Below are 121,896 nucleotides of genomic sequence, written 5' to 3'. Positions count from 1 at the left end.
CAATTCGACAGAACGGCACATAAACCCTGAGAGTGGCGGGGTGTGTGCCTGCTGATAATTTCTCCTCCAGGAAGTCCAGAACTGAAGCAATCTGGCAGTTAACTGGATCTGCATTACGTGAAGTGCAACACCTTTCAAAGACACCCCATTTATTGGCATAACTTTTCCTAGTGGTAGGAGCCCTAGCACTGAGAATGGTCTCGATAACTTCAGGTGAAAAACCAGTGTCCCTCAGTTGGTAACCTTCAGGGGCCAAACATGAAGGTTCCACAAAAATATCGTCCCCTGCACCTAAAACAGAAGGTCCCTCCTGTCAGGAATCGCCCAAGGTGAGCTGTCGAAAAGAGATATTATCTCCGAAAACCATACCCTGTTCGGCCAACGTGGCGCTATCAGTAAGAGGCAAAACCCTTGCTGGCGAACTCTGGCCAGAATTCCCGGGAGCAGAGAAACCGGAGGAAACGCATACAGGTGCATTTTGGGCCATGTATGTGCCATCACGTCCAGACCCAGGGGAAACTGGGTGACTCAGGAAGAAGTAGAGGGGACATTGCGCTGTCAGAAGGGAGGCGAAGAGGTCCACTCTAACAAATCTAACTCCTATCAGAGGAAAGTAGAATGTTTGACAGGCTTGAGAAGCACAACACACACAGAATGGTCTGAAGACAAAATACCTGACGATGCACCTGTGTCGCATCTATTTATAGCTCCTGGTACCGGCGCATCCTGATGATGTCACCAGCAGAGACTATAAATTCCAGTCAATTTCATTGACGTGTTGCACACATATTTACAGCTGGTCACTCCTAAAAGACGTTCCCAAAGCGCTAAATCAGTGCAGCATCAAAGTGTAGCTTTTGATAGGGTACTTCATTTCTTGTAATTGGGAATTAATATTTCGCAGTTGTGACTTTATTTCTCACAATTGTGACATTATTTATCATAATTGTGACTTTAAGTATCTTGCAATTGTGACTTTTCTATAGTAATTGTGACTAATGTATTTGCAACTATATCTTGCAATTGCAACTTTAATTCTGACAATTACGAGTTTATTTCTTGCAACTGTGAATTTATTTCTCACAACTGTAACATTATTTATCGTAATTGCGACTTTATTTCTCGCAATTGTAATGATATAGGCTATATCTCTCACTGTACCTCTAACTTTATTTCTGGATCATTTTGACTTTACAACTCACAAATCCATTTATATTTCTTGCAATTAGATAGCTATCTGAACAGTACAGACGAGTGAAGTGACCAAAGGTGCACTCAGTAATTGTTTTTGCATGATTTGGGATTACACTGAAAGGGTCTGGATGCAGCATCATTCACTTTTCACAGTCAGCCTTGATTAATTTAATCCATGGGTGAACATTTCACACAACTGGGAGGTTATTGAGATTGGCAGCCCCTATGAGGGGATACTCTAAATGTAGATTTAAACAGTTTACATAACGTTACTAACATTGGATCGTTTGCAGCTGTTCAAAGCAGAGAATACATTCTGCATGTTCAGATGTTCAAAAGAGGTGTGAACACGTGGCCCCCATGCATCCACACTTCAATGCTAGGGTACTGTATGTATGTGTACAGATAGGTGAGAATGATTGTTAAGCTGCTAACATAATTCATTCAGTGTGAGTTTGGATTGGGCACACTGGGTGAGGTGTCACATCAGCAATGTGAAGGGCATGCTTACACCCCGAGATGCATTCACTTTACCATTTAACTTATCTTCTCTGAATGCCGGGATGAAGTTAAGCTTTGCAATTAGATTTTTGAACATCAATTTTGTTTTAGACGTTTTAGCGATTTGTGGCTTGTATGCTTGTGGCAGGGCGGAGGGCGGAGGGCGGGGCCGGGTCGTGATTCTACACACCCGGTCCCTTATCAGGCTAATCAAGCTTCCGAGAGGGATAAAGGACGAATGCGGAGGATTGTGCGAGAGAGAGAGATCATTTACGGACATGTCCGTCATGTGTGTGTTTGTGTCTTTTAAGTTTCTCATTAAAATATTATTTATATTGTCAAGCCGGTTCTCGCCTCCTCCTTTCCATTGACTGCTTTACACTGGTGCCGAAATCTGGGAAGGAGGAGGGATACACCGTAGTAGAGTTCTTGCCACTACCGTTCACCCCAACGGAGCAGCCGCGGCCATCTGCCGGGGGACAAGTAGATCGGCCGCCGACCGCGAGGGGAGAAGGGGCTCCTAACCGACCGCCTGGAGCAGTCAGGGCCGCTGCCTGGGGCGGAGGAGTCCCCTACCAGCCACTGAAACGCGGCGGGGACTGAGACCGTCGACCGCAAGCGGGGAGGGCCTCGCTGCTGACCGCCTGGAGAGGGAGAACCCCTGCCAGGGGCGGGGGAGACCCCTTCTGTTACCCAAGAATGCGGCGGGGCGTTCCGTCAGCCAGGGGCTGGAGGACTGCCTCCAATACGCCCAGAGAGGCGTGGCTGTCAGCTGTTAGAGGGTGGAGGAGTGGCCGAGGAACAAGCTACGACGTATCGGAGAACTGCCTCGTAAGTGGTTTTTTTTTAATCTCTCTCTCCTCTCTCTCTCTCTTACTGCCGCTCCACGTTGGACTTTTCCCTCTTGTTTAAATTTTACAGTGGTTTTTTTGGCAGGTACTATACTGTTACAAGAAGCACCCCCCATTTGTATTATTTCTGTTTCCCTCCCCTTGTCCCCTCCCTCATCCAGGTGGACGGGGATGACCTGCCGGCAGATGGGGCTTTGGGCACACCCTCCCCCACGGAAAGAGGGGAGGGATGTACGTCATGCCGGGGGCTCCCCTGCCTGAGAGAATGAGGGAGGAATGTGGCAGGGCGGAGGGCGGGGCCGGGTCGTGATTCTACACACCCGGTCCCTTATCAGGCTAATCAAGCCTCAGAGAGGGATAAAGGCCGACTGCTTAGGATTGTGCGGGAGAGAGAGATCGTTTACGGACATGTTCGTCGTGTGTGTTTGTGTCTTTTAAGTTTGTCATTAAAATATTATTTATATCATCCAGCCGGTTCTCGCCTCCTCCTTTCCATTGACTGCTTTACAATGCTAATTTAAGGTTTACTTTTGTTAACATTTCTTTTTTCAAGAATTTAAACTTTTAATTAAACTTTAATTTATTGATTTATTTCACTTTATTTTTACTGTCTTTGGACAGCTACAACACATACATTTAGACTTTATACCCAGAAAAGAAATATTCAAATTAATTTGAACTCAAAAATGTTAAACATGTTCATCATAGTAGAGATGTATTCAATTTATTGTTTTTGTGTCAATTGCATTTTTCATGTATTTAAAAAAAAAGTTGAATAATAGTAATTATTCATGACCTAATAATAGATCAAGACAAAAACATAATAATAAAAAATATAGCATCACATCACTGGCCCATATCCTGAATCATGGTAGTGAAAGATTATCATTTTCATCTGGTTTTACCATGGGTCAAGTCCAAAAAACAACGGATTACCATGGTACCATGGTGAATGATTACCATATTTATATGCAATATTATTTATGTGGAACTCCAAGGTACTTAAAATAATACCATGCCATTAGAATGGGAGACGTTAAGGAATTTGGTACTATGAACATGGAAAAAACATGGAAATACCATGGTACCTTTGCATACTTCTTTTGCTAGTGCATTGAACTGAAAAAGAAAATGTATTAGCTTAAAGCTATCCTTTCATAAATACACATGTGCACATAAACATGCACACAGGCACAATCCTATTATTCATGTGATGAGAAAACACATCCACTGGGGTGGAAGAATACGTCAGCCCAACCTTTACACAGAAGCATGCAGAGCAAGTAGAGCAGCTGTCCTCTCTGGAACATTCTGCACTTTCCTTGTTTTTTCCACATATAATATGTCAAACACAAATGGACGTGGAGTAACACACACACACACACACACAATGTCACCCTCATACAAACACATAGAAAATACACACTGTCACACACACCATAGGGTTAGCCAATAATTGGATCACTGAGTCAGTAGTATTCTGACATTGACCCCATAAGCTAACCCCCACCCAGCACAGGAGTCTTGTAGACTGCAGGTTAAACATCAGTCCAGAGACACACACACAAGCTCACTCACAAAAAGTACAGCGCAGGCAGAGGTCAAGCATTGGGGTCAATCTAAACACCTTGCAGCTAGCAAGTCACAGCTTTAGTGTCAAAGTAGCTATAACACAAAGCCACAATGGCAGCTAAACACATATATGCCAATTATGTTGTAAAGAAATACCCATTAACTGAAATGTTTCATTAAAGCCTGATCACAAAGATGAAGGTGTGTAATTTCTGCACCACAAGGTTCCCTGAACACTCCCCATGTCTGTTATTGGTCAGATAAACAGATAGTCCTGTGCCATACTCACACCATTGGTTAAGACAACGTTGTTACGTAATAAGGGAAATAGTGTAGCATCCAAAAAATTACACACTTAAAGTCAAAATGAAATCAAAATGAATAATTTTATTTCTTAATACTCCTTTCTGGTTTTCCTGTGCATGATTAATCAGTGAACGTTATTCCAAAGGAAAAAAATGTTTGTCTTCATAATCTTTCATCAAAATGTAATAACTTGCTCTGTCTCTGAAACAACTTTCCTCATTGGTTGACGTTAGCAGGTTCTCTAAATTTTTCAAACCCTCCCCTCCCCTCCTAACACCTGACACAACTTTTCACAATCTAATCAATTCCTGATAGGGAACACATTTTTTGCTCTTTTAATATTTCCTGTTGGAAATACATCCTGTTATGGAGAGTTGAAAATGGTAAATAGTCTGCACTTATATAGCCTTTTTTTTTAACCTTAGAGGTTACAAAAGCACTTTACACTGTGTCCCATTCACACACACACACATACTCACACACCAATGGTGGCAGAGCTGCCATGCAAGGTGCTAGCCTGCCATTGGGGGCAATGTGGGGTTCAGCATCTTGCCCAAGTACACTTCAGCATGTGGAATCGTGTGGGCCAGGAATCAAACCACCAACCCTGCGATTAGCAGCTGACCTGCTCTACCACCTGAGCCACAGCCGCAATGTTAATACACGTTGCCTTTAAAGACATCTAATCTCCCATACAAGCAGACATACTAAACACACACACTCATGCTTATGTTCCTACATCCCCCATGTTGTATTCTGTTTGTTTGATCCTGTTTTTGACAGGAAAAACATCCAAAATAACCACCCACAAGAAAATGAACCATGCTCATTTTGTGAAAAAAGAACATAATATTTTATTCCATAAATTTATCAGTATGGCACATGAACAGAGACTGAATGGTCTGAAAAAGATTTGGCAAAGAACCATTACAGCAGAACGAATCTGCCCTCCTCCACACACACACACACACACACACACACACACACACACACACACACACACACACACACACACACACACACACACACACACACACACACGTACGCACACACATAAACACACACGACACATTTCAGATATTAATAATACACACATTCCAGAGCGATTTATCTAACAGGTTCAAACAGTGTCAGGAGAAACAATCACAATAACAACTACAATATTTCAATATTTCAGAGGGACTCAAATGACCCAAAGCAGCAGATAGGGGAATGTTTAATTGAACAGAGGGAAGGAAATATCTGAGGCATCAGTTTGCTTCTCTGTTGTGTTTCAGTTTTTTCTTCCTCTCAAGAGAGGATTATGGCTGCAGTGAGTGTGTTTGTGTGTTAGACAGCAGACAGTTGAGAATTTCTGTTCTCCTTCAAGAAGAAATAATAAACGAGAGGCTGTTTCAGAGAAAGAGAGTGAGAGAGAAAGGGATAGAGAGGAATTAAGTAAGAGACACTTTCAATGAATAGAGTACAAAATAAGGCTGGAAACTCTTGAATTAATTTAAATTAAGTTTATCTTTTTCATTCTTTAACAAATGGTCAGTGAAAGGTGTTTATCCTTTTATCATAAACTGAAATATAACATGAGCTGATCAAACCCTGATTTGTGTTTATTTTCAACAAAATAAAACAACTAAAATCAACAAAAAATAAACAGACAAAATTTGTACAATAAAAAAAGAACTACGCCAGAATGGGTAAAAGGGTTTCAAATGTAATCTAAAATAAATTGTTCCTCATTAGAGACTAGCTATGGGACCAAATGTTGTTTTGTAGTTATACAAAATAAAAATATCAAAAATATTTATTTGACCACTTTTTGTACAATAACCTAACAGGGTTGAAACATTATCTTAATGAATGCAGTCAGCAGAAAATTGAATGAGACTATCTACTAGTCTGAATACAAATGAGAAGGTCAAGACCTCTGAGGTGGGACAGGCCAAAATGCCAATTTTATGGGGGGATACAGATATTTGATATGTTTAAAGCTAGCTACTTTTCTTGTAAGGTTAATTTTATTTAGATAAAAATGTATATATATTTATATAAATATGTACACTGGCAGCCAAAATTTGGAATAGTGTACAGATTTTGCTGTTTCGGAAGGAAATTGGTTCATGAATCTGTACATTATTCCAAACTTTTGTCCACCAGTGTATATTATATTTCTCACAACAACAACATGGTATTTGTGTCTCAAAAAAAACAACAACAAAAAAACAACGCGCTAAAGTATACCATATTCGTGGTAAACTCCAAAAGGGGAAAGTAATGAGTCAGTAAAGGGGAACTGAATTAAAGGGCAGAATATTGAGGAAGAGAAAGAGAAGGAAGAACGTCCAACTTCTCCCTCATTCACTTTCTCTCTTTCTCTGTAAGCTGGTGACTCAGAAAGAAAAGGTCTGATGTGTTATCCGCATGTCAGAAGATATAGACGTAGGGAAGGAGGAAAGGGTGAGAAAAGGAGAGAGAGGGGTGATGTCAGCTGTGTGCCTCTCATTCCTGTAGGTTACGAACAGTGAGGTCACCACAGCCTAAAGCACTGCTTGACATTCAAGCAGAGAAATGTCCCTGCACACACACACGGACACACACAAATGCTCAATTTGGCAGACATAAAGACATGTACAATCTTTCGTACACACTCATGCTTGATGTCAATAAGCAAACACACATGGCTCACATAGTGGAAGCATGTTAATGCAGACATGCGCTGCGTCACACAGACGTCACACAATCACACACAGCAGTAATTACCCTAACACTCAATGGGGAATTTACTAAGAATAATTTGCCCCTGCTAACAGCATTGTTTATTTGCCTGCACTATCTTCATTGTTTTAGAACCAGATCAACAAATCAAACTATTCAAATCAGGTAATGTCACAAAAGCACAACAAAATCTTGTGCTGAATGCAATTTGCGTGGCGCAGTTACCGATCTTGCAGGTGGATTCAGATGGCTCAGTTGTGGAGAATGCAACAGATACCACAATCGCTCTACCACTGTAATTCAGACACCTGAATCAACTCTTTAAAATGACTGTAAAATGGCTTTAACTTTACACAGAAAGGGTTAGTATGTGATTTTATCAAACTAAAATCATTTTAACATGCATATTTTTTATGTCTTGTGGCAATACTTTTGAAAAAGTGCGTATTTGAACGTTTATGTATTGGCCCCATACACTTACATTATGCCTCACTGTAACCTCAATTTTTGCTTTTTAATAATCAATGGACATGTCGAATAAACAACCCCAACTCCGAAAAAGTTGGGACGGTATGAAAAATGCTAATAAAAACAAAAAGGAGTGATTTGTATTTGATATCACTATGTAACACAATTTGTGTTCCTGGGTAGTAAGATTTATTTCCTAATTGCTTATGCCTCAAAAGTATAGAAAATGGCTATTATTCCCCACAAACTTTGATTTTGTGACCAGGACAGTGATATTTTGAAATGTACCTAATTCCAATGAGAAAATGGGTCTTTTCGTTCACATAAAGTCAGAAATCCAAATTAAAATGTAGTTATACTAAAGTAATACAAAAATGACTACAAAAGATTTAGAAGTGAGACGTTTTTCGAGATTTACGATTATATTGTATATCACTTTCACGAATCAGCCCCCAAATGTACTCATACTTCAAGGCATCCAACAAGGTCTTGATGCTTTTGTAATCCTCTTTGAGGTGCACCAGGTGAGCCAGGTGAGAAGACAGGTACTTGTTACCATTATGGAGCAGCGCAGCTATGAGGCTCCTGGATGAGCTGTCAAAGAAGAGGTGCCACTCATTCTGGTTACAGGCAATTCTGATTGCCTCAAAGAGACTGGTCACATTGTGGCAGAAGCAGAACCCATTTTGACTGGTGAAGAAGCTGGAAAAAGGTTGGTGATGCTTCCTCTGATCTGCGACTTACACACTTTCATCTAACAAGTTCCACTGCTTGAGCCTAGATGTCAAAAGCTCGACATTGGACTTGGTGAGACCAAGATCTCTAATCAAGTCGTTGAGGTCTTTTTGATTGGAGAAGTATATCTTCCTCGCTCTCTGACTTGCTGCTCTCTTCTAAAGACGGGTGCTCTCTCTCCGGATGAGTGGGTATGGGGAGCTCATGGCAGTGTGGCACCGGGGTGATGGATGAAGGAAGGTCCGGATATGTGATAGCAGGAGCATTCTTGCCAGTCTGACGTTTGGAAGGGTCCACCATGCAGAAGTAGCAGTTGCTTGAGAGGTCAGTGGGTTCCCGCAAAATTCATGTGATAGCGAACTTCATGGCTCTATTTTTCCCTCCTACCATTCTCCAAAAATACATTTATTTCACCCATGACAAATGTGAAAAATATTTTTCATATATATTTTTTCGATAACAATGGAAATTGTAAAACATTTTAAAATTAAAAACATTTACAATATTTTACTTTATTTTTAAAAAAGATCAAATGTTATAACATAAAATTCCGAGCAACAATTGTCCATCTTGCACTCCAGAGTATTTTTTGCAGTGCTCGCAAGTGAAATGAGGTGCCCAGGGTTTGTCTTCATCCCCGACAGGAATGCCGAAATATGCCTTGTAGGCCTCACACGTCTTAGCAGAGTACTTTTTCGCTCTTGTCTTGATAAATTGGTCATATGCAAATATATAATATACATATATAATATCCATATACATACATAATATAAATATACATATATAATATAAATATACATAGCAAAAGGCATCTGCCGGATGCTTGCAGCCTCTTGATGCCATCTCAGAAAAATGCAGATATGTATCCACTTAGGCATCTGGAACTAAACTGAACTGGTGGGCTTAAGGCCCCTGTATTTATACTACTATTTACTGGAGAGTTCTAGAATGTTCTAGAAGTTACTCCAAGTTTACTCAGCACTGAATCTATCTGGAATGTTCTAGAAAATAGGAAAATTTCAAAATATCCTGGTCACAAAAGCAAAGTTTGTGGGGAATAATTTTCTATACTTTTCAGACATAAGCAATTAGGAAATAACACACTACCCAAGAACCAAAAAAAAAAATTTATTGTTACACAGTGTATTCACCCTTTGCTATATTGGAAGCACTACAGCTTAACACTATAAGATGTTTCACCATGTGAATAGTTTTTTGAAAATGTACAGTAATTTAAAATCAGATGATTGCAACATGCTCCAAAAAAATTGGGACAGTCGATTGTTTACCATACATTATCTAATAACAATTATTTGTGCACAGAAGACACAAGTTTTTTAAGTTTAGAAAGTGGAATTTTCCCCATTCATCCATTATGTAGGTCTTCAGCAGCACAATTGTACGGGTCTTTGTTACCATATGGTGTGCTTCATTATGCACTACACATTCTCAATGGGTTAGGACTGCAGGCAGGCCAATCTAGCACCCGCACTCTCTGCCTACACAGCCATGCACTTGAGGTCCGTGCAGTGTGATCTGAAGTTGTCCTGTTGTAAAATGCAGAGATATCCCTGGAAAAGACAGGATGACTAGACAATGTTGACATGTACAGGATGACAGTATATGTTGCTCCAAAATTTGTATATATTGGTCTGCATTCATGGTGTTCTCACAGATGTGTGCGATACCCATGCCATGGGTACTGGCACACCCCTGGATCCATACAGACAATTATTTTGTACCTGACACTGGTAACAACTTGGATGGTGCGTTTCCTCTTTGGCCCGGATAACATGACGGCTTTGTTTTTCAAAAACCTTTTGAAATGTGGACTCTTCGGACCAAAACAACACAGTTCCACTGTTTTACTTTCCATCTAAGATGAGACTGAGCCCAGAGAAGTCGGCAGTGCTTCTGGACAGTGTTGATGTATGGTTTCTGGTTTGCATAATAATGTCTTATCTTGCATCTGTGGATGCAGCGGCGAATGGTGTTGACTAACAAAGGTTTTGTTCAAGGTTCATGATATCCATTACAGATTAATGATGTTTTTAAGACAGTGATGACAGTGATGTCTGATGAGGGATCAAAGATCACGCACATTAAGAAGTGTTTTTTGTCTTGCCCTTTGGGCACCGAGATTTGAACAGATTCCTTGAATCTTTTAACAATATTGTGCAGTTTAGAGGGTGAAATGCCCAAAATCCTTACAATTTGTCTTTGGTGAACATTGTTCTCAAAGTGCAGGATAATTTGCTGAAGCATCTTTTGGCAAATTGACAAGTCTTGAACGATTCTTGCTCTTGAAGTACTAGGCTGTTTTTAGAGGATCCTTATATACTATGACACGATTGCCTCACCTGTTTAACATCTCCTGTTTCACATCGTCTTGTTTTTTTCAACACGTCAAATTTTTATTAGTCTTAAATTGCCCTCTAAACTTTTTGTTTTTATTCGCATTTTTCATACTGTCCCAACATTTTCGGAACTGGGGTTGTAGTATTTTTGTAGCAATCAACATTATGCCACAAATGCTATAGATTAAGTTGAACATGGTATATTCCTTTAAATTGAAGTTGGCAGTTAGCGAATAAGATGCAGGATTTTTGCTAACATACTGCACACAAAAGTGGCACAACTATTTAGTGAATTTACCCCTTATTGTTTGGTAGATGTATGAACAACTTTCCTTAGGATACCAATTCACTGATGCAGGCAAGTGTACACGCACACACACAAACTGAAATAAGACAAGATTAGAAGTGACAAGACATGTCCGAATGTCCTATGACAGCCAGCCTCATCGCTCCTTCTTCCTTACTTGATCTTGTTTTAGATTTATCAGCAGAATTAAAATACAAGGGTATGCCTATAATAAAAAAGAGTTCATTTAAAAGGGGATAACAGGAATGTATTCTAATGTAACATCTTCAAACCACATTTGACAGGGAACAAGGGAAACAGTTTGAAAAAAAAAATGATGGCTCTGCAAAAACAAAATCCAACCTTGAAAGCTGACAAATGAGGGGAAAAGTTTAAAGAAAAATCAATAGCTCTAGTTAAACTTTATTCCATATTGATGAATGTTTAAGGTTATGCCACTCTATGCCTTTTAAAGTTATTGCACCAAAATGTGTGTGCGACTTTATGTTCTTAGATAATGGCATGCTTTTGTTTCACCTCTTCGACAAATCTTGTTCCCCGTTCCGCCACTCTACACTGTAACTAGGTCATTTTCAGATCGCTTAGTCTCAGATGGCAGCAGCGCTCTGACCCCGAGAACCCAGATGAGGTTCTCCTACAGCTCCAGCGTGGGTAGCTCTATGCCATCACAGCGTGAGCCGGATCTTGATAAGGTGATCAGGTCACAGCTCATTGCTCTCTCACCAGTACCTCCACAGGGAGGCTGGCTGGAGATTGTGCACTTCAAAGTTTTTCCAGTGCACTGCTTCTCTAGCATACACATCTCTTTCCAGCTTCTCTCAAACAAACATCACACTGGGCATTTAGCCATTACAATGGCCATAACCTGAGAACACTAACTGTGGAGCCATAGTCTGAATGGAAAGTTCATCCTTAGAGAGATGCTGCTTCAGCGATTTTAACAGGGCCAACTCACTCAGGACGCTGGCACACCCTTCCACAGCCCTATCAGAACAAGATAGAGTGTCATAAGTCTTTCTAAACCAGAGGAGCATAACAGATCATGATGTCTCTACACCAAAGAGCCTTGTGGGAGGACACACAGGACTGAAGAAGAATGAAAACAATTTTTCAAGAAGTTTCTCCTGACAGATCTATGAAATAATCTATGGGAACTGAAATTTAGCAATATCATTCATTACCAGAAGCAAACTCACTCAACTGCATCTATCCTCACAGCCTTTGCAGAATCCAATATAGCTGTTGACTTTAAAGGCATCTATTTCAAACATTGTAAGCTCTATGTTTCCAGTAAAACACAGAGCAGATCTATAATAAATGGAGGAAACTGTAAGCTAGCATTCCCATTCATCTCAATGGAAGTCACTTGGTTGGAGCAGGATCTCGTGGAAGTACAGTATGCTATTTAAAATAGTGTCTTTGCAAAAACCACAGAAGTTTTTGAGCCAATCATCTGAGCCGAATAAAAAACAAATCACTCTGGAACCGCTACTTTTAAATGGTGGTCAAGATAGGAGAAAGATACTTTATAGGTCCAGATGGAGCAGTTAAAGCACAGCCTGGTATCATGAAAATTATGCAACTGTGGCAACAATTACATTGTGGCAGTTCCTAGGTGAAATGTCCATTCTGTGGTGCTAAAAATTTGTTAAATATTGTCACAAACAGATGAGGTTGTTAAGGTTAATGCTCTATCCAGTTTTGAATCAACAAAACATACCTCCCTACCCTAAGTCTTAACCTTAAACATAAACCACACCGATAGTGTCATAAGAGCAAATGTGAGATAAACACAACTGTTTAAGCAACCACGTAATTTTGTGTTGCTTCTATGACACTTTAATGTGTTCATAAGGACTCGTACCTCAGTGATTTGTGTCACAAGCAGGGCCGCAGCAAGGTATTCTGGCCCCCCTGACTGTATTTTGGTCAGGGCCCCTTTCCTTTAGTTTCGAATTGGTTGTGGGGCCCCCCTGGATCTGTGGGCTCCTAGAATCATTACCACCTTTCACCCCACAAGCTACGGCCCTGGTCACAAGTGCAACACTATCAGTTGAACAACCATGCAGTTTGGTCGCACTTGAATAAGCTCGTAAATGTAGTAGGATATGTAATGCAAAGTTTAAAATGTATTGCCTTACAGATTATGCAATGCAGTTAAAGTCTTTTGATGTTATATGATTTCAAACCATGGGGAACAGGGCAAAAAGTAAGTGTTAATGAATGGATAATCTGCACTTTAAATCATGATGTCGGTGAAAGTGAATACAAATAATTGTTGTTATTGCGCCTCTAGTGTTTGTTTCACCAGGAAATTGCTGTAATACAAGTTGTGTAAAAAATTATTTAGCAAAAATGTAGCTATGGTAACGTGATTCTATGAGACCAGGTTGCTATGGCATCTATCAGCAGGGACTAACTGGCTCTTGCTAAACAGCCAAACCTTGACCCCTTGGAAAACATACATGAAAGATTGTTCCATTCAGTCAGCAACATCACAACAGTGACATCTAATTTCATCCTTCAAAATGTCAGAAACAGCCCATATAGGACAAAGCAGCTGAGCCAAGCCACAAAAAATAGTCTCTTAAGCCTTATGTAGGCACATGCTGTGGATGGATATTACTGCAGACATATATGCCTTTTGAGCCTAAGCTCAAGTATGCATACAAATATGTCAGGCCCATGTGCACACAAAAAAAGTGCACTTACCAGCCAGTCAAGAGCCGTCCGATCAACAATTGTAGTGACATTTAAGAAGCCTGCGCTATGGAGGATTACATTAGAAGACAAGGCACAAGCTATACAAATTGATATAGAAGACATTAGTGTGGTTTCTGAATCCATCCTGAGCCTGAGATGTCATGTGTAATTATCAATCCTCCTGTCCAGAGGCGTCTGTGCTATGTATGCGTGTATTTGAGGGAAGTGGCAAATATAAGCAAGTTTATTGACTTAGGTGAGGGTCTAGGATACAATCTTGCATTAGTGTGTGTACTCAGGGGTAATCAGTGTTTGACAAGCGCTGCGGGCCCTTGTACAGATCACAGTGATGACGCAAACAGACGCCGTGAACAGCTGATCTCATTCTCTTCATAAAACTCCTCAAACAAACAAACAAACACACACACACACACACACACACACACACACACACACACACACAAATGTCCTGATGGTATCAGGGAGCCCATACAAAAACTACAATGGCAAACTAGGCACACGTTCAAACAAACCATACACATACCCTCATGTCTAATACGATAAATCATTATGTGTGGCTTTTGCCACACACACTCAAGCTGGTTTAATGCTCAATTCCAAATCTGTCACACACACTCAATCTCCAGGGCTAAATAAATCTTCTGAGTTGAACAACACACTGGTCCTCTCTCTCTTTCACCCTCCAGAACTAAGGACAACAGGTCCACGAGCATTGAGCGGCAAAGAACAGAAACACATTGCAACAATCATACATTTTTCAAAATGAGTTTGACAATTTAGGCCAAGATGATACAATTATAGTTTTGGGGTTCCATACCTAGCATAGCCGAAATAAATAGAACGCATCGTAATTTTTGTCACACATATTTTTGTTTTAGCAGATTGTTCAAGAAATATTTGACATTTGTGTCACCACATGGAGGGCATTATAAATAAAACTCTGAAGGTAAATTTTCAGCTGAAGTGAAATTCTATTTACTTTTATTTTTATTTGCATTTTGTGCTTGGTGAGTGTTAAGTTTAGACCTGGGCCGACACCATACAATCAAAAATAAACAATAATGCATTGTGTCATACATAGCTATGATCGCAATTGGTAGTGTCAGAGTGCTGTGACAGGCTGTGGAACTGTGGTAAAAATTGTAATGTTAGGGACACCAGCTACATCCACACCCTGTCATCAAAAATGTGTCTGTTTTCTCTAGCCATGACATTTACAATGGACCAGTGTTATTCATGAAGAATGACACAATCCCTCGCAGCTGGTTTAGAAACCAACCGTCACTAATGCCTCTACCAGTACTAGGGAAGAAGTCTGATTTTTGGATTGGATGTAATTGATATTCTAAAGATGCAGTCTGTACTGAACTGTGTGAATGAGTGGGTGCTGGTTGTCTGAGTAAGATTCTCCACGTCTTCCTATACTCCGTTAAATGCATTTTCTTAATCATTTTTTTTTGTCTAGTTTTCCAGTAAAAAATACCTAAAGAATAATAATTTATAAAAATTTATTTGGGATGCAAAATATTCAGAGAATATGTCTTAAATGAAAAGAACATTCCTAGTTCAATATGAGCTAAGCTCAATTGACAGCATTTGAGGCATTATATTGATTACCAAATCAATATAAAAAAAAAGCAAACATTTGAGTTACAGTGAGTTACTTGCAATGGAAGTAAATGGGGCCAGTTTTTGGAAGGCATAAAGGCAGTAATGTGAAGTTTATCATTTTAGAAAAACACTTTCATTCTGTTAAAACTTGTATATTACTGGAGCAGTGTGCTTGTATATTACTGTGTTTTTAAAAGGAAAAGACGGACGAATGAAATCTATTTTTTGTGGTAATACACATTATGCCACACTTGATTTTGATTGAGCTTAACTTGTATTGAACCCAGAATATAAAAGTTCATTTATTTTTCCTCATTGGCAAACATTTTTTTTTTTTTTTACCTTTTTTAAAGGGATAGTTCACCTAAAAATAATTTTCTTTCATTTTTTACTCACCCTCATGTTTTCCCAAACACATAAGTTTTTTCCTCTCAGTCACCATTCACTTTACTGTAAACGATACAATGAAAGTGAATGGTGACTGAGTCTCAAGAATGTGAGTAAATGATGGCAGAATTTTAAGTCTTCCTTAAACAATTATGCATCTTGAGTATCTTGTTAACAATAGTTACATTTATTAACAAAACAAAAATACAGATTAATAAAATTATTGTTTGCCATGTGTGGCTAAGCTTTGGCCATATTATGCCAACACAGTAGAACTACTGTTGATGCATCAAGGTGAATCAAATCAAAAGTGCAAACAATTAAAATGTTTGAAGCAAATTTTGGAATACGATCTTTACCCCCAATGCCCAAAAGCAATAGCTGCCCTAAATTTGTCTGTCAAAGTCTGAGTATGACTACACCACAAAAAGGGGACCAACATTATGTCTATACATTTCTGAGAAATGTTATGGCCACAAACAGGGCAGTACCTCCTGCGGTTTTGAACAGTTGCAAATCGGCAAAGTTGGCCCCTGACTTCTTGATTGAAGTATAAGGAAAATCAGTGCTAAATGAAATCCCAAATTATGCTTTTTCTTCATTCTGGGTGAGAGCCTTTTTCAGAAGTTCATGCATAAGCCTGGAACAAAGGACAATATACTAAAGTGATTTAAACCGGGGATTTAAAATGGATGTCTGACTCTCACCTTCTCACCTGTTTCTTAAAGGGATAGTTCACCTAAAAATGAAAATTCTTTCATCATTTACTGTCTTCCATGGAACACAAAAGAGAATGACATCCTCAGTCCCCATACATTTTCACTGTATGGAAAAGATTAAATGAAAGCGAATGGTGACTAACATACTGCCTAACACCTTTGTGTTCCACAGAAGCAAGTCTAATAGGTTTAGATGACAGAATAAACATTTTCGGGTAAACTATCCCTTTAAAACTGTAAAACACATGTGTAAACTCACACACAAAAACACACATGCTTTCCACATACACACACAGCATACACACACTTAAAGTTACAAAGTAACAACAGAAACACACACTTATGTAAAACATGCATTCCACAAACTCTCCCTCACACACACAGAGGGCAACGAAAAAAGAGATCAATGAGATAACATTGATTGAAATACATGGCTGTCTTCAAATAAGCCTACTAAAGCTGAAATGGCCATTTTCATATGCAATTGCAGTTGTCGTACACTCACACACAGACACATGGTTAAGCCCAACCCGCAACACCACATTCTCAGGTGCTCTTTTCATAACAGCAGATGGGCAGGGCCTTTCTCTGCAAAGTGTGTTTAAGAGAGAGCTGAGACTCACCGGCTCGATGTGTTTGAGTGTGTGTTTCGGGTTCACATCCCTGTGACTCAGATACTGCAGTGCTATGAGGGAGAGAGGGCGCCTGTCTTTATACCTTTGTCACAGCTTTCAAAATCTATATAAAAATATTGGTATCTGAGATTGCAAGCTAGGTTCAGATCCCTAGTGATCAGGATGAGATATGTGATATGTTATAACAGTCTTTGCCCATTACCAATCTGCTTGGCAACACTTTCTTAAAAGTTGCTTTGGAAAGAAAGCAGATGCCTTGAGCATAAATGTAATACGATTTCTGTCTGGTGCACACATATGCGTGCACACACAAACAGATGTTTATGTTAATCACTAGAGAACCAAATGAGCATATGCAAATCACGGAGACGGAAAATATGATAATGGATGTGCCTATGGAAGATCAATGGTGTATTAGATATGGACATCTCACTAACTGCAACTTAATGTCCATGGATGTCATAGACAAGGGGATTTATTGATATGCAGAGCTGAGGTGCAATATAAGTACTGTGAATATGCTAATTTGTGATTTAAGAACATGGATGACAATGTGTAGGGTAAACGAGACAGTTATGTCCTCGTAAATGGTGTCCTATACTGCCACTGTCCTCGCATTTGCATCTAAGACCTGAACGCCATGATGAGGACTGTCGCAGCAGCAGCAACAGTTGCCAGGGAAACCTCACCATGGGAACCTGTTGGGATGCAGCGCCAGAGTATGGCTGCGCTAATATGTCGGATGACAACTGACACGGAGGTGGCATCGCGTTTGGGTGTGAGAACATGTGTGTGGTTATTTGTACGTGTTGTCGGGTAACACGGTTTGACGAACACAGGCATGGGGACCCATGAAGATGGCAACCTGGCTTTGACAGTGTTTTGCACATTAGTGCGAAGGCGTGTTGCTGTGGCAACAGGGTGTTGACATGGCACAGTCGCACTTCTCGGTACTGATAATTGGTGACATTCTGAGAACAAGTCTGTATCAGAAGTCTGGTCTCTCTCTCATATCTTTCTCAGCAGAGAACGACGCTACCAACCAGCCACATCACATTCTGTCTGTATCTGAAAAGAACTGTTTCCAATCTTTAAGCTCCAAGGGTTACATACAGTGATACCTCAAATACATGAGAAAAGAAAAGACAAAAACAAATCAATGACACAAAGTTACACAATTTCAGTTGCCATTTTGTGTGACATACATATACTGTGTGTGTGTATATATATATATAATATATATATATATATATATATATATATATATATATATATATATATACTATATTAGTAGTGACTTCTGCTAACAGAAATGTTTTTATAATTATAACGTGTGTAATATTAGCTAATTATTATAACAATAACAATATTACAATTAAGATAACACTTGATTTTGAAAAAACAAACAAACAAAATGAAACTAGATAAAAACGATGAAAAGACACTTATTATCATAATAGTTTGTTTTTAAAAGAGCTCTATAAGTTTCTATAGTTTTCATTTATTTGTCCATTTTCATTTTTAAAAAAGCTTTCCAAACTCCAATCTCACTCACTGAGTGGGGTTCTCTTACCTTTCAAATGCTGTCCTCCATTTGCTTTCAGAAACTCTGCTCAAACAGTAGTTCCGTCCACATGTTTGGACACAGTGTTCACTATAATCCACTTCAACCCTGCAGGAATCACCAGAGTTTGTGTTCTGCTCTGAATCATGGCAAAAAAGGCAGGGTCCCAGTTTTGTCTTGTACAAAAACAGGCCATTGAGGGAGCCATTTTAAGGCCCATCCATTTCCTTTTTTTGGGAGTTTTTGTCATTGTAGTTGCGGCTTCATGGTGCTTCAAGCAAAAAGTTGTCAGTGTCAGTACTTCCACTGTTATTCCAACTGAGGGGATTATCAACTGTAGCGACACTTTCTACACAACGAAATACAAACACCACCTCAAGGTAAAAATAAAGAAACTGACTAAATTTGCTATGCTTTTGGAACTTTTCAATAATGATGATAGTAATTGTAAAACAATATCAACACTAGCCTCTTTTTTTAATCAGATTTCACAACTTCCCATTTTACTAGAATAGCAGCATGTAGATCAACCGTTGCAGCTTATTTTCATTGCATTACATAGTAACATCATTATTGTCTTAATGATTCTGTTAATAATGGTGAAAACTGATATTGACCCAGTTTGGATCTCAAAGACCTGCACATTCATACTGTAGTGTATTTATAATGTGAATTAAAATTGCTTCTCCTCAATGACCCTGTTAATTAAAGAACAAGAAAGGGACCTTTTAAGACTTATATGAAAAACAAAGCCAAAGAATCTGAAATCAAATACAATTTCCAAAATTCTTATATGCAAACATTTCCCTCTGTCCAGTGAGGGTGTACCAGTTTGCGATGTGTTTTTAAGCAGAAAAAAAAGGATTTATCAGTGACAAAGCGCTACAACTGCAGTTGCTAAATTCTTCAAAAGCCGTGGCTTTCAGTCAGAAAAATGTAAAGATTCTTCATAATTTATTTCTCTGAATGAAAATATATTTATATATCATGTATACTTTCATAGTTTGTATATTCTCTTTAAATCTGTATATCTTTCATTGTCTTTTTGCTCATTCGGTTCATTTTCTCCTCAACTGTGAGAGCCATTGCGAAAGGGGGGAGAAACTGTGTCCATCATCATGAAACACAATCCTTATACACAGTGCTGGTCTATTAATCCAATTTCCTTGAGTAGGACTGTGAACCTCTACAAATTTGTAATGATCCTTTTTGTTATCTGTTGCACGCTAAACCGTTAGCACAGGTAATCTTTCGTTCTCAGCCAATTTTGTCAGTAATTATTTGGATTTACTTTAAGGTTCTGCTGAAATTTTCATGAATTCTTATATACACCTCCTACCTGATGGTGCCTAAGATGTGTTTTGATTTTTGTATCATCTCTGCTTTATTAATGGAGTTCTGTATATGAGGATGTATACCCACATATGTATTGACCTTTTCATCTTCGAAGATTGAGTTTGTACACATGCGTAGTGATGCTGATGTGCAAAGATTTTGCTTTGGCACAGATTGGTGCAAGATTAGAACATACTTATCAATCCTGCATTGAAAAGTAATGTATTGATTCATATTGTTTTGACAAGTGTGTTATTGTTTGCTGATGTTCAATGATATCCTTAATATGTGTGGATCAGATTGTGGCAAAGACTGTGATCTCTACTGCAGTGAGGTTGACACTCTCTGCCAGCGCATTTACTTTGTAGTGATTTCACAGCTGTGTCTTATTCTTTTGTAGGTAATATTTCATATAATACTGGGCATAACTTTGTAATTACTCCTGAGAACATACCCATAGGGGTTGAACAGCCAATACTCTTAATCTGTTTCTATCTCCCTGATACTCCTTCTCGATCGTTAATCTGTACATTTACCATTTTCTCTCTCCCTCTCTCTCTTCCTCAATTTCAGATCTGGGTTTCTTGGACATTCTCCTTGGAGCCGCTCTTGAAGAGCAATGGCTCAATCTGTGGGTTCTGCCCCTTGCCCATCAGGCCTTTCAGTGACCCGTGGATGCCAAGGGTTGGAAGGGGCATCGAAGAAGGCATGGAGCATGGTGTGCTACCTGCATAGTCTGGCATCTGTGTGCAAGAGATGGAGGTAGTCTGGGCCTGGGAGCAAGGAGAAGGGTTGTTGTTATTGTTTAGGCCTCCAGAAACTCCACCAAGGCCTAGAACTATCATGTTATTGTTAAAGTGATGGGCTTTGTAGTAATGGTTGAGATGCTCTGCTCGTGCAAGGTTGGGGAGGTTGACAATTTCTGGGTGGTGAAGTCGCATGCTCTGACTGCCTCCGCTGGACCCTACTTGTGGTACTGTGGAACCTCCTGAGATGCCACTGCCATGAAGGCCTGTTCCTGCTCCAATCTCATCTTCAACATTAATGATCTCAATGGCTCGTGCCGGCCCATGGTGTTTGTGCAACTGGTGCTGTTTCCTCAGCTTGTAAAACACCACCAGCATGACTGCAGCCATGAAGGTGATGGCCACAAAGCAACCAATGATAATCTTGGTGGTCTTCATCACATCGTCAAGCCCAGAGGGGTAGTTGGGTTCAGATATGGGGAAGGTGAAAGTGGGTTTGGTTGCACGGGGTGAGGATGATGAGCCAAGAATCGAGAGCGAAGAGGCTGTAGTGGGGACAACATGCCAGAGGTGCCCAGAAGGTGTAGGGCCAGTAATATGGATAAAGGTCTCATTGATGGCACGCAAGGCGGAATCTTCCTCTCCTGTGGTCTCCACTGTTTCCACAGTGACCGTGGTGAAGTAGGTGTAGTTGACGCTGACATCTGCTGCAGTCACATTCAGAACAGCAGTTGCTGTGGTGTTCCCTGCTGAGTTGGTCACCATGCAGGTGTACTGGCCCGTGTCACGTAGAGTTACGTTGGTGAAATTAAGTGTGCCGTCATGCAGCACGGAAATCCTGACCCGATAGGAGCCATGGGTCATTAGGGTTCCGTTTGGGGTGATCCAGTTGACAGAGGTCATGGAGGTACCAGTGCGACACTTGAGCTCAGCAGCCATGCCCTCGGTCACATTGAGGTCAGTGGGTGGCTCCACAATGACAGGGGCGTAGCATGTGAAATGGCTCTGGTCCAGCTCTCCAATGTATTTTCCCTTCAGGTAGGGTGGCGCATGACATCGTGCACAGCAGGTTGTGTTGCTCGGTACAGTTTCTTTAAGCCACCAGCTTAGCCACAGCACATCACAGTTGCACACCCATGGGTTATGATTGAGGTGCACCCTCTCCAGCTTCTGCAGAGGTGTGAAAAGATCATGGGGCAATGAATGCAGGGAATTATGAGATAGGTTGAGCTCCTCTAGGTTCTTGAGATCATCAAAGGCATTGCGCTCAATGACAGACATTTGAGAATGCATGAGCCACAGTTTGCGCAAAGATTCCAGGCCTTGGAAGGAACCCGGTCTGATGATTTCCAGACGGTTCCCAGACAACTCCAGCTCTTCTAGTCGCACCAGGGATGTCAAGTTAGGGATGTCCTTCAGGCCGCACATACCCAAGTTAAGGTAGCGCAGGTTGATGAGTCCAACAAAAGCTGCGTCAGAAATATAATCCAGCTTCTTGAGTTCACCAAGGTCAAGACGCCGCAGTGAGGGGACACGGTGAAAGGCATAGCCTGGTAAGGTTTCAATGGGATTGTTTCGTAACCACAGCTCCCGCAGCTTGCTGAGGTACTCGAAAGCCTGTGATGGCACCAGTGTGAGGCGGTTGTCAAACAGTTCCAAAGTGTTGAGGTTCGGGAGGCCATTGAATGCACCCACCTCTATCTGACGAATTTGGTTCTTGGAGAGCTGGAGGATCTCCAGGTGCCTTAAGTGTTTGAATGTATCTGATTTTATCACCTAAGAAAATAACAGGTACAGGTTTAGGATTGAGTTGTGTGCTCAGTTTACATGCCTGTGTTGACTGCTTCATAGCATATCAGACAAACAATAAAGTCAAAGATAAAGTTTAAAAAAGGTACATTCATTATTTAATATAGTGCTTTTCAGAAAATGTTTTTCAACAATTTTCTGTCTGTAACCTCTTATTGTTTGTTTCTTGTTTGTTATATATTTTTACAGAAAACATGCATATTCTTAAGAGTTGTTTTATTTGATTTGTCCTTTTTCATGGAAAAAGCATATTAAAGGTGTCATGAATTGGATTTTTATTTTATTGTATAATGTTCCTTGAAGTCCACTTATAATGTTAGTGTGATTTTTTCATTAAAAGTAGTCATAATTTAGGAATAATTGGTCATTTTGTATCAAGTTTGTGTGCCTCTGATTCAAATGCTCAATTTTTTGGGGCATGTGCTCTTGAAGACTTCAGTGTAAATGCCCACTGCTGAGATTGGGTAAGATCTTTGCATGTTTAAAAGTGTAAACCCTCCCACCATTATGTGTGTGGGGTTGTTTTGAAAACTTTGGATGGTTAAAAAAATGACAACCAGAGGATGACAACATCCATACATGTTTCAGCCAGAGTCTAATCCCAAATTAACCCCCTCCACAAACACAGCAGATAATGAAGTCTGTGACAGCGTGGTAATCACTGTAATTTACTTGTCTATTTGTGTAATAGGTATTACTTTTATTCTTGTTTAAACCAAGACGCGACACAATGGTGTGTATCTTGTTACATAGTTGGGACATTTTCCAACGGTGAAACATTTCCGTGTTTTACAAATGCTGAATAACGCATGACAGTACCAAATAAACTGTAAATACATGGTGCTATCACATTTACAACTGTGAAAGGATACACTTACTATGCAACATGTAAACGTGTACAGGATACATTCACCAGTGTTTGTCGCACTATAGTTCGTCATATAATCATCTTTCATCATATGTTCAGTGTAGTCAGCACATGTTGTTCATTACAATGAGTCATGTTTTCATTAAAAAGGAAAGAGATTGTCTAAATATATTGATATCAATACTCTTTAGGTGCATATGTGGCAATTGTGACACCATGCCAACAGAACAAGACAATATATGCTACTTAGAGATCCCTGTTCATTAAAACGAATAAACGAGCGTCTAAAATCACTAGGATCAAATCAAATGCTCAGTACAAATCTAACAGTCTGTAACATACCAAGCAAAACAATTAACATGGATACTCACACTTGTTTGTTGCGACGTCCCCGTTGAGTCCAATATAGTTGGCACTGCATTAACTATTAATTTAAGTCTCTCTGCAAAGCCTGCTTCACCTTGTTTGTGAAAGAATCATCGGTAAAATTAAGCGAGCAAACAAACAAGTTCTTACTGTCGCGATCCAGGACTTCATTAAAAATAAACGTCAGGAAACTCTTTCTTAATGTTGGGATCTTTGCAAAGCAAATGCAAGAGATCTAGTTTCACACAACCTGGCACTGCAAATTCTTGACATCTTCGTGGCCATCGTGACATAAATAATCTCACCACTCTACTCTAACCGCACGACCGATGGGCGGGCCTAAGCAGTGTCGATGACAAAGTAGGCGTTGATCTGTTTATGCAGAGGCTGGCCTGTGCTGACGTAATACATCAATATGGCGTTTTATTCAGGAGGAAGTAGAGAACAAGCCATTTAGTTTCAATAAAGACTTTTTTTTGGACTAACAAAGAAGTTTTCGGTTCTGAAATTTACAGTATGCTTTTATAGCGCTATGAACTTATATGTCAAGATATCATGGTAAGTTTGATTTTCCAATTCATGACTCCTTTAAAACCAATGTTACATGTGAAAGGTATGCAAGTATAATCTCAGTAAACATTGAATAGAAAAAAATCAACTTGACTTAACCAAAGAAGAAAACAGTTAGAAGAGGGATAGTTCACCCCAAAAATGAAAATAGTACACAAAAGGAGATGTTAGGCAGTGTTAGTGTCAGTTTCCATTCACATTAATTGCAGTTTTTTTTCCATTCAATGAAAGTGAATGCTGACAAAGGCTGATATTCTGTATAACATTTCCTCTTGTGCTCAACAGAGGGAAGAAAGTCATGCAGCTTTGAAACAACACGAGGGTGAGTAAATGATGACATATTTTATTTTATTTGTATTTTTTTGGGTGAACTTTCCCTTTAACAGTTATCTTATTAGAATTTGCTAATGCATACATAATGCTATGGGTTCTGTAACCATGAGTCTCAGTGCATTTGATACAGCCATACAGCCCTTTTCTTGGGCAGAGAGAAGCATTCTCCTGGCCTACTGCCACAATCCTCTCTCTATATAGAGCAGGGGAGGGGAGGAGGGTGTTAAACACACTGGGTTGGGGGTGTTGAAGAGGAGGGTGGAAACTGTCAGAGCTGCACTCTCATGGTATAATGCTAAGGGAGAGAAAGAAGCCAAAGAATCTAGGATGCCTTCAGGTATTAAAACATTTTTAGATTTTTAATCATTTCAAGTGGGGCTCGAGGACATAACAAATCAGAATTTGTATGCTTAAATGGAGGATTGATGAATAATTGAGCATTATTATTATTTTTATTAAAAAAAATGTAATAGGCTTATTTTTTATTAACTCTTTCAGTGCTTTGGTTATTTGAGTATTTGCTGTTGCAAATTCTTCATCTTAAGAAATCCATAACTTCCCACTCAAAGTAGGTTATCTTAAAGTGATAGTTCACCCAAAAATTTAAATTTGGAGATACCGTCATCTCTCTTAAACCTGTATGAATTTCCTTGTTCCATGGCGCACAACAGATAGTATAGTAGTAGTAGGGTAGTATGTTAGTGTCAGTCACTATTCATTTTAATTGCGACTTTTTCCCCATAAAATGAAAGTGAATTTTAATGAATTCTAAAGCTGTCATTCTTCATTTTGTGTTTCAAAGAAGAAGAAAAAAAATGGATATGTGTTTGGAACAAAATAAGTAAATGATGACAGTAAATTATTTTCCATCATAACTATCCCTTTAATACCAAACTCAACATTGAAACCTCATTATTTGAGAAAGGCTGAAAAAAATATTTGTGCTTACACAACGCAATGTTCAAGCCACATTAGTGGAACTGACACTCAATATTTTTAGTGTGTAAACAAACAAACAAACAAATAAACGCAAACACAGTAGCACATAATCATTCTCTCACATACCGTAGTCTGATGGGAAGTGATTGGTCTGGTCTGTATTTACCTGTATCGAGTTCTCCTGTAGGTTGAGGTATCGAGTGTTGTTTGATATACTCTCGGGCACCTCGTCCAAGTTTCGCCTTGTACAGATCACTCGACTCGCTTGATTAGAACAACTGCAAGGAGCGGGACAGGTAGAGACGGCTCCCACTGTCCCTTCGCCTGGGAGGATGAGCCACAACAGTAGCTGGGCCAATAAGAGGAGGAGGGGGGAGGGACTAGAAAGGCTGGTCACCGTGGTGATGCGCATGGCAACTGGGTCATGACCTTTCCTGTGTTCCAAAGAGGTTGATAAGCTGATTCAAAAGGTGCAAATGTCTTTTGAAGTCTGTTCACTTTTGTAGCTTTCCTCAAAGCTTCACTTCATGCCTGCATTTTTCAGTGGAAATATTCAGTCTCTGCTGTTTTGTCATGGTTTAATATTTTTTTTGCAGTACAGACACATAAGTTCTGCCTTCTTTGCTTTAATGGATCTTCTGATTTAACAAGCCTCTTTGTGATGAATACCCATTTTACTGCAAAAAGAGAAAAAAGGAGAATTAAGACAACAGAAGCCTTTTTGTTATTCTTACACTGTGTCCTGACCAGACTATAAAAGCAACAACGATAAAAGTTATATTTGAGTTTTTGTTCTAACCAGCCGTGTCACTTGGCTTCTATTTCTGAAACATTTCCACCCACCCTGAAAACTCATTTGCCACTCGATACTCCACATAACTACATTAAAAGATTTACTGACCCTTATGCTGTTTCAAACTCGTATGACTTTCTTCTGTGGAACACAAACTTTTTTGTCTGTTTTTGGATTTTTGTCTGTTTGTCCATAAGTCAAAGGGTTCCAAAACTTTTAAGCTCCAAAAACATAAAGACAGCATAAAGGTAATCCAAATGACCCAAGAGGTTTAATCCATGTCTTCTGAAGCAATAAGAACAGTTTTGGGTGAGAAACAGACAAAAACTCTTTTTTCACTATAAATCTTGACATCTGCAGTCTCATTGGCAAGATCAGGTTTTGAAGCTCAACTACAGTTCCTCAAATTTTAACGCATCCGCATGCATCAAGCGGAGGAAGTGTTGGGCCACACTGAATTTCATTGTACGGACAAACAGACATCAGATATCCTCCAAAATATATTTGCTTGTGTTTAGCAAAAGATGGAATGTCATAAGTTTAAGAGAGCATACGGGTAATTTATGAGAGAAGTTTGACGGACAAATTGCTTTTCGTTGGAATCATATCACATCACGCCTGGTTAGGAAACACCCGTTAGAGTGTCAAATATGGACATGATTTCAGGTTCACTGAATTGGTAAAATGTCACATAATGATTACTTGCAATAAAATGAATTTAAAAACAAAACAGGGACAAATTCGTTTTTTAAGTGATACAGAGGAAATGTGTTTCATAGAACTTGTTTTAGGGGGGTTACAGTATGAAGAATTTACATGTTTCCATTGAGCATGGTATAAATATTGGGCGGGTTGTACCTGCTTGTTTTGATTTTAATCTATGTCCCTGGAGTTAGTTGTTTTTCTGCAATACAGAGCATTTGGCTGAACTTACACACTTTCATCAGTTCTAGATTTATACTCTCAAATCCCCTGTGCTTTACTACAATAATACTGTGCCTGTGAACTATGGTACTAATCTTTATGTCCATACTTGTCTATGGATTTTAAGCTCATGGGGTCTTAGAACAGCATTAACTGGTACAATGTGTTCAGGCTGATGGACGGCTAATTCAGCACCGAACCCAAAGCAAGAGGGTTCAACACTCACTGCAGGTTATTTAGATTCCAGAAAACGTATATAAGGGTATCCAATGAGACACAGGCCATTACTAATGATGATGGGCCTAATTATCACACGCTGACATGCATGTTCATTTAACACAAGGCTTTACACTCTGCACAGTAAAAAAAAACGAGAGGAAGAGAGGTAGAAAGATGGAGAGATTATTAAACTGATAGATGACTGTACAGCTGTAGGGATAGAAGAGAATCATCAACACTAACAGATGAATACTGAGATAGATAAAGTGTAGATAGCAAGTGAGAAATGTTAAGAAAATGAGAAAGACAGAGAAAGAGGGAAATGAAAGGAAAGAAAGGAGATGGATAGCAGAAGAGGGAGGGGAACATTAATATTAATAATCTATCCCAGGGAGAAAGAAGGATGAGGAAGGCTTAACAGAAAGGAATGAATATGAAACAGACAGAGAGATAGAAAGGGAAAGACAACATACTGTAGGTGCATCAAAAACAGAGAGCAAGAGAAAGTGATGGAGAGATGCGGGAGGAAGACAACACAAGGGACTGAATATAAAACAGGTGGAGATAGAGAGAGAAGAGAGATAACTGTACTGCAGTGTGTGTGTGTGTGTGTGTGTGTGTGAGAGAGAGAGAGAGAGAGAGAGAGAGAGAGAGAGAGAGAGACCTACAGTTAGTAAAAGAGCCCACTCTCTATAATGAACACAAATACAAGATGCATTTGAAGACGAATACAGGCTCAAAAACACATAAGGGAACAAATGTCACGTCCACTGCTGCTGCTTGACTGTGACCATAACCAGTGTTTTACCGTAAGCATTAGCATGCTGTTATGGACAAAGTAATTTGTAGAGCTGTCATATAACGAGAACCTATGCTCGAGGCCTTATTCTATAAACACTGGAACTCACGCATCACTAATACAGTCACAACTACCTGCAGCAACACCTGCCTCACTCATTCCTTACCTGTTCACAACATTTAAAAAAAAAATGTTGCCAAAAGAATGGGGCAAGTGTGCTCACCATAATGCAATTATTAAAACATCATCATGGAAATTACAGTCACCTTATTTTATCTATCTGTGTTGTGTCATCTTCATGTATGATTGACAAGAGATACAAGTAGCTCAGAGTGCCAACTGCATATTAAGCGCTTGTAATGGGAGATGGCATCTGTTGTGATGTTGATGGCAAATGGAGTCCAAAATGACAGTGATGACAGGAAATTGAGTCAGCTGTGAGCCAATTGGGAAATGTGGTTTGAGTTGTTGGTTCCCTTTGCACAAAATGTGTTTTCGTTGTACACACAAGACATGGTGAACCTGTTATGGTTGCTGCCTAACTCACATTCAAACCCGAGGACTTAACAACAAGAATGGCTGGGGCCAGTATGAGAGAGTTAAAGTCTGGTTGACGAAACTGTCTTTTGCCCTTTCAGGCCAATGATTCTGTTACAAGGATCTTATTTCTCATGTGCATATGTTTTTATGCCTTGCAAATGTAAACACTTGGCTTTCTATGATGTTTTGAACATTGGTTTGCGAATTCTGCTCATGTAAATATGTCATCAAGGTAATGCAAGCGCAAAGACAAAGCTAGCTGTCACACTTGTTTAGTGTGTTAATTCCAAGTACAAAATCACTGCTAGAGATACAAATTTTACTCAAAACCAGTATATAATCCTTGCAAAAACTTTCTTGTGTGACAACTAACACTGATCTCCCCTACATTATAACTGTACAATGTCCAGTTTTAGGGTAATTTCAAATAATAATAAAAAAATAAAAACAATAATAAAAAGAAATTATATATATATATATATATATATATTGTAGAAAATGATGATTAATGAAAGAGATTTTTTTTTTTACAATTACATTATAAAAATATGTTGTTAAATTTTTTTTTCTTTTAATTCCCCCTCTTTATTTCAATCTCACACTCCCTTCATCTCTGTGTTCTGTGTCCTGTCTGCGTGTATCCAGTTGGTCTGTAAATATGGTGTTGGCCTCTTAGTTTGATGAAAGGTTAACCTACCGCACTGTAACATAGTAACCCTTTAGCCTGTGCTCTGCATCACTCTCCTTAGTGATCACAGCTGCGTCTCTCTCTCTCTTCAAATCTTAGCACAGAGAGTTACCATGGTTACCTTTTCACCAAACTTTCTTTCACTCTTTCTACACCAAGATCTATAGTACCTGGAGAAAGCTATCCATTAACATTCACATTCATCTCAATAGCAGTTGCTCGCCTTCCGCAAAACAACTCTTTGCTCATGGGCACTCAGTTCTGCGCAGACATTTTGAGCCAACCACCTGAACCGGAAATACCATGTGATTAATCACTCTCTATAATCAATCACTAAGTGCAAAAAGTGTTATGTGCATGTGGCAGCGGGGGCGTGGTCAAGTGTCTGCCTGGAAAGAGAAAGAGCGGTAAGGGCGCTTACACCTGAGCTAAATTAACACCTGTTTCTGATTACAGTGAACACTGAGAGAGCGGCATAAAAGAGCGACATAGCCAGCAGATCGAGTGAGAGTCTGGATCAGAGAGAGTTCTGTGAACACGAGACATTATTTTGTAAAGCTGAAACCGTATGTGTTATAGTGAAGCTGTCATCTAGTGTGAAAGCGCAAATAAAAGACCACTCACTTGAGTTAAAGGAACCTGTTGTCCGCTGTCATTCGTGGAGTCTTTACAGTGCAATTTTCACCCCAGTGCAAATAGTGGCAGATACTATTTACACCTCTAATTTAATACTAAAATACAGTATAGGGGCATCACTGCACTGTGTTTAATCCACACAGACATCCCACACCAACCTCTACCCTTAAACCTTATCCTTACCTTCCCTTACCCGATACTGCAGTGACCAAAATCTATATTGCAATTTCTTTAAAGATGAAGTGTGTAATTTCTATGTACATTTAAATTTAGTAATTTAGCAGACGTTTTTATGCAACTTTGTAATGTGAATTTCTAATTCACTAATGCAAACAGACGGAAACAGAAAGTCCCACACCAAACTTCCGCTATTGGCTCAGCCAATGTGACCCCCACTCCAACACCACCACCATCACATGTCTGCCAGCTGATGCGGAGAAGAGATGCCTATTCTATTTTTACTTCAGAGTTCAGTCCAGTAACTATGTTCATTCCCTTTAGAGGGAGATGTTTGAGATGGCATGTTGCAGACAAGGGGTTCTTCTCAAATGTAGAATACTGCCTTTTAAGCAAAATCACAGAAATAAACATTTTATCTGTTGTTATACAACTAAACATGTTGACCAATGATGACAAATGGTAATTATTGGCAGAACAACCATGTATATGTTAAGCTGTTACTGTTTTCTCTGTAATAAAACTGTGACAATGAATTTTAGCTGTAGTTACTGCTATCATGTCGGGTGGCTGCGTAACTTCAGCTGACACGTGAATATTACAGTTAAGGAATCAGCATTTCTTAGCAAACAAAACATCCATAAAAACACAAATGATATAGAATTGCCTCTGGCACTCATTGAGCAATATCTCAAAACATTTCTGACAATTATGTTTGCTGAGTTTTCAGCTTCACAGCATGACATCAGTGCTACAAATTTAACAAACACTTCTGCCGCATTACAGAGACTTAAATTCAAGTTAGGATTGTGAAATTGCCATTAATAAACAGACAAGACAGGATTCTAGAGTCAGGAAGCTTCTGACATATGGACTCTGATACTCTGTGTTGCAATAGAGTTAATTAAATGTAACTAAATCCAATAACTGGGCCATACGTTCCTCCACACAGTGCCGTAGAGTGTGTTAACTTGACTCAGCAGTCGGCTAAGCACCTTATCATCAACACAGACAGCGAGCGAGCTAACATGAACTCCACAGCAGCTCATGTAAATAAAATAAAACATATACACTTATGGATGGATTTATTTTATATAGCAGGCATTTTACTATGTCTTTGCAGGCTGATATTAAGAAGTAATTCTAAAATAGATCTTGGTTAAGGGCTATCAGACAGTCTTAGTATGTAATTGTAATTATGAAGACATGATGACCCTGACATGACTTATAAAACTAATTTAACGCTTTATTAATGAAGACACCGTTTAGGGATATCAGAGGGCTGTGAACGCATTCAGACAACTTACAAAATTAGAACTGACATTTCAAATTATTAATAATAATTAAAAAATGCTGTCTATGGTTTCTTGGTATCTCCTAGGAACATTTGAAACACCTACATAAATCTACATAAATATTGAATTACAGTATTTACATGGTGGCACGGCAGAACCAAGCTCACATGTGACTTTAAAGGGATGGAACACCCAAAAATGAAAATTCTCTCAACATTTACTCACCCTCTTTGCATCCTGAATATGTATGGATCTCTGAAGGCGGTTGTGCAATGTCTGCAAGACACTGGCCTGCGGCTTAACAAGTTTAAATGCCACTTCAAACAAACCAGCCTATAGTTCCTGAGCACACGGTCACAGCACTTTGTATCCAGGCTGACAAGCAACATCTGTCTACCATCTTACAGACACCTGTTCCAAGGGATGCTGTCAAGCTGTGCTCCTTCCTTGGCCTACTGTCTTGATACAGTAAATCTATACAGAATTTTGCCTCTGTGGTTGAGCCATTACGTGCCTGCTTGCATAAGGATGCAGAATACTCCTGGTCCAAAGAGGCGCAGAACCGTTTTGCTGAAGTAAAGCAGTTACTGGTAGATAGTCCTGCTTTGGCTCTCTATAACTCTGACCTGTCCACGTTCGTATCAACTGATGCCTGATGTCTGATTATGGTCTCGGGGCCATCTTTTCACAAATGCACCCAGATAACATTGAACATGCCATTGCATTCGCGTCACAAACTCTCACTCCGGACAAATGCAAATGGCTGTCACAATTCCACTGCCGATTGCCTGTCATCTTCCTCTGACTGCTGGAAATCTGGAAAATGATTCAGACATTGAGCCTGAACGAGTTTCCATGCTTACCTCTGCATTAACTGCAGTAACTCCTAAAGAGTTTGCCGATGCTTCTTCCTCCTGTCCTGAGTTGCATAAACTGCGAGCACAGATACAGAAACACCTCTTCACATGTTGAACCCTTACTGCTACCTTTCTACAAAGTAAGACAAGACCTGTCTGCAATGGATGAATTTGTCTTGAGGGGCTCACATCTTGTTGCACTCTTGTCATTATGTCATAGGTTGGTTGGCGCTTGTGCACAAGGGACACCAGGGTATCGTGCATACAAAACAATGTTTCTGCGACTTATGCTGGTGGTCAGCTACCTGGGACTGTCATTATGCACTGACTCTAGTGGACTATCATAGCCAATGGCCCGAAGTTGTATTTGCGTCTTCAGTGAGTATGCAACAAGTGATTAATTTCCTCATCTCAGTGTTTAGTCATCATGGCAACCCTGAATGCATTGTGATGGATAACAGACCTCAATTTACAGCCGCTGAATTTTCTGCATTCCTTAAAGCAAAGGACATTGCTCATGTGCGCACACCAGTTTACCACCTCGCTGCTAACGGAGAAAAAGAGCGCTTTCACAGAGTGCCCAAAGGTTGCGTACAGTCTGCAAACATTCAATCGAAACCATGTTTACAGAGCTACTCCTCATTCCACTATGGGAGTGACTCCTTTCGAATTGTTGTATGGAAGGAAAATGCACACTCGCCTTGATGTCTGGAGTGGTGGTGGCGTAGTGGGCTAAAGCATATAACTGATAATCAGAAGGTTGCTGGTTCGATCAGCACAGTCACCACCATTGTGCCCTTGAGCAAGGCACTTAACTCCAGGTTGTTCCGGGGGGATTGTCCCTGTAATAAGTGTGCTGTAAGTCGCTTTGGATAAAAGCATCTGCCAAATGCATAAATGTAAATGTAAATGTCTTGCCCGCTCTAACTTTTAGTGTGCCCACAGATGCCGTGTGCAAACGAGTACCTGCACAGCAAGCTAAAATGAAGCTGTGGTTTGACACAAAGCGCAGAGCATGCCACACTCTCTTAAAAAGAGGGGACAAAGTGTGTGTTAAGGTTCCATGGCATGTTTCAAAAGGACATCCAAGATTTTCGGAACAATGGAAATCAGAGAACAAGTGGGACAGAACACGTTCATTCTTTCAGATGGTAAGAAATGGCATACTTCACGGCTGATAACAGCCCGACAAAAGCCGCTTTGACTGACTGGCATACACAGCCACCTCAGTGAGTTAGTCTCACCTTGAACTTAGCGTGTGATGTGTCCTCCAAATTGGTTAAAGGACTTTTTTCAGTGAGAAAAAAAAAACTGAAAGTGTGTGCTTTGATATTGCAACTGTTGTCGTATTGTGATTTTCTTTGAGTTAATTTACTTCATACAGAGTAAAGTAAGAGTTCATTTGTGATATTGTAGTGAAATGTATTTTGCTTATGTGAAATCCTTATGGGAAAATGCTCCTAAGTAAAGGCGGAATATGTTATTCATTCAGAACGCTAGGTGTTGCACTGTGGTGAGAAAAGTAGAGAAGTACGTTGAGTGAAGAAGTACTGATGATGTGAGCATGTTAAGCTTATGCTGCTGCATGGAGAATTAAACAAAGAATCTGAGTTCATTGTAATCCTTGTTGTTCCATTTCATCTGTGCAGAACATAACACACACCTATCATATTACTTCAGAAGATATGCATTTAACCACTAGAGTCTTCTGGAGTACATTTATGTTTCCCTTATATGGATTTTGGAGCTTAAAAACTTTGGCAGCAATTCACTTGCATTGTATGGACATACAGAGCTGAAACATTCTTCAAAAAAATCTTAATTTGTGTTCTGCAAAAGAAAGAAAGTCATACACATCTGGGATGGCATGAGGGTAAGTAAATGAGAGAATTTAAATTTTTGGATGAACTAACCCTTTAACTCTATTTAAAGGGCACTGGCATTTCCTGCAGAAAATATGTATCTAGTTACTTATTAAATTGAGTTGTCCTAAAGATTTGGAAAGTTTGGAATGCATATTGAGTTTATATTAATGTCTTGCTTCAATTCCTTATGGTAATACAGTGGCCCCAATAAGTATTTAGTCCAGTTTTAACAATCTAAGCACACTTAAATGGCATGCCATTTCTAGACCTTTCTAAAGTGGTGCCAGAAGAAAATTTGCTTCTCTGAGCTATTTTTAACCAATATGACTATGTACATGATGTATAGGTAAGTGGATATTTAAAGTCATTTCTTACAGAGTTCTACAGTTGTGGTTCCCCACATTAACTATTTGTGTGTTCCAATAACACCTGACAACCAGAAAGTGTCCAAATAAGTTTCTTATTTTTGAACAACATATCTATTGTTATATAATTTGAAACCTAATAAACTTAATTTTGTTAAATGGCATGCTTAAAAAGGGGTTAGGGTTTAAGACTGTGCCTGGGGTGTCATCAATCAATCAGCATGCAGAGTGATTCATCACATGGCATTTCTGGTTAAGGTGGTTGGCTCAAAATGTCAAGAGTGCCCATGAGCAAAGAGTTGTTTTGTGTCAACCGAGCAACTGCTACTGAGATGAATGTGAATGCTAATGGATAGTTTTTCCAGGTATTATAGACCTTGGTATAGAAAGAGAGAAAGTTTGGTGAAAAGGTAACCATGGTAACACTCTATGCTAAGATTTGATAAGAGAGAGCGAGCAGAGAGAGAGAGATCTGCTGTGATCTTTCAGGAGAGTGATGCAGAGCACAGGATAAAGGGTTACTATGTTACAGTGCGGTAGGTTAACCTTTCATCAAACTAAGAGACCAACACCATATTTACAGACCAACTGGACACACGCAGACAGGACACATAGAACACACATATGAAGATGCTTTGATATTTTGAAAAGACATTAATATATTTTTAAGTGTGGCTGAATTATCCAAATACTTTTTGGGGCTACTGTATTTGTTAGGACACAATTTATTCTGTCTTTGTACATCTTTTTGTCAGAAATGGGGGGGGGTATCCATAATTGAAAACCAGTGCTGTGTTTCCCAAAAGCATCACAAGCTTAAGTTGATCATAGACACCATTGGCGCCAATGGTTTCTACAATCTACTTTGGGAAATGCAGCCCTGGTAACTTTGCTGTGAGTGGAGCTGCCAGTGGCACTTGCACTGAGTGGAACCTTTCATTAATCCAGCTCATCCTTGATAATAATTGACCGGTCAATTTTCGGACCAAAAAATTAGTGCACAAAATCCCAGCCCACCCCCACCCCAGATCTGCTACTAGAATTAATGTGCCTGATGCCCTTCACTGAGAGAAATCATCAGAGCTTCTGATTGAAATGAACTCCTCTGCCATGTACAGGCAGGTCATGATTAACATTGTAACAGGTGCATGTTTGAGAATTGGATTTTCAAGTGTTTATGTTGTTATTTAACAGCACAAAATACAACAAAAGTGCACTGCCAATACAGTTTATATCAGTTTACGGACAGGCAATCTATATTAAAACTTATGCATCCTCAAGTGTTAAGCTGAAAATAATGTCTTCCTCAAACAGCTAAGAGAGCAATCCAAGTATAGGATCAAATAAATACATGAATACATTTTTATTGACACCATGTTTCATATGCTCAGCATTTTTGTGGGTCCAATAAGTCCTCTGAATCTTTTATGTATTTCATGGATGTTTTTTTTTTTTAAATCAAATGTCTCAATCCAAGTTCGCAGGCTCGGAATTTATCAAAGATTCAGGTGAATATTGGGATCTGTCAGGGAAATACATAAAAAAAAAAAGTAAACATTTGTCTTTGCCTCTCTGTATGTTTTAATACCAAGTTCATATCAAGCACGGTATTGCTAAGTAATATTTTAGCTAATGTTTATAGCTTATCTATTTCAAGGAAGAATTAAGCTCTGTTGTGCAAAGTAATGTGACGAGTAGCAATGCAATATTTTATTTTTAGTCAGTCACATGGGAATGATGCGGTCATGGTTTTTATGCTGTTGTTTCACTATGGGCAGTATAAGTGCATCCTTCAGTATACCCAAATACAAAAAGGTCTGTGTTACAACTTATTTAAAGTTTTCTCTACATTATTTATTGATTCAGAAACCTTACAGAGTAGCTGTGTTGTGAGAGTCTTGCTGCATTCCTTAGGTAAGGAAAGTCGACTAATCTTTGCTCTAAAGAGAGTGTGCTAAGCCTTATTTTCTTCCATTTCTTGTCTCCCATTATTGTTCTGGTTCTGGGATTTAAAACTGCAAAACAACGCTTAGAGATGCACAGAACAAAATATTTACAAAATAAATGCTTTTCTTGTGCAGCATTAAGATATCACCCACTTTACAAAGACTGGATTTCACATTTGAAACTAAAAGACCGAGGGCCCTGTTTTAAGAGTGTTAGTGCTAAGCGCAGCACCACGCTTTGAGTCATAACAGCAAAGTCAAAGGGCATTGCCATGAAGTTTTGGTATTTTTATGGAAGCATAGTATAGGTGGGCTTGACGAAATTGCACACGTAATGTGCATTTTACATAGTTAATATGGCTATACAACTTGATGTCAGGGACATAATTTTATATTCCACTATATTTTCAGAGTTTGGTGGAATCACCAAACTGCAAATGCAGGAACTGAGTTTGGAATTTTCACTGAAAACAGACCTGCTTTTGAAACGTGCAATGACCTATTTCTCAGTAAAACAGCAAATCGCAATTTGCGGCACTTCATTTACATACAATACACACACAGTTTGCGCGCATACACTCACAGACAGTGCAAACACTCCCACCCATGGCGACTTGCATTTTGCACTGGCACAAAAATTGCACTTAGAATTAGAGCTCTCACAAAAATTGAATAAGATGTAGCGCTCGGCCGTCACACGTATCGCTGCATTTTGAGAGCAAACTAATCCCCATCGTCATGTTTCAACATCTAGTGAAAAGCCTTCTCAGAAGCAAAGGAGAACCAACTTCTTATCAACGCCGATGGTTTTGAAATTAAATGTTCAATAAGCACACATGGTTGTTGTTTGAATGGTGGCCCACAACATCTGATGGTGGAGTGCTAATGCTTCAAAAAGGCATTTTGAATAACTTAACCAGCAAGACTACCTAGGTTAACGAGCATTAACAGAAAAACTACCAGCTAGACCCGCACAAAACCTACAAAAACAGTTTAGACAAACAACTTAGACTAGCATGGGAATTGGTTAAGCTGGTCTTCACAGGAGTGTAGTGTATGAGGAATTGTAATGCATAGTTTATGCTGTAAGAGAACAGCAAATTTCTGAGTTGAGGCTGTTAAATGAAGTCCACTACGGGTTGCTATTGCTTTAAGAAGATCCTTAGCTGTCTTCAAAGTGCAGGCCTGTTTGCTGTATACCAAGCACAGGACATTCACCAATGAATGAGGTATTTATGTCAGGAGCCCCAACAAACCACACACTCCTCCACACACAAGATCGTTTACGTATAGACAGAGCTTGCACAATGCAGCCGGCTCCCGTGGTAAGAGACATGACTAATAGTATGATAACTTGCCTGCTTTGTGCAGCCTGTGTAGTGGCTGATTTATGTGTAGGCTCGGGGGACAGGAGCCTCCCTGGTTATTGAAATATTCTACATGGGGTTTGAGGCTTAATGTTTGTACAGGTAAATCAATGGTGGCAGTCAATACTCTACCCAAGGCTAATCGAGCCAAGAGGAGAGCATGGCCACAATGAAGCCAGCACCAACATGCACCTCCGTACAACTGACTAAGGCCTGTTTCACACTTCTTGGATTCTGTTACATGTGAGAGCAAGTGCAACAGCAGACTCACTTTCTGGTGTGTATACAGAAAATAAAATGATTTTGTTTTACTTATGTATTATAAGCAGCTGACAGACTAGCCTACCCCTGTAGTTGGTACAGCCCAAAGTGAATATATATGGGTGTGTGTGTTCCTTTAAGCAGGTGATGTTCTCGTAAGTCTGAGGTAAACAGTAAAGGTGTTGAGTTTGTGAAATCCTGTCCTGTGTGATCTTTATTAGAAAGGTGACATGGTGTCAGAAGCGGGATCATTATAAAGCACTCTTAACAAAAGAAAAAACTATGCTAACAGGACAGCGTTGAGTGATTACTGAATTTTTACCTGCAGTTGATTTTTACAGTCATTTAACTTGCCACCGCCATCGTCTCTGACGGGAAATCTTGCTGAAAACTGGTGAAAAAGGCTTCATTTGAATCTAATAGCCTCAGGATTAGCGGACAAATCAGAGTCGAGACAGACCGATGTGCCTGACGCAAGGAAAATAGCCAATAGCATATGCATCAAGGCCATTGTCAACTGCAGAACAAAATTATGCTCAGATAGAAAAAGAATTGAAGTTTCACCAGTATGTCTATGGTGTCCCTGTCACAGTCCAGTCAGACCACAAACCCTTTGAGGCCATCTACTCTAAGCCTTTATGTTCAGCTCCAGCATGTCTTCAAATAATGCTGCTTCAAGTGCAGAGGGATGACATTCACATTGTGGGAAATACATGTTTATAGCAGACACACTATCCAGGGCCTACCCTCAGTCAGAAGGTAGGACACCTTTAATTAATCTGGCTTCAGCCCTTCTGCTGTGATAATGACCTTTAATTCATCTGGCTTCAGCCCTTCTGCTGTGATAATGTTTCCAAGATATTTCCGAGATCTGATGAGAAAGTAATTTATGCTGTCATGAAAAACTAAATCCAAGGTGATGTAATGCAGATGATAAAATCTGCCAAAGATACAGACAGTGAACTGCAGTTGCTCAAACAGCTACATGAAAATGGATGGCCTAACAAAAAAAAGTGTTCCCTTGGCAGCCTAGCCATACTGGCCAATCAGACATACTGTACCCTCTGCACAGATGATGGACTCTTAATGTTTGATGATCACATAGTTGTCCCAAGAGGGTTAAGATCAGAGGTGTTGAACGGACTTCACACTACACACCAAGGTATTCAGCACTCACATATACTGGCCTGGTCACAGCACTGCTATGCACAAGATCCCTGTCAGGAAAGCTTATCTGATAATCAGAAGGAACCACTTCACCCACATCCTGTTCCACAGGGCCTGTGGCAAAGAATAGCTGCTGACATTTTTAAATTCCAAGGACGAGCATTTCTTCTAATTGTGGACTATTTTACAAATACCCATGAGTCATTCAGCTACCAGACAAAACATTAGGTTCTATCATCACCAAATTTAAAGCCGTGTTTTTCAGACATGGGATGCCTGAAGTTCTAATTGCAGATCATGTCCCATTTGCAAGCACAGAAATGGCTTGCTTTGCCCATGATTGAGGTTTCAGCATCATTCATTCAAGCCCCTGTTTTCCTCGGTGTAATGGCATGGCTGAGCGGGCTGTTAAAACTGTCAAAGCAACGATGAAAGCTGCCGTGAGCACTAGCACTGATCCCCACCTTGCCATTCTGAATCTCAGAAATACTCCTGTCACAGGTCTCAAGTACTCACCTGCACTGCTGCTCATGGGTCACGTCCTATGCTCCAACCTACCTGTGAGTAAAGCTGTCCTACAGCCCTCAACTCCACTGCATGTACAAGAAGCACTGCAGTGCCGTCAACTGGAACAAAAGAGATGTTATGACAAAACAGCTACCCCGCTTTCCTCTTTGCAGAAATGGGAGAGAGTGTACATGAGGATAAAAAAATACATGGAAACCTGCCACAGTGGTCATAGTCAGAGATGAGCCCAGATAATATGATGTTCTCACATCATCAGGTATTTCTTACCGGTGAAACAGAAGACATCTCCAGCCTGATAGATCAGTCAGGTACAATTGTCAGCAGGAACGTTTCCAAGATAGTGACAGCGACATAATGATTGGTACTGATGCAGAGTCTGGTCAAGTTGACCCAAGCGATCACATTCAAAGAATCGAGATGAAAGACACTCCAAGCTTCCAGTGCACAAGGGCTGGACGCCTTGTCAGACTTCCACATTTTCCAAATTTAAGGACTATGTTCTCAGTTAAAAAAAAGTCTATGTTTATTTTGAAAGTTAAAGGGTGATTTTCTATGTGAGCATTCATAATATTCAGTAGTATGTTAAGGGTTACTTTAGTTTACTCATTAGTTTAATCAGGCTCAAAAAGGAGGATGTAGTGTAAGCAGCTGACAGACTAACCTACCCCTGTAGTTGGTAAAGCACGAAGTGAATGGGTGTGTGTTCCTTTAAGGAGGTGATGTACTCGTAAGTCGGAGGTATTCTGTAAAGGTTGTGAAATCTTGGCCTGTGTGATCTTTATTAGAAACACGACAACTAAATTAAAAAATTTCTTTAATAATGGCCATTTATAAATTAATGGTTATCAGGAGTGGGGCATGGATAATTATCACAAAGTGAATCATCATGAAATATAATTACATCACATTTAAATCCAAATGGAAATGAATCAACATGGAGCAGAACCTAAACCCCAATGTGGGGCTATAAACTGCTCCAGGATTCAAACTTACTGAATAGAAAGTGCTGATTGTGTGCATGTCACTGCCTGCGTAACGTGCATCAAGCACAACCAGTGGGTGTCTGGTGCCTTTCAAATGGGGAAGCACAGATTGTTGCATCCAAAGCTGCTCCCAAAGCCCAAAATTCCTCAGTGACATTTCTTAATGAAAATAATAAACTAAGCACAAAACTAAAATATCCTAATAATATCCTAATATTATGAAACCTAAAATATGTTAGGTCAGACTGTAAATAAACGTGCATGTATCTCCAAGCTACCTACTGAGCCTTTAGCTTACAGTGCTGTGTCTGCTCATGCAGATGATCTGAACACTGTAACCTGTTAATAATTGTTGCTGATATAAATATGTGCTGCTCACACACCATCAATACAATTTATGTGAGGCAACCCTAAAGATGGTCATATCACAGCAAATTAATTGCGACTCAAAATCAGTCTCCATTTTACTCTCACACTTTATTTTTACACGCTGGAGTTACACAGCCATATGCCAAGGACATGATCTGTGTGTGGCCATATTTGAGTGGTCTGTGAGAGACTGCAGGGCTGAATGAGATGTGATTGGATGTGATTGGGAATGATGGGGCTGCTGATGGTAGAGAAGAGATCCTCCTATTGCACGTGTCATAAAGTTTTAGAGCCCAGCCTCGGTGGAGGTTTGTACAGTGATGTTACAGATAGGGATGAGAGATGACAATGTGGGATGGTACCTTAGTACTGGCACGCACATATACAGACGTGTATACAACTCACACCTGTGGGACACTTTGAAACCTCCAGTGTGCATGGGCAAACAAGTCTTGTCTACATATACACTAATCTCATATACCCATGTACTGTACACAACCAGGGTACAATTTTAACACTGGTCAAGTGCCAAAACCGGGTACATTTTGGTTTTGGTGGGTTTTCAGATCAGTTGTTCAGTTTTTAAATTGCAATGTACACAAAGAACGGAATTTAAAAGTTTTTATAATTTTTATTTTCATTTTTTTTTAACTTGAGAAAATCATATTTTACATAAAATATGTATTTTGTTTTTCATTGGGACAAACATATATTTTAAGTAAGCATACAGTATATATAAAGATTCAGATTTTTCTTTCTTCTCCCTTCCTGATTCAATCACATATTCATTTTCTCTGAAAGACTACAGATACTTCCTATCTCCCTGTATTGCTCCATTAGTATGCAACTGAAGACACAGCTTTATTCAGGCTTGGTGGTGGAGCGCTATGCTCTGGCCACTCTTAGAGCAGCAACACTCAAATCCAACACTATAGGGTACCATACACCAAAATAAAAACTGAAAATAAACAATATGTTACAATACATGGGAGTGTTATCTTCTGTACCAGCTTAGGTCCTACTAAGGATGCATATCACGAGGGACGTTTTAAAGCCTTGGGTGCAATTAAAGCTCCAGTATCTCAATTTTTCAGGTTTATCTACAATATTACTCCATTTAAACCAAGAAAAAATCGACAAAAATACTGCTGTGATGGGGTCCATCTACAACATAGATTGTATTGCTATAATTTCTATTAGGCCTATATACAAAGGGGTGAATCATTTTCCTTTAAATTTTCAGTCGCTAATGGTTTTTAATTATTATTATTGCTCATACTTAAGATTTGGGATAAAGGAGAACAACATTTCAAAATATAAATCCTTGAGCTTTCAAGTTACATCCACAAAACTTGGCACAGACCTTCAACCTGTTCTGACTGTTTATGTACTTGCTCAATAATGGTATTTTGTTCAAATCTAATGAAAAATGTATTGAGAAATCCTCTGAAGTATACTTTTACTTTTTTATTTTTATTTTAATACTACATAATGTCAATACAACCTGAAATGATTCATTGATTCATTTGAGGGTTTCTGAAACCTTTTTAAACTTTCAGGCAATGCTTTGTCAAGCCAACATCAAAGTTTGTCTTGATGAATTTTGTTTTTGGGGTAACACAAGCAAAACTCTCCAAGTTTTTTCTTACTTGACCATCTCTGCAATAGAGCATTAGTGAAACAAAATACCCTTAGGCTGTGATATATATACACGTGCTTCAGGCAAACAATTAATTGGTACTTTGGAGTGCTAAAAATGGTGATACACTTGATTCCTGTTTGTCTAGGAGGGGAGCAGAGCAGCAGCCATTAATCAGAATGTCTCTCAGCCATTTACAGAAGCATGTACTCTATCACACTGTTGCATTACCACTACCCTGCCAGCTCATCAAAGCCATCCAAGTATTCAGGGATTTCTGTGAAAACTTACTTCAGAATTTTTAATCTCTCTCTCTCTCTCTCTCTCTCTCTCTCTCTCTCTCGTTCCTGCTATTCCATGTGGCTTTGCATACTAGAACCATGCAGACTTGATATGTCTTGTACAGTGGGGTGTGAAATCAATACTTTTGCACTGAATTGCATATGTGTGTGATTTTTTCTAAAACAGTTTCTGTGCCACTAGCAGCAACAAATGGAATCCTTAACAGGTTAGGATGGGCAAGGAGGAGGCGAGGACCGACAGAACAGTCAACATAACATTAATGACATAAACAAACTGAAACATAACATAAAACACACAGACAGCGTGGCCTTGTGCGTCTCTCTCTCTCTATCGAACTGGCATCCCTGGCTCCTCTTTATCCCTCTACCACTGATTGGACTGATTCATCTATCGTTACAGGCCAGCCACACCCGTCCCCTGGCGGACAGCCGTGGCTCCTCCGCTTCCCAACGGACAGCGGCAGTGAGGACACCATGACTCCTTCCTGAGTTTCAGCACCAATGTAACGGGTAAAGGATGGGCCATGAGGTGGCGGGAACCAGCAGAACAGTCAACATAACTTTAATTACAAAACTTAAACAAACATAAACACACACAGCGGCCTCGTGTGTTTTTCTCTCTCGAACTGGTGTCCCTGGCTCCTCTTTATCTCTCTCCCACTGATTCAGCTCTGGGTATCCATCGTTATGACCCGGCCATGACCTCCTCCTCATCACAGAATTGCAAAATATTGTTTGTTTCCAAACAAGTGACACAAACATATAGCCTTTTTTTAAAAGTGATGATCAAAATGTGTGTGTATGTGTTTTGCTATGTAAAAATCACACTCACACACACTTTGGTCCTGGCCTAAGCAGGCCATAAGGCTTTACACCACATCCTGAGTGACACTGTGACTAAATACATACACACACAGTATAAACACTATTGCAGACAAACGTGATAAGAGTGTGGTGCAAAACTCCCCCAGATCCACATCCCCATGGAAACGTTGAAAAATACTGACAGATGGATGTCTCCATTGGTACCTGTCACCTTGGAGACAGACACCATGTCTCTCTCAACGCAGTGCCATCAGAATCAAAGTAAGCTAGTAAAGCAGCAGGAAGGGAGGTGTGGAGAGGTGGCCATGAACAGAGTAGAGCATTGAAAATCTGAGTTTGTCAGACAGCCAATTCTTCAGTGCTTTCTTTGGAGCTCTTTTTTTTTTTTTTTTTGTTTTTACAGTTGGACATCTCTGGACATCCCAGCTTAAGATAGACATTATTCAAAGTATCTTTAAGAACCCCTAGAACAACTAAGAACACCAAACAATAGACCTTATTAGCAGCAGTGCCATCTTTAATTTTTAATGGGAATGGAAACAAGGCTGTGAGGGATAGACTTACAGTGTCTTCAATTACATGCACTGTATAAAGCTGTATAAAGCTCCTACTGTTGATCACATCTGATTTTCTACAACTCATGTCATCAGGAGATTTTTGCCTACTGAATGTACTTGGCAAGATTTATTTTTTTTAATGTATTGTCTACAGTAGGGGATGATCCTAAAACACTTTAACCTGCATTACAGCCCATTAAAGAGACTGTAAGTAAATCCCACACAGCCTCGATGTCATTACCATCAAAAAATCAAAGATGGCACTGCTGCTAATAAGGTTTATTGTTTGGTGTTCTTAGTTGGTCTCCCAGCCTGGACAGGCTGGTCTGATTGCTGGCTTGAGTAGGGTTTTAGGCACTCTGATTAATGTTTAAACCATTAATGTGTAAACCTGAGAATGTACATGTGCATTAGCTTGACCAGCCTGAAAAATGGCAAAATCTTTAATTAATATAATGAATATTCTATTGTTTTTCTCTACTCTAAACATTTCATGACCTTGAAAATGCTCAAGTGTAGAGTAAATTGCAATCAATAATGATGTCTTATTTTTCTTTGAATTGTTCTTTTGAGTCCTTTATTTTACTTTAGCTGTAATAAACAAGCAATAAGCGTTAAATGAAATTATAATAAATTATAAAAAGCATTGAATAAAAAAATAATTCACAAATAATTTTAATTTCAGGTGTGCTTCTCCACCAAACTCTGGTCGAATCAAATCTGTATTACTGTAATGCTTTATATCTGGTTAACTAATCAATGACTTAAAAACACTGGATTAATTAACTTTTACCTGTATATCCTGTATACACGTGTATTCGTGACAACGCAAGTGCGAAATCCCGCCACCAGGAAATTTTCCACTGGCCGTGTGTTTTACATCACTGATGTAGAGCGTGGCTCAAACAGTAGATGAGGTTATGTGGTAGCTGCTATTAGTGGTGAGTCACAGTCAGGGTTGGGGAGTAATGGAATACATGTAACAGGATTACATTTTTAAAATACTGTATTCCACTACAGTTACAATTTAAATCATTGGTCATTAGAATACAGTTACATTAAAAAATTACTTTATTAAGATTACTGAAGAGATTACTTTGCATTTTATTGTAATTTATTTCATTTAATATTTAGTCCTTTCAGATGGAAAACATTTATACAAATAAATGATGCGATCCAAAGTGCATTTGAACAGCGGTGAAACACTTTCTTATGATTTCATTACATTCATACGAGCAGACAGAGAAGTACGTTAGAAGTAAGTTTAGAGCAGAAGAAATAGAAATAAATCTTGCGTAAATTGTTAGCTTTACACTAAGCTAAAATGCTATTTCTATCCATTTTACATGCACATGTTACCAGACATGATCATATTTTTTTAGCATGAAAATTTACGTTGGATCATAAATTCTTTTTTTTCTAGTAAGACCTTTGATAATAGAGCAAAAATCTTATTCTTGATAATAATTTTTGTATTGTTTTCTTGTAAAAATATCGAAAAATCCTTAAAACAAGTTTTAAACAACACTGCATGAGATATTTAGGTTTTTCAGAGAATGTATTTTTAACCTGTGTATTTTGTCTTACTGTACTGGCAGAGTTTTTATAGTCAAAACAAGAGAAATTACATTTTACAGCATGTATTCTGTAATCTGTAGTGGAATACATTTAAAATGTAACCCTCCCAACCCTGGTGATAGTATATTGTGCTCTGGGAGCATAAGCATCAGCAAGCCCAAAAATGCAACTGTTCTCTGGAAACAAGCCCAAAAAAACACAATTGGCGACTTCCCGTATTTCTAAGCAATTTATAATAAGCGGATATGGCAACACTGAGACAAATATGTAGTACCTCTACAAACTGATGCTGTTTGTTTGAGCAAGAAATTTACATGTTGGGTAACTCAATCAAACAGCACAGAACAGAGCAACAGTGTTAACACATGGGAGGTTAACCTATAATTGGCTTACTTAAAGTTGTTTCTGCATATTAAACTGGGATAGGAATTTTGACATAAAATGACACATTAAATCACTTGACGATTCCACTTTTCTTTCCTGTGTTGACATATTTCCAATTCAAAGAGGAAGTTTAGGTGGGACATATCGTATATGTACCCTTTTTTTTAATAGCCAATAGACTGTAGTTGAGTCAGAACCAAGAATTCAAATAAACAACCACCAACCCGACAAATGCAGGTATTTCATGCACAGTGGTGGGTAATTTTGGTCATTTACCTGGCGGGCGGGTGACCTGTAAGATGTCTAAGAGTAGGGCTGGGACAACGCGTCGACATCATCGATGACGTCGACGCAAAAAATAAGTTGACGCAAAATATGCGTGTCGATTCGTCAGACCCAAAACAAAGATGGCGGCACCGGAGAGTAGTAGCAACATGAGTGGCTCCTCAGACTATCAGAAGTGCATGGCGGCACGCACTCGTTCCTCTAAAGTATGGGAATTCTTTAATTTAAAAGGAAACAATTCCATGATATGTCGTCTTTGCAAAATGGAGATGGCCTTCCATTCTAGCACCACGGCAATGCACCAGCACCTGAAGAGGCGCCACCCAGGGGCAGCTGCAGATGACAGAGCACCGTAAGTTTTTTTTCAACTCCCCACTTTGCACTCGATGTTGGAGTAGGCTATAATACGCTTATAGCTATTAATAATGCGCTTATAGCTATGAATGTCGTGAAAAATACATAGAGGACTGACAACGTGCTGACAGACAGGACCAAGCAGGTAACATTTAATAAAGTCTCAACTTTCAAATTTGGTCAGTCAAAGAAAATTAAACCATAAATAGGCCTACTATTTTGTGGCTCTTTAATGTGTCGTGACAGATTGCCTCAGTTAATGCTGCTTGTGAACCGATCATCTTTTCCTTGGTTAATTTATAGCATCAAATAGGCTAAACATGAATGTAGCCTACATCAGAAGGACAGTTGTTTTAACCGCGGAAAGATGTCAGTACAGTAGCCTACAATCCATTATTCAAATTCAAATCCACCGACGTTAATCTTCTCTCTCCTGACTACTTTGTCGGACAAAAATGGCGTATTATGATTGATTGATCAGATCGCCAGTCAATCAAACTCCCAGCGAATTTGTATTTTTTTACATTTTATACACCCCCACAATCGATGAAACTGGAAACCGGATCCTACACACCCGGTCCCGTATTAGGCTAATTATGCCTCCGTGAGGCTTAAAGGCTGACTGCGGGGGGCCGTGCGGGAGAGAGAGAGATCGTTAGCGGACATGTCCGTCATGTGTGTTTGTGTTGTCTTTTAAGGTTTCCATTAAACTATGATTTATATCGTCAAGCCGGTTCTCGCCTCCTCCTTGCCCATCCTTTAACTGTTTTACGTTGGCGCGAAACCCGGGAAGGAGGAGGGATACGCCGTAGTAGAGTTCTCGCCACTACCGTCCACCCCAACGGCGCAGCCGCGGCCATCTTCCAGGGGACGAGGAGCCCAGCCACCTGAACGAGGACGATGGCCGCCGACCGCGAGGGGAGGAGGGGCTCCTAGCCGACCGCCTGGAGCGGTCAGGGCCGCTGCCAGGGGCGGAGGAGTCGCCTACCGGCCGCTGAAACGCAGCGGGGTTTAAGACCACCGACCGCGAGCGGGGAGGGGCTCACTGCCGACCACCTGGAGCGAGAGAACCGCTGCCAGGGGCGGGGGAGACCCCTTCTAGTCCCCGAGAACGCGGCGAGGTGTTCCGTCCACCAGGGGCTGGAGGACTGCCTCAGATCCGCCCGGAGAGGCGCAGCTGTCGTCCGATAAAGGGTGGAGGAGTGGCCGAGGAACAAGCTGCGGCGTATCGGAGAGCTGGCGAGTACGTTTTTTTTTTCATCTCTCTCTCCTCTCTCTCTCTCTCACTGTCGCTCTGCGTTGGCCTTTATCCTCTTTTAAATTGTACAGTTTTTTGGGGGGGTACTACACTGTTGCAGGAGTACCCTCCCATTTTAATCATTTCTGTTTCCCTCCCCTTGTCCCCTCCCTCGTCCAGGTAGATGGGGATGACCTGCCGGCAGTCAGCGGAAGGCGCCCTCCCCAGGGAAAGGGGGGGGATGTACGTCAGGCCGGGGGCTCCCCAGCCTGAGAGAACGAGGGAGGAATGTGGCAGGGTGGAGGGCGGGGCCGGGTCGTGATCCTACACACCCGGTATCGTATTAGGCTAATTATGCCTCCGTGAGGTTTAAAGGCTGACTGCGGAGGGCCGTGCGGGAGAGAGAGAGATCGTTAGCGGATATGTCCGTCATGTGTGTTTGTGTTGTCGGAATTGGAGGTGTACCTGTGAATGTATTTTAAGGCCTACCTTCGAACTCAGTGCCTCTTTACTTGAGATCATGGGAAAATCAAAAGAAATCAGCCAAGATTAAATTGTGTAACTCCACAAGTCTGGTTCATCCTTGGGAGCAATTTCCAAACACCTGAAGTACCACGTTCATCTGTACCAACAGTAGTATGCAAGTATAAACACCACGGGACCATGGAGAACTGAAAAAGCATGTGCGAGAACTGAAAAAGCCAACACATTCTCACACCCCAACTCGTCACATACGGACGCTCGGACAGGACCCCTTGGCGTCATTTATTGACGCGCTGGGTGTACCTTTGGCGTCATTTTACAACGCGTCCGGTTTTGAAACATAAAAAAACAGTTGGAGGGCCGTTGTAGCCTATTCCTTTTTATTTTTATTTATTGCAGTCTCGACTCTCGACCCATTTGCGCCGTGAGCTTACCCAAGACGTGCAATTTCAACGCTACACGCTCCGGTTCAGAGATACATAGAAGTCTATCGGACTACCCTGCGCGTTGAAAAATGACGCCAAAGGTATACCCGGCGCGTCAATAAGCGACGAAACTGCCCGAGCGTCCGTATGTGACGAGTTGGGGTGAGAATGTGTTGAAAAAGCATGTGTGAGCAAGGACGCCAACAAACCTGACACAAGTTCTTTTTGGAGGAATGGGCCAAAATTCCAGCAAATTATTGTGACAAGCTTGTGGAAAGCTACCCAAAACATTTGCCCCAAGTTAAACAATTTAAAGGCAATGTTACCAAATACTAACAAGATGTATGTAAACTTCTGACCCACTGGGAATGTGATGAAAGAAATCAAATCTGAAATAAATAATTCTCTCTACAATTATCCTGGCATATCACATTCTTAAAAAAAAGTTGTGATCCTAACTGACCTAAGACAGGCAATGTTGTCTACAATTAAATATCAGGAATTGTGAAAAACCGAGTTGAATTGTATTTGGCTAAGGTTTATGTAAACTTCTGATTCAACTGTCTCCCAAAGATGCACTTTTGAAGAAAAAAGAAAAGTCATAAATGCACGTGTCTGATTCGCTGTGTGTTAAGAGGTTCAGTGCAAAAAATCAAAAAAGTGTATTTCATACACGAGTCAGAATCAAAACCATGACGTGTGTCTTCCTGATCAGATTTAGGTGGTATTAGAGGGAGAACACTATCGACACCAAACAGGAAATGCTGTTGATTGTTTCCAAACAAGTTTCCTAAATACTCCTACTGCCACATCTGTTCATTCCTCTCATTTCTCCTCTCTTCTATCAACCTCCATCCTTATTTAATGCACTCTGTACCCCTCCCAGCCCTTCACTCGTCACTGTTTCTGCTCTTAAGACACTTCTGGAACTCCCTATATTTCCTGGCATCTCTCTCTCTCTCTCTCTCTCTCTCTCTCTCTCTCCTCTCTCTCTCTGTCAATGTTCTCCTTCCATCCATCTCTTTGACACTGGGTGAAATGGAAGAATGCTTTAAGAGCCTGGGGTTGCTATAGTAACTGGCTCACTCACCATCTTGTGTGTCACCATCACATGAGCATTGGCTCCTGATGTCAAAGTCCAACTCTGAGGCTATGTGGCAGGGATGGCCCCATCATTCGGCTCTGGGGACTCACAACCCCACCTGGGACTCCCTGTCTCCCTCTCTGTACTGCCACTGCTACATGGGGCTGTATCTACACAGGGAGAGACGACAAGGTCAACCAAATAATTCATGAACACACAAGTTAATTTAATAAATAAATGCACACGTCTGAGTCAACCCTCAGTAGACTTGCAGCACCCACAGGATCCCTGAGCATACTGTGAGAGAGGCAAACAACAAGAGAGAAATGTATGTGTGGGTGAGGGATAAAGGCCAGTACATTCGCATGATGACACTCTGCATAATCATTCTAATCATGGAGCCAAAGCTATGATTTAAGTTTTATGGTTTAAACTTTCTCTAGCTTTATTTATTACGTGGATGTATGGAATACTTGACTCTGATTGGTCTATCAGGCATTGTACAGTCAAATTAAGGATTAAGGTTTGGCTGGTTAGCATGGTCCAGTAGGTAATATCATATGGTTCCAAAGAGCATGTTTCTCCGTTGGCGGTTATTCAAAAGGAGCCATGTATATTGATTATTTTTTTAGCAAATAAACATACATATAAAACACAAATATTTCATTATAGTCAAGAAGATATTGTATGAGTTGCCAATTTTTGGTAGGATTCATAAATGTGAAGGAATGGATGGGACTGTGGAGATGGGGGTGTAGCCGAGCGTCGTCTGTGGAGAGCAAGGCCGGGAGAAGAAGAGCAGTAGGGATTGACACCTGTGGGAAATTATCTCTAACAGCTGTTTTGCATTTCAGAGAGAGCTGGAGAGAGATAAAAGGGCAGTCCAGACTGCCGGAGGGTAGAGCGAGACAAGCTTGAAGCTGTGTTTGTGTGTGTGTGTGTGTTTTGGCGGAAAAGAAAACTGCGTGTTTGTGTGTGTTAAAGAAAGTGTGCTCAATAAAATAATTACGTGGACTGTTCACCTGGCCCCCGCTTCCTCCTTCAGAAGAGAGCTAGTGATCTGTCACAGGGATTAATAGGAACAATGGGATGAACGGGAACCCTAGCTGATAGCTTTCTTCCCTCGCTGGGATAAATATATAAGGGATAATTCACAGTCAGCCTGTCATTATCACAAAATAAACCCTGACGGCATGGCCAGGACCTCAAAGTGGAGCGGAGGTATAACCCAAAGAGGTTTATGATGCGATAATGACCAGCTAACTGTATATTATGTATATTCAATGTACATAAAATAATTATCTGAGTTGAAATTACATTATTATGTGAGAAGAAAGAGACAGCGCAGGATCCAGAAATAGCTGAATTAAAATTCTGATTTGCCTCAGAGTTCTGTTGACGGCTTGACAGCTAATACTTGCCAAAACAAATAATAAAAAAAAATGACATCAAATATTGATTTAAGTTAAAATTATTTTGTTAGTTTACGTCGAGATCACAGAGCAATACGAGAAGTAGGACAGATAACTCACAATACCAGGATGACATGTCAATTTCTCCCTGGATGTTTAGTCATTATTCCAAAATATTAGTAACTGCTGGAAAGTTTATTTACTAATCAGAATGATTAGTAAATAAAGTATTCCTGAACTGTATATTTCTTACAGTTGTCTCAGACAACCGATTTCCTATTTTTGTATGACACCGCAGTCTCATTATCTTCTCACATAATTTCAAGTCAAATCAATATACTGACCATTATTTTCTTTTTTCTGGGGAGTGGGGGGGTAGCTTCACTTCAGGGTCCTAATTACCCTGTTGGGGTTCATTTCGCGATAGGACTGACTGACTACACATTATTCCTTACTCCCCACCCCCAAAAGAATAGATCTCTTCTTTTCATGGTACTCTCACCAGAGGACTCAAATTTACACCTCAATATCATCACTTTCATAAACGCCTCACTCCTTAATCAGAATAAATGTAAATGAGCAAAAGGTGTACATTTTCTCATTTGACTGTTTCTCTAATGGCACTGTGAATAACATAGGCCTATACATAATTTAAGACAATTCCTTTGCATGAGACCCTCCTTTTGTAACTACCCTCATTTGTGACTAATTCCTCTACTTCCTCCTTCGTGGAGTACATTTACATTTATGCATTTGGCAGACGCTTTTATCCAAAGCGACTTACAGTGCATTTATTACAGGGACAATCCCCCCGGAGCAACCTGGAGTTAAGTGCCTTGCTCAAGGACACAATGGTGGTGGCTGTGGGGATTGAACCAACGACCTTCTGATTAACAGTTATGGGCTTTAGACCACTACGCCACCACCACTCACAAGTAGTGGGCAAAATGACATAACTGGTAAGCAGAAGGTTGCCAGTTCGATCCCCACAGCCACCACCAACTCCAGTTTGCTCTGGGGGAATGTCTCTGTAATAAGTGCACTATAAGTGGCTTTGGATAAATATATGTAAAAATGTAAGACGCCATTAAGATGAGTCTCCAAACGCTCACAAACACACCTCGTGGTGACCACCACTTCACAGTAAATCAACTCTCCCCCAGGGACAGTGTCTGCTTAATGCCCCACAAAAAGCAGCACAGATGAGGCTCTGAATCCCTGCCCGAGCAAGGGAATTCTAATCAGACATCATCATCATCATTGTGATATGTTGTATTCTGGCTAGTCTTCTTTGTAAAACACAGTCAACACGCTTATTCTCACACACAGACATGTATAACTGCATACGCACATGCGCCATCTTTCTGTTTCTCAGATACTGTATATGTATAAACGCTCAAGTTTACTTAAAGTAAAAAGTAGTTAAATACTGTATTTCACACTTTTATTTTTTAACTGTCCTTTGAATATACAGTATAGGTACAATATGTATGTATAAACAGTAAGCATTGTGACCCCAAGCAATTTTGACTTTGCTATATGCAACGCATAATTTAAATTCGTTTAAATTGACTTATCTCAGTTCAGAAGACTGGGCTGTCAGTAAACTTTTGACGTACAAAGTTGTGTGACAAAACAACATGACGCCGATCACAGCATAGTTTGTCTTTGGGAGAAGTACGAACAAAACTACATCTGGTAAGAAACCTAACTACGCTTTTACATTGAAACCTGTTTGAGTAAAAAAGTTTAGTCTCTAGTTTCATCCGATATGCCATTTTTTAAATGTACCGTTTGATTGTGCTTTTCCCAATACACATTTTTCCAAAGCAGCTTTATAGAAAATTAGCTGTAGTGTCTGTAACGTCTCAAAAACATGAATAACCAACACTCATGGAAATTATAAATTATTTGATTTAAAAAAATCTGACTTTCTATAGCTTGGTAAGTACACACACAAAAACAAACACTCTCTGTCTATCTCTCTCCCACACAGATTTAAAAATGGAAAAGCCCCATTGGCTTAGTCTATACTGATGAGCTGAGCTCTCTTCTTGCCCTAGCTCACTTATTCCACCGGTGACCCGAATCAAACTCATTCCAGATAGCGTGGCTCAATGCGGTGGCACCGCCATAGTGCTTACATTGCGAGGTCAATGAAGCCTGAATGCTCTCATTACCAAACTGCCTCTCCAAACACATGAGATACCATAGCCTGACCACTTCCATTACCCCAAGTCAGCTTTACTCACACATGATCGAACCATTGTCTGACCACCCTTGCAAGCCCGGCTCTGGCTGCTCACATGAAGTAAGCATTTCTTGAATGTATCCATTATCATTGTGACAATCGATCATCTAAATAACATCATATTACAACAGAATTCAAAGTAATGTTTCACAGGAGTGCTTCCCTTGCAATAAATGACTTACGAACACACGGCTGAATCTTGGGTTGACTTACATTGGCCTAGTGCTTTTGCCATGATGAGTTAGGATCATGGCTCAAACGCTTCCAGATGCACAGTTCTTTGTGTTTTGAGTCAAACATGATGGGCTAAACATAGCGCCATCACTTGCAGTTAGCATTAGTCACACATGGACACATCTCGGCATGGCTGCAGTCACTACAAACACATTGTGCACAGTACATCTTTCAGAAAGCATATTCTAGCATACCATGCTTATGTCAAATACCCATACAAAACTCACAGGCCAGCATCTGTCATGACTCAACTTATTTTAAAGAACAATGACAGAAATACATTCTAAAAGTATGTGTGACCCTAAACTCGACATGTACTCAAAATTGACCTAGATTTTTGCCATGACCACGATTTTACCAGCAACACCTTTACCGGCATTCTTAACTGCTTATCCAATGGGTTATGCAAATGGCTGTTTATGTTTTGGCATCAAACGTAGAAAATAATCTGATGATTTCAAATCACACATAAACACGTTTTTCTTGTGTTGTCAGATTTTTGTAATAAACAGATTTTGGTACAGTAGTTATCAGCATACTGGTGCACATATAAACAAGTTCATTATGGAACTACCTCTAGAATTAAGTCAATACCAGCTAAATTTACTTCCATGAATGAAGTCATGCTAAAGCCGCTAATCGACACATAATCTGAACACATGGGCTGCCTTATTAACACATGGCTACATATTACCCTCAAATCCACATAGACTCATTAATAATCCCTTGCGAGAATTTACTACAATTTACTCAATTTGGCACTGGCTACCCATGCCTATTGTCCATCTTTACTTACACATGATCAAGATTTTTCCCAACTCCTCAATCTACTCCCCTCACACATGACAGACCCCTTGCCCGAGGCCCTCCATCCCCTGCGCCTTTTACCTCCACATGAGTGCCTTTCATTGCTCCAGTGGGTTTCCAGACATCGCCATGGGATACTCTAGCACCATAAACATTTTCTGCCATGGGAAACACTTCCACTGTTTCCAATTGTGTTACTTCAGGGCTGGATTACGGTATTCATTTTATATCACTAATCACTGCCATTTCTTACTGACAATTATTCAATAATTAAAGGTCTGACAGTCTTCATTGTTCCCTTGAAGGACCAGCACATAGGCCTGGATTGGGGAACTCAATCAAAGCAACTGCAGGGAGAGAGAGGGAGGCCAGCATCAGCACTATAGTTGGGTCAGTGCTTGCATGGCTCAATCCACCTCATTTATTGGTTTTGAAACCACTCCAGAGTATGCAGACCACTCGCTGTGACTCTTCTACCCTGTGCCTGTGCGCACAAGGTGACGTGATGATTTACACAAGGCAATTATGTCAGTGGTGATGCCTTGGATCAGATGTACAAGGTTTTAAACGATGAGAGTGTCCTCAGCTCTGCTAAGTTAGGTACTGGTCAATTCAGCAGCTGTGTCTAGCCATCTCTTCAGTTCTTTTATAAACCTAGACAGCATTATATTTTTGGGAATGAAAACGAGGCTGTGAGGGATACATGTACAGTTTATTGCAACACTTCCCATAAGAATGATTTGGAGATTGTGTTGACATTAAGATTTTAGGAAAATATGATCATAAACTGAATTAATATTATACTTCATGGGCTGGAATGAAGAGAGACATTGCAAAGCATTTTTATCTACCATGTTTGTTGAATGAAATTCTTAAATTAAAGTGAAAAAAGGGAAGAAGAAAAACCCTGCAGACTGCATATCAAACATGCCAGCACAAAGCCAGAAGATGTCATCAACGTGTCATGTTTACTGCAACACTTAAAGGTAGCAATGGAATTATTAATAAAGTAAAGTTGTTGTTTTTCTTTTTTGTTGGGCATCCTCACTTTTTAGACCGAAGCAGACAGAAATGTCTACTGTATGAAAAGTTATGTATGAGTTAGCATTAGTTAAAATGCTAACATTAAATTGTCTAGTCAGGATTTATAAATAAGTGAAAATGTTAACTACAGCTAATTTACCTTGGAGCAGACATAATTTTAACAGGTTCAGCTGGTAATTCGGCCTACAATACTGTTTTAAAAACAGTCTGTATCTTTCCTAATCACTTTTTGGTTTGAGAAAATGGGAATCATTTTATTTCATCCTTGAACATTTTGAGGTATTTTGTGTTATAATTGCAAGTTCCCAACACTCACCATTTGAGGATACAGACCTTATTCACAGTAGCGGTGTTTAGATTTTTAATGGGAATGAAAACCAGGGACTGAAAATATTCTAAGAAAATGAAAACCAAAAATGAAAGATTTGTTTGCAGAATGTAACCAAAACAGGAACATAGTCCCTTTCGATTGTTCTGGAGTGAAAACTTTATTTTTAAATGTTAGATAATTTGGTGCAAATATTTTTTTTTCATGAAACCAAAGTCTACATGGTTTATCACAGTAAATCTTCAGCAATTACATTCCTTCCTTTTGCCCTAAAATGTCATTTTAGTAGAACATTAATAAAAGCATGTGCTTTGATTCTGAAGGAAACTGCTGCATCACACATTTGTTTGCCTTAATGCACATTGTGGATGTAGCCTTCTGTGACATGCTAAAGACCTTTTAGACAAATAAATATAATCACTATGTATACATGCATGGTTAATCCAGATTAACGAAAAATATTGAGGTAAAAAGTTAATTTCTCAGTTGTTTCCAAGTCTTCACTAAGTTTTTATGTTAGATATGATGCATTAATACAGAGTGTTACCGGGTACTGAACGAGAAGAAGATCTGTAATAATTTTTTTTTTTAAAATAAGATCATAAAATAATTATTAAATAATAATAATAAAAAAATTAAGCATGCATTAAATGGCATTTAGTTCAAACACTTGCAAGCAGTGTGTGCATGCATGCAGGACAGAGAGATTTGAGCTTGTATGTATTTTATATTAAGAATACACTTATTGAAAAGATGTTATTTTATATAAACTATTGTATACTTTGCTTGTTATGATTTACAGTATATGCTTATAATTCACCCCACATGGGAAACAATTTAATTGCTTATTTTCACTCATTTTGTTTGAGGCAAGTCCCTAAGTTTTTCCAGACCAAGTCCCTTTTGTTTTCTTGTAAACACCCACCTTTAGCAACCCACAACACAACAATCCAACTTTAGCATAGAGCACTGCCATTAAAAAAAAAAAAACATAATTAACTGCTCTTTAATTTTGTTCCAAACAGTTACCAAATGAAAAGTAAGCAGCGGAACGCCAGAATTAATCAATTCTGCTCAGAACGAATCAAAATGAAAAACATTTCAGAAAAGAAGGCAGAGAGATAGACTTACAGTCTCTTCAATGGCATGCATTGTATAAATCTGTAAAAAGTTCTGGGATGTGGAGGAGGGCGTGGCATGCCGTGATGGAGCATGGCCGGTACTGAATCAGCTGATCAGCAGGAGAGCGAGATAAGGGGCAGCCGGAAATGGCGATTCGAGAGAGAAAGAGACGCAAGCTACATGTTTGTTTATGTTGGTTTTGAGTTGAGTTTGATTTTAAAACTTTATGTTGACTGTTCAGCCGGTTCCAGCCTCCTCCCTTCCCATCCATTACCTGTTACAGTGGTGCCGAAACCCGAAAAAGGTAGGGCGGAGGGATGCGCTGTCGTGGAGTCCTTGCCGCTGCCATCCTCCAGGGGAGGATGCCAGATGGCGGAGGAGCTGTTGAAGACTGGGCAACAGCATGTCCGTAAGCTGCTGAGCATGTTTTCTCTCTCTCTCTCTCTCTCTCTCTCTCTCTCTCTCTCTGTGTGTCTCTGATCACCCTCTCCCCAAGCCTCCCCTCGTCCTTCCCCCAGGTCGCAGGAGGCGGGGTGGACCACTGGCTGACAGAACGTCTGGAGGGGCAGCATTTCCCGCAGAGAATTATCTACTGAAATTTTTAGAAAGAAGTTTTTTCCAATATTTGGTCAGAGGAACTATCCAAAACAACAGTACAACCCACTAAAGTCTATCCCTCACAGCCTCCTTTTCAATCCGTCAAAAATGCCGCTACTCTGAATAGGGTCCATTGAGAAACCCTGAGAGCTTGTATAAGGTGCCCTAATTTATTAACCATTGCCAAACTGTGAGTGGTCAATCAATGTTTTGGGCGTCGTTTAGTGAAGGGTCAATTGTTGACTGTTTAATTCAGCTGACGAAGCATTAAGAAAGATGTCATGCCAAGATAATTCCAGGGGGGAAAAAAACCCATAAACCATGGGTTGTGATAACTGTTGTGAGAACATTTAGACAGTACAACCTACTGAATCGACTGTGTGTATATACATCACAGCCTCATTTTCAATTGCAAAAAATTTAATATGGCCTCTACCCTGACTAAGGTCTATGAAGGCTGCAGATGGCCTTCATGAGATCCAGCAAAGAAACAACATAAAAGCATAAACGTAAAAAAGGGTAATCTTTCTCCCTCAACTAAAATTAGGGCAGGGGTTTATATTTTATGTGCGGTGCATTAAAATGAGACAGTTTGCCAACTGGAAATCCATTGGTGTCTTGCACTTGCTATGATGGTATAACTGTTGTCCCTAGACATCCCTTCAGACTTCTTCATTACAGTTTTATAACTTTGCACAGTGTCATAACTCAGTCAGCCAGTAGATGTAACACGTTGCAAGATGCATTAAACTTGCTTTCACATGGTGTTATATGGCCTTGGATGGAGACTACAAGTAAGGTCAGCACACTGCAAGTGGTGTCTGTGCTTTTATCTCAAGGGGGATAATCGTGCAATGTACTGTCTTACAAATTACGTTAGATAAAACTATTCAACATGGGCTGATCTTTTTGGCTTTGTCAGTTCATCATTTTAAGTGTGCACAGCTCCTACAGTCAATAAAAGCATGTTACCCTCCAATACTCACTCTTATAATGCCTGCTTTATAAACCTGAGTATGTTTGACCAGAGTTTGACTGTTGCTACCAATCAGCAGTATTCCTCTGCAAAATTTCTCTGCATGTCATCAGCCAGAACTTTGCTCTAGATCCCATGACACAAAAGCAACAGAGACTGATGGATAACATCCTCCAACAAGTTACAAAACCCTCCCACGCCCCCTCAGTTACTGTTCTTCATCCGAGTTTTAAAAGCAGACTTTTTCTGTGCAGAGGTTTTGCCATAAAAAGTGACTGGGAGTGATGCATCACCTGGCACATGAGGCTGAGAAATGATGTACAAGATGAAGCCTATGAGGCAATTTAGTCCAGTGGGGAGAGTGAGTGTGTGTGTGTGTGTGTGTGTGTGTGTGTGTGTGTGTGTGTGTGTGTGTGTGTGTGTGTGTGTGTGTGTGTGTGTGTGTGTAATCATTTCTGTGAGTCATCTAAATTTCTTGCTAAGAGACAGTTGTGCAGGTGTGTTTAACCCTTGTCCCTTGTGTCTAATTGTGTGTGTATTTTTGCTTGTCATTGTCTATAAGTAAACAAAACTGATTTATAACACTAATAATTAAAGAGCTCTTCAGTTCAATTAAGGAAATACTGTACATATTCATCATTGATTTTTCTTTCTTTTCTCCCCAATTTAGAATGCCCAATTCCCAATGTGCTCAAAGTTCTTGTGGTGGCGTAGTGACTCGCCTCAATCAAAGGTGGTGGAGGACGAATATCAGTTGCCGCGTCTGAGACCGCCAATCTGCACATCTTATCATCTTATTGAATGCACAGATGCTATAGGATGAATCTGCTTTATAAATAGGTCTGCAAGATTTGGACAAAAAATTATTTAGCTTTTTTTGAGAAAAATTTTATGATTTCAATTTAAACTGCTATGATAAACAAAAACAAAAAACTAGTAGCCTTGTGATTCCCTTTGATCTACATTAGGTAAAGTTTTGCCCATGCTAAATTGGCAATAAAAAGACTTTGGCTACTCTTAAAGGGATCACACTTAAGTCCTCTTAAAAAGAGCCATAGCCATAGGGTTTGTATATTAACTTGTAGTGGCCAGATGTATTTAAAATGACCTAAAAGTGCATTTAAAGAGTATCTACAATCAGTGCATTTAAGCAAACAGAACTGAACTTACAGCACATCGTGGAATTGTGAAGTGAGAACTGAACCGCTCTGAAACCACTGAGAACACTGTATCATGAGGCCCACATGTGCTCTTAGAACACTTACGCTAATACCATACAGAAAAGAGCTGCGCACATAGACTTTATAGCTAGCGGTAAGTGCAGACTATTTATTTTTATTTATTTGTGCAATCTAAAATATCTAATGTGCTCTAAATAAGCACAATGTGATCTAAATGTTTTACACTAAGTTACTTTTTTTATATTCAAATGTACCTCAAACACTGGTGTTCAAGCAGTTTAGTCCTCTAATAGAGCATACTGGTGACAGTATGTCAAAATTTCTGCTGCTGAAACCGGTCTGTGCTTACCAAAATTCAAACCACTGCCCCCTACAGGCCAAAGCTGGAAGTGTTGTTAAACATATGTTTAACAGTTTCTGGGTGAAATGTCCACAGAGTGGCGCTAAAAGTGAGTTGTAAAGCAAGTTTTTTTAAATTATGTACAGAGTTAACAGGAAGGCATATTTTTTATTAATCATACACCCAAACCCCAACCCTAAACCTAACCATCAGTGGAGTCAATATGTAATCTTAGAAAGAAAATGCAACCTCCGAGTCACACTCATCGATGACCATGTGAATGAATTTACTTCCTGGTTTCCATGGGACCAGAACCCGTGACTCTTAGGTTGTTCACATTGCTGTCAGTAGCACCACAGGAAAAGGCAAACACATCTGAATTGATGCAAAGATGTCTAATGGGAGATGCCACTTGTCAGTAACTCGTTAGAATAAGGTTGATTTCAGGGTACTGAACATTTAGTAGCAACATATGATCATTTTGAATAGATGGTCAAGTAGCAAGACAAAAACTTCAAGACCCCAAAATTGGAGCTTTGTGGCTTTTAATAGTGTTGGTTCGAGTCAATCAACACTTCGAGTCAAGTCTGTGCCCATAACAAGCAGAGTCCTATTCGAGTGCGATTAAATCTGTTCATGAATCTGAATTAAAATTGAAACCGTAAACTCAACATCAATATTTGAAGATATCAGAAAATATCCCGAGTCCCAAAGGCTCAAGTCCAGTCCGAGTATAACTGCATACTAGACCGTGACAAGTTCAAGTCCATTAAAATTGGACTCGTGACTCGGACTCGAGTCCAAGTACAAACTCGAGTACCCCAACTCTAGCTTTTAGTGTAAACTCCTATAAGTAAAAAAGTTGACAAAACTTACATAAATTGGACCACAAAATATAATGCTCTATAGAATAAAATTGCCCCTCCCTCCACACACCTGCCTTTGACTAGTAATCGGGGCAGACTGGGAAGAGAAATCGGGCTGGGGATTTAACATAGAAACTGCCCCAAAAGCTGTCCTTTGCTGCATATATCACGGCGCCGTTTTGTGGCCCGTTCTGCATAACGTAGCGGCCCATTTCAACTTATCGCGGCCTACCCATCGGGACAAGTCCAGGTTCTCCCTATTAAATAATGATGACTCATGACTGTGATGCTTTGCCTAAAACCTACTGGCTATTTAAAACATAGGAGAAGCCCTTCAATATGTCCCGCTCAAAAACTGCATTGATCAAGCAATTTCAGTCTTTAACATGCAACATATGCAACTCATTGCTCTCTGCATGCACATATTCTAATCCCAGTAATATTTGTTACCTTTTGACCCAGTGAAGTTAAAAGCCCCTTCATACATCTAAAAAAAAAAAAAAAAAAAAAAGAAGAAGAAGAAAAAAAAGGATAGGCCTACATGAAACACAAATGTGAGGTGAAGCATCAAAGGTTAACCTGTGCATACACACTTCACATGAAATATAAAAAAGGGTATTTTAGCAAGATGTAAATAAAATAAACAACATTAGGTATCATGTATCAGTTATAATTTCACATGCAATATATTGCACAGGTTGTCAGAGTAAGAGAGAGGAATGAGACACAAATGAAGGCATGAACATTGTTATTATTCATAAAAATCTATGTCACCTTTAAATTTAACACAGCTATGTTTAAATAAATCCACTGGACAATCTGCAGAGACAAATGGCTCACACCAAGCCATTCAATGAGCATTAGAAATGTATTAACATGCTTTAATTCTAACATCGTGGATGGTTTTTATTGATACAACCCTGGGTAACTCCTGAGTTAAATACTGCAGGGCCAATAGCTCAGCTTTTTATCAGCAGTATACTGTAGGTGTTACTGCACTAAACCAAACCAGCTCAGAGCAGCTACAAGAACTGAAAATGCAATTTAAATGCTCTAGTTCTTGACCAGGTGTAAGACAATTGTTTACAAACAAACATCTGCAATCATTCTGATTACAGTCATTTTGGCCAAGCGACACCTGGCTTGCAATGTGTGACATGTCTCTCTCAAAGCTGTGTTCAACTCAATTTATTTATGTGATGTTTCATGGCTTATGTTGCCAAGGGAACATAAGTGATATTAAAAGCATCTTCTCACTTAATATGCACTGAGGTGAAGCCCGAAGTCCCTGTAAAAAGCCTCAGTCATTCTCCTTCATAAGGCATAGCTCAGTATCCACATTCACTGACAGACCATCAGAGCCACATACTATTTTGGCAATAAACTTCCAACTTAACAAACAAATCAACCAGTCTTAATTCTGACATGAATAAGAAACGATAGGCTGAAAATCGGACATAGCTACACAAAAAAAAAAAAAAAAAAGAAGCCAACATTGATAGTTCATTTATCAAACGTTGATAAAAGCCTATGGTAGAGCACATACATACAATTCTTAAATGGGATGTAGCATTAGCAAGCAGTGCCCCGTATGCACCCTCTTCATTCAGCAACAGATGCCCAAGTCATCACTCATGCCACACGCGCTCTATCAGAGTGTTCTCATTCTCTCTCAGCTGAAATATCAAGTCAAACATCAGTTTTGAAAACTTTCGTCTTATTGAGTCACATTTAGCAGCAGTAAATCTTCAATAATTGGACTTAACATATTTGTCCTTGTTCGCGAGCGCTGGGGTTCGCAGCAAAACCACCGCGTGCTTTAGTGATTCACAACAGGTCACGCTGTGTCTTTGAATTTATACCCATACATCTGGGTTAGAGCGCCTTTTAAAGTGAAAACACTAAATAATTTCCTGAAAATCCAAAGTCAGAGTTGCTGTCTGAAGGCAACAGATTTAAAACATGATGTTCGTTGCCACATATGTTAGCCTATTTGTAAACCAAGAAACCCCGTAACAAGTAAACTACGAAAATGCGCATTGGTGAGCATCCTTCCCTTTACACACAGGCAAATAGGTATTATGGGCCGATTTTTACGTGTTATAACAATTGTAGTCTAAAATGACTACCGACGTAATAACAATAACTAGCACATACTTAGAAATGGCTCTTATGGTATATTTTTTAATAATCTTATAAAAGCAAAGAATCACCTTAAAACGAACAACCTCCCCTTCATCATCTTGTAAAAACAAACAATCTTATATCCTAAATGCATCCATAATTTATGGCTCTAGGTCACTATATTGGTGAAAAGGTGTCTCGACAGCACAAATTAATTAGTTCACATCGATGTGCGCCACCACGCGTACGCCCGAACACACACACATAGATACACACACACACACAGCGCGCGCGCAACTGGACACATACACACTGGCACACACATTCTGCCGCATTAATTCTAATGTTGTCGTATACACATTAAAACCAGATTTTCGTTAATGTAGTCGTGGATATAACTGGCAAATCGTTAAAAGCATGAAATTAATCTAACTGAACCTTGTTGTTCGCGAGAGCTATTTATGCAGACATTTCCTGGACTACGGAACAACAGAATGACAAAACAAGTACAAAATAATATAGTCCCCAAGTAGCATTTTTATATACATTACGCCTTACCTTTTGCCTTGTTTCTTTGTTTTTTGTCTAAATATATTCCTCAGAAGCTCTGGTACGGAGTCGATGTCTCCTCTCCTGTCGCTCTCTCTCTCTCTCTCTCTCTCTCTCTCTCTCTCTCTCTCTCACTCTCAATTTGTTTCACCCTTTCGTAGAGCTCGAAGCACAACACTGTCTGCCTGTGAGTATTGGCGGTCGGATGGAAAAATACACGCAGGACGAGAAGATAACAGCTAACTTTACCAGAGTACGTCTTACGACGTATAACATTCTTAAGCCTAGAGAAAACCCGTTTGATGGCCCTTAATATTATTGGCCTGAACCACTGCCTCACAGAACAGAGACAGACTAAAATAACATTTAAATCGCAACAGACAAATGTGTAAAATCAAGTGCAAATTATTATCAGTATAGTCCAGGCCACAATCATTAAAGGAATAGTTCACCCAAAAATGAATATTTTCTCATCATTTATTCACCCATCCCAGATGTGCAAGACTCTTTCTTCAGCAGAACACAAACAAGTATTTTTAGAAGAATAATTCAGCTCTGTTGATCCATACAATGCAAGTGAATGGTGGCCAGAACTTTGAAGCTCCAAAAAGCACATAAAGGCAGCATAGAAGCAAGCCATAAGAATCTAATGGCTAAATCCATGTCTTAAGGAGCAATATGATAAGTGTGGATGAGAAACATATTTATAAATAAGTCATTTTTTACTATAAATCTCCACTGTCCATGCATATCACTTTCGGCGATATGCATGGACAATGCAAATTGCCAAAAACAAGAAAAGAATGTGCAAGACATTCTTTTCTTGTTTTTGGCAATTTGCATTGTCCATGCATATCGCTGCCTACTGGGCAGAGAGGAGAATTTATAGTAAAAAAAAAAAAAGGGACATAAATATTTATCTGTTTTTCACCCACATCTATCAAATCGCTTCAGAAGACTAGGATTTAACCAATGGAGTCTTCAGACTTAATTTTATGTTGCCCTATATGTGTTTTATGGACCTTCAAAAATCTGGCCACCACTCACTTGCATTGAATGGACCTACAGAGCTTAATATTCTTCTAAAAACCTTTGTTTGTGTTTAGCAGAAGAAAGAAAGTCACTCACGCACAGACAATTTTCTATTTTGGGTGAACTGTCCTTTTAACTACACAGTTGGATTAACTAAAAGTTACAAGACAGCACAATATAGTTTTTGAGCAAAGGTTTGGGTCAGACGACTGCAATAAGAGACAATAAAATGTGAGTAAGCATACTGCAAAGAGAGAAGCTGGTGATCAATGGCACAGGTGGATGCCAGTAAAGGGCAGTTCATACTGAACATGTTTTTCCACCGGCCTTTTCTATGTAAACATCAGCTAACTTTGGGTCTGGATGGCCCCTAGGATTGTATTTAATTCACGTCACATCAAAACACGCAGGACATCCCAATCAATGCACTCGATGGAAGAGAGAGAGAGAGAGAGACTTTTTTTTTTACTTTTTAGGTCTTCTTTAATTGATCAATATAAACATAAGTGACCTATATTTAAAAAAAAAAAAAAACCATTAAAACATCCATGTGTTTATATTTACCACAAAACAAAGGGAAAAGAAAAACAAAAACAAAAAAATATATAAATAAATACAAAAAACCTCATAAATTAAATACAAATCCTCCCTGATCATCAGTTTCACATATAAAACCATCAACTCCCCACACATGAAAAAAAGAATTAACATCATTAATGAGGCTAAAATATGCAAACTCCATCGTTAGTCTCTTCTTTATAAAACCTCTCATCATCAAAACAGTGTCCACAGTTTCCCTCCCTTCTACTTTATTTCTTCTTGTGCACCAAATAGCCAACTTTGCTGCACCAAACAAGAAGTTTAAAAAAACCACTTTGGATTTAGATTTTGTTGAATATTTGGGACCAAAAATAAACGATTCTTGATTGAACTTTCCCAAAAGCTGCATACTCCAGCTTTCCATTAAACCCAAAATTTGATCTAAACGTGGACACTCAATAAAAAGATGAAAAACCGTTTCAGACACCCCGCAGAAAGGACAACCCTCATCATCTGAGTCATTAAGGATTGCTTTGTGTCTGTTTGTAGCTAAAATCCCATTCACAATTCTCCACTGAAGATCACCCACCCTCTTTTCAATGGGTCTTTTGTACAGGGACCACCAGCTACCTTTCGGGGAAGAGCCTGATTCAAACACCATAGTCCATTTAGTGTCTCTTACATCCTTAAGATGTTGGAAATTTATGGTTTTTACACAAGCTCTGTAAAGTGTTTGTCTGCTCAAAATACTCAAGATATTTAGTTCTGGTATATCCATGGAAAGCAACTTGCTGCCATCCTCCTGCCAGTCTTCTTTTTTTATGGAAACATGCAGTTCAGGAAAATGGGCATTATCTCTGGCATCACAGTTCACCGCAGGAGAAACTTTCATAAAATCCCTTATAGGAACAGGGAGGGCCTCCTCAAGATCATCCAACATCCTCTTGATAAAACGTTCAGACCTGAAGCCCACTTTTTGTGCCAATTCCTCTACAGATATCCAGCACAGTCCCCTGCGTAGATGGCATATTTTGGAGACTCCTGCTTTCAACATTGCCGACTTTACAGTGGCAGAGCTCAGCAACTCAACAGAGATAAGTGGATTGAAGAACAAAGGCTCTTCATATACCCACTGATTGGATCCTTCCCCTTCTCTTGAAAAAGATAAAGCTTGCAATACACTCTGGTAAAAACCAGCCAATCCTTCCAATGCTAGTCCATTAAAGGACATGACAAACCAATGCTTATCCAACCCCATTCTTCTGTTTTTTTGCAGCAAAGCACATGCTACGTCCATTCCTTCAGAACCACACCATAACGCTTCTGTTTTTTGCCAATTAAGTTTGGCTGATGATGCTCCTTCATAAATATTAAGAGCTTCCTTTATAACTTGAACATCATGCGTATTCCTAACCATAACAGTTATATCATCTGCATAAGCGGAAAGTTTAATAGCTTCAGCTTCTGGCTTATTACTTACTAGAATACCCGTCAATTTACTTCTTAATAAACAAAGTAGAGGCTCTATTGCCAAGGTATATAACTGACCCGACATAGGGCACCCTTGCCTTATCCCTCTTTTCATTTGAATTGGTACACTCAAACCTCCTCCTATTTTAACCATGCTTACAGCATCAGTATATAATATTCTTATCCATGATAAAAAATGTTCTCCAAACCCATAACACTTAAGAACCTTAAAAAGATAGTGATGATCTACACGATCAAAAGCTTTCTCCTGATCCAGAGAAAGCAGACCAAAATCAACATTATATATTCCAGCATAATACATGATATCTCTCATTAAAAACAAATTATCATAAATAGACATTTTTGGTATACAATATGTTTGGTCTTTTTGTACTAATACATCAAGAACACCTTTAATCTGTTTGCCAAACACTTTGACAATATTTTATAACCGGAACATAAGACCGCTACTGGTCTCCAGTTTTTTAGCAGACAAAGATCTCCCTTCTTTGGGATCAAAGACAGCACTGCTCGTTGACAACTTTTTGGTAGAACCTCAGCTTTATAGCTTTCTTGTACAACTTTAAAAAAGTCTTTTCCGATTATTCCCCAAAAAGTTTTATAAAATTCTGCTGGTAATCCATCGATTCCTGGTGCACAACCAGATGAAAGTTGATTCACTGCTTTTGTAACTTCCTCAAATGTCAAATCAGAGTCTAAGTTCGTTACATTTTCTTCATCCAGCACAGGCAAGTTGTTAAAAAGTTCATCTGCGACAAAGTTTCCTGTGCACTCTTTAGCATATAAGTCCACATAGAAATCAACAGCAAGTCTCCTCATTTCCAAAGGATCTGAAGTAACATTCCCATCAGGTGTGCATAATGCATGCATATAGTTTGTATGAACACACTTCTTATTCAAATTAAAAAAGAATTTCGTGGGGGCATCCATTTCATGTAAAGAAACAAAATGTGATTTTACAAGAGCTCTTTTTACCTTTTCATTTAACATATGACTTAACTCTTGTCTCTTCTGTCTAAGATCATCTTGTAAATTTACATCGTTTTGATCAATTAAAATATTTTGAATTTTTAAAATATCTTTCTCCAATTCTGCCATTTTATATTTAATTTGACAGGAAGTATGTGCCATAAATTGTTGACAGAAAAGCTTGATCTGTGTTTTCCCTATTTCCCACCACTGAAGCAGATTTTCATAATCATTTTTTCCTTCAACCCAACAATTCCAAAACATTTTAAAATTCTCATAAAAATTTACATTTTGAATTAATTTAATATCAAACCGCCAATAAAAGAATTGTGGTTTTGTTTCTGATAAAACAACATTCACTAAAATGAGCTGATAATCAGAGATAACACAGGGTGTGATAAATGCACCCATCACTCTATTACACTGATTATTATGTAAATAAAATCTATCCAGACGTGCCGCACTGACTCTACCTACTGCCACTTTAATCCAACTATATTGTCTCACGTTTTTATTTTTTTCACTCCACACATCTACTAGCCCTAACTGAGTGATTATTGCTTTCAAAACTTTAGCCGAAGAAGGATGTGGTTCTTCTCCAATCCTATCAATAACAAAATCAAGGGTGCAATTAAAATCTCCACCTATAATTAAAAAAAATCTTCTTGTGAAAGAGAAACAAGAGTATTTTTTAGCATCTCAAAAAGCTTAATTCTGTCCCATATTTGGTGCATAGATATTAATGAAGGGTGAGGGTCAAAATCCCTTGTCTCTTCAGATATATCAATACATATATATCCTTTTATATCAATATCTATCTGTATTCTGTTGCTTAACTTCTTTAATAAAGTGATGAATTAACTATATGCATGATCACATAATCAATTCTATTTTCTTATGCATAACTGAAATATACTTTGAATCATATGTGTGTTGAATGCTAACTAGTCTCTTTTAGGAACATTCCAGAGTCTTTCTCTCTGTCCTGCACGTAGGCTGAAGGTCTTTTGGGGATAAGCTTATCTGTGATGCTCGCCAGCCCCTGAGAATGTGTTAAACATAGGTTCCAGATGTATTCTGTGTTTGATTGTTACCTTTCCATGACTAATTATATGGTTTAAAGTCCTATGTAATAATACCTGAATAGTAGAAGTGTGATTTTCTCTTATTATTTCTTTAGGGAAGAAATGTATGTTATTTCTACCCCTCTCCTCTGCCCGAGGAGTGAATATTTTATCTCTCTGTTTTGGTTTACATGGCCTGATAACGTGGTGCTCTGGCTCTCTTGTGCCCAGAGAAGAACTGTCGTTCGTCAGTGTTTTGTGTGTGCGTCTGACCTTCTACCCAGGTTTTGAACCCAGGGATGCACACCAGGCCGACCCGAAGACGCCCCGCGACCATCTGCGAGGTCACTTCAGATGTAAATCTCGGGCTCGGAACGACAAGTGCGCTGATTAATGTTGATAGGCCGCATAGCTGTCTATATGTTGTGACTTTATGGTCTTTTAGCCAATCAGGAGTAAAATAATGGAATGTACGTCCTTGCAAATGGTATAATTGATGTAAGATTTTGTGTAAGGTACGAGTTGGCTTTCGATCTCCTCGTGAGACTTTGCCGCTGGCTCTACCAATTTCACTGCAGACTATACTTCAGTAAATTTTTGATTCTTTAATTGAACTTCTCGACTCCTGGTCTTCTTTCTCCATATCTGGTCCGGGTCACAACTGTTATACCCCTAACATTAACAAAGACAAAACACAAATCTTTTATTTTAGCTTTAATTAGAAGAAGTCGCCCCTTTTCCAATTCATTAATAGATAAAATATTTACATTTAATTCGGGAGAAAACAATATTGCCACCCCTGCACTTAAATTTGTCCCATGACTAAGGCACACTGACCATCAGACCACAAACCCCAATCTACTTCATTGTTTATATCACTGTGTGTTTCTTGTAGAAACATCACATTAATTTCTTTTAGCTTTATGCATTCTTTTAACAATGACCATTTATTACTCGCCCTAAGACCATTTACATTTAGGGACCCCACTCTTAGGACATCCATAATAAAATAGTGTAGGAAAGCAGAAATAAACAGAAATGTGAGAAGAATACCAGGAAAAGGATAGATACCCATCGTGCACTTATTTTAGTTTACCTTTCACGGCTCGGCATTTCGCCCTGCCTGGTTTTACTCCTTGCCTAATTGTTGTTATGTATTTTTTTAATCGAAACCTTTTCTGCTGGGATAATTCATCTAGGCTGCTTCTTGTCTTACATTTATAACAGATAACACAAATTTATTTAAATCTGGAAAAAACTTACCAATTTCAACACTTTTACCCTTTGTCTCATCCAAAAATGCATTGATCTGCTCAACTGTATACAGATCACTTCCACTATTTGCCACATCAAGGTCAGCACATGACTCAACATCTCTACAACTCTCTACAGTTGCTTCTGACAAATCATCCATTTCTTCGCTTTGCCCCTCATGCGTCTCATTTTCCTGTACTAGACCACCACAAACATCACTCTTACCAACCCCACTACAACTTGGAACCTCAGCATCAATAACAACATCTTCCGAAACATTCGGTCTTACCTCGGTGTTCGTATCTGCCATTTCAGGTTGTTGCGGTGTACTTTCCATCACAACCTGCGGCCTGTCAGGTGTTTCAGTTGGGCCTCCCTCTTCAACATTACACACTTTGTGTGGGCAGGTGAAGCGTTTATGTCCAATATCCCCGCAGTCAAAGCAACGCAAAGTCGCCGTACTAGCGTACACCATATATGAACTCTCTCCGTGAGAGATCCGAAACGATACATCAAGCGTTTTAGTGGGAGAGCTCAAAAACATGTAAACGTGTCTCCTAAAAGATAACACGTGTTTCAGTGCAGCGTTTTTACACCCTAAGGGAATCTCTTTTATAGCGCCGGCAGTTTTGCCAAATCTAGTCAGCTCTTTAATAATACTCTCATTGCCGACGAATGGGGGCACATTTGAGATTACAATTTTCGATGCTGGTGCCGACAACGGTGTAATAGGCACATACGTTTCATTGATCCATATTCCGCTTTCAATTAGGTTTTTTACTTGAATTTCATTTTTCAAGAAAACAACGACTGCCTCATTCATTCTTGAAGCAGAACTAATGTTTTCATTGCCAACCTTGGCTCCTACAGCAAGGAGAACATCCTCAATAGAGGTATTCGCCTCCGGGGCACACCTGAAACCATTCCGGAGGGCTAGAGGCGACGCTCCCCCCGCGGGGGTAGACGTCATACTGCCTCACACACACACACCACGCGATATATAACCTATATAAAAAAATAAATAAAAAAAAAGAAGGATAAATAAATAAATAAATAAGAAAATTCGGAACAAAAAACAAAAAATCAGCTTGAAAAAAGCAGAACGCTCTCACACAGGTGTCTCTCACACAGCACTCGCTCCCAACACGCACACCGGAATTGAGAGAGAGAGAGAGAGAGTTCCATCTGAAAGACAACAACAACATGGAACAGCTTACAAATGACATCATGAATTTAAGACAAGAAAATACCTACAGAGAGACAGAAAGTAGACGTCAAAGGAACTTCAACAAACTAAAGACCTGAGAGAAGTCAAATAAACTTTTGGAAGACAATTAACCGAAGTTATGACAGAAATGCTGAAGGAACTCTTTGCCTTGAAGTCAGAGCTCCACACTTAAGATGAACTCATCAATAATATGAAAGAACAGCTCAACTCTGTTTCAGCACCCAAATAATCTCCTGCTAAACCCTTGATGTATCCAGAAATGCTCACTGAAAATCCCCAACCTGAAGAATCACCAGTGCAGGAAGAGCTTCACTCCTCAACTGATCCACCAGCCCATATCAGGTAGGAGCACAGCTCTGCTCCAGAGGATCCCAGAGAAACACAGGCTCTTATCCAGCCTGATTCAAATGGGAATGCCCAGAAAATGTGGTGCCCAAACACAAGAAGTGCTTTTTAGATCCTTTCTGATAAACATCTAAATTAAACTTGCAAGCACATTATAATCCACACAGGGACAAATTATTTGAGGGCCACAAAAAGGGCACGTGGCTCCTGTGCTCAGAGAGGTGGCCATCTAAACCACACAACGGTTTCCTCCACCACAGTCCAGACCAGCTAACGGACCTTCATCACAACACAAGAGCTATGCAGCAGCAGTTCAGAAAAAGTTCACAAAACCCTGCAGCTCCTGAACTCATCCAAATAAGACATCTACTGAACAGCATCTGCTCGAAACTGCATGAATTAATCTAAATAACTCATACACACATATATACAGTATATATATATGCATACACATTATAGACAAACTTATCCATGAAATTATTTAAAATCAGTTGCTGTAATATACAGGGCCTGCACTCACCTACTTTTGATAAAAATATTGTAGACTACGATGTACTAAGTAGTTTAACAGACATTGACATCTCTATCTTTCATGAGACTTTAATAAGTCTTTAAATCATCCAAAAGGATACAGAGAAATTGTTGTTCCCTCATTAATAAAAAATGTAATAAAATGTGTCCGTGATTCAGGTGGAATACGGCATAAAGACAATCTAAACCACTTGATTAAAATAGTCAAATCTGAAAATTCATGGGGGCCTGGTTAACTCAGTGAGTACTTACACTGACTACCACCCCTTGAGTCGCGAGTTCGAATCCAGAGCGTGCTGAGTGACTCCAGCCAGATCTCCTAAGCAACCAAATTTGCCCAGTTGTTAGGGAGGGTAGAGTCACACTGGGTAACCTCCTCATGGTTCTCACTCTCAGTGGGGGGCATGGTGAGTTGTGCGTGGATGCCGCAGAGAGTAGCATGGGCCTCCACATGCGCTACGTCTCCATGGTAACACGCTCAACAAGCCACATGATAAGATGCAAGGATTGATGGTCTTAGATGCGGCGGCAACTGAGATTTGTCCTCTGCCACCCGGATTGAGATGAGTCATTACACCATCACGAGGACTTTAGAGTACATTGGGAATTGGGCATTCCAAATTGAGGAGAAAAGGGGAGAAACTAAATAACACACACACACAAAAAAAAAAAAAATTAAATTGAGTTATTAGTTAGTTATTTGGCTTGAAATAAAATCAGTCCTTCCACAGAGTTAACTTTACCTCTGTGCTGTTTATATTCCACCTCATGACTCTCCCTATTACTTAAAGCATCCATCCATCCATCCATCTTCAACCGCTTATCCGAAGTCGCGTCGCGGGGGCAGCTGCTCCAGCAGGGGGCCCCAAACTTCCCTATCCCGAGCCACATTAACCAGCTCTGACTGGGCGACCCCGAGGCGTTCCCAGGCCAGTGTGGAGATGTAATCTCTCCACCTAGTCCTGGGTCTTCCCGAGGCCTCCTCCCAGCTGGACGTGCCTGAAACACCTCCCTAGGGAGGCGGCCAGGGGCATCCTTACCAGATGCCCAAACCACCTCAACTGACTCCTTTCAACGCAAAGGAGCAGCGGCTCTACTCCGAGCTCCTCACGGATTACTGAGCTCCTCACCCTATCTCTAAGGGAGAAGCCCGCCACCCTTCTGAGGAAGCCCATTTCGGCCGCTTGTACTCGCGACCTAGTTCTTTCGGTCATGACCCAACCTTCATGACCATAGGTGAGGGTAGGAACAAAAATTGACCGGTAGATCGAGAGCTTTGCCTTTCGGCTCAGCTCTCTTTTCGTGACAACAGTGCGATAGAGCGAGTGCAATACCGCCCCTGCTGCCCCGATTCTCCGGCCAACCTCCCGCTCCATTGTCCCCTCACTCGTGAACAAGACCCCGAGGTACTTGAACTCCTTCACTTGGGGCAAAACCTGCTTTCTAAATTTATAGACTTATATACACTTACACTTCCAGTCCAGAGGAAACATCCTCATATGTGGAGATTTAAATGCAAGGACCGGGAAGGAAATTATTTAAATATTGTCAATAACGGTCACATACTCTGTGACACCATGTTTCAATTCCCATCAATTATCACACCAAGAAATGGTTATGATAGTTTAGTGAACACATGGAAAGCAAATGTTGAAGCTCTGTAAAGGTTTGTGGCTGTACATCATTAATGGCAGAATATGGAGAGATACTCTTGGTAGATTCACATATAGCTCCAGATCAGGAGCGGTTGATTATTCAATAGTCAGACATCAACTCCCCATTTCTGATCACTGTCAAACAGTGCTTTACTTGAAACAACCATGTGAAAAGACCAACAATCCTCCCCTTGAATCTGAAAAACTGTTTCCTTTGAAACCCAAACTCAAATGGCACCAACCAACCTTTAACAATTCAAAGAAAACATGAGCAATTCAATTATATTAAAAATGCTGGATGACTTTATGTCCACTGATTTCACCCCAGATATTAATGGAATACATTTAGCAACAAACAAACAAACAAACTAATCATATATTTGAAACATTGGCTTCTTCATCTAACATTAACAAACAAAACAAATATAAAACAAATCAACAAATTCTTTTAAATACGTGTGGTTTGATAATGAATGTAAATGTTTCAGAAAAGAACTAAGAAGGCTTTCTAAGAAAAAACAAAATAATGAACCAGGCAATAAAACAATAATGGTCTTTTACTCAAACTGTCTGAAGAATTACAGATTCTTCTATGCAACAAAACAGAAACATATTTTAAATCCAAAACTGATTAAATTAATGAATCAATTGACCAAAACACTTTTTGGAATCACTGTAAGAAATGTAAAACCCCTAAATCAGAAATGTCCCTTCAGAGTGGTTCAATTTGTAAATCTTACTTCTAAAATCTTTATAGAAAACAAAAAGACCTCAACCAGCCTCAAAGAAAAATACAGCAAAAACTAGAAGATTGAAAGAAAACAATTACCTTTATACCTTTATAGCAATGTCAGAAATAATAGAGCAATTAAATTAAAGAAAGCATGTGGACAAGACAACATTACCAACGGAATGCCCAACATAATCAAAGCTTTAGTCAAAATATTCAGTCTGCTTTTTTGGTCTGGTATCTTCCCTGAGGTCTGGTCTGAATGATCAACCCTATAGTTAAAAAAGGAGATAAATTTAACCCCAATAATTACCACGTCATTTGCGTGGGCAGTGCCCTAGGGAAGTTATTCTGCAGTATAATAAATAGCTGCATAGTCACATTCATTTCAAAACACAACAGCCTAAATAAATCACAAATTGGCTTTTTGCCAAAACGGTGCACATCTGACCACATTTATTCTCTTCATACTCTAAGTAACAAAAACATCAATGACAAACAAAGAAAAATATTTGCATGTTTTATAGATTTAAAAAAGCATTTGTCAAAATTTGGCATGGTGGTTTATTTTACAAACTTCTTCAAATTAGCATTGGTGCAATCAAAATGAGAAATCACAGAACAGTGTTCTTCCAGAAGACGTGGAGTGAGATAGGGATGCGGTCTGAGTCCAACCCTATTTAACATCTATATAAATGGTTTTGCAGCAGCTCTGGAGCAGTTCAATATCCGTCAAATACCAATATTCAATATTCAATGACACTGAGGTCAAATGTCTGCTGTATGCAGACGATTTAGTCCTGCTGTCTCCCACAACAGAGGGTCTTCAGCAGAGCTTGTCCCTGCTGGAGGAGTACTGTCAGGAGAGGGCCCTTACAGTCAACCTGGACAAAACCTGAGTCATGGTATTCCAGAAGAAGGCCAGATCTCAGGAAAACAAAAGTTCACCTACAAAGTAGAGGTCCTACAGCATTGCACCAGCTACAGTTATCTGGGCATTGAGATCAGTGCATCAATCTGGGTTTTGGTCTGTCTGTAAAAGCATGGAGTGAAAAGGCTCGGAGGGCATTTTATGCAATTAAATCACGATTCGGCCATATGAAATTACCAATTAAAACATGGATTAAATGATACAACTCAATCATTAAGCAATTCTATATCAGTCTGATCCAGAGTCAGTGCAATATAAAGCCCTCCTCGCCAATGAATCCTCAGCAGAACCTCATCCTCTGAACACACTCGCTCTTCAACTCGTCCATTAGACTATACTCCCTATTGACCACAGCTACAGCCCCCAAATTATTATTAAAGAAATCCACACAAATCTAAAAGACACTCATGATAAATCATTAAAAGCTCATTTTGACCTCCAGAATAAACTCCAATGTTACTCGACCCTCAATAGAACCACTAAATTGGCCAGTTATCTATTTATTAAACATTTTAAAGAAAGACAAATCCTCTCCAAATACAGATTAAGTGACCATGACCTAGAGATAGAGAGAGGAAGACGTAGACAAACATGGACAGAGAGAGAGCAGAGGATCTGTAGACACTGTGATCTACAGCAGGGGTTCTCAACCTTTTGCAAGCTGGGCCCCCCCAAAGCTGGTTCATTGCAGTTGGGGCCCCAGTGCCCCCCGCCCCGCCCGCCCCATGCTTTATTGTTGTTATTATTATTATTATTATTATAATTGGCAGTAGCACCAGACTTCTAATGTGAGCTTGCAGGCATTATTAGTATTATTATGAGTAGTAGTAGGCCTATCATCATTACTAGGCTATTGCTATATAATTATATGAGGTTACATGCTTTATTGATATTATTATTATTATTATCATCATCATCATCATCAGTAGGCCTATTATCATTACTAGGCTATTGCTATAATTGGGAATTGGCACCAGACCTCTGATATTAATTTATGCTTTATTATTACTAGGCCTAATAGTAGTCATCATCTGCATTTTTTACAGAAGCTTGCTGGTAGGTGATGTTAATGTGAGACCTGAGCCTGCTTTGCCTTGCAAAGATCCTCAATTCTTGGCTCAATGTTTGATAAACATAGCCTCAAATCATCCTCGATTTGTGCAGGATTGCGGTATTTCGTTTTGAGTGCAGTCATTTTTGAGAATCCTGCCTCACACAAATATGTCGACGCGAAAGGAAGGAGAATCTTCAAGGTGACGTCACAGAGTTCAGGGTATTCCTGCATCAATGCTGCCCAGAATGACGAAAGAGGGCAGGAGCTAAAGAGTTCCTTCAGTCTACTGTCACTCTTCAGCTCAATAAGCTGTTCCTGCATATCAATTGATAGCTCGTTTGCTGTGCACACAAACGGATCTCGAACCCACGCAAAAGAGCGATAATCCTCTTTAAAGTACGTCGCAAATTGTTTTCTCATTGCTGACAGGTGCTCAGACGCTGATTGAAATAGGGAGGAGAAATCGTGTGACGTGCCTGCATCAGTGATAAAGTCTGCAAGGCTGGGGAACATGTCGCAGTTCCCTTGACTGATGCGGCCATGCCAGAGGTCTAGTTTTTGTGTAAAGGCGTGCACTTTGTCTGCGAGTTTCGCGGCCTTGCAAAGACAGGTTGAAATCAAACAAATGAGCGCCGTTTTCTAAAGTCTATGAGCGCAGCACACACAAATAAACTAAATTGACATACTGCAGTTAAATTTCAAAATGTGGTGTTTTTATATTTATAACATTTGAATACAGTTCAGCAACGTACATCACACGACCTGACGACCAAGAGAGCTGACAACTGACCATCACTTAATTTACCATCACCTCACGATTGAAAATGTGACACTGATTTCATGTGACAGTTCAACAAACAAGTTAATAATATTAAGTCACTTAATTTTAGACGAAATAATGACTGTTTTGGTCTATTTTAGCAGCGAAAATAGATCCGATGAATCCAAACAAAGATCACAGCATAGCCATAGCGCATCTCACAGCAATACTCAATCGTGTTTTGAATGATTCAGTGTTGTGAACGAATCGGTTGAGTCAAAGATTCAATGACCCATTCACAAACATCTGTCTCATTCTTGATGGATCGGCCGTTTGAACGAATCGTTTGAATGAACGACTCAATGACTCGCTTAATGAAACCGCTTATCACCTGCATTTGCGCTCACTATTGACAAACCAATCAAATTTGTTCAAAACTTTTTTTTTTAAATCAGTCCAAACACATTTTAATTTTTATTCAGGAGTTATGTATATACAAAACTATAACTTTTTATGACAGTAGTTTAGTGATAAAAAAAATGTGCCCAAAAAATTTTTTTTTCCAGTTTTTTTTCCCTTCCATAGTAGCCTACTCGCCCCCGGGAGAGTGTCCGGGGGCGCGCCCTACCGGTTGAGAACCACTGATCTACAGCACATAGAGGATGAGGAACACTTTCTGCTCTTTTGCTCTAAATATAACAATATAAGAGAAACGTTTCTGCCCAAATTTGAAGCCTTAATCCCATCATTCTATGAACTGAGTGACACTGAAAAAATGTCCTTCTTACTCGGAGAAGATGATAATACAGCTGCACTAGCGGCTAAATATGTGCTAGCTATTCACAACGCCAGAGACAGCTAATTCTCTAGAGTGACCCAATGTATTTATTTATGCAGTGTGTGTATATTTATTTATCCATCTATTTACAATGCTACATGTGACATGATTTATACATATATGTTTTGTTTGTTTGTTTGTTTTATTAGTTATATATAATATGTTGATGCTTTGGCAACATTGTGTTACACAGTCATGCTAATAAAGCAAATTTGAAATTGAATTGAGAGACAGAGAGAGAGAGAGAGAGAGAGAGAGAGATTAGTACTCAATTTATAACATTCTAAATTCAGGCACAAAGAATCACTCACTCGCCCATATGCTGTCCTCTACGCTTTCAACTCTCGCTTACTTTTTTGTCACTTTGCTCACAGCATGCACAGACAAACCAGGTTTGATCGAGATGGGATGACAGCTTGAGCAATTTCCAGACAGATTTTACCTCTCTTTTTTTGTCCTTATTTCTTATAAATAATCGTATTAGTTTTTATTTCTGCTCGGTCTCTCAGACTGAAATGTTATGAGTGGGGGTTCAATCTTCAGCTGGCTGGCAGGAGCCGCCACTGGCAGGTCACGTGACCTGCCAGTGGCGGCTCCTGCCAGCCAGCTGAAGATTGAACCCCTGCTGAATGTTATTCAAGTTCGACTGCTGCTTCCTCCCAGGTTCCTGTATCTCTTCTCTCTTGGCTCTCAACGAAGGCAGTCGCATTTTCTCACCCTCTCCCTACCCTTATCTTCCCTGCTTTGCTCCTCTCGTCATATCTAGTCTACTGTCTTGTACTTGAGAGACTCTCTCAGCACTGCTCTTCAAACTAAGTCATCATGGATTTGATCAACTGGTCTCTCAACGCAATTGACACCATCTTCTCGACGAGAAGCTTGGGTTCGGGGGAACCTGTCTGCCCTGACGGAACGTTCGCAGCTGGCTACACGATGGACGCGTGGGAGAGGTGGCGGGTCGTGTGTCTGGCGGCTCTTTCCGTGGAGGACGTTGAAGATATCTACCTATTCGGTACCATGATAACAGGTCTTCTGCTGATTGGATTAGGCATTGCCCTGGTTTATCGAGGAGTTAAGAAGACGGTGACAGCTGTCCAAAGCCTCACAAGGCTGCCCGTCATGATTGAAACAGTGGGCAGAGCTGTCTGCACTCAGACTGGGTCTATGAACCAAAATACGGATAACATCATGGAGAAGCTCACAGCTTTGCAAAGGCAAATGGATCGCTTCAGAGACCAAAATGGACCAGGAGAATAGCCGTGTAAATTAGAATGCGGCTACTCTCCTTAAGACCAAACAATCCCAATCTTATCTGTTTCGCCACCCTCAACCAGCACTGGCCTTGGCCAAGGCCGCTGTTGGAACAACAACTCCCCGGAAGAGCACTGCAGTGAGCCACTCGCGTTCCTTCCCCGACTCCCCAGACACCTGGTGATTGTTGACTATGTCTGGGACCTGATCAAGGTTGTCTCCATGGCAACTTGCTGTGTATCGCTATGACAACCCTGCGGACTGAGGCACCTAGATTAGATGCTGGCATAGCGACTCTCCAGGCCTACACACACATGAACTCTTACACATATATACAGATATGCAATCATCCGCCCGATACCCTATCCCTCGCCTTAGCGCTTTGTACCCCCAGTCTGACAGGCGGGTCTGTGACCAGCGCCGAACATGGCTGCAGGTCCGGATGGCTGCTTGCCTGTGCTGGGCCACCTCTACCCCCAATCCCTCCCCTGTTGCAAGTCTTGTTCATGTTGTAGAGTGTACTGATTATGTGCTAATGTTGCTGAGGTGTTTTTTCCCTGTTCCCACACTGTACTTCTTAAGGAGCATAGTCTGGGGCTGCCTTTTTTTTCTCCTCTCCTCTCCTCATGTCATGCTGTATTTCTTCTAATTCCCTGTCTTCCTGTCCTGTCCATCCCCTTGTCATATGTATGTTTGTATGGACAGGTCGATGGCCAATTTCACTGGTTTACTATGTGACAATAAAGGACTACTACTACTGTATGGTCCAATGGCCAATCCGAGCACCCTTCAAATCAACATGCCCCTGAACAAACTCCCTTCACCTCGATTGTGTAGAGCATTGAGATCACATCTTACCATTAGGCAGTAGCGGTTTTAACCTCCACGCAAACCATGCAGTTGGGACCACGCCCGAGTAGGAAAGCTCTGCAAAAACTGTTTGAGTGGTGATATGTTGTTCTGGGCACACACGCGATTACGCTGTTGTCTGCGGTCTCAGAGCGTTTCACGAAGCCGCCGGGTTCGGGTCAGTAGGTCAGGCCTTCCGAACTCTTTCCGCCCACGCGCGCTCACTCACACAGATACGCGCACAAGGATGAGGGACCGTTCACACTGAACGCCTTTTTGCGTTCTTTTATACTGTTTCCTTTGTGTTTCTATGTAAACGCGCTTTACGAACGTCCTTGCTGTATCGCGTCTTGATGTTTCTTCAGTGTCTCATGTAGGACACTGTGTCAAGTTAAAAATAACTTAAGATTTCATAAACTCATGGCGTTTCAGTCGTTGCGCTGCGTCTAGACTGTTTTTAGCGCAGGTGTCACAAATATTTGTATATGTTGCAATTTGTAACATTATTCCAGATAATTCTGCACCAAGCAAAGTTTCAGCGTTTGATAAATGGCAATGATGTTGTTTTTTCTTGTTCTCTTGTGTGATGTGGCTTGTATGTTTACTGTTACAATACTGTAAGGTATGTTGCCTACATGCAACATGATGAACAATACACTGCAGCATTAGAATATAAGCTCCAGGTTAAAGTAAATAAGACAAAACTATATTACTATTGTATACAACAAATCCTCAAATTAATAATAATAATAGCTCTGTATCATATTATAATGACAATCTGGACGAGAATACATAATTGTTGGGATATAATATTAATATATACTGTAACAACTGAATTTCAAAAAGTTTCGATCAGGAAGACTTGCAGACTTCAGTGAAATTTAAGATCACATTTATTTGATGAATATAAAACAGAAAAGTTTAAAAAAAAAGTCTCTTTTTGGCGTAGGCCCCGTTTGGCAGTGCAAAGAAGTTGTACTCAGAACCGTCATATCCTGCCGGAGATAGAAGGCAGGGGCGAGGAGCCTACCCCGTGCAGTATGGGACTCAACTGGTGGTGGTGGGGGTTGCCATGTTAGCACACTGAAACAGCAATGTGATAGATTGTGAGCAGACTTATAAAGCAACAGCTTACATACTTGTGATTGGCTGGGAACCAGTACATTATTGTATTGCGCACACGTATGCACGCACGCACACACACACACACACACACACACACACACACACACACACACACAAAGTGTTGTGTAAAATATATGTAGATTAATATTGCTTTTTTTAATCACTGTATTGTGGAAAAACATGCATTGATTATCTTAAACTAGATTTTTTTTTCCATTAATCATTTTGAATATAGGCTACTTGGCAATAGCTGATAGGAAGAATTTAATATTATAATTTAAAACAAATTATCATATTTTTAGCAAAATCTTTCAGAATGGGGCGCCGGGTTGGTTGGTTGCTTGGGGCCTCAGAAATTGTAAACCCGCCCCTGCCATTAGGTCTCTCGCTCACAATACCCCACACCCCTTCCTTTCCTGTCTTTTGCCCCCTCCTGTGCTCAATGCAGTAGCAGAGGAAGCATTGTTCACAGCCCACAGCTCACCACTGGAATTCTACACCCATGGGTTCCTTCTCTCTGTCTCTCATCCAGCTTCACTCCCCTCCTTCTTCCTTTCCCTCCCTCTCTCTATTAAATTTCCAGTCACACAACAGTGCAGTGGATATCCCTCCCTCCCTCTCTCTCTCTCTCTCTCTCGCCAATCTCCTCCCCTTTTCCACTGATATCCAACCTATGTTGAAATCTTCCTGGATCTCTCTCTGTCTCCCTGTTGACTGCTCTCACTCAAAGCCCTCAATCTCATTGATTAAAACTCCAAGCTGTCCCCCTCCTCATTTACAATTGCCTCATCTCTTCCGCTTTCACCCCAATTAAAGCAAAACCTTTCTCTAGCCCAGAGCTCCCCCCACTTATCTGGAATGGTAGTCATCTATGTTACACAGTGTGTGCGTGTGTAACAATGTGGACTGTGTGTGGACTCTCTCTCTCTCTCTCTCCAGTGGGGCAGCTGAGATGTGACTGATTATGTGGACACCACAGGCCATTAAATGAACAGTGATGCAGGCCGGCTAGAGGATTAATGCAGTTTACACGATGAAGATTGAGCGAGTGCACTGCTCTTGCACTCTGAACACTAGGCCCTGTGTGTGATTACCGCCCTTCACGAGGAGCTGTGGGACAGTCAAAGGCCATTTGAGTGCTGCAATGCTTTACTAGCTTTGGCGAACACGCTGTATGTCATGCTATGCTTTGAAATAAATGTTCTTTGCTGTGTCCTCACCTGCTGAGTCAAATACTCCTAAACCACAGTGTGGTACAGCACAATGCTGGAGTGTGCTCGTGGGTTGTGTTTTTGCTCTGTGATAATCCACTACACTGATGCATTAGATCTTCAGATTTTTAGTACCTGTTAACTCTTGCTATCATGCAGTTATTTTGGCAAGACCAGGACTGTAGCAAGGAATTATGGGACCCTTTTCATATGAAAAAAAAAATAGTTTAAAATTGATTGTGGGACCTTTGGGCCCCTAGGATTGTCACCACCTTTTTACCCCATTAGCTACAGCCCTGGGTTTTATTCCAGTGTTCTCTACTGGAGTCCTTTCCAACCAGGAGTTTACATATCAAAGGGAGTATTTCAACACAATTCCGGGGGTGCTCTGAAAGATTTCAATATTGCTTTGTTAAACCAAAACAACAGGAATTGTAAATAAAAAATATAAGGGCTGTAAATAGTTAACAATGCATTCAGTTTCTAAATATACAATGTGTAAGTTGTGCTAATTTGTGTGCATAAACAACACACTCTCAAAAGGATACGTCATTATACCGTAGTGACTTTTTGTCTGCACCTCCAAAATGTCACCCTTGCTCCATATTTTAAATGTCACTCTGATGCCATATTGAAGTAATTTTGCAGGATTTCATGGTAACATTTAAAAAAAATGGAACTGGAAATCCAGTCATTTAATTTTTATTTGGATTTCAACGAGACAAAGGGAGTTCTTTTTTTAATAATGTCTGAGCTGCGGCTCAAAACATTAGAAAAGCATTCTAAAATTGATTATTTAAGTAATCCATGCTTTTCTTGCACTGTTTTCTGGTTCTTCCGAGGCTGTGATTGGTTTGTGTGAGGAACAGATTCAAATTTAGTTCTATGCAATGATCACAATCCCCATCCAGTGAGACATTCAAATTCCGCTCCAATTTAAACATTCAAAAATTGACACGTGTTATGGGAAAATGAAGTGTTATGGGGAAAACTTAATTGATGTCACATGCCATTGGCTCTTGTGTGTCTTGTGACCAATTGTGGCATGCTGTTTGGATATAAATGTTTTAATGAGATGCGACTGCATTCACAGAGAGGAAGACCAGCTATAAAACCTTCAGTTTCACACTGCTCCTCACACACAGAGCTTTCGAATGGCTTCAGGTGACATTAAATGCATAACATTTGTTACTTGGAATACTTTTATAGTGTTTTTTATTTTGCTTAAAAATATTATTGTAACTGTACTTTAATCTGCCTGTTATGTCTTTTATACAGTATTGTTTATAAGTGGTTAGGTTTAGGGTTGGTATTTTGTAAAGGTTCCTAAAATATCAATATGATAGTATATAATGTATTTAAAATAATATATTTAAAACTATAATAAAACATTTTGCCATTAAATACATGCAATAAATCCAAAGATTGACAAGCCTATGATGAATTCCTCCCAACTGAGGTGAGAATTCAATGTCAAGAATATTTTCATGTTACTGGCAAAATGTCGCTACTCTGACGCCTCTGTTAATAGACTGCCCTGAGATAACACTTGTAGAAATATAATGCGCATCTAGCCTATAAAAGACAGACAGAGGTACATTTCTTCATGGGGTGTAGGAATGCTATTTACAGACGCGATAGATGCTATTTACACAAAGTGTAAGTAGCAACAAAAAGTATCTTCTTTGCATGAAGTGCAAATATTGTTAGATCCTACTTGCAACCTGGTGCAAATAGTGGCAGATCCTATTTAAAGCCCTAATTAAATACTAACATCCAGAATAGGGATATCACTGCAGCATGCTTATTGTTTATTTAGAGTTCATAAAATCTTATTATAATTAGCATTAAAAGGAAATATTAATAGTGGAGACTATTTCCTCCTTGTTCATTGTTCCACACAAGTCATATACTCAGTACATAACATTTCTCCTTCACAATGACTTGTTAAGGGCCATAATTCATGTTGTGGCAGCGTAGCGCGGGTGTCCGGGGTCGCGGTTGTGGGCGACGCCTCCTCCTGGCTGAGGAGGCTCCGGATGGCGAGCCGGTCCTCTGCCTGAGCCCGCATGATTTCAAAAAACCGGCGATCCTGGTCCTGCCGGAGTTCAAGCAGGGATTGCTGGTGGCCTTGATGCAGCGTCGCGACGGACTGGAGGACTTCTGCCAGCTGGAAGGACTCTATGGGGCGACCACTTTCCATGCTTCCTTTAAAGTCCCGGGTTTCGGCACCAGTGTAAGGCTTCACACAGGAAGGAGGACAGGAAACAGTTCTTCAGTACAAGGTAAGCTTTTTAATTCCCTTTGTTTTTACAGCACACAATATAATACAAGCGCACTGAGTTGGCTTGTCGTCTCTCTCGGACTGGAGGCTCTGTGTCTGCTTTTATGCCGCTCTCCTCGTGCTCAATGGAATTAGAGACAGGTGTTAGGCATAATTTAGCTCAAGGTGTAAGCGCCCTTACCGCTTTCCTCTCCCGGACGGGCGCTTGACCACGCCCCCGCTGCCACACATGTATTTTACATAAATAATATATTAGAAATATGCATAACCCCTAATGTATTTAAAACTAATTATTCCCATCATTCAGTCACATGGTTTCTCTTACCACTGCTAGGCTGATGACACGCAACTGTACTTGTCTTTCTAGCCCAACGACACCTCAGTGACTGCTCGAATCACTGCCTGTCTGGCAGACATCTCGGCCTGGATGAAGGAACACCACAAGCAACTCAAACCAGCCAAGACAGCCAACCCTGCTGTTGAACACAAAATCACCATGCAGCTGTGTTCAACTACAGTATCGCCTTCCAAAACGGTCAGAAATCTAGGGGTAACCATCGATAACAAGCTAAATTTCACAGACCACATCTCAAAGACTGCAAGATCATGTAAATTTACACTCTACAATATCAGGAAGATAAGACCTTTCCTCTCTGAACATGCCACACAACTGCTTGTTCAGTCACTTGTCATAACTAGACTGGACTACTGTAACTTTCTCATTGCAGGCCTTCCTGCATGTGCAACTAGACCTCTGCAAATGATTCAGAATGCAGCAGCACATCTGGTTTAATGAACCAAAGAGAGCGCATGTGACACCACTCTTTGTCTCTCTCCACTGGCTGCCGGTTAATACACTTATTAAACTGAAGGCTCTGATGCTGGCATACAAAACAGTCACCGGGTCTGTTCCAGCATACCTAAAATCATTTATGCAGATCTACACTCCCGCCAGAAGCCTGCGGTCGGCTAAGGAACGTCGCCTTATTGTACCAACAAAAAGAGGAGCCAAAACACCTTCCCGGACTTTCAGTAAATTTTAAATATAAATTAAAAGTAAGTAATCTTATTGTAATCTGATTACAATAATTTAAAATGTAATGCATTACCCTACTTTTTGGCTAAAAAAGTAATTCATTACTTTGTAATTAGATTACACCCAACACTGGAGGCAGGTGCAACTTACAGTAAGTACACCTATAGTGCAAATAGTCACTCCATAAATATATTCATTCTTAAAATGTAGGGGGACAAACAATATCTAAAATGTGGAATATGTCCCACTTAATTATAATGGTTGCTATTCTGCAGCTATTTACTCAAATAATGATAATGCCAAATGATATCCAGTAAAATAGAAGTTTTTTGGGCCCATTAGTGTTGATGTAGTGATACTCTGGGGGGGTTAAAACAGGTTGGGAAAGACTTCACTTCTGCAATAGGTCTAGCACTAGATCTTTTGTTTTGGCATGTTTAAGAGATTCAAGTGTAAAATATGTGATTTATACACTTATTTATGGTCCACCAGATATGTGGCAAGCCCTGCTGCCTCTCTGCTGCATTATACCATGTCAGCACATTTAGTTCCATCAAAACTGGCTATTCTCAAGGGCATATCAGTATATATCTAAAGCGGTAATTCATGCCATGTTTGTGTCAAAGCCTGTGTTGTCCTTTACGGCTGACAGCAAGGTGTGGCTTCTTACTATGCATGCCATTTGGAAAGATAACAGTGTGGACAATAAGATGAACATGACATGTGATGCAACCATGTATGACATTCCACATTGAATCTAAATTTAAACCCTTGATGTTACTTGCAATTGCATTAAAATGTAACTACTGCATTAGCACTCCTTACAATGCACACATTAACATCTAACCTCAATGTTAGTGCAAACTAACTTTGCACTAACATTATGAGGTTAGATGTGAATGTGTGCATTGTAAGGAGTGCTAATGCAGTAGTTACATTTTAATGCAATTGCACTCTGTACTGTGCATATTGCTGACTTGTTTGTAAACATGTAAAGATGCATACATTCTATGTAAGGCATGAAAGCTGTAGTGAGTTATGTTTAGCACTGCAAGAACAATGTTCATTTATGCCTAGAACTGGACACTTTAACCACTGTTTAACCACCTGCCTGGAATACTAACACTTTCTGACCATCAGTGTTGGGTCAGTTACTCAAAAAAGTAATTCACTACAAAATAAAAAAATTATTTCTCCCTAATTGTAATCAGATTTCTGATTATTTAATGAAAACAGTAATCACATTACTAATTACTTTACCATTACGTTACTTTCTAAAACACTTTCACAGAAAAGTAAAAAATGTTCTGCTAAACTAATATCCACTGTCTATACTCTTGTCCATTGCACTTTTTTTTCTTTCTTTGACTCGTTGGGCACAAGCCTTTCAGCACTCACAAAAACGAAAATAGACATCCATTTGAGCAAGGGTACTTTATTCTACATAAAATATTGTTTTAGAAATGTGTGTAACCCAAGTACTTAAAAGTCACCAACAAGTCAGTAATCTGATTACAAGAATTTAAAATGTGATGGATTACACTACTTTTTTCAGATTACAGTGTCATTATTTTGTTATCAGATTATACCCAACATACAAAAATGATCACTGACTGGCAAAATAGCACTCGGGGTCCCCACCCCGTTTGAACAAAGAATTTCCATGACTTTTCCATTTCTAGCAATTCATGATCACTGAAAAAGTAAATCATATTATAGAGATTGCACCGGCAAAGAGAGCAATTTCTTGGCGATGTAATATTTTCAAGCTGAGCTTAAAAGTAAATATGGATATTTTCTTTTTCAATTTTATTACATTCCAAGACTTTTCCAGGCTTGCAAATCACAATTAGAAAATGCCATGATATTTCCATGTTCTCCATAACAGTGGGAGCCCACTACATTTAAAATACTTCCAGTTGTGGTAAACAGCTTACGTTACCACGGTCCTATGTATCACAGTCCAGAATACCAATAGAGAGGTGAGAAAGAAAAGTGGAGTGAACCAATGAAAACACTCCAAAAATGTATTTGCTGAGTCCGTTGACCCATATGAGCACCATGAAAGTGCCACCACAGTGAACCTGTTTTGATAAGCTTTGGTGTTGGCAGTCTGCGCAGTCTCTTTATGGGCTATTCCATTGCTTAATAATATTTCCTATCAGGCCTCTCGGTTGCGCTTCGTGTTCGTAGCAGTGTGTTAGCCACCGAGCCATTTCAGGTAAGGATTTGTGGCAGGCTTAGTCTTGCTGTGAAAAGAAATACATTACATCTTTCTTTGTCCTTTTTTCATCTTCACTTTTCACTCACACTACCCCTGGCCTGACCTTGATCAGAGTGAGGAGCAGCATGGTGCTACAGCACTCCTGTGTGATACTTTTGCCCCACCTCAACAATGAGGCTGAGCTTCGGTTGCCTCAGTGTGCCTGGATGCATAACATAAGAGAGAGGTATCAGCTTCACACAGCAGGGCAATTACGCCCAATAAACAACAGAATATGAACCCTTCAAATACCCCCTAATGGGCATGAAGCCTTAACAAAACCTTCAATCACCAACCCAGCCGCTGATGTGTTCTGCATGTCGAATGGATAAAACCTTCTAAAACAGTGTTTCCCAATCTTGGTCCTGGAGTACCCCAACACAGCACATTTGGGATGCTTCCTTTATCAGTTCAGTTCATGGATCATTCTACTAAATATAGCTAATGAGTTCAATCAGTTTAGTTAGAAAAGGAAAACGTCCAAATTGTGCAGTGTCCCAGGATTGAGAATGGCTAAATCATATAATATCTGTTGCGGTGTATAATTTTGCATGATTAAAATGTTGTGTGACCGCCCCTTAAGGTTAAGGTACACTTAATTTTTCTATATTCCTTTTTGTCTTATGCACAGTTGAGAGCTCTGGCCTTTCAAAATATACTCTTTTGACCACGAGCACGTCCGGACACATTCAATGCATGCGTATCCCAGATGACTAATTTACACCACGTGTACTGTGGGCAAGACATAGTAGCACATGGAAAACTGTAAAAGTATACTTTGCCCCTTTTCTCTGTTTCTAGCGTTGGCTATTTTAGTGCGGCTATGAATAAAATCATAATCAGTTCCACTAAAATCAAATAGACTTGACTATACCCAGGTTGGGAAACTCTGCCCTAGATAACAGTCATACTCAAGAATGACCATGTTCTAGCTGTGTGCAAAAAAGACTTGGACAATGCGCAGATAAACAAGAGAATGCACCTGCACGTTGACCATCAGTCAATACACTCCTCCATTAAGGCCAGAGAGCGGCTTTGCCCTGAGGTTCTGCGACTGTGCCATTCGGTAACCATTTCTTTCTCCATGTGAGATGAACATCTCTAAGAGTAAAACAAGACTCCTGAACCATTCCTCTTCCACAATGATTTACATTTAAAACAAAAGTCAATTGAAGCAATCACCCCTAAAACAAACCCTCTTTGGCTCCGTGACCCACTTATTCCCATGGCCTGAGCTCAAAGTCGATAGAGCAGACGTTGCAAGATTAAATGCAGCCATACGGCCACTGGAACTGCAACAATACTCTCTCTTCCACATGAGTGAGCAGAATGGCCCGACTCATCAAGTTATGCTTAATATACTGAAGAAGAGGCATCAGTCATCACTGTCTGTGCTTCAGCTATGCTACTCTGATGCTTTATTTAGACAATAACGAGACACAAAATGTGCATCAACACATCAAACTGTGATAATTGCAAACAGTCTGTGCATCCTAAGGAGTATCTAAATAGAGCTCTCTTGAAATAGGAACAACTAAAGACAAGAGAGAGTGAAAAGAAAGAAAAAGGGAAACAGTATACCAAAAAAAAAGAAGGATGGAGGAAAATAAAATGCACAAGCGTGTAGCCCACAGTTGTTCAGATTTTGACGTGACCTGGATGGCAGCGAAAGGGATGAGCAGCCATCACTGTGAGACAGAAGAGCCTCTATCTGTGTATGCGTAGTGTGTGAGGAAGGGATGGAGAAAAAGCTTAGATTCAGATCCCAGTTTCAGTGTATCTTAGCAACCGTTTCTGTCTCCCAGGTGACAGGGACTAACATCAGTTCCTGTCTGTGTAAAAATGTGTGTCTGTGTACTAAGTGGTCTGCATGTGCATATGTGAAACTACATGAGTATGTATATAAAATGTGTGTGTGCATGGTAAATGTACTGGTACTGGTAAAATGGTTGGCTGCTCTGTGACTAGAGGCTGTTTTGCAATTCTCCAGAATTTTTAGTAGCTGTTAAAAGCTCAGATTGTGTGTTCCATGTTCCTATTACACCAACTGGTGCATTACAAAGAAATGAGCCAATCACTGGACGTATGATAGATTTAGAACATTCATTCCTAATGTGACAGAAATGTAATACGTCTTGCATTAATCACAAGTTGTTTCATAATTAATGCCTCAGGATGCTCAAAGTATAAGCATTATCAGACAGTAATGTTCATTCATTAAAAATGTTAGGGTTGCTTTGCACACAAGATGTCTATTAAACAAAGTGTCTCCAAGTCAAAATAATTTGTTCTTTGTTCAGTTTAGTCATAGTATATGCTTGACACTTTAAACTGGTGCATACTTCGCAAATATTGCATGCGACAGCAAAGATGCAAGGTATGTGCATATAACATTGTACATGCATGTGTGTGTGTTTGTGCATTATATTTGTACATACTGTGTCTCTGTGGTCAGCCTGATTACATGATATGCCAAGGAAAGCATGGCCAAAGCTGCCATCTGGTATGACTACTTGGCACAGGAGTCCACTGTATCGTTCCATGACATATTGGAGTGGTTAATTTTAACAATGTGACACCATTTGGCAGAATCAAGCATTCTGCAAGCTATCAGTCAGTCTATTTCAGTCACTTGTCGGCTGCTTACACACCACTACCAGGTTAACACACCCACAAGCATATGCATACACCAACAAATGCTTGCTCTGATCATTACAGAATCAGAGGCCCTGTTTACACCAAGTATTAAGAAGTGTTTTGGGTGATCTGTTTGAAACTGGACGACGTTAAATACAGATGTAAACAGGGTCAGAAACGTTTTGAGATTTATCCGTTTCAACCACGTAGCAAAGTGGTCGAAAACATGGAATCAGAACACTTTCTATCACACTGGGCTTACAGTGTAAACGCTTCTGATTTCAAGTCTTTTTAAACAACAGCCAAGGACCGCCTCCTTACCTGTCCATCAATATTTACATTTACAGTGCCCGAAGACCTAATGCAAAAATTGCTTTACAAAATTAACTTTATTTCAGTTTCAGAAAACAACATATTCTAGACGTCAAAAGACAAAGTAAGAAAAGTAAAACCTATAGAAAGTAATACTTTCATAAAAATACAATAATAACCTGATAGATTCACCTTATCGGGGTGCGAAGAGGAGGCGTGTCATTCGAGAGTGATGAAATAGAGCCTGATTTTTAAACTTTAACATGCTTCAGTCCTGCATTTCCACAGACTGAGTGAGCCTTAGCGAAGTCACGGAACAGCTCACAGGATTCAGCGATAGGGGTGTTTGTGTGTAAATGAAAAAAGAGCTCTCATCTCAATAAATACACGTATACCTCTATTCTTCCTTGATCCTGTTGCTTCTAACAAAAGTAAAAGGAACAGAGCTAAGATGACTCCCTGTGTTCTGTAATGAAACCTCTGAAGCAAGGAGAGATAGGTAAAGCAGTCCTTAGATAAGGTTCATAAGAATTTCATCCTCCATGACACTGGAAACTGGTGGCATGCCAGGATTCTGTGTGACTGGACCTCGTGGACCTGTATGGATCATCAGTGGACCTGCAAGAATGAAGAGAGATAATACAGTATAATACACCCAAAAATGTACATTTCATCAACATAAACACTCTCATATGGTTCCACACATGTATGACTGACTTTCTTTAGAAAGAAACATGTTTGGCAGGATGTTAGCTTCAGTCACTATTAACTTTCATTGCATCTTTTTTTTCCCATGCAATAAAAGTGAATGGTGACTAAGGCTACCAAATTACGCATTGTGCTTGTGTTCCTTAATTCTTATGCTCTTCTATGGAACACAAAAGTAGAGGTTAGGCAGAATGACAACCTCAGTCACCATTCACTTTCATTGTATGGAAAAAAAGATGATATGAAAATGATCACCAAATGATGCCTAACATCTCTTTTTGTGTTTCACAGAAGAACGAGGAAGTCATACGGGTTTGGAACAACATAGTATGAATAAATTATAACAGATTTTTAGTTTTTTTGAATGAACAATCGCTTTATCTTATTACATTTGATGTTAGAAAACCACTATATAGCTTTACAACTCATAGCAAAAGAAATATCTGAAACTATTAACAAGGTCAGAGATGTGATAAAACTAAACTGAGTTAATGATCCTGTTCTGTAAAATTACACACTACCTTGGTGAGGCTGCCTCCAATGAGGCTGCATCTGAGCGCCCCCTCCTGGTGCTGAATGGACCATCTGTTGGATGGGGTGCATTCCCTGCATGCCCTGCATCCCACCCTGCTGTAGAGAGAGACAATGAGGAGAGAGAGAGAGAGATGAGTGGCAGAAGTGGTTCAGAATGAGATTTCACTGGGATGGTGTCAACCGCTCTAAAACAGTGTTCTAACCAGATGTGACGCAATAAAATTACAAAGACAAGCTATTTGTTAATACACACTGAATGTTCAAATGCAGCACAATGCAACACAACCATGGCTAATCAGAACATTTCTGATGTATAACATACAGCTATGTACAGCTGGATTTCAAAACAATGATATTTTGGAGTGGACAGGGCTAAATGTTCATCAAACTGTCCTGTCGGTCATATGGTGCATTGGGCTTCACAGATGCTCAGGACATATAAGAGCTCTTTGCTCATGGGGACCTAGGATTGAGTCCAACCTGGATCATATCCCAATCCCCCTCTTTGAACCCTACTTTCTGGTCTACATTCTACTGCTTTATAAATAAATGCCAAAAAACGACATGTCGCTCATCGCTTGTTGTGGTTGTAGCAGGTTAGGAAAGAAATTAGATTATAACACAGTGTTAAGCTTTGGCTAAAGTACTTGATTAATTAGAAAACAGTTGCCAAGTAAATAGCAGTCACAAACTGTTCTTCAAAACACACTTACAGGCTGTTGTTGTCTGAGGAGGAGGCTGCGGAGTTGGGGATTTGCTCCTGGGTTTTGGAGGCGGAGCATGCCACCAGGAGGCTGGGCTTGGCCTTGTGCCACCTGATTGGGCGGGGCACCAGTGACTGGTGGCTGCTGACTGCCTGTTGCAGCAGCTCTCAGCTAATGGAAACCAAAAACACGGTGATGGCATCTGAAAGCACTGCTATACACAACACTGTTTTATGAGTTTATGTAATAGACTGTAAACATTGTATTACATAATGCCTTGTCCTGTGTGAGAGTTATGTCATACTGAAGGAGAGAGCAGTGAAAGCAGAGGCAATGTAACAGTGCTAAAGGTGTTATAGGGGACATATATTTTTGTAGAATTTCCTCCCCAGAAGTCCACTTAAACCATAACACAAGTCAAGGCTTCTATCTCCAAAACCTAAGTTTAGTCTGTCTCAAAAAGCATGCCCACAGACTGATATTCACACATATTGGAAAATATTCAGTTTTAAGGCTGTTAGTAAATTTGATACCCACAAGCAGAACTGTATATTCTGCTTTGTATTCTGAATCTGTGAAATAATCAATATTTTTTACTTTTGGGTGGAAGGAAATTATGATAATAGAATCTACACATATTTGGCTTCTATTTGATATTATTTCTTCAGTGTTTTCTGTACAACCTTTCACTGAGACTGCTGTGGTGTTGTTTGAATAATTGTGTTTTTTCACCCTGGTCTATTATTGAGATATCATGGATTTCAGATTTTCCTGCCCCTACATGGCAAATAAAAATGAAATTAAAAGCAGTTGGTTGCTTTACACGTCAGTCTTTACACGTCAGCTAGGCAATCACAGGTAAGTGGATGGTTCTGGGCCAGAATAAGCCGCAAGTGGACCATACGTAATGTACATAGTCTTTAAGACATCTATGTGTGAATAACTTCTATGTTTGGCTAACTTTTTGCATGTGAAATATGTAACAAATCCCCTGCCAAGTTCCTGAATACTGAACAGGTGTTGATCTGTTAATGTGGGCGGTCATTTGTTAATGTGCTCATGTTTGTGACATCAATGACATCCCACATTCTAAATGACAGGTTTTTCTGCTAAGTTTCCATAAATGAAATGGGTTGACTGCAGCGGAAGCTTCACATTGGGATTGTTAGAATATCCACATAGTACATTGAACTCTATTATGTTAAAAGAGGAAGCAAAACAATTTGATGAAATGTCCCCTTTAATACAAATGGTGCTGAAATAGCAGAAAAACAAGTAGTAAGACCCTGTGCTCAAAAAAACTGAATTTCTAGTCCTGTGGGAAATTCTTTGTACATTAAATATACACTCACCTAAAGGATTATTAGGAACACCATACTAATACTGTGTTTGACCCCCTTTCACCTTCAGAACTGCCTTAATTCTACGTGGCATTGATTCAACAAGGTGCTGAAAGCATTCTTTAGAAATGTTGGCCCATATTGATAGGATAGCATCTTGCAGTTGATGGAGATTTGTGGGATGCACATCCAGGGCACGAAGCTCCCGTTCCACCACATCCCAAAGATGCTCTATTGGGTTGAGATCTGGTGACTGTGGGGGCCATTTTAGTACAATGAACTCATTGTCATGTTCAAGAAACCAATTTGAAATGATTCGAGCTTTGTGACATGGTGCATTATCCTGCTGGAAGTAGCCATCAGAGGATGGGTACATGGTGGCCATAAAGGGATGGACATTGTCAGAAACAATGCTCAGGTAGGCCGTGGCATTTAAGCGATGCCCAATTGGCACTAAGGGGCCTAAAGTGTGCCAAGAAAACATCCCCCACACCATTACACCACCACCACCAGCCTGCACAGTGGTAACAAGGCATGATGGATCCATGTTCTCATTCTGTTTACGCCAAATTCTGACTCTACCATCTGAATGTCTCAACAGAAATCGAGACTCATCAGACCAGGCAACATTTTTCCAGTCTTCAACTGTCCAATTTTGGTGAGCTCTTGCAAATTGTAGCCTCTTTTTCCTATTTGTAGTGGAGATGAGTGGTACCCAGTGGGGTCTTCTGCTGTTGTAGCCCATCCGCCTCAAGGTTGTGCATGTTGTGGCTTCACAAATGCTTTGCTGCATACCTCGGTTGTAGCAGTGGTTATTTCAGGCAAAGTTGCTCTTCTATCAGCTTGAATCAGTCGGCCCATTCTCCTCTGACCTCTTGCATCAACAAGGCATTTTCAGCCCACAGGACTGCCGCATACTGGATGTTTTTCCTTTTCACACCATTCTTTGTAAACCCTAGAAATGGTTGTGCGTGAAAATCCCAGTAACTGAGCAGATTGTGAAATACTCAGACCGGCCCGTCTGGCACCAACAACCATGCCACGCTCAAAATTGCTTAAATCACTTTTCTTTCCCATTCTGACATTCAGTTTGGAGTTCAGGAGATTGTCTTGACCAGGACCACACCCCTAAATGCATTGAAGCAACTGCCATGTGATTGGTTGATTAGATAATTGCATTAATGAGAAATTGAACAGGTGTTCCTAATAATCCTTTAGGTGAGTGTAGATTTTATAACTATAATTATAATTTTTATAAAAAATCATTACAAATTACAACCGTGATTCCAAAAAAGTTGGGACAGTATGGAAAATGTTAATAAAAACTAAAAGTATTGATTTATAAATACCATTCACCCAGTGCTTTATTGAAAGCACTAAACAGTTCATTATTTCATGTTTTGCCTTGTGAATTTATAAATTTTATTGGAAATATACACTCATTTTAAAACACTCTTCAAAAACATTAGGACACTAATGTTTACTACTGTGTAATATCCCCATTAATTCTAATAAGACTTAAGTGTTTGGGCACTGAAGACAAGTTTGTTATGTTCAGCAAGCTGAATTTTCCCCATTCATCCATTATTAGGTCTTCAGCTGCGCAGTTGTAGTTGGCCTTTGCTGCCATATTTTGCGCTTCATAATGTGCATAATTCTGCTTTCCTTCTCAGATGAGACCGAGACTGAGCCCTGAGAAGTCGGCAGCGCTTCTGGACAATGTTGATGTATGGCTTCTGCTCAGCATTGAGTAGCCTTAAAACCCCCAAATTTTAATTCTCTCATGATTTACTTTCCCTCCTGGCATCCCAGATGTGCATGACCTTCTTTCTTCTGCAGAACAATGCAAGTGAATAGGTGCCAAAAATGTTAAGCTCCAAAAGTATTCCATATCACTCCAGTGGTTAAATCCATATGTTCAGACATGATATCATAGGTGTGTGTGAGAAACAGACCAATATTTAAGTCATAATTTTATCATAAATTCTCCTCCCTGCCCAGTAGGGGGCAATATGCACAAAGAAAGTGAATCCCAAAAACAGAAAGTGAAGGAAAAAGGACTCAAATATTGATCTGTCTCACCCACACCTATTATTTCACTTCTTAAGATATGGATTGAACCACCAGAGATGTATGGAGTACTTTTTTATTGCCCTTATGTCAAAATGTTGGCACCCATTCACTTGCACTGTATGGGCCTACAGAGCTGAAATATTATTCTAAAATCTTCATTTGTGTTCAGAAGAAGAAAGAAAGTCTTATATATCTAGGATGGAATGAAGGTGAGTAAATTATGAGAATTAAAATTTTTAGGTGAACTAACTCTTTAACTTGCATCTGTGGATGCAGTGGAGAATTGTGTTGATTGACAAAGGTTTACCAAAGTATTTCTGAGCTGATGTCATGATGTCCGTTACAGACGAATGATGGTTAAGACAGTGACGTCAGAGAGATCGGAGATCACGCATATTCATCAGTGATTTTACAGCAGGACAATGCCAAACCACATACTGCCCGAATTACAAGTGCATTGCTGACTGCATGTCTCCAGATGAGAATATGTGGCGAATTATGAAACGCAAAATATGGCAATGAAGGCCCTGTATGATTGCAAAGCTGAAAACCCACAAAACAGAGGAATGAGGGATATTTTCAATATCGATGTCCACCCCATTGCCCAAAATATTGCAAATTTATGCCTGAGTGCCCAATACATCACACAATAATCTCTGAATCTTCGACCAAAACTCATGCAAATTTATGCCTGAGTGCCCAATACATCACACAATAATCTCTGAATCTTCGACCAAAACTCATGGATATTAACCAGGACATGGATTATGTCTCCATCCTCTGATTGGAATCACCAGCAGGGTGTGTCTTTAAGACCAACCATATACAATCTAGAGGGGGTCCAATAGAACCAATGTAATATCTTGAATTGCATAATGCGCACCCTTGCATCTCTAGATGTAGAATAGACTTGACATTTTTTTAGAATCTTAGGCCACACTCCCTCCTCCAATTCCAAGTTTAAATCTTTCTCCCATAATCTCTTGATAGAAGTTAGAGCTCCGTCCCCCAGACACTGAATTAGCAGGGAGTAATACACTGATGCCTCTTGACCTTTTCCAAAATCAGTAATCAGCACACCCATAGTATCTGCCACCTTACGGGGGTATGCTATTCCCCAAAATAGTACAGAGCAAGTGGCACATTTATTCATTTATTCATTTTAGCTGACGCTTTTATCCAAAGCGACTTACAATTGCTATATATGTCAGAGGTCGCACGCCTCTGGAGCAATTAGGGTTAAGTGTCTTGCTCAGGGACACATTGGTGTCTCACAGTGGATTCACACCCGGGTCTCTCACACCAAAGGCATGTGTCTTATCCCTTGCGCCACAATCCACTTTGACCAGCAGAAAGGGGACTTATTAATACTTGGGGTTCAGCCATAAGCTCGAGGCAACATTTCGATAAATATACAATTTTAACACTCTGGACACTTTTGTCAATACAGAGTGCAAATGCGAGATAAAGGGGTGTAACTTAACTTCTCCGGTTAGTTTGATAGAAAGGCTTTGCAATGACAAAATAGGGGCAAGAACTTCCTGTTCAAAACAAAACCAGGTAGGGACTCTTTCAGGTGGAAGCGACCAATGAGCCAAATGTCTGAGACCGAACGCATAATAATAAAAAAACAAAATCTTATGTAGGCCTAGCCCACCTTTGCCAGTCAGCCTATGCAGCTTACTAAAATGTAACCTGGGATACTTTCCATTCCAAATTGAAGACTTTGGTATGCATATTGCTTGAAATAAGAGAGGGGGACAACTACAGGGAGAGATTGTAGCAGGTAGTTGGATTAATTTTATTAACATTAACCTTCCCAATCATCGATAAATGTAATGAAGGCCATCTACCCACATCGCTCGAGAACCTTTTTATTAAAGCCAAAATGAACTAACTAAATCACATTAATTTGCTTGCAATAAAATACCCAAATACTTAACGCCCTGTTTGGGCCACTGGAAGGCATCCGGCTGGAAAGCCATTACTGGCAGAATGCTGTCAGAGACAAAGCTTTGGATTTAGACCAATTGACTCTGTATCCTGAGAACTTAGAAAAGGAATGAATGATTCTGTGGAGGCAAGGCATAGATCTAGTAGTAGAGGTGTGAATCTTCATTGGCCTCACAATTTGATTACGATTCAAAGGATAACGATTCGATTATAAAATGATTCTCGATTGCATCTTGTCCTTCAATATCTTCCTTTTTTCATTTTTTACTCTATTTTTTCCCCTTTCAGCTTTTTATTTAACAGCAGTTTTAAAAATCAGAACGAGTCACATTACAACTGGGAATTACATGAAAACATCACCAACATCTCCCAAACCGCTGCCTCATCAATATTTTCTTCTGTGTTTTCCCCCATTGTGTGAAAATCAGTGCAATTATGGGTGCAAGCTCGTCTTTCATGTTGTTTGTTGGATTCTTATCACAAATAAACTCTCCCGTTGCAATGTGCGTGGGTTTGTGAAAACATCTCAGGATTGTAGTTTCATTCTGGCACAAATGGTCATGTGTTTGATAAAACTGATCTGCAACTAGTCGTGTTTGTTCACTTGACTTTAATGTATGTACTTAACTCACGTATTTGTTTCTACAACAGTCTTTGTCGTGCACCACTGCTCTGCTGTGATTTAAACTGAACTCAGAATCGATTCTGAATCGTTTGAGTATGAATTGCGATGCATTGCTGAAAAGATTTTTTCCAACAGCTCTATCTAGTAGGATCAGAGACGAATAACAAAATATCATCTATGTAAAGCAGAAGATTATGCGCAATACCTCCCATCATCACCCCTGGAAAATCATCCTCCTTTCTTATCGTGGTTGCTAATGGTTCCAGGGCAAGGCAGAACAATAATGGGGAAAGAGGGCAACCCTGCCGGTTGCCCCTATCCAGAGTAAAATAATCAGAAATTAATAAATTTGTTTGTCCCGCTGCTACCGGGTGTCTATAAAGCATACATCCAATAAATATACTCCCAAACCTATACATTTCCAAAATCCTAAAAAGATAACCCCAATTCTACCATATCAAATGCCTTTTCGGCGTCAAGTGAGATGGCAGTGACCGGAGTCTGATCATTCACCACTTACCACATTATACTGATGAAAAGCCTAATGTTATCAGAAGAGTTACGGCCCGAACAAACCCAACCTGATCTATATATTTATATATATATATATATATATATATATATATATATATATATATATATATATATATATATATATATATATGAGATGTCATAAATTCACTTAATCGATTAGCCCAAATCTTTGACAATATTTGAATGTCTAACTGGATCAGGAAAATTGAATGGTAACTCTTACACTAACCTTAGGTATTTCACCTTATTAAGAATCAGACTGATTCTAAATTCCGTTAAAAATAAATAACCTTCCTTGTTTTTATGGGGTACCCCAACCCATTCACATTCCACGGGGAGAGAGATATCCTACTCATATTAACATTTGACATTTAAACATATTTAGAAAAAATAGATTGTGTGTCAAAAACAAGATTATAAAGACCACATTCCAACATTAGTGCAACAATCAAACCCCAAACCAAACAAACAGAAAAAAGAACAACATGCGTATCAACCCTGCGCACATCTATCCCTCTAAACTCAAACAGTCCATGCACGCCTACGAGTGTCCCCGCTTCAATTTTGACATCAGATTGCTCAAATACGGTGTTTCTATACAAATATTAGGAGACAGAATTACATGACAGAAAATAATCTTTAAAAGAAACTCCAGCCAATAGGCACAATAAACACAAAGAACGTGTAGATTCGTTCACAAAACTGTCCCGAAGGTGTGTTCCTCCACAAAACAAACTCCAGCTGCTAGCGGAACCAGTAAAAAAAAAAAGTACAATTCCGTTCAGTTTCCTCGGGCAGTCAAACGAATGTTCAGTGAGCCGGCTGTTCATGAGTGCAGATGACCTAATCCTTCCAATGTCCTGCAAAAAATACTCTAAAAAACAAACTCCAGCCAATAGGAGGCATAAACACAAGGCACGTGCAGATTCATCCACAACTGTCCCAACTGAGTGTTATTCCACAAAACGCTACAGCCGCTAGGCGGAACCAGCTCAAAAAGAAAAAAAACAGGCGACCCATTTCCACAGATGGTCAAGTGAATGTTCAGTGAGTCAAGCTCACTTGGGAGCAACGTGAGAATCACACCATGACTCCCTCAGTCCATTGATTTTACGAAAGACATCACTTGTTGTGGGCATGTAAATATTTTGTGACCATCCTTAGTATCCATTTTCAATTTGACCAGGAACATCAGTGCAAAAGCGTAATTCCTTTGACGTACGAGTTTCTTGCATTCCTTGAATGGATCACAATTCTCTCGTCGAATTCGCAAAGTCTGGGAACAAGAAAATGTTGTGGTTCTTCCAAGAAAGCCTTCTTTTACTCCTTGCCTCACATAACATGAGATCTTTATCGGATGATGTCAGAAATTTGCCTAGAATTGTTCGGGGCCTGTCTCCTTCCACGAATCTCAGAGCCGGGACTCTGTGAGCTTGCTTGATTTCCATCTTAATCCTGTTATGTCGAGCAGACTCAGGAAGAGCTTGTCTCTGAGTTTTACCATATCTCTGCCTTCCTCATGCTCGGATGTTGTTTTGCCGATAACAACATCCGAGCACTTTGGTCGCTAGCGGGTTAGCAGCTGACTCCCCCTCCGATGACTCCAGGTAATCCGTTTCTCGACATCCCCGATTCTTGTAACCAACCCGTCTAGTCTCCAAAACAGTGATTGATCAATGTATTACCACAAGATCCTCAAAGTCCTCCACAACCTTCGTCAGCATCACAGACATACTCGGCAGTTGATGCTGAATTTCTCCCACCGCGAGTCCCTGGTCTGCGGCCCTGTCTGGGGCAGCTTGAGCAGGTAAGTGTCTTTTAATATAATGGAAGTGTCTTTTAATATCTCCAGGGCACAAGGATTTTGAATTCTTTGACATGTTGACTTCTTTACAGTTATGTAGCAGGGTGTTTTGAATCTCACTGGTTTAAGACACAAAAAGAAATTAAAAACTAGCAAAGTGCGCAGAGCTCGCCATTCATACATCTGACTCCCGCATGGCACCTCGTGACACTGTCGTACTGGGTTTTTTCAATAAAAAAAAACAAAACAATGAAATTCACAAGGTAAAACATCTAATAATGTGTTTTTGTAGTGCTTTCAATATAGCACAGGGTGAATCAAATTACAAATCACTCCTTTTTGTTTATATTAGCATTTTCAACACAGTCCCAACTTTTTTAGAATTAGGGTTATATATTATCAGCACTTATTATGTAAAAGACCTTGTTAACTCCTTTGTACAAAAGCGCAGACTGTTGGAAATAACTTTTGGAGTCCATGCTAGATCAAGTGCATGCTGTCATTAAAGAAAAAGGGGGGCATAACATTTATGTTCAGTCCTCAAGTTTTTGCTCAAATTTTAATGCTGATAATATAATTTGAAATGAAAATATTTGCATTAAATTACAAAACAATGTGAAATAGAAGCATTATCACTAAGCCCTCAGACTTTTGCATCCCACTGCATTTCACACGGAATGAGAAATATGTAAAGGAAATATGATCCTGCGTGTGTAATTGTGTTTGTGAATCTCACCATGTTGTTTTGTCTCTGCTGGTCCTGCATCAGTGTAACCTGACTGACGGAGGGCAAGCCCACCACCACAGACTGATACAGAGAGACAGGGACAGAGAGGGAGAAGAGGAGACAAGGAAGATTTAGAACAGCATGCACATTCCATCTTAGGCAGAGGAGAAATAAAAACAGGGTCAGTGCAAAGGGCAAGAGAGACAAAAGGGAAAGATTGAGAGCAGGGCAGGGGAGACAGGAGAGGGGAAGCACAGCTGGTTTACCTGCTGTTGCATGTTGCCGTGCGTAACGGGGATAGGACCCGGTGGTCTGTTGAGGAAGTTCTGATTGGGTGGGACCTGCCCGGGTTGCATCTGAGATGCATTGTTCATCTGTGAACAGGACAAGCAGTGATTTATAGATAGAAAGACTGGGCGATGATTTGCGCCTACAGTAGTCCACATTGAAAACCTAGGATTCAAAATCGAATTTAAACCTGGAAATATACAGAACAATGTAGTAGGTTTGAAAAATAAATAAATAAATTATAATGTAAAGAATAAAAAGAAGAAGAAAAAAAAAAGTTTAAGAATCTGCCCTATTTCTAGGCCACTAATCAAAGAAGCAAATGTATGACATTTATCATGTTAACTCATGTTAACTTTTCTTGCTTCCATTGAAGCACATAAGATACTCTTTGGAACATTGGAAAAATCATACTAGGATAACATGGATAATCAGTCCATTCCAACTTCATGGAATTTTCCACATTCAATACAAGTCAAGCTCAATCAACAGCATGTGTCATAATATTGATCACCACAAAAAATAAATAATTGTCCCTCCTTTTCTTTAAAAAAAGCAAAGATCTGGGTTACAGTAAGACACATGCAATGGAAGTGAATGGAGGCCAATTTCTGAACGTTAAAATACTCACTTTTTCAAGAGTATAGCCAAGATGTAAACAGTATGTAAACATGATAGAGATGAAATCACTTCGTTGCCATGACTATGAAATGTCAACAAACCCGAAAACAACTGTAAAAATTAATAGAAGAAAATTAATAGATTTTTAATAGAAGAATTCATGTAAGTGCTTTTACAAAATTCTAAGTTTAAACCATCCAAAAAATGGCCCCATTCACTTCCATTGTATGTGCAGAAAACTTGATTCTGCTTTCTTAAAAAACGAGGGACGAGTTGAAATACATTTTTGTGGTAATTAATATTTGCCACAAATGCTGTCGATTGAGCTTAATTTGTATTGAACCCGGAATATTCCTTTAAGTGCCTGCTGTCAATAAAGCAAAAGGGGGAAAATAAAATACTAAGAAATTAATGTTCATTTTTCAATGTCAACTTTTCACTTGATTGTTATGCTCATAATATAATTTGTAATAAAAAAACCAAACAAACAAATAAAATTATTTTCACATAGGGGAATTTTGATTGACACTATGTATTTTCATGTTACATTTATGCATATGAATATGCACATACCGGTATATATGTTTTAATTATTGTACTGGGTACAAGTCATCATGGTAGAGTTGACCTGCATATTTATCTATTTCTGTGTTCTCATGCAGGTGTTTGTTTGTATTCATGCTTGTATACATGATTTTGTGTGTTTGTGCATTCATGCTTGTGCATTCATTCATTGGGAGTTTGTGTGTGTTCTCATGTTTGTAAACATGACTGTGTGCGTGCATGTTCTTGAGCCGAATCCCCTATTTTATAATGCAGATTTTATATTCACAGTTTTGTGTGTCTTTGTTCTCTTGCTGTAATAGTAAACAAAACTAATTAACAAAAATTATTGCAAAGCAACTTGCTATTGGCCAACACTGCGAATTCACGTGTCAGAGTTCACCAATCTTGAACCCCACACAAAATTCACGTAGAGAAATTTCTGTCACCATAAGTCCATCAGGCAAAATTCCTGACATTAAAATTACTGATTCTGCCTGTGGAATTTTGATTGGGCAAGGGTGAATTTTACAGAGCATTGAAGTATTGATAAATATGGATTTTGAATATTTTCCATACTTTTTTCAATATTATTGAATTTGTTTGTATATGTGCGTGAAACTCACAGAACGGTGCTGTTGCACTTGTTTGTGGTTGGTGATGACCTGCCGAATGCCATTGACGAATCCGCTCTGGTCGTTAGGGATGAGTCCCATGAAGATCCTCTTCCGAGATGAGTACAGCAGCATCAGCACACGCACCTCACACGGAGCACTGTGGGGGAAGTGTACACAGCCAGCCTACACACAAACACAAAATACATCATATGCGCCAATCCACACATCAAACCAGAATGACTGGAGAACTGCCTGGGCCTTTATGATTATATTTGAGGACAACATTAAAATGATCTCAGCTGCCGTTTCCCAAACGCCGATTTAGTTTAAAACTTAATTTAACCTGCTAATGGTGATTCACGACAGACAGATCTCTTATTCTGCATCAATGGAACTAGCTCCAGGGTAAAGGTTAATTTCAGAGCCTTTTAATTTTCATAAGAAGAACTAGCTATGTGAATTTGCTGATAGTAATTTTTCTGCAAGACATTTTTTTTTCTAGTTAAATGTGAAAAATCTTACTTTGTTGCACTGACACTCAACAACAGATAAAGAACTCCCTCAAGAGGCTAAAAAGCATTATTACACACAATCACATTCTCTCTCTGCAACGTGAAAAACAGACACTTGCGTTCAGATTAAAGAGACACTGATATACCAGTGTAATGCCCTCTGTATCATTTGCTACAAAAAGGTGAGCCAAGAAATGTGACCTGGACTATAAGAGCTGCTTCATGTCTGTATACTGATCATTGAACTTACCATGATTTAGCTTAGAGGAGTAGGTTACGTTAGAGTACTTACAAATCCATTGGCCATGATACGATACAGTCCCTTCAAAGATTCCACATCTTTATTAGTGAAAAGAAATTGCACCATACGTGAGTTCCTGAACAGAGGACCAAGAGTAGTCTATAGAAAGATAACAAGAGGGATGAAGAAAGAGTTATAGGCCTTCAATCAAGAATTACAATGGATGTGCATTTCCTGAAGGTCATACCAATGCTTGCAAGGCAACCATGGAACGTGTTCAAATATTTGCTTAAAAGGAAACCAAAATGATGACTTAGGGAGGAATTGGTTAAGAGTCCCCAGTTATGGTTTACTTTCCAAGAGAAAACCACAAAACCTGGATCTCTGTGGACAACCAATCACAATTCAGTATACAAATATTAAAATTACAATGCCAGCTATTCTATGAGTGTCAATGTAAATGTTTCATCTTATTAGATCCAATTAATTAATTTTAATTTAACTACATAACTTTGATTTGAAGTTGTTTAGATAAAGTATTATAGCAAAGATTTCTAAATTCAGCTGAATTAATGAAAGCTAAATTGTGAAAATAAAAATCAAGAACAAAACAAGATGCTTAAGGAGGGGAAGAAGAGGAAGAAGAACAGGAAAGTGGAAGAGGATGAAGAAGAAGAAAAAAGGAGAGAAAACAGGAAGAAGATAAAAAGTGGAATAAAAGGAAAAGTAAGAAAATTAGAATGAAGAAAAATAAGAGGAAGATGAAAAAGAGAAAGAGGAAGATGAAAAAGAAGAGGAGTAATAACAGGAAGAAGAATAACAGGTAGAAGAGGAAAGGAAAGAAAAAAGGACAGAGAAAAAGAAGAGGAAGAAAAAGATGAGGAAGAAGCAAAAGAAGAGGAAAAGGAACAATAGGAAGAAAAGAACAAGAAGAGGGAGAAAAAGAAAAGGAAGAAAATCAAAAAGAGGAAGAAGAAAAAGAAAAAGAAGAGGGTAATAAGAGGGAGGAAGAACATGTACAAGAAAAGGAGTAAGAAGAGGATGAAGAAAAAGAAGAGGTAGAAGAAGAGTAAGAGGAAAAGAAAAAAACAGGGGAAGAAAAATAGGCAGAAAACAAAAAACAAGAAGAGGAAGGTGAAAAGGAAGAAGCAGTAGAAGAGAAAGAAAAAAGGAGAAAACAAGATGATTAAGTAGAAGAAAGACAAATAGGATGAGGAGAAGAAAATAAAGAGGAAGATGAACAGGAAGAAGAAGAAGAACGGGAAAGTGGACGAGGAAGAAAAAAGGAATAAAAAAAGTGAAAGAATAATAATAGGAAGTAGAAAAAGATGAGGGCTGGAAGGAGAAGAAGAGGAAAAGGAAGAAAAGGAGAACAAAAAAGAAGAAAAGATGGAAGCAGAGGAAGAAACAAAGAAGAGGAAGATGACAAGGAGAAAGAAAAAGAAGAGGGGTACCAAGAGGAAAAAGGGGGAAGAAGAGGAAGAAAGAACAGGTAGAAGAGAGCACGAAGAAAAAGAAAAGGTAGAAGAGAGCACAAAGAAAAAGAAGAGGAAAAGGAAGAAGAGGATGAAGAAAAAGAATAGGTAGAAGAGGAAGAAGAAAATTGAGGAAAAGGAAAAAGAAGAGGACAAGGAAAAGAAGAGAAGAGGAGAAGGAAGACAAATGAGTAAGATAAGGAGGAAGCACAGTAATAAATTCATCCTGAGGGGAAATCCAAGGTTCACATTTACCAGGAGCTGCTGAGGGATGAGCTGCATGATTAGTTTCTGTGGCCAATGGTCTGTATTTCTGCAACAACATAAAGACACAAGAGAAATCACAACTCATGCTCTTTAACATGTGTTCTACATTATGCAAATCTGCACCAAATGGGAGTCACTCACAGATTTTCCCCTTGGCTGACTTGGACCTGGCAGGGCAGGGAACGTGTCAGTTTGGTGTTTGAGTCCATGGAGGAAGCCTTGGGCTTCTGCGGTGATTGATGGAGAGAGAGGGAGAGGTGATGGGGGGAGGGAAAACAAGAGGCAGAATAAGATGAAGAGGTTAACATACAGAGTAAAAAAAAGACCTTGCTGGCAGAGATGGATGGTGAAGCTGGAGGCAGGTCTCGGTGTAATATACAACCTGCGTGTGCATTTTCGACAACATAAGAGATCGGCCAGACAACAGGACAGCTGCAACATTTTTATATCAATCACAACATTACAACCTACACGCAAACGGACCGCTGCCCACCACCTTCTCCATATCAATGGCAAACCAGCCAGGCCTGATACATTTGTGCAGACTTGTGCCAGAGCTCTAGAATAGACATGATATCGCAGAAAGAGGATGGAACGTGGGGAAAACGTAGGGCTCATCAGCAGATCGACGGAGTTGTTCTGAATTGCTATTGACTGAATTTACACACTGCAGCTTGGCAGAGTTTTTGTTTGAGAATAGAGTGCGATGAGCCGTGTGACTCCATGACAAGCCTCAGCAATGGAGTGTGCCGCTGTACTTGATAAGCACATATTGGTCTGCTGGCATGTTATTGAACAGATGGTGATGATGACCACAGTGTGTACAGCATGAGGGTTTGTTTCCTGATCATTTGTGTTAAAAAAAAAAAAACATTGCAATATTTAATTGTGCGTTTGGGAGTGTGTATTCCCAAACAGACATCAGCTGAGATGATCTCATGGTCTTTGTAGAATATCAATAGAACTGCATTAATCTGAAGAGAAGGACCCTCCCATAAATCACACAGAAATCAAGAAGTATCATCGATCCCATTACAGTCTCTGCAAATGGTACCCCAGGCACAATACGCACGGGTCAAACAGATCACCAAACAATACATCAATAAAACTGAATGAGATAGCTGTAAACAATTTGATATATGTCAGTCAATCATGTATTTTTCATGTGCCTAGAGGACAACATTTCTGGATCAACAATAAGTTAAAGCGATGGTTCACCCATAACTGCAAATCAGATACTCAAGACCTCAAGCAATCTGATGCATTCAGGTTTGAAACAACATTCTCTCTATTATGGAATACAAAAGGAGGTGTTAGGCAGAATGTTAGCCTCATTCACCATTCACTTTCATAGTATTAAAAAAATGCATGAAAATGAATGGAGACTTATGCTGTCATTCTGCCTGCTTTTGTGCGCCCCAGAACAAAGTCATACAGGTTTGGAAAAACATGAGGGTGAGTAAATTACGTAAAACGTTGCATTTCTGGGTAAACTATCCCTTTTAGTGGGTAAAGTGTTACTGGATTGTGTAAACACTTTGAGATTCCCGTGGTTAATTTTCCTGTAGCAAGGCAACAGAACCTGGCTTTTGTGTTGAACACATATCACAATTAAAGGGATAGTTCAACCACAAATGAAAATTCTCTAATGATTTACTCACACTCCTAGCATCCCAGTTGTGTATGACGTACTTTCTTCTGCAGAACATTATGATTTTTAAAAGAACATTTCAGCTCTTTAGGTCCTCACAATGGAAGTGAATGGGTGCCAAAATTTTGAAGCTCCAAAATCCACATAAAGGGAGCTTAAAAGTAATCCAGATGACTCCAGTGGTTAAATCCATGTGTTCAGACACAACATGATAGATGTGGGTGAGAAACAGATCAACATTTAGGTCATTTTTAATCATAAATTCTCCTCTCTGCCCAGTAGGGGACGATATGCATTAAGACTGTAAATCACCAAACACAGAAAAAGAATGGGAAAGTGAAACTGAAGTGGAGATTGACTGAGCAGGGAGAATTTATAGTAAAAGAAAGGACTTAAATATTGATCTGTTTCTCACCACACCTACCATATCACTTTATGATATATGGATTATAACTCTGAAATCATAAGGATTACTTCTATGTTGCCCTTATGTGGATTTTGGAGCCTCAAAATTTTGACACTTATTCACCTGCATCCCTTCAGAGCTGAAATATTCTTCAAAAAAATCTTAATTTGTGTTCAGTAGAAGAAAGAAAGCCATATACATCTGGGATGGCTTGAGGAAAATTATGAAATAATTTTAATTTTTGGGTGAACTATCTCTTTAAGTGGACAAATATTGCAATGGCATTGAAGTCTTTGAATAATGCACTTGTATAAGTTTCTGACCTCCTGCCATTCTAGAACTCCGCTCCAAGCCACGATTTTGTTGGCAACCCCTTGCTGTGCTCCAGCCTGAATTGCTGGAACAGCAGGCTGAAAAATAAGAGTACATTGACAGTTATGAGAGTGAAAAGAGTCAAAAAATAGTTGTCAACAGAAAAACATTTTCCAAATCTGACCATGCCAGGCTGAGATGGTGGTGGTGTCTGCTGATTGGCTGTGGGCTGCAGTTGAGGAGCTTGAGGTGGTTGCTGAATAAGTGTGGGTGGGCCTGGTGTCTGGACTTGGGGGGGCTGCGGTGGCTGCTGGCTTGGACCTTGTAGCTGTGTTAAGACTGGTGGTGACACTGTGGTAACTGTAGACAGGCTGGGTTTACCTCCTGAAGGAAGAACTGGCGATTGGCTGAAGGGGGGTGTTGGCATTTGTGGGACTAGAAAAATACAAGAGGAAAATCAGCAAATGGTGTGCTGCAGATGTAGGAAATTGATGAAGGTGATAAACAAGAAGTGGCCAGTGACACCACTTGACTCACATCTCTTCTGCTGATTGGCAGCATCTAGTACCTTCATTGCTGCACTATGGGCTGCATTTAGAGAAGGGTTATTCTATGGGATACAGAGAGAGTGAGATTGTTTGTGTGTGTACAACAGAAGGAGAACAGTCATGAAGTCTCATCATTAGTGTGCAAATACTTGTTTGAAGCCAGATCCTGTATTAGTGCACATCTCCTCTAACGATGAGATCTAGTGGAAGGAGATTATAACTGTAGTTTGTCTTAATCTTAAAAATTACAACAAGGTTCCATATGCTGAAGATTACCAAATAGGCACAGAAAGGTTTAGAAGGAGCAGACCAAATTGGCCTCTTATTAAGGAAAGCACTCTGATCATTCTTACAGTCAGGTCCATAAATATTGGGACATTGACACAATTCTAATCATTTTGGCTCTATACACCACCACAATGGATTTGAAATGAAACGAACAAGATGTGTTTTAACTACAGAATTTCAGCTTTAATTTGATAATATTGCCCGAAACACTTCAGAATTCATCCTGCTGCTTTTGTCAGCAGTCACTTCATCAATAAATACAAGAGAACCAGTTCCATTGGCAGCCATACATGCCCACGCCATGACACTACCACCACCATGCTTCACTGATGAGGTGGTATGCTTTGGATCATGAGCAGTTCCTTTCCTTCTCCATACTCTTCTCTTCCCATCACTCTGGTACAAGTTGATTTTTGTCTCATCTGTCCATAGGATGTTGTTCCAGAACTGTGAAGGCTTTTTTAGATGTTGTTTGGCAAACTCTAATCTGGCCTTCCTGTTTTTGAGGCTCACCAATGGTTTACATCTTGTGGTGAACCCTCTGTATTCACTCTGGTGAAGTCTTCTCTTTATTGTTGACTTTGACACACATAAACCTACCTCCTGGAGAGTGTTCTTGATCTGGCCAACTGTTGTGAAGGGTGTTTTCTTCACAAGGGAAAGAATTCTTCGGTCATCCACCACAGTTGTTTTCCGTGGTCTTCCGGGTCTTTTGGTGTTGCTGAGCTCACCGGTGCGTTCTTTCTTTTTAAGAATGTTCCAAACAGTTTTTTGCTATCTCTCTGATGGGTTTGTTTTGATTTTTCAGCCTAATGATGGCTTGCTTCACTGATAGTGACAGCTCTTTGGATCTCATATTGAGAGTTGACAGCAACAGATTCCAAATGCAAATAGCACACTTGAAATTAACTCTGGACCTTTTTTCTGCTGCTTGTAAATGGGATAATGAGGGAATAACACACACCTGGCCATGGAACAGCTAAGCAGCCAATTGTCCCATTACTTTTGGTCCCTTAAAAAGAGGGAAGCACATATACAAACTGTTGTAATTCCTACACCGTTCACCTGATTTGGATGTAAATACCCTCAAATTAAAGCTGAAAGTCTGCAGTTAAAGCACATCTTGTTCGTTTCATTTCAAATCCATTGTGGTGGTGTATAGAGCCAAAAAGATTAGAACTGTGTTGATGTCCCAATATTTATGGACCTGACTGTATTTCTGTATAGACGGGGTCCAAAATTAACTTGTCAAAAGCGAGTGAATGAAACCTAATACAGTACTTCTTACTCTCCATTAAATCTGTATTATATCTCTGAGGTAAAAATTGTTAGAAGACGTGTGATGATCGCAGAGCTTTTCTTAAGTAGGCCGTTTGTATTGACTCGAATCACTCATGTCACTTTAATGAGTGTCGTTACTATGTTGCAAGTTCTAAAAAGAAATTATCAAAGTAAAATTTTAGGTGGAATTAGCACATGACAAGGTCTAATTTTGAACCTTGGCCTGAATACAATATCTTTCAGACATGACCACGAGCACACCAGTCATAACGACTGCAATATATTTATGTTTATTTATAGATTTAATGTGATGAAAACTGATGTCAAAGATGTAAAAATCTTAAAATGTCACTAATATTACAATGATGTCACATTTCTGCTTTATATATACTGTAGTTTCCCTGAAGTTAGGTCATTATATTTATTTCCATCAGCACGTACATACCGGGTATTGATGGGCTGTGCTCATCGGAGGAGTTACTTGGGCTACAGCGCCCAGAGGAGGCTGGGCCACAGGCAGAGACTGAGGTGGCACAACAGGTGCAAGGGAGACTGCAGAACCTCCTCCAGGAGCGACTGGACACACACACAGGAAACATAGGTAGAGCAAACCTGATAATGCGATCAAAGTTCTAAATTTCTCCCATGTGCAAAAAGAGGTCTGTCTATCTGTTTACAAACCCTGGTTTAGAGATTTATATCACATTCATATAAAAAGAAATCAAGACATGTTTAATGTCTTTCTTACCAGGAAGTGCAATGCCCCTGACCAACACCATGTGAAAAGGGTCTTGGCTATAATCTGGGTGTGCAGATTCTGGTGCACCTGCTATTGATGATGCTCTTTCAAAAAGAGATCGAAGTGCTGGAAGTTTCCGTGGGGCAATTACAGAAAAATGGATCCCCCTCTACAGCAAAAAATAAAAAGGACAATAGTCCTAATCATATTTACAATAATCCTCATTGCAATTTGAATATCTACTGTATGAGATGAACCAGTGAAAGGGATACTTTGAGACTTTGCAAATAGGGGGAATACAGGTAAAGTGGGACACTTGAAGGAATAGTTCACCCATCTTTCTTCTGCTGAACACAAACAAAGATTTTTAGCAGAATATTTCAGCTCTGAAGGTCTTCACAATGCAAGTGAATGGGTAGTAACATTTTGAAGCTCCAAAAAGCAAATAAAGGCAGCACAAAAGTAATTAATACGTGTTTAAAATCTAGTCTTCAGAAGCGATATAAGTGTGGGTGAGAAACAGATCAATATTTAAGTCTTTTTTACTACAAATTCTCCTCCCTGTCCAGTTGGTGGCGATATGCACGAAGAATGTGAATTGTAAAAAACAAAAGAAGAAGAATGTGAAAGTGGATATTTACAGTAAACAAAGATATTTATATTGATCTGTTCCTCCCCAAACCTATCATATCACTTCTGAAGATTTTGATTTAACTACTGGAGTCGTATGGATTACTTTTATGCTGCATTTGTGCTTTTTAAGCTTCAAAATCTTGGTTCCCATTCACTTGCATTGTATGAACCTACAGAGCTGAGATATTCTTCTAAAAATATTTGTTTGTGTTCAGCAGAAAAAGACAGTCATACACATCTGGGATGGCATGAGGGTGAGTAAATTAAGAGAATTTTCAATTATGGGTGAACTATTTCTTTAAGCTCAATCATCTATCATTGTGTTTATTCTTTCACCCTAAACTATAATGGGATGACATTGATTTAGCCTTTTAAAAACATTTTAATGCAATGATAATGACAAAGTATTAGAAAGTGTACCTCTTTACCTGTATTCACCATACTGAGTGACGCACCATCTGTTTTCAGTTTTGTTTTTAGGTATACAGCAAGTGTATTGCCTTTGAAAAGTACAACTTCAACTGGTCATGAAAAATACATAGCAGTCAAGATTTATATACAGGGGTTAGAATGCCAAAAGCCAAAGTGAAAGCAATGATGTGCCACAGTGTATGAGAATATACAGTAGATATTACACCAGAATAGTGCAAGAAAGCTTCGACAAATTCAGCATGTAAAAAGTACAGGTTATTTGGCAAAAGAGCTCAGTGAAATATCTAATATCACACATCATGCGTGGCATTGTCTATGAAAGTACATCAGTACTTCAACCAGTGTGATAAGTACAAAAAACATTCATCACATTACATAAGGTCGATCAGTGCATACTCACGTCACGTATGATCTGGACCAGGCTGTCTGCAGTGCAGCCAGTGTAGCTAACACTCTCCACAGCTGGCAGTAAGTATGGAGAAGAATTACACAGCAATACACAAACCTTGTGAGTCTGACCACTGGACAGAGAAACAATCACAATATGGTATATAATAACTACAAAAACACAGAAATGGTTTTAGTTTGCTCAGGACTACATTTAAGAACATGGGCTGGGGTTCTTAAACATTGCACTCACATTTGCTCCCTCATTTTTTTAAAGTCATCAAACAGCTGCAGGGCCACAGAAAGACCCTCAGCTATAAGACTGCAGCTCTCTGCTCCACCTCCCATGAATCTGTGCAACAACAAAAAACACAAATGTGAAAACTGCAGTTCTCAGCATTTAAGAGACTGACAAGAAGCTATGCAGCTCATTAAATCATGCAAAAGCATAGGTTACCTCTAACACGTTTATTATGCCCCAGAAAGAGCAGCTAGGTATCTACACTGTATGTGACAAGGAGATAGCAATATGGTGGAATACATGAAGCCCTTACTGAATGCTGTCAATCCAGGAGACAAACTCAAATGCTGAGCTGGTTGGAGCATGGCACTGGACATAAGACTCTGGAGCACAATCCACTGTGTTGAAGACCACCAGTCCATACTGGGTACCACCATACTAATACAGGGAAACAAATCTATAATTTATTATCTATCATCAACTGTAATATTTCAATGTGTAAATGTATCAGGACATTCAACTCACATCTCCTCCAAAATCTGTTTCAGCAGGTGGTCCTCCATTAAAATACCTGTAATCATTCAGAGCAGGTCAGAGTAAAGAAGTCAAACATTTGTCAAATTATCTGACAGCATGAATGAAAAAATGTGATGACTCTTACTCTATTGTTGGTAGTATGTAATTTTTACGAAGTGATTCAAAATATGGACCAAGGTTTGCAGTTCCCTCTATGACGAACACCACATCTGACACCTGATTTAACCCAGACTTAGATGTGGGGTCCATATGGGTCACCATGGGTCTAGAGCAAAGACAGACATTAGATCAACACAATTCTGTACTTTCAATATAAAATAGAGGATGGTGTGCATGTAGTGCACTTTTCGTAAATGTGCTTTGTGACTTTTCATCCTAGAGTTATTGAAGAAATTTCTGTAGTGGAACTTTTGCCTCTTATGTAAAGAATCACTCTCAAAGTCTTGGGTTCTGATGCCATAAGATATGACTTTATTAAAATAATCTAATCTGAGTTGGTCTGCAGAGCAACTGCAGATTTACTCTCTACATGCTCTTTTTTATGTTTCAAAACAGTCTGTCCCTCTTTCATACACATTTTATATCTTCTGGGCTCACTGCCACTATTGTCTCCTCAACTTTCTTTTCTCCACTTTGCCTTTGGCTCCAGTCTTCTTTTTTTTTCATGCATACAGTGAGAGGCCCAATTGTATTGCTTCCATATGTGAAGAGGCCCCACCCACATATAACATATATCATATATGAACACTTTCTAACTGATTATACTTAATTAATTACAATGCTGATTAATATAAATCTGTAATCAAAGTTAGTGGAAAAAGTACCGCAATACGATTACATAATCCAAGTGAACAACAGCAGCCAACCTGGACAGCATTTTTCATGGCAATAAACGAAATTTTTTATTTTTTTAAAAATGCATTCCGTGTCAAGAAGCTTGACATCAAACGCCTCATATATATATATATATATATATATATATATATATATATATATATATATATATATATATATATAGTTGCATTTCTTTGTATTTGACATTTGAATATATGGCAATATTGCCATATATTCAAATGTCAAATACAAAGAAATGCAACAAAAATAAAATCTTATGATCTTATGAATGTATGTAGCAGATGTGAACATAAGCTTGCATGTTAGTTAGCGGTTATCCTAAAATGCTAATTTAGCTCATGTGTCTTACCTGCAAGTACTACCAGAACTGACTTTTAACGAGAATAAAATGGACCGATGCAGTCCCCACTATGATTTGTATACCAGTCGATGTTTAGTTGTATTTTGAAAGCTTCACATAAACGTGAATGTTAACCATAATGACAACAAACCTCCCGATTTGCACTCGGCAATCGACAATCTGGTCTGATCTTAGATTTGACTTGGCTGGCGAATCGATGTATTATTATCTTGAACTAAAAATGGGCTTTGTTGTATTTGAATAAAGGAATAATATGCGTATGAAAGTAAACTATTTTTAATTTATGTAATATAACAATATTGTATGTTTAATATATACAGTTATTAAAAATATTATTATTATTATCATCATCGTCGTCGTCATCATAATCATCATCATTTTTTTTTTATTATTACACTCAAAAATAATTTTAAGATTTACACATTCAAATTTCAAATAAAAATTCCACCAAATTAAATAGAGCAATGTTTAATAAAATAAATTTGTAAAAACATATTTTAAGTTGTATTCATTTTATTTTGTTAAACGTTACACTGTTAATTTTAAGGAATTTTGTTATGAAATTGAAATAAGTAAATCTTAAAAATAGGTTCAAATATTTTTGAGTCTATTATTATTATTGTTATAATAATAATTATTATTATTATAATTAAAATAATAATAATTATTATTATAAGTAGTAATAAAAGTAGTATTATTTAGTTGTAGTAAATCTTTATTGTCCCTTCAAAGGGCAATTTTTGTTACAGCATATTATTATTATAGCCTAATTATTATTATTGGTCATAAAAGTGTTCCATAATTCAGCTTACAAAACAGTAGATGTCACCAAAGTCAAGCATCCAATAAATAAGGAGCCCTTGCTCAAGGCAAATTGACAATGTACTGTGCATATAAGGCTATGTATTTGGGGACATCAAATTAATTAAACTGTGCTTGTAGACTCTTTAAATTACTTGCTAGGTTATGGACAAAGTAAGTTATTGAAGAAAGAATCATGTTTCCAGGACGGTGTGCAACCTGTTTCCTGTCCTCGATGCACTTTACCGCAAGAATGTGCATAATTACTCAGACGGCCCCGAGCGATCCAACTTGCTGTCAAATGAGAACAACGTGTCGCGAGCTAACGTCCCCGAGGTTCGCGAGCGCTCTGATGTTCTGTCTCCTTCCAACAATAGATTGTATTCTCCAGTGGCGACCGCGACACCGTCAGCAGAGAGCATTATGTGCATCACAAACTCCCACACGAATAATGCTCTGAATCTATTTAACCTATTCTAAAGCTTTTCTTCTAAACATTGGCTGGCGTCTTTTTCTCAGTCAGTAAGCAGAAGATTGGGATTGTCCGGATCTTATGTATGGAGGCCTTTGTCCAGATATGTATTTATTTATGAAAAATCAATTCACTGTGCGCTAGTCCGCACATTCTTCTCCAGTGAGTTTTCTTTTGTGAAGTGGCATAATTTTGGAAGCTTATTTGTTGATTTTCACAAAATCTGAAAGAAAATGTTATGGATGTAGTTTTCTTCAAAATCAAAAGAAACAAATAATAACTACCAGGGCCATTAATATTTTGAAATGTTTACATTACATAATTTTCATTAGCACATTTTATCGCCCAATTGTCATTACCACAATGACAAAAATATTATTGATATACTCATTACCACAATGTGAAAAACAAATTCTAATTAAATTGAAAAGTATTTATTAATTATAATATTAATACTTTGATACTTCTTTTATTTTCGATTATTGTAAAAAAAAAAAAAAAAAAAAAAACAGTATCAATGTATGTATTTCTGGTCAAATATAAACAGGATGTTTTTTGACAGGTTTTGTGAGAATCACATTCGACACTAAATTCCACCAAATTGAACTGTTGAACAAAATGAATAAAACTCAATGTTTTTATTATTATTATTAATACACTAGTTTTTATTATTATTACTTTATTAATTAATTAAACATTTCTCAATTAAATTTGAAGGAATTTTATTATGAAATTAAAATGCTTAAATAAAAAGAAATGTATAAAGAAAAGAAACATCCCAAGTAGGGAATGTCATTATCGGTGTGCACATTTGCATTAGCATCCTCTCTCTGTGTAGGAAATATGAAGGAATACTCCACATTGCTGCAAATGTTTTTGAGAAAATATGTTGTAGAGCGTACATTTGGCATTTTCTTACTCATCTTTCATTGTGAATAAATCATTATTCCAGACTGACCATGAAAGAACACTTAGCTTGATGTAATTATTCATTCGTCTCCTTAAAATTAACATATTTTGGGACATGCTGTAAGGTCACTGAGAAAATAAGGTAAACATGAATGTGGTGCAGCGAGGGACAAATGTAACTGTGTTTCAACTACCACTGCATTGGAAACATGAATGAAAACTTTCATTTCATTCACTCATGAAGCTTAGATAAGTAAGCAGGACACATAGACAGACAGACATTTTACATTTTAGTGGGATAGATGTGAATTTTTGTTTGTTTGCATGTGTGTTCATGCCACAGGATGCCTTGTGTCAGTGTAAAACCAAGAGAATATCTCCAGCTGCTGTATTAGAATTGATACACATGCAAGAATTAGAAATATATGAAAACAATCACAGAGTATAACATGTGTATTAGTATATTTCACTTAATTTAGGATAATGCCTTATTTAGCTCATTACAAATGAGTGTTACAACCAGGAACTAAAAACAAAATGTTTTCATTTTGGTTCTGAACAAAAACATTTTTATTCGCTCTGGTTCAGAAGTTCTGCAGTCTCCTTTGCAAAAGGTTACCAGTTGGAAAAAAATAAAAGAACGATTAATAACATTCTTTTTAAAATGACATTACTCTGCACTAAGGGGTGTCTGAAATATTAATAGCAATGTTGCTGATTTATCAAAAGAAACAAGCCCAAAAAAGCCACTTGCCTCACTAAAATGAGCAAGGGAAAAAAGCAATAATTATTTTCCTGGTGGATTTATCAGCATAGAAATCACAAAAAGCATTCAGTTAATTAAAAATATAAGTTTAACTACAGATCTGCTTCTCAGTCAAAACCCGACAGCATCAAATCTGTATTAATGCATCACATCTAACAATAATTCCGTGAAGACTTGGAAACAACTGAGAAATGCACTTTTTATCTCTAATAAAGTTTTCCTGGATTAGGCGTACATGTAGTAATTATAAAGTATGTGGTTGTGAAAAGTTGTGACATCCACAATGGACAGTTGTGATGCAGCAGTTTCCTTCAGGATCAAAGCACATTTTTACTGGGCAACACACACACATAATAATGAAGACTTATGCAAGCATATAAAATGGAAAATGCATTGGAAGGTCTTTAATTTCGTGCCAAATTGAACAAAATTAGAAATTTCCTCCACAAGAAAATGCAATACAAATAACCTCTTTTGTTGTGAAGCCAATTTGTTGTAATTTCTAGAGATCAGAGCCTCCTGTCTCTGTCCTTCAAAAATAAAAGGTATCTGAAGATTACAAATACCATCTCAGCTCTTGTGTGTGTCACCCTGGGCATTTAATCATTCCACTTATTTCTAATTCCAGCTGAATGTTATGGCTTGTTTTTGGACGTCCAACATTATTTTGAGGAGAGGTGTCCTCCAGATGGCACTGACTAAAACATGCAGCCCTTACTGGTCCTCTCTGCTGGGAGACTGATGCCATCTGGAACTCACAACAAGCAACAGTGAACATGCCCATGTGCACAGCACTACTAACTGGGTCACTCTGACTAAAACACAATAGAATTTCTATTAAGTACATTTCACACTAAAGGGATAGTTCACAAAAATGATGTCATCATTTACTCATCCTCATTGTGTTTACAAATGCATAACACTTTTTTTCCCCACTGTTGAACACAAAAGGAGATGTTAGGTAAAATGTTAGCCTCAGTCACAATTCACTTTTATTGTAAGGAAAAAGATGCAATGAAATTGAATGGTGACTGAGTCGTTTATTCTGCCAAAATTTGTGTTCCAAGGAAGAAGAAAAAAGTCATATAGGTTTGTAAAAACACAAGGGTGAGTAAAGGATGAAAGAATTTTCTTTTTTTAGGGGTGAACTACCCCTTTACAGCAAATGGGGTTGTCTGAGATTCAACACCTAAACAGGGATGAAAGTGTATCATTGTTAATGTTGGAAAATGAACCACATAAGATTCATGAATATTTTCTCAAGAGTATTCACGGTTGTCATTGCAGCAATGAAGCGAGGCTCTGAAAATGAACATACTGTAGCATTCTCCATTACTGTCACAGCTATTAGCAGTAATGATAATAGCAATATGCTAATAATTTTGCTCTATCATTTTTTTTCTCCAGTGTGATAAAAACAGCTCTACACCACGCCATCTCCTCAAGCTTTTTTTCTTCTGATCTCTCTCTCCTTCTCTATTCCCATCCCTCTCTATTACCCCCTACAACATGATCACACGGAAAGTCGGCATACTATTTCCAAAAGTTCCGGTACCCTAGGATCAGCAACAATATGCTGACTCACTGATCTACCATCGGACATATTTGGAACGGCTCAACAACAATTACTTTCCCTCATGGTACGACTGGTAGCACCATCAGTTGCATAGGAGACCACAGTTCAATCCCATTCTGATGAGGAAATAATCACATTTGTATAAACAATCACAAGCATGATAAGGAGGTTATCTGTTAGATTTGGGGGGTATTAAATAAAATAAGCATTTCTCTTTACTGTTTTACACCATGTTCAGCTGTAAATAATTATTTTTACAACTGGCTTCTGGTGACCTCTCTTGGATATAAATGGATATCACACTTGTTTATATGCTCTGAAACACTTACCGCTTACTGCCTCTGGAGGCAGTGTTCTCAAATTCGGTCAACGTATACCGATTTCGGCAAAAGAAAAATCAGCACACACTTGCCGATTTTTATGTGAGATCAGGTTACCCATCTCTCGCTCTCAGATCACTGAGCCGGGTGAAATATCTTTCTGAATAAATAATTTTTTTACACCGTTGGAACATTGCCATGGAGACTGAGCTCCCCCCTGCCCTCACCCTCTGAGTGTGTGTGTGTGTCTATTGGGGAGTGGGCAGTTGCACTAACTGGCATGTCTTCATCTCAGCAGTGTCTCTGGCTGTGAGGCTCTCATGCTGCTCACACAGTGCCGATGTGCTGCAGGTGCATGTATATGGATTAGTCCTCCTTCTCTCCTCTCACCCCCTCCTCTCTGTCGCTCTCTTTCTATGCTATCTTCTCTTCACACACTCATAAATTCCCACTTGCTCGGCTTGCTAATTCAGTTTTTGTTTATTTTTACTCACTAGTTTCTGCTATTCTATTAGATGCATTTTTCTTTATACTCTTTCAAGTAATGCTCCTTTCATATTTCTTGTCATCCCAGTTTCTTTCAAGAATATTCTGGCAGTCGACTGAAATGTTTTTAATGACCGATGCTGGGACCTGGAGTAGGGTGGCCAATTACTATTGCTGGGGAGATTATTTATGAAATGTAATCAGGCACTTATTACAAATTCTACAATTTAAATTGTTATCTGTTACATAATCTTTTAAATGACACTTTATAGGATTACTTTTGGATTACCCATTATTATGCATATTGTGATTAGTAATGTAATTGAGAATGTAATCATGTAATCCATAAAAGGTAACTGTAATCTGATTATGTTTATAAAATGTAATTGAATCCAATTACAAATTCTTGATTTTTGTAATCTGATTATGTAACATAGATTGCATGTAATGTGTTACTACCTAGCACTGCCAATGACCAATATGTCAATATAAAAGGTAGGCTCTACAGTTTAATAATAGCAAATATGATGCACAAAACATTTATTTATTTGAATGAAATCCACTTATTTT

The 121,896-nt window shown here is 39.3% G+C and overlaps 2 protein-coding genes across 5 annotated transcripts; both read right to left on the bottom strand.

The window, feature by feature from the left end:
• Window positions 1-18,560: 18,560 nt before the first annotated feature.
• Window positions 18,561-64,503, bottom strand: LOC127648385 (leucine-rich repeat-containing protein 4B-like). Of its 2 annotated transcripts, XM_052133047.1 has the most exons (4): window positions 64,379-64,459; window positions 50,545-50,708; window positions 25,773-26,283; window positions 18,561-22,497 (listed from the first exon to the last, which is right to left on the bottom strand). In XM_052133047.1, the coding sequence occupies exons 3-4, from the start codon at window positions 26,016-26,018 to the stop codon at window positions 20,545-20,547; spliced, it is 2,199 nt and encodes a 732-aa protein (XP_051989007.1). In that variant the 5' UTR covers window positions 26,019-26,283; window positions 50,545-50,708; window positions 64,379-64,459; the 3' UTR covers window positions 18,561-20,544. The 2 variants fall into 2 exon arrangements, with proteins under 2 accessions (XP_051989007.1, XP_051989009.1); XM_052133049.1 differs by lacking the exon at window positions 50,545-50,708 and having other exon boundaries at window positions 64,379-64,503.
• Window positions 64,504-87,975: 23,472 nt separating this feature from the next.
• Window positions 87,976-116,142, bottom strand: LOC127648230 (mediator of RNA polymerase II transcription subunit 25-like). Of its 3 annotated transcripts, none has more exons than XM_052132810.1 (20): window positions 115,985-116,142; window positions 114,905-115,045; window positions 114,769-114,814; window positions 114,557-114,681; window positions 114,256-114,354; window positions 114,016-114,136; window positions 112,560-112,719; window positions 112,257-112,387; window positions 110,232-110,304; window positions 109,879-110,129; window positions 109,706-109,792; window positions 107,467-107,552; window positions 107,314-107,371; window positions 105,635-105,742; window positions 104,840-105,013; window positions 103,028-103,135; window positions 102,771-102,842; window positions 93,715-93,876; window positions 92,989-93,097; window positions 87,976-92,377 (listed from the first exon to the last, which is right to left on the bottom strand). In XM_052132810.1, exons 2-20 carry the CDS (start codon window positions 115,039-115,041, stop codon window positions 92,271-92,273), a joined length of 2,214 nt encoding a protein of 737 aa, XP_051988770.1. In that variant the 5' UTR covers window positions 115,042-115,045; window positions 115,985-116,142; the 3' UTR covers window positions 87,976-92,270. The 3 variants fall into 3 exon arrangements, with proteins under 3 accessions (XP_051988770.1, XP_051988771.1, XP_051988772.1); XM_052132811.1 differs by having other exon boundaries at window positions 92,989-93,094; XM_052132812.1 differs by lacking the exon at window positions 102,771-102,842.
• Between the last annotated feature and the right edge of the window lie 5,754 nt (window positions 116,143-121,896).

Source organism: Xyrauchen texanus, chromosome 8 (assembly GCF_025860055.1).
Source record: "Xyrauchen texanus isolate HMW12.3.18 chromosome 8, RBS_HiC_50CHRs, whole genome shotgun sequence".
NCBI classification, from domain to species: Eukaryota; Metazoa; Chordata; class Actinopteri; order Cypriniformes; family Catostomidae; genus Xyrauchen; species Xyrauchen texanus.
This window is presented reverse-complemented; position numbering and strand designations above follow the sequence as displayed.

What these genes read in the sequence shown, in the direction of transcription:
- LOC127648385 (XM_052133049.1), bottom strand. Translation starts at nt 26,018, where the DNA reads ATGCGCATCACCACGGTGACCAGCCTTTCTAGTCCCTCCCCCCTCCTC. An exon ending in TACAGGAGAACTCGATACAG is followed by an intron (nt 22,498 to 25,772) that starts GTAAATACAGAC and finishes TTATTTTCTTAG; the next exon opens with GTGATAAAATCAGATACATT.
- LOC127648230 (XM_052132810.1), bottom strand. Translation starts at nt 115,041, where the DNA reads ATGGTGACCCATATGGACCCCACATCTAAGTCTGGGTTAAATCAGGTG. An exon ending in GCACAGCCCATCAATACCCG is followed by an intron (nt 110,305 to 112,256) that starts GTATGTACGTGC and finishes TGTATCCCATAG; the next exon opens with AATAACCCTTCTCTAAATGC. An exon ending in TCATCCCTCAGCAGCTCCTG is followed by an intron (nt 105,743 to 107,313) that starts GTAAATGTGAAC and finishes ATCTTTCTATAG; the next exon opens with ACTACTCTTGGTCCTCTGTT.